The sequence below is a fragment of the Ptychodera flava genome (assembly GCF_041260155.1).
Source record: "Ptychodera flava strain L36383 chromosome 3 unlocalized genomic scaffold, AS_Pfla_20210202 Scaffold_26__1_contigs__length_13983176_pilon, whole genome shotgun sequence".
Lineage (NCBI taxonomy): Eukaryota > Metazoa > Hemichordata > Enteropneusta > Ptychoderidae > Ptychodera > Ptychodera flava.
In genome coordinates this window covers 1,910,791-2,054,969 of record NW_027248280.1, presented here as the reverse complement: position 1 = coordinate 2,054,969, position 144,179 = coordinate 1,910,791, and the positions used below count along the sequence as shown (strand labels likewise).

The window sequence follows — 144,179 nt, the reverse complement described above, 5'->3', positions numbered from 1 at the left end:
TTGGTCGGATACTTAAAACAATCATTACAGGTTACAACTTCTGGTCCTTCTCTTATGTCATTCTAAGGAAAATATAATGAAACAAAGTATTTTACATACATTATTGACAGATGGTATTTCTTAAACAGTTCTTGTAATGGTTGCTCGTTAACCAGAGTCTGTCCTACTATCTGTACTTTTTCAGTAAGGGAGCGTTCAGTTTTTTACGGCCTGGGGGGGGGGGGCGGCAAAATCTTGTCTGCATTTTTTGTGAAAAAAAGATGACCCCCCCCCTTTGTCAGACGAAAAAAATTGATGACCCCCCCCCCTGAAAAATACCAAAACCAATACGTCAAATTTACCTGCATGGTTTGGATTTGAACTCCGGTACGCGGCGCACTTTATTCGATGCCAGTGCACAAACTTCTCAGCCACATCCATTGAAACGTCTGTTAATTAGGACGACTGTAAGGCAATTTTTAACTTCATTTCCATAGACAACTCATGTCCATGGACATTGTATAAAGTAAACTTTATTGGAGTGGTTCGCCAAAGGCAGCCCTCCGGTTAAGAGGGTCATGGGCCATTACGTAAAGTCAACTTTATTCTAGTGGGCCACCAAAGGTGGCACGCCAGTAAAGAGGGTCGATCATGGCTATTGCATAAAGTAGACTTTACCGGACAGGGCCGCTGAAGGCGCGGCCATTACCATTATTCAGTGTGTGATCCCAGGGGTCCCTCAAAAATGTTTCTAATACAAGCCGCGGCTTCAATTGGGAATGTTACAGTAAGATTGCCGTGGGGTATTACATAAAGTCAATTTATTGTAGTGGGCCGCCAAAGGCGGCCCGCCGGTAAAGAGGGTCAATCATGGCCATTGCATGAAGTAAACCTAACTGGAGTGGGCCGCCAAAGGCGTCTGCCCATTAAGAGGGTCATGGGTAATACATAATGTATATTTATTGTAGTGGGCCGCCGCAGGGTCAATCATGGCCATTGCATGAAGTAAACCTAATTGGAGTGGGCCGCCAAAGGCGTCTGCCCATTAAGAGGGCCATGGGTAATACATAATGTATATTTATTGTAGTGGGCCGCCGGAGGCGGCCCGCCGGTAAAGAGGGTCGATCATGGCCATGGCATAAAGTGAACTTTATTGTTGGTATTATGTTTTTGAAAATGTGGTGACCCCCCTTTCCTACCAGTGAAAAAGCGATGACCCCCCCCTTTGCGGATTCCAAAATTACGATGACCCCCCCCCCCCCTGGATTTTGCCGGCCCCCCCCCCCGGCCGTAAAAACTGAACGGTACCTAAGTCCTGCAAATGAAACCATAACAAGTTAATAGTCAGTATCATTAGAGGTAAATGAATAGGTCCAAGAAATAAATACATGTAGTAACTGTGAAATAAGTTGTATCTTAAAGCACTGCTGATAATGGTACCAGGTGTCAGGAAAGGGTAAGCCAGCGTAACCCGCCAGCAAAAAACATCCATCGAGATTGATCCAAAGTGACACATTTAATATAACCGACAAAATTCAATTACTTGCCGTTAAAGCCAGGAGTGCTGTCTGTCATTGTTTGAATAACAGATGTAATATCAAATTTACGTATCTACCGTAAAGCTACTTAAATGAACTTACTAAAATCTAAATTCAGAGAATCCCTATCAAACTAGTGTAGTGTTAATAAGCAGTTACTGTCTTTCGAGTCTATACATATATAGCATCGCGCTCGAAGAAATTCAACCTCATTTAAATGTATAAAGACAACAGTTATTATAACCTAAACCTAAACGAACACAGGAAATACGAAGTGTGAATAGCTCTACAGAATGAAAATGGATACTTAACGACGTAAGGCTGCTGACAAATACCCACGACAGTAGTGTAGTATTACGATTCTTGACTGTTGACTTGTAACAACTTAACACATAGCTTAATCTACAAGTATATGAAATTTTTAGACCAAAGCAATATGTCGGTAAAGTGTAGGTTTAAAATTTAGTAGAGAAGCTATACAGCAGTTTTATTTATTCTTATTATTTACACCGAGTCTTTTTCCATACATTGGCAGTGATCTTACTGCACTATCATCAGTATTGAAATAGTAAATACTAGGCTTCCATAGCGACATCTTATCACGTCTAGATCCGTGTGGGGAAAAGCAGTCACACTGATAAATGGAAAGCAGTGGAATGACCACATGAACAAGAGATGGAATCAGACGTGTTCATACCAAGCTCAGTATCATTTTGACAAATGATTCATGAAACTGCAGACCACAGGCCTCCAACCTCGTGATTGGAGGGACCGTGTACTGGCATAGTCACCAGGGGTTTTTAATCTGTCCCCGATGATGTTATCTAAGATGAACTGTTGTTTCTGGTAAAATTGACTGTCAATTAAATGTCATACGATGAGCGCGAACAGCCCATTTTTGCTCTTCTTATTTTATCACGTTCCAACATCACAGTTGTTGCATTATGAATTTATCCTTCCTATTAAAAATTATTCATAATTTTATTCAAATACTTGCGTATATATGTCTAGTATGTTTCAATGATTATATCACATAATATTATACTTCACTTTTGCAAGTTGATAATTTTGAACCTAAAATAATTTAAATTGTAGGCAGCAAACAGTGAATAATTATAATGACACAAATGTTGAAAAAACTACTTCATAACAGTCTGACACAATGTCACAATAATAGACAATAATAGACAATAATATTAGTTATGTCAATTAATATCATAATAAAAGTTATGTCAATTAATATCAGTGAGAGCAAATTATGACACATACTTCTGCTGAAATTACCAATTTTCTGTGTGCTTACAGCATTACGTAAATGCGCTAAATCGAAAGAAGTGTAAGTGGGAAAACGCTGATATTGTATTAGTTAGAGACGGAAACTCCCAGACCCTCTTTGTATCAGCTTCAAAGCTTAAAGATGTCGTTTTCAGTACCTCGTACTCACACTAGTTGTAAATGTACTCATTTCAATGTGTGTATTCTAATGTCATTATCTGTACACATTATCATGAGCCTACTGACACCTGAAATTATATACTGCGTAGATAAATTAATTTCGATTTTAAAATTCAGTAGATTTTCGATCCGGTTCAAACTCACAACGTAAGGCACTCAGTCGCCTAGCGAAGACATCACAGTCAAAACCGCTCGACCAAGTCGTGGCCGCTGGAACACACGCCTGAGCCTGTTTGTCTACTGTCGTTTCCATGGAAAACTATGCGACACGAATATATTCAGGTCATATCGCCAGCACATGCCCTTTAAAATTACTGGTGGATCATCTAGTACGTAAAATAACTAGTGTGACCTCCCTTCTGAATTACACAGATTAACTTTGAGACATTCTCATACAAATTACGAACTGAACTCGACATTTCTTGCTATACTGGAAGCCCCAGATGGAATATTTGTAGACAAGGAACTTCGCTGTTGGCCAGCCGCATGCTACCAATTGACAACACAAACAATACAACACGCAAAATACAACAGGCGAAATTTTGCGCGCTGGCTGCTCTGATGCAAGTTTTCAGAATATTCCGGCATCAGGTAGCATAAAGAGCGTGTCTCTGCCATAAATCAGGATAAATATCAAACGGGCGTCTGTAAAATTTCCCTCTTCATCACAGTGACGGAGCCTGATGAATTGGTAATCACAAGTTTGTATCGTCAGAATATGAATTGGATAATTTCTTTTTCAGATTAACACGGGTATCTCCTCTTTCTTTATGTTGCTAATGTAACAGAAGCCATTCAGTTTGTCATGTATTTACATGACAGCATGACTCGCAAATAAGCGGATAAGTAACACCTTGAAACTCATATTGAACTTGTATTATTGACTCACTAGATAGCAGTAGTAGCCGTGACTGATGCCACATCCCTTCGGGTCTTCCCCGATAATAGCAGGGCATTTTCCGAGGCCGATTGACGGATGGGTGGTTTTGTGTATCGCTAGCTGTTCTGTCAACCATATTCAATTTTGCTATGATTCCTATATAGCACTAACTTTTTATATAAGTTGAGCGGCTGTCCGTCATGCAGTTTGTGACAAAGGCCGTGCAACCTTTCTCTTATACAAGTAATAAAGTTTGGCATATACATGTAAACGGTTTCCTTTTCGGCCATAACTGTCTCAAGCGTGCGTGTCCTTAGTATTAGCTGCCTAACACAGCTGACTTTTCAGTGATCTTCGCAAGCATGTGTTCGTTAGAGTGAATGTTATGAGACACAACAATATGAGTGTATGATCATGAAGATATTTTCAGCATGATAACACAGCTCTTCCTGATGGGGCAAAAATAACTCATTGAAAGCAGGAACACTTTGCTTCATCCTGTCCGTCGTATACCGTTTCTGAACTGTTGAGATCTGAGAGGAAACCGTTCTAGAAGACGCTAAGATTCAAAATGGAGGCTAGTAACCTAACTGAAATTCTCCGAAAGTCAACCATTGGCTTTAAGACATCCACCTTAGTGCAATCCACCCGTCAAGAGCTGCTGATTATCGTTGGTGATATCGGTATCACACCCACATATGGTTGGGGCGTGCTGTCACCTTGGTGTTTATTTTAGAATCGGCCAGGCAACTGTGTCTATACTTATAACGGCTGAAGGTCACGATGCAAAACTAAGAAAGTTAAAGCAATGGGACGCTTTCATGAAAAGCAGACGTTTTCACATCAAGCTTCGGAAACGGAAACCAGCCTACGACTACCAGAGCTTTCATAATGTAAATGACAATTCATGAATCGAAACTACTGACATAATCAAAATATGGGCAATCTGTCCTTGTGGATTTCCGCTGTATTCGACCGGAGTTTGTTGGAAAAGACGGTATCGTAGGTAAATTGTAATCAGCTTATCAACTATCGGTCTAGAAAAAGGCACCCAATACTTGTTTACCTTGATTTATCAATGACGCGGTGACTTTTTAATATGTCGTCATAATCAAGCAAATCGTTTGTTTTTTTCTTGCAATGTGTCCGTCTGAAACACTGAGTTGTGGAACCGAATTGACACCCACTCTATAAATTTAATATCATATGGTCTACGTGCACGGTCTACTGCGCCTAATTTTCAGTTGTTACTCGATCATGAACTATTTTCTAATAGATGTATGGAAATTATAGCTCATCATCACAATGTTTGATACTCTTCATATCTGGCACATATTAAAAAAGAACCTTGTCGTTGTGAAGAAGTGGCATCCTAAATGAAGCGACTTGTAAATGTTCATGCCATACCTGACAGTTATTTTCCGGTGATTGAACGACGAAGCATACCAACCATACATCCGGTGACGCCTGGTTTATTGAGCTAAGTTGTATATCATTTAATCTGCACCTTATGAAAAGGGGTTGTTAAGGTCACACCCGATGGTCACTCGGCGTCAACTGTGTTATGTTGATAGAATGAGGTGGCTGGTATCCAGGTGCGTTTAAAATCCTGCCAAGCGTGTCAGAGTTCAGAGGAGGTCACATACTCATGACTTGTTAACCAAAATTTATAGCCATATTTCAGAGCATTTTAGAGGCCTTTTGTTGTGTCCACCATGCCGTACGAATTCTCAACACGCTGTGTGCATCGAACTCTGAAATATTTTGTCGGAATGTAAACATGGCAAATGCGAATGCCATTCATTAAACATAGTCCAGGTAACTCTGTTGGAATTATACCACCTGTCACTGTAGCTAGCTCTACGTGTTTATTAATGCTTTCCTTCCATTTTTGCCCAATGTAAATTGTTTTTATGCCATTGTACTTGTATTTCTCGCATGAATACATCGCAAGCTATTCCATGTTTACTCCAAATGCTTTGGTATTCAATGGTTACGATTTCAAGCTCTGAAAATAATAGAGCTATTCACGGAGTAGGGTCGAGTCTAGACAGTATTTACATTTCATTTGCGGGCGAATGTTATAATTTTATAATTACAGTGGAGGATTCCAGGGATAAGAATAAATAACGAATCTTGAATGAAGAACTTAAAGTGACAAAGTGTCACCACGTGTGGGGGTTTCATTGTTGTTGTAAGATCATTTCTATAATCTATCGAGCATAATGCAAAGGGGATCGTATTGTTGACACTACTCTAGCGGCAATGAATGTATTCAATCTATGTCTGACTGTCGTTTTCGATTCAGCAGATGCGCTCCAAACGTTTACAGTCGTTTTAACACATGGTGGTATTCCTTAGAGTGCGCAAGAAACAACGAGAAACTATACTGTGGTACTTGGAAGCTGAAATAGCAGCAGTGTTATAATTATACATAAGCAAACAAAGCCTAATATATTGGTACATACGAAATATAACATGTTTGTATTATGTTCAAAATCAATGAATAAATACCACTTATTCAATAACTAAGGTTCCGAATGTAACAACACCAGTTATTACAAGACATAATGGCGTTAATGCGGTGTGAAAAAATTTAGATTATGGATTGATGGTAAACTCGCCATGTTACCTCGAATGCTATTTTCCTTTTTTTTTAACTTCAGAAACCTACTTTATGTTGATGATCGAAATCATCAAGGTGGACGGCACTTATATTTTGAATATTTGACAATACGTATTGAAAACTGATGATGAGCAAAACAGCGAGCATTCTTACCAGTGGAACATAGTCAAGTATTAGTCTAGAGTAACTTTATTCGACTGGTAGTTTTGTGTGTAGGTCACCGTGCACTGAAGAGGTGTACAATGATCTGGTACACGTTATTTATTGGATAGATTATAGAGCAAAATAACTGCAGTGATTTGATCTTGAATTTCAGCTGATGCACGTATAGATCTGTTATGTAGTTTGCTCAGGAAGAGTTCAAATATCAAGTATGAGGAAAAAATGCAGTTTATTTTCAAACAAACGTTTTTACAATAAATATTTCACATTGATTGAGATAGAGGATATCTTGCGGTTTCTTGTTTTCAAGGACAAGGATGCAAAGACGCAAGTACACCATTAAAACTGCCGGTATTGGGGACAAGTAAGTTAATTGCCGTTTGTGTGGCCGAAGCGATTGCGGGTGAAGACAGCCAGAAATATGGTATCTAAATTATCCACGAATTTGCAGGCAATTCAGTCCGATCCTAGGCGTGGTATGTTTGACCCACCTAATGTTATTGTAGTCCAGCGGTACCTCAGAAAAATATCCGAAGAGTAGGCCAAAGCGCATGTCACTGTCAAACAAGCCGAGCCTTTGCTTTGTAAAGAAGTTGGTTTAGGGGTAAGGGATGGGATATCTGACAAAAGGTAAGAATTGGAGATATAGTAGAGGTTTGAGAAACATAAGAAAAGATAGAGCAGGAAGTGGACAATATTCACATCCTGATCCAAAACTTAACATAATGGTAATATCCTTGAGAGGAGTGTAAAGGCTTTAAATATTATATTATCAAAAGCCTTACAACGCAGTGGAATCATTCTGCCATTGTGAATGTTAATTATGAACATTCATAAGTACTAGTTATATACCCAAAGGTGAGTAATAATGACATGTCTTCCCTTGGTTACGCCGAAAGAAGAAGGGACTAGGAAGGCCGCGATGGTTAACAGTGATGGTCGGTAAAATTTGGAGAACGACTTTTGAGTTCGACCGATCTTGACCAACGCCCGCCCACCCCTAGTTTGTTTGATTCATTTCGCTCGGGTTACCTAAGTTCACATTCTGAATCCAATACTTAACATCCATCAGCGGAGAGATAAGAATTCAAATATTATATTATAAGTTTAATAGCATTGTAAATATTACCAAATATACAAGTCCTACATTCACATATACCAAGCGTACTGACATAAATCTAATGTATCTACATTCACTGGTGACTACTTAACATATTGGTGAGTATATCAAGATCTTAATCGGTCTTAATTTTCACCATATGTAAGCAAATGTAATTTCATATATTCGCCCCACATTTGGGGTTGAATTGTTTGGGTCTAGAAGTACTTATGACAGTATATTTACAAACGAATCAAAATCCCATCTGAAAGGAAACACGTGATTATTCACTTACAATAACAAATACTATTTATGGCCTGTAACTAATATGAACATATCTTTATGGTGCTATTTATCTACTAACATACTCTCATTAAAGATGACCTAAGATTATTGTGTAAATATGTCGGTCTTTCAATGGCAGCATATAACATAAAGAGGTTTTGAGAAGACATTACACGACCAAACACAAAGATGCATATGAATGTATCGTCAAGAACTTCAATACCACGTCTGTGAGCTCAATTTTCGGCACGCGTTTGCGGCTTGAAATGACAGGCACAATAGTCACTTCGGACAATTGATTAGAAATATTTCCTAATCTTATTGCCTTCCATGTAGCCTTGTACAACTTTGCTCGCAACCGATATGTATGTCTTTATCTCAACTGTAGCGTTGACATAATTGTTTTCAAAATGGAAGGTTGCTCGAGAGAATATTTCTACTAAGCCCTTTCGCTAAAAGAGTACAAAATTAACAACACTGGACGAGGCTGTCGTTTGTCGTGCCTGATTAATTAGTCACGTTAAATTGATGTTAGCATGCGATAGCTCGTCTAGTGTGACAGCTTCATCATCTGTGTTTTCTTGTTCAGCAGTTTGATGGACGTTCGGTGTTCTTTCTCCAGTGCAGCATTTATGTTTTGCAGCTCCTTGGCCAATCCAGCGTGAGTCTTAAACAGCATTTTGATTTGGGACGACACGGTGGCATGTCTCTCCTTGTTGTCAGCTGAGGACTGGGATTGCTGTCTGGCGACGTCGTCCTGCATTGCCTTCCGCTGGATTTGGGAAACGAAATGGAATGACATGAGTAAGAAGAAGAAAGAGGCATACACACAGGGTAGCACACATCAGTTTGTGTTGAATGTGCACTTCTCTATCAGCACGGTATTTATATAGTTCTGTTGACAAAATATATGCAAGTGTCTGTTTACACCTAGTCTGACAGTGTCTCTGTGTTTAGTCTGCAATGATCAGGACTATGACTATGCCAAATCCGTGCTGTAATAGCCCTAAGGTACTCCTTTTCCATAGATTTTCAATTCCCACATGATGTTCTACAGTGCTTTAATGGTTTCACTAAATCATCGACTGCTAAACGTCACTGGCGTACTTACGATGTTTTCTTCAACCTTGTGTTTCGTTTCCAAGATCTGTTGTTTAAACTCTTCCTTTTTCTAAACGGTAAAATATTTTTAAAAAACACTAAATCAAACTCTTGAAACTCAACATATAATGCTAAGTAATTGATATTCTGCCCAGCTTATGACAAGGGCCCGAAAACGCTTGGCAATTAATTTCCGCAGCGTACCTGTTGTATGGAATACAGTATGGAATACAGTATGAATGTACTTTTCACTGATTAAGCGTTGTGCTTTCATTTTGCGCAGTAGTCCAGTGTCCTGAAAAAATCTTCAAAAAGATTATTTCACAACTGCAAATATAAGCCAGTTTTATGGCCCTAATTTGTTACGGCTGGCTTCAACTAGAACAGAACGTTTGGTTCACAATTGTTACTGCACAACAAATCTTCATCATGAAACTTGTCAAACTGAAATCCAGTAAAGGTGTCTATCAATGGTTTTATGGCATAATTTATTTTCTGTAATATTTATACATTGTGGACCATTGTTGTTTCGGAGGACAATCTTTTTGTTCTTGTCCTGTGGCTTGGTATTTCAAGACCTATGTGTAACATGTACCTTTAATTCTTCTTTTTCCATGGTCAGCACATCAATTTTGGTACTTCTGTTTAGTTCCTTATTCTTGTCTTCATTACTGCTTCTGCTTTTGGAAGCGGCTTTTGTAAACTTGATAATTTCCTGAAATGCGAAGTTCAATCGTTATGAGGTACAATAGAGAAGAATAGATAATACATTATCATAACTTGATATGCCTGCATATACTGTACCTAATCTACGCTCTATGGTCAATTTCAGGAAGTCAGACACTGAGACAATGTCTAACGCTGTCTTGAATGTGCTCGTCATACCATCACCAGTGATGATTCATCATTCATGGGTTACTGATGACAAGACTAGTTTCTTCGAAAAAAAAGTGGTCTCTTTAATAGTAATTGTCAACTCACACACCTCAGCCAGTAGTGTTTTATAGACGTGTAACATCTGTGGACCTCTTGCTCTCTCTTTGTACAGTTTTTCCACCTTCTGGATAGCAGTATTCAAATCTGCAGACGGCTTCGGCGAGCCAAATGGGGTGATCAATGGACGCACATTCTCCTCGATCAATTCCTTCACCAGCTGTTTACAAAAAGCATCGGACTTCTTGTCATTGGACTCCAATATTACTTGGAGGTGCCCACTGATGCATGCATGGCTGTCTTTACTGAACAACGCTATCCGTTCCTTATAACAATAAACAAACGACAAGATGACAGACCTGCATTAAGAAATGTTAACAGAGAATGTAAAAATGTGTTTTAAAGGGGTTAGAATCGATAGGCATGCAAACCAGAACAGAGTGAGGTAGGTGTATAAAGGCACAGACATGAACATTTATGGACATTGAAAGAAAATAATTTAAACTCAGAATGTAGGTAAAACAAGTTTCGAGAATGAACCAAGCACACTGACAATGGGGAGGGAAATAGGAACACTGTGTGAAAGGTAGAAAAATATTATGAATTAAATACAATTTCAAGATACATCGAAGGCCTGCAACAACAAAAAAAGTAGCGATAATTTCAAACATGTGTCAATGAACACATTTAAATTTGGTGTTACTATAATAGATCGAAAAAAAAATTGTAAAGACATACCTCAAGATGATGCGTGTGGCTGTGCAGAAGCGCAGCATCGTTGATGTACTGTGTGTTGTCTCTGAATACTTTCATCGCCTTGAAGAGACAGCCGCGATGCTTGTTAAGGATTTCGTGGTTGGGGCACGGAAGAGCTGATTTGGCGAAACTGTCCATGGCGCTGCGATATTCTATGAATGCTAGTTCTTCTGCTTCATTCAACAAAGATTCCATCACTTTGTTTACAGCGGAGTGTATGAATAGTTCGTCACTGTTGATGGCGAACTCTGAGACGTACTGTTTGACGAGCTTGGCAAACTCTGTGAAGAGGAATAAATCCAAATTCGCTTTTGATGTAGGATTTTTGAATGTATGTACTGCTGGTATGAAGCTTTCTTTGCATTACCAACACAAGATATACTTTCCGCATAAGGATTACATGTATTTATTGTAACAACGCACACATTTACAATGATGGTCATGAAACGTATATAGTCATAAAATCTAAACAGCCTTTTCCACAAGCCGTCAATTTTACGTGTTCACAAGAACATATTTGATAATCTGCGAGAGGGTCTGCATTAAGAACAAACGTAATTGCGTAAAGATTAAACCGTAATTTGTTCTCCACGAGTTAACTTGCACACTTGTATCTGTATGCCACCCTGCGGAGTGGAATACGAGTAAATGCCCTGTACTCATCGTTTGTCGGATTCTCTTTTATCTTCATTTGCTATTCAATCATCTTTCAAAATTCTAAACTTAGAGCTAGTCTATTTCAGCAATCTGTAACGTTCGAAAGAAATTCGGGTTTCTCCTTCGTAGTCTGTCTTTTATTTTTGGATTGTTTGGTTTGTGTTGGGCGGGAAGACAAGTGAAAGGAGGTTCGCTATGAGCATGGTCCAATTATCAACGGTCCCTAGTAGACAGCGATTTTGACACAGGTATATAAAGCTCTTACGTTTGCCGTGGATATTTCCGACATAGGGCCAGGCTTTCTTTGGTTTCATAAGTGATTCACATCTCGAGACGAATTCGTCAATGCCATCGAGGAATATTTGGCTTAAACGATTTCGATTAAATCCTTTATTCATCACGGACATCACTTTGGGATCACCTGATGGCATGGTAAGTTTCATGGCGTCAAACACCGGAAATGATGTCAACAGAACTCTGCGTAGACGATTACTTTCCTTAATTTTCTCATCGGATCTGTAATCTTCCTTCTCTATTTTTAGCACCTATAAATTGAGTGAGAATAACCTTCGATCAGAACACACGCAATTTTAGTGACATGCCTTTGTTACTGTTTAGGACTATACTCTTTGTCAATTTTTCATCTTGCCTGTCATCAGTAGTTGACCAATCATACAGGAAACTGAGTTACTTACTAAACACCCAATAATTAATTAATAGATGAAGATTAATGATTTCTAGAGTTAGCATCGGCCATACTAATAGCTGTTGTAAAGTGCAAGTGACTGTTTTGAAGACATATTACCAGAAAACACATTTTCTTAGCATATTCTAACACGATCCTGAGACAGACCTTGATGGTAAGCGTGAATGTACAATGTGGTTCAAAGGTCTGTTAGAGTATACATATTTTTTCAAGTATCACTAACCTCTTGAAGGATGTACTCTTTCGCCCCAACAGTTTCTTCCTTTCCTTTTCTCGTGATTGTAAATTCCAATGTCACATCACGTATCAACCACATAAAGTTCGGGAAGAAGTTGATGAAGTCTGTAGCAAGCGATTTGCTGCCACCTCCTTCTTTGCTTCCCTGAAGGACTTTATCAAGTGTTCCCACTAAGCTGTTAAAGCGAGTACAAGCATTTAGTTGTTACAAACGATAAAGAGACCGATCAAGGCAAGTGCCTTTGGTTCTTGTTCAGATGTTCGGAGACACAATATATATTGCATCTCGTAAACGGCAAACATTAGTAGTTATAGCTAACGTAACAGAAAACACTGGGCAATGTTCAGAACGAAAGCCACAGGGTTTCCTATGAAGGGCCGTCGTATTCCTTTGTGAGGCAACTTGACGCCCTATTACTATGTTCTTTTGCCTTTTTGCTCAATGTGGGCCAACATTTTAACCTTTCTGTCCAACGTCGATACAAAAGAGCGAAAGATTTTCATGATCATGGTATATGTCAGAAATGCTAGACCACAATTAACTTTTGCATCAACTACATTCAAAGTTTCTACAGTCATTATGTATTTCACAGGTTCTACCTAAGACAAGTACATGCCAAATAATATTTGCAGAAAACATTCACGATAGTTAATATTACACACTAGTTTGCTAGTAAGCCTCAGCGAACAAGTCGAACCTAAGGAGAAGTGATTGCACAGCAGACAAGCGATGAAAACATAGCACAGAAGTACAGGCTTTCTATGAATTTAACAATATCCGACAGAATGTCCTGAGAGGCTAAACTGACTGTAAAATGCTGCAATAAATACATACTGTACGTTGTTTTTGCAATCAATTTATTTCGTGGTCTATATTTCCGAAACAAAATTACCTTAATTGTTTGATGTCCTCGGCTGACATAACTCCTCTGCAGTTGTAGACCAAAAGTGAAGACAGCAGGCACATCAATGCAAAGAGTTGCATATCATTGCTCTTGTACGCATCGTACGCACCGAGGCCTTCAGTGTCCAGAACAATCACAGTCACTTCTGTTCCATTTTCTAGAGTCTTCTTGAACACCTCAGTGCACATCCATATGCCTGGTGATTTTTTTGAAATAGGCAAAACAGAAAGTATAATGCAGATCAGACATAAACTTCCCAAACACCATCCAAAGGGTCATGCCATCACATTTATCATAGCAACGGTTAGAATCTTCTGGCTATATCAAAGTTAATGATCAAATTTTGGTGCAGAAAACATGTTTACCTCCGACCTGTTTACAAACAAAATGTCTCATATAAAAGACAAAGATAATCTTCTCTGTGTAAAATACACTTCCACTTACCCATTGTAGATGCTTTCATTTTATTGGACGTTGTAAACACACAGTCTATTGGTCTCGGTTCGATCAGTTGACTGGCTATGTATGATTTCCCTGTCCTTGCCGGTCCTGTGACAGCTATTGGACAGATTGGGCCGTCAATGGACCGTAAGATTTCCAGCGCATCTTCACACACGACCAGTTTACTGCGAGTCGACCCTCCTTTGACGAGAACACCATTGTCTCTGTCCCATTTAAAGTTGTCGGGATAGCAGAGTGGTATGCTCTGTGCCATTTTACCTGTTATGATATAAAAGAATATATAGAGAAATGACCATTAGATTCCTATAGCAACGACTCCTAGCAAGAGTATATCAAAATAAACAAATAGTTCTGAGAAGGATACATGGCAAATTTACCGATGGCATTATTTCATTCTTGTGCGCCGTATTGTCTACAGTTGTGAACCAATTACATATAAACCCCTCAGACTCCTGTAAATGCCTCGATGATGAGGATTAAATGTATGTCCTTACTGTTTGTCTGCTTCCAAAATCATGCCAATGTTCGCTCACTGTCTAAACGGGCGTTGGTTTATCGCAATGACTATAATGTGTTGGAAACTTATATGTACAAGTATCAATACTGAGCGACGAAACAAACATTGAGCACCCTAACATATCAGAAAGCAGAAATATAAAAAAAATGATAAAATGCATAGCATTGCTTGACAATATAAATGATTTCACCTACTTGGTTTGCTCATCTCGGCTCTTGCCATTGTTGTAACGCACTCTCCTAGTCGATGCAACTTACAATTACTAGCCCTGCAATGAAGATAAATTTGCCATAAATTTTACACTGAGATGTTAGGTGTCAACTGAAAATTTGCCAGTGTTTCAGAATACGCAGTTTGCGTCCATGAAATGACATAGTCGGTTTTATTTCTGACTTCATGCCTATGTTATCTTAGTGTCAATATCGCTGACAATATGCATCGAATTAAGTGTGTCCGTTCTTGGGCTAAATTAGCAAAATGTTGAAACATTCACAAAGACAGTTTAATGCGCAAATTACTAATTATTTGACGTAAACAACGATATGATTAAATCGTTACGTTTACTCATACGCTGTGAGTTTATCTGCAAGGTTCATAAAATGTTGTGTGGTCACAATTGATATACAGCTTCATTTTATAAGGATTAAAGATGCAAATTTTCAAATAGCTGGTACGAAACTGTTTAATGTTAACTTATCAAGGGTCACGTGATTGAATTTTAGTATATATACCAAAGTGTAAGTGCCTTTAATGAGATATGAGCAATATCAGTAACATTGAACAGCTTAATAATCAAAATATATGTCAAATGACTATTTTTAGCAACATTCATCGTGTATAATGCAATCATTCTGCGAATATTGTATTTCTAAATACGCGTTTTAGGTTTAATTATGAGAGAGATAGGAACAAAAACAGGTACTCAGATTTCGTCATCAGTAATCAAAATCAATCAGAATGTATGTAACAGATTTGCATCGGAGCCTATCAGCATTTCCACAGATATCGTAGCAACAGACAGGCACACCGACATCCGTACAACAATAGCTAATGTGCGTGAAAGATCTAGTCAAAACAGGCATTCAAAATTCAACAAGGTGTACGTTCTAATATTTGACCAGAAAGGTATGTTTGACTGTAACAAATAATGGAGCCTGTATGGAAACGGTCACCGTTGTCAACAGAATAGCAACCTTTAGCTGTTCACATTATCAACTTTTGTCGAGGTGACAATTCTTCTTTATCATCTTGGGAGAAAATCGATATGTTCACTTTAAGGATCACTTAAAGCATTGATGAAGTTGATATAAATACGGACAGCATTCTGAAGATACACAACAAGGGAGAACTTTAGCACGATGAAGTTAGTCGTTCCAGCGTTTCTTGATTTAAAAGCTCCAAGAATAATTGTATGTTTTCTCTCTCTATATTGCGTAGAGCTCTGCCTACCTGTGTCGACTGATATATGTTAATATAATAGGAATCAGTCAAACAGGCAGAGATATGCAACCCGCCCTCCACGGCCCAGCTATCGAAAAAAGACAAGCACGTGATCAGTCACATGTCACAGTCCATTGCCATTTTGGTTTGCTTGTGGCGTTTTCTATACAGTTCAGGCTCATGCCGTGATCAGTTACTGCAGTTATCTTGTTATGTTTATAAGTAAAGTCGTCGACCTTCACTCGATTTTGTGTAGCGTTACTGTACTAGTCATGTATTATTGTTATTGATTCGGGTTCGCAAATCGAATAAAAGATTAAGTCTCTGCCTGTTTGACTGATTCCTATCCTGCACTTTGCGTTTGGCTGCTCATTTACCTGTACCAACTTTGTGTGGAGTACCGTTGTCGGATAGGTGCCACAGTTCATGAACTTTGAAAGTTTGGCCGGTAACGTGGCAGGTAGGATTAACCAAGAAGTTTTCTGAGAAGCTGGTCACTAGACAGTCGAGCAAATATACAGCGTTGCAGTAAATTACTCAACCATACGCCAACCTATCTTTTGACATGCAGTTGCTAGAAGGGAACAAATCTGCCGTGATATTATCCTAAATTTAGCCGGTGAACTATGACTTTTTGAGACGCCGTATCCCATCCGAATGAGCCAGAATCCAAACGGTGGTTTCGCCTCATGAATACGTAATAGTTTGCGATGTAAGAATGTACCATGAGCTCTTTCACATTATCAGAAATACTACGGCGTCTTGAACTGCATTCCGCCCATACTTTCCAGGAAGCGCCACAACTAGTGCCATGCGCACTGCATTTTTGTATTATCACTTTCATTTTGATTCGCATTTTAACATTTATACGTATAGGCACTGCCGTACTCGTAAGTTTTTAGCGTTCAAGGCTGCCAATTTGTCATAGAATGCATTCTATCAGAAGATTGGTACAGAATACTATACATTACAATTCGATCATTTATATTTTACTCGAGAAGTTTTTGAACAATCATAGACCCTGTTTTTCTCGAGGGTCTATGGAACAATTAACAAAAAAGATTTGAAGGTCAGGCTGTTGCCTACCTTATCGGATCTTGCTCGACTGGCAGGAAGATGTAAGGAGCTGGTCATCGGGGGATTTTCTTTTTGTTGTGAGGCCAAGTTCACTTACAATCTTCACACAACTTCTAGATAAAAATTATTCTTCTCTTGAATCGAATGGATGTCTGCCGTGCAATGCTACTTGTAGCTCGTTTAAAAACACACATCTCTATTTAGAGAGTGACATACACGTTTGATGCTGATTTTGCCGGCCAGTGCTGTACCCATGCCCATTATATTTTGTGCCTGTCTGCTAAACGTTTTGAAAAAAAACTATTTAACTGACTGTAATGTATCTCTGTGGTACCTGAAAGCACACGATTACCTGCATGTAGAGACTCAGACGTCGCAGATAAGTAAACCAGGGTATTTGGATGGCTTGATACTTCCACGGTCAAAGTATGGTGAGTTGATAAACTCGTTGTCCTCAGCTATTCAAAGGAGACGGCGAACGTACAAGTGCTGACCAGCAACTGAAACACGACTCGTTTAGAAATTTGAGAGAGACGAAAATGGCGATGAGACCGCAATAGGTGAATGCCAATCCTTGTAATGTATACCGACACAGGGGCAAATCAGTGTTATGAATACCCAACCTCTTATGTGCATCGAACCGGTCACAGCCACGTAGTGTTTTTTTGCTTTAATGTGTTTGCGCTGACTGCTAAGAAAATGGCTCGACACGGTGTTTAATCACATTTTTGGATACCGTTTGTTCTCCTTGTTACCACACAACATCGTCAGGTGTATAGAGCAAATAACTCTTAGCGATAATATGCATGGGCGGGTTTTCGTTAGCAAGGAAATCGACAAAATAACATTTCTATGAAATATGCGTGTAATATCAATAGCGTGTATGAAGATACTTACAGCATGTCTATTACAATAACCCTATGTGGCAGGGCAAATGTGTCTCCTTGAAAGCGATAACACTTTGCTTCATCCGGTGTGTCGTTTTACCATTTCTTATAAGAATAAGATTTAGGAGGAATCCTGCCAAGGAGACTCAGCCTTGAAGAATACAATATAGAAGTTATCTTACCGAAACTCTCCAAAGTTCCAAAATCAGCTCAGACCAAACACATCCACGCATTTGTTATCGCAAAAGATATCGACGTCACCGCTACACTGGGTCAGAGGGCGTGTCATCACCTTAAGTTTATGTTTGAGAATTTACATGGCGACAATATTCAGATGAACTGACTGAAGGTCGATGTAGCGATTGGAAAATAAAATTCAAAGCAACGGAATCTTACCGTCACAAAAGTATCTGAGACAGACGTTTTGATGCCAGCTGTAACATTAGAAAACGACAAGTTACATCTAATGTCACTGGTTACTCACGACTACATCTGCAACCATACGACATATGTTATGGAACTACTCATATAATCACACCACATTCAGGCAGTAACCTTCATAATCACCATTTGAAAGTGTACAGTCTCTCGTTTTGGATGTTCCCACGTTGCTTATTATACAAGTGAATTTCACCACGTGATTATTTATGGTGTATTGTAGTTATATTTTACTTGTTTTGTTTTCATCATGTGCAAAAATTTGATCGATGGGTAATCATCGAAGGACACTGTAAACTGCATCACCTGTGTTCGTTACTACTCATACCCAGCGTATTTTCAAAATCGCTCTTGATGTGGTGTCCGAGGTGAGACGATTTATATTGGCACTTGTGTCAACTCATAGAATAATTTCGATGCTATGTATCGAAAAGAAAACTTCAGACAATCAAACGAAAGTGCGCCAAGCCATAAATCCGGGGACCTTTGATTTGTAGAACATATTTGCATCATAATAGAGAAGGAGAGGCCAAGGAGAACGGGTCGTCTCAGGTCACACAAGAATGTGTGTCGGCTGTACCTGAGCAGATTTCACACGTAGAGTTCAATTGGTCAAACCTTCTAAGTAGGCCAAGGTCAATTACCATAGTGGTTGGCATTGATATGAATTTCCATGATATCCAGACATTTACCGAGGTTATGAATATTTGTGCCCTAAATAGGCCAATTAAGAAATTTCTGTCTGCGCTGTGACACAAATTTTGAAAGACTTTGTTGGAAAAACCAAGCCTTGGAAACTGCAGAATAACCTTCACCACGAAACGTTATCCAGAAATATCGCTTTTCACTCTCTTCATCGGCAGTACATCTTGAAAATACAAATTTAAGAAAAATGTAGCCGATCTATTCTAGTAAAATGTGGGGTTTTTTTTACAAATGAAGTAAGACTTCTGCAGAAAGTACGTTGAGGTTAGAGGGCGTGGTTTCACACTAAGTGTTTGTTTAAGAATTGACCAAGGCAACTATACGCGCATGTAACGGCTGAAGGTTTGATGAGCCACAGAGAAAACGAAAGTAAAAAGCTGCATTAATGAACAACAATCGGAAACAGTTTTCATGTCAAATTTGAATTAGGAAAAAATCTTGCTTTTACAATAGCTTGCACTGCGACTGAACATTTCTAAAATCACTTTGTAGAGTCAACAATCGTGTGCAATCCCTCCTGGTTGATGTTGTCTGGTCAGCCTTGTTAGGGTGGACATAAAGGCAATCAAGTCTATATGCAATGCCCGTTGCGCTTGTGTTTTAGTTTTTTTTTATTTTATCAAGGATAAATTTTGGCCGAGGTATACTCACTGAATATCATCAAAGATGATTATGAACTATGTGCAGCGCATTCTCAGAATTTTTGTCGCTGCTGGAAAGTGAAATGTCCTGAAGAAACGTTTTGTAGTACTGTGAACTAATTCAATATAGCCAATGAAATGCATCGAGAGGACTTCTTGGCATCAAAACAAAAATACACAACCATACATTCGGTGACCCAGATTCATAGAACTCATCAATTGTGTATTGAGCCTAACGACAAGTGGTCATTGTAGGTTACACTGGAATGCATATTGGAGACAAATATGCGTTTACAGAGGTTATCACTCTTTATGCCCTGCGGAATTTAGAAAAAAAAAACTATGGACACTGTGTTCCATATTTTGAAAAAGACAGCCAGAGATGAACGGTCGAGAATGCACAAATCCTTCGCTGTACATTGCATAGAACTGTCACGTTTAACTCTTGTTCCCTAGATATTTCTTGAACACACAAAGTTTGGAATACTGTAATATGGTCAATAACATAACGCTATACGAAACAGAGCATGAGGCGAGCCCAGCAAGAGATTTTATGGTCTGAAGGTTGTGACCTGAATGTTGGTTTGAGAATCGGCTAAGGCAACTGTATTCAGGCGCTATATGACTGAGTATTGATTTATCAATGAGAAAATGAAAGCAAAGTAATCATAACAAGGAAAGGATTTGGAACCAGACGTGTTCATATCAAGCTCAGGAATGAAAAAAAAAAACGCTACCACCTGTACTTTTTATTGTGACTAATGATTCATGAAACTTCAGAAAACAGACCCCAACCTGGTAGTTTAAGGGACAGGTGTATTAAGATAGTCTCCATGTATGTGACCTGTCCTTGTTGATGTTATCTGTGATGGGCTGTTGCTTCTCGTAAAAGTGACTATCAATTAGGTATCATCAGTATCATAGAGTAAACGCGCATGGCCCATTTTTTGCTCTTGTTATTGTATAACATTCAATTTTAGGTTTGATCCATGTGTTATCATTGGATATTATCATAAATTCTACGAACATACTTCATTAATCATTAATCATGTCAAGCGTTTCCTAAAGAACTTTGTTGATGCTAAGCAGCTAAGGAGTGGTACCCTATGTAACGTTGACTAATCTTTTCATCATTTTGATGCCATGGATACAATGAGTCGCCTGGTGACCAAAGACAAATTAACAACTATGCTAACAGTAGGTGTCGCATTATTAGTAGAAGTAATGTGTATAAAGATTGTTGTACCGAATGAGGTGTCGTGTATTATACCGGAATGTTTCATGGTGTCAACTGTCAGTCATTTATGTGAAGTGATAAATCATATCCAGGGTGTACTTCACAGTAGTTGAATTCACAGGGGTTCAAGTAACCATTATTTGTATTATTTGTTAACATAAATTTACAGCATAGTTTGATGTTCAGATAGACCTAAGCATCTCAAGGCACTTGTAGAGATTGTGACTTCTGTGCCCTGTGAAGACCCTGCAAATTCTATACACACTTTGTAACCGATTTCAAAAGACTTTTTCGGATAAAAACCTATCATGGAGAATGCAGAATTCCCTATAGAACGTGCAAGGTGGAACGCCAGCTGTGTCTACCAAAATCCACCCTGGCATAGCTTTAGATAAAAGTCCATATTGGAAAAGTAACAAGCAAATCAACACCGATCAAGGTACCTTATTGCCTCTGATGACTGATGGCCTAATTTGAATATGAAGCAGACTATAATAAGCATTTAGTAATCGAGAAATACATAACTTACATATCTATTGTTACCGGGGTCATATCTGAAGTAAGAACAATATGTAACATATTTTTATGATGGTAAGATATATCACAGTGGTGTCATTGTAAATTCATCCCTCCCTATTCAAATTATTCATAAATTCATCCAAATATTTGCATAATTATGTTACGTATATTTCAATTATTATATTACATAGTGGTGTACTTCACTTTGCAAAGTTGATAAATTTTGAACTTAAAATAAATATAAACTGCGTACAGCAAACCCGAATAATATTGAAAAACAGAATAACAGTAATTTGTGACCCATTTCTTGTTAGGGTGTATGTGCTACAGTTTGACAGCCAAATCACCATTTGTTTCAATACAAAAAATCGTTGAATCGGGGCATTAAGGTTGTTCGGCATTCACCGTAACCAGGTGAGTTCTGCGCCTGCGTCAGTGATGTCATTTTTGCTTACTTAGGGACCGTCTCAGATTGTCGCAGAAGTTCAAGAAACGAAATTCCTTCGTTTAGATCAAAACCCCCTCCCCCTCCCCCTAAACGAAACTTCAAAAGTGCGAAATGTTCATGTCTGCCTGAGAGTACAATGTTGCACTTTGCTATAGCTACTAAATACGTATTCCCCTTGCAACAATACAATTAAAGTAATCGATCAGATTTGAGTACTAACAGGGCATTTTACTGCATAAAAGTTTCGTTTTATTTTACTTTCCTCTTTGCATCTCTAGTGCTGTTCTTTGTCTTTGTGAACACGCAATTTGTACTTGGTAGGGGCGGTAATAAGCGAGAAACTTTGACAAGTTGGCCCAGGCATGTTCAATCATATTAAAACGACTATGACCTGGTGCATAACAAGTGAGAATAAAGACATCTAGTGGTTAGAGCAGACGCTTATAAATAGCACATTTAAAAAAAATGGTACTTTTGTCTTTGTATAATTTGATGAATGAAAGGTTTAGGATACAATGTTACTATCGGTAAATTGTATTTGGGGCACAAACGAGATGGAAAGAGTTACAAATTTGTTGGCACGATTGTGCAGTTTTTCTTCAATTTAAATAAACTTACGAAAACTTGTGATCACAAAATAAAAGTGCGAAAGTGAAGTTCACTAATTGAATGGATGTCAAACCCCCTCCCCCCCCCCTAAACGAATTAATTTCGCTTTTGAACTTCTGCGACAATCTGAGACGGTCCCTTAGGGGGGTTGTGCAATGGCACAGTGTCAGAACAATTAATATCCACTAATAAATGATATTATCATTAAACACACCACGGTGAGCCTTTATTAGTCTGCGTTTGTAGGCCTGTTGCTAATAGTGATTCAAATGCGTTCATAGGCGCTCTCTTGTGACAATTAATTATCGATAAAATTGCAACAGTGTGACCACCACTGTTGCCAGGAAGGATAACCTTGAAGTGAGTGTTTGTGTTGAAAGAGATGGGTCACCATACAACGAATAAACAAGACAGCGTCATGGTAGATTGCCATTTATGTCTGAACATAATAATTGTTCTAATTTGCATGTCAGTAATAGCAATTTTTCATACATGTGCTAAAATTACCAGTTTTCTATATGCTTAATCAATAGGAGTGTAAAAGGAACAACGCTCAGCCTGATATTGTACTGATTAAAGACGGAAAAAATTGCCAGACCCTCTTGGATTTGAAAGAAAAATACCAGCTGTCAGTTTCAAAGCTTATGCCATTTTCAGCCCCTGGTACTCTCACCTGTTACAGAGATAGCCTCATTTCAAATGTGTGTATGTGAATGTCATTATCTATACATATGTTGTCACAATTCGACAAACACCTTTACTTTTACTTTGTGATTTGAGTAATCTGGTATTTAAAGTCGTGGCCGAAGGAAGCCACGCGTGAGCCTGTGTTCTTGTATTCATTTCTAGTTACGTGAGGATATTCAGTTTGTGTCACCCACACATCATGGACCATCTAGCACGTAGTGACGTCTTCTGAAATACAAAGACTAACTTGGAGACATTCTCGTACAAGTCGCTCACTGATTGAACACAACATTTCATGCCATCCCAGGAAAAAATATATTCAGACGAGGAACTTCACTGTTGGCCATTTCGAAACAGACCGAAAAACGCCTCATCTACACAACAACGAAACGCTTACAATCGATCATTAGTCTAATTACTAATTTCGATTTTAAATGAATAAACTGAAATATCGATTGGCCGAATTACCACGAATTACAGTTGAACACATGAGTGATTTTTGCCTTGTTGATTTAATGAGGAAGGTCTCAAAGCTACCTTTATGTTACAATGTAGACATACCCGCTCCTTCTCCGTTTTTAATGTCATCCATATTGACACTTCTCGATCATGCTAGTCATGACATTTTTACAACACAGTTACAGTGTTCGTTGCAACGTAGCAATGGACTTTGCTGCTAAAAATAACATCATGGCTCTGCATTTTCAGAAAACATCAAGCTTCTGATCGCATAATGAATGTCCCTCTGCAGTAAATTAGGATAATTATCAAACGGGCGTTTATACATTTGCCTCTTTATCACAGCGACGTCGCATCATGATTTGTAGTCACATTTGCATTGCAAGAATGTGTAATTGGAAAATTTCTATATTGAGATAGACACGGGTACCTCCAAACGATTACATTCACTCTTTTTGGAAGCGACATGAGTTGCCAAGAGAATATAGTATTTTTATTGACTCCTACATTTTGAAGGCAGCTTAATTGTTTTCGATTTGGCATTCTTCTCTTATGTTGCTAGTGTATCAGAAAGCAGCCAGTTTTTCGTATATTTACGTGACAGCGTGACTCGCAAATAGGTGGATAAATAACACCGGGAAACTCATATTGTACGTGTATTATTGACTTATTAGATAACAGTAGTAAAACCGACTGGTGCCACCTCCCTTCGGGTCTTCCCGATTTGTGGGGCATTTTTCGAGACCAGTCGACGGCTATGTGCATTTGTGTCTCGCTGGCTGTTCTGTCAATCATGTACGATTTTGCCATGATTTTAAAATAACATAGACTGACCCCCTGGGTTTTTTTTTCTCGGTAGCTGTTAATGGCTGGCCAAGCTGTGGGCTAATTCACGCACCCCAGGATGTACGCAACAGCCTATCTACCACTACGCCGAGACGGTCTGCTGATTTTTAGTCCTTCAATTTATTATATGTGTTTATACTTACATGCCCATGGACTTGGAGCAAATCTTAACATAACAGTGAAATTTCAAATATTTCGAACTCGAACGTATTTCGCATTCGAAGGCCATGATGCTTTTCTCCAATACAAAGTAATAAAGTGTGACATATACATGTGCATGTTACTGTGTTCGTGACAGCCATATCTTTCTCATGTGTCTTTAATATTAACTGTATAATACAGCTGTGACATATTGGCGAGCTGACGCAACTAAGAAACCAGGATTACCTGTTTGCAATGGGGATGGATTCTATTTTTACTCCGTGTTCGCCCCGACGCAGATGACAAGGGCAAACCATATGAGAACATAGAATTTGATCTACACATGCTGCCTCCCAGGTCATAATTGGATGAATACCAGCTTAGAGTAACATCTACTATATGAGGGCGAGCTAGCAACCAAAAAATCTGAGAGGAACGAAAATGGTGGTGAGGCCACGCTAGGTGAACACCGATCTGCATCATGACATTCTGACCTGCACCTAGTTAGTGTACCAGACGAGACAACTTAACGCGCAGTGCGTGACTCACCTTTACATGTTTGCATTAAGGTAGTACGCGCTTCCAAGCTGAAAGACTTCAACACTTCCCTCAATTGTACTTACGGAAACTTTCAATCACAGTCTCACTAAATCAAATGGAATAAAAATTAGATGACTCACCGTGCAAATTTAGTATTAGTTAGAGAAACATTACTCAATGTTTACCGATATTTGAAAATCAAAATGGCCGTCATCCTTGTATTTACTATGTTCGGAAAAATACAATTTTCGATTTTCACAATACTGTGATGGTGAAACCCTTCCTTACTCCCAGAACTTTAAAATAGGCCCCCACAAGTGATAGGCGAGAATGGTATTTGTAAAATAATTGACAGTCCTAACATCTGTCTCAGAAGCGCATTCTACCTCAACAACAAAGTGAAAATGGTGTAACATCATGGATTTTACATTCTTTGTACCAACAGCCGTGCTCTGTATTTTGGATACATTATAAAACATCTGGTTTGTTTGAAAGATGACCGTTCAGTGGTCATCACAAGCAATTGTTCCGGCTTTGGAGAATATGCTATGAAATACGGAAATATGCATGTGATATCTGTAGCGTGTACGCTCTATACTACACTGCTCTTCGTGACAGGTCAAAATTACCCATTGACAGCGGGAACACTTTGCATCCTGTCGAACGTACATCGTTTTAGAACTATATTGAGATCTGGGAGGAAACAGTAGTAGGAGATCCTACGATTCATTAGAGGGGTTACCTTACCGAAATTCTCAAGAACTCCATCAATAGCTTTTAGACATCCACGTTATACAACCAATTCATAGAGAGATGCTGATCACCGTCGGCGATATCGACGTGAAAGAACCGTGTGGTTAGTGGGCGTGCCGGCGGTGTTTGTTTGAGAATCGGCCGAGGCAAATGTGTGTATAGGTAAAATGGCTGAAGGTCGATGTAACACTGGGAAAATGAAGGAATGGGAAGCTTTCAAGAAAAACAATTAGAGGCAGACGTTTTCATATCAAGCTAAGGAAACAGAAACCAGCCCGCAAGTACTACATTTTCCATAGTATAAATGTCAATTCATGAATCTACTGACATAATCACCATATGGGCAATCTGTCTTTGTTGGCTTAAGCTCCATTCGACCGGTGCTTCTCGGAAAAGACGGAATATATAAATTCAACATCACTTGGTCGACGTGCACGGTCTCCTGTGCATGTTTTCAAGTTGTTGTGTACAATTATTTGATAGGGTATGGAAATAAGAGCTCATCATAAAGTTTGATACTCTTCGTATCCAGCGCATAATCAAAAATTGCCTAGATGAGGCAACTTGTGGCAGATTTGTCAATTTATTGAGTATGTTTTTTTGTGCTAAGCTACACAGGAATCTTCCGGTGATTAAATGAAAATGCACAGTAACCATACATATCCTGTGACGTCTGATTCGTAGAACCAATTTGCATATTAATATAGTCTGCACCTTATGAAAAGGGGCCATTTAGGTCACGCCGGAAGGTCACCCAGCGTCAACTATGCTAAGTCGATAGAAAGAGGCGGCTGATAGCCAGGTGCATTTAAAACCGCCAAGCGTGTTCTTTGTCAGAGCAGAGTTCACAGGAGGTCACATACTCATGACTTGTAAACAATTATTTATAGCCACTTGGTTCGCATTCAAGTAAACATATATAGTTCAGAGCATTTAGAACTTTATTCTGTGTGACCAACAGCCCGTACGAATTCTTAACACTCTGTGTGTATCAAACTTTATATTCTTTGTCGGAAGATAAACGCGGGTATGCAGAATGTCGTTCATTGAGCTTAGCCTAGGTCACGTGTAATTATACCGTCTGGCAATATATGTAGCTTTGAGTGAGCATGACCGTTTACCTTATATTTTAGCAATATGAAACAGCAATTTTACTTGCATTCATTGCATGAATCGATCGCCAGCTTTTCATATTTACTGAAAATGGATTTCTTTCAATATTTAGAATTTAACGCTTTCTAAATTAAGCTTATAGAGCTATGCACAGAGTACGGTCGAGTACGGACTTGTGATCCGTGCGTAGCCAATTGCGTCTATAACGTACAGATCCTTTCCACGCATATGGTCATAATTTATGAACAACACTTGAGTACTCTTCTACAATTACCGTAGAGTCTTCTAGAGATTGGAATAGATGTTGAATCTTATCTAGGTTGATGAAGAACATCGAGTAATCTCATAAAATAAAATGCCAAAAAGTATAATTTCTTCTTCGTTTGCATATTGAGGTGACAAAGTGCCACTTAACGTTCGGGGATTTAAAAACTAATATAAATGATCTAACATCAACTCTGTAAGAGCGATTACAATTTGCCCTAATATGATTCTACCACTTATTCACAAAGGTCAAATCGCTAGGTATATAAACAGCCTGAGGGAGCGAGCGATGCAGGCTAAGTGCGCATTGCCCGCTTGTAGCTCTAACGTTGTGAGCAAAGATAAAAATAATATCTGATTGAAAAATAAGTTATGCACAAGCTATTTCGTTATCTTTGCTAGAGATACCTTTTACTCAATAGCTAAAGTAGATTTTGTCTGCCCTCGCATGTTGTTGTCCTCTCTGGCCCCCCCCCTCTCTCTCTCTCTCTCTCTCTCTCTCTCTCTCTCTCTCTCTCTCCTCTCTCTCTCTCTCTCTCTCTCTCTCTCTCTCTCTCTCTCTCTCTCTCTCTCTCAGTTGCGCTCTTATTCCATACATTCCTTTAAAAAAACGAAGATAAATGGACTGGGGATTTCCATACATTCAAATTCATTAAGCTTATGAATGATATTTATTCTCAATGCTGAAATATTCCGATATCTTACGGTTGACGGATATCACAAGTCAGACTGTTACTCGGAGACACTTGCGAAACAGTTTATGTGGTTTCAAGTAGAGACCACCTTAACCTCAAGGAAGTTATCGTGCAGCAAAATGTCTCATCCACAGAAAGAAATGTACAATGTATCTATGTGAGTAGACATTTATTGATTTTAAAATTAAATCATGAAGTGAAATATTTTCATTAGAATTTCGCATGAAGGTGGTGAATAGAAAGCCTGACGTCTTAAAGCCACTGTGTTTTACACGAAAATAACAATGTATTAAGGTAAAATCATATCAGAGCAATTTATTTCAATAAGAATAAAACCATAACAGTAGTAGTTAGTTAGACATAAGCTAAAAACAGTAATATATTGGTACATATGAAGAATTACAAGTTCGTATAATGAATATTATGAACAAAGAGCAACTAATTCAGCAACTAAGGTTCAAAATGTAAAACACGAATCCAAAAAAGATATAACTCTGTTAATGTGGTGTGGAAAAGTTTAGATGTAGGATTGACGATAAATAGGCCACGTTAACTTCATTACTATTGTTCTCTCTTAACTTACTTTATGTTTATTCATCGCTATCATCATCATCATCATCATCATCATCATCATCATCATCATCATCATCAACAACAACAACATCATCATCATCGTATTTTGAAAAGTTGACATTATTGAAAGTTGATAGTGAACAAAACAGGTGGCATTCTTACGAAAGGAAAATAAGTAAAAAATTACAGGACTGGTAGTTTTGTATATAGGTCACCATGCACTGTCCCTGGAGAGGTTTTATTGAATGGAGTATAGAGTGAAATAACCGCAAAGAGTGGAGCTTGAATTTCAGCTGATGCACGTATTCTATTGCGTACTTTGCTCAGGAAGAGTTGAAATAACTGTATTAATGGAAAAATTATAAAAAAAATTACAATGAATATCTCAAACCTGATTTAGAGAAAGCTGGAGAAGTTTTGTGTATATGTAATTTAGTAGAATTATCTTCTTCTGTTGTCATTAAATATCGTCGTTATTCCTAGTAATTATCTAAGAAGAGAAATGACACATAAACATAAACCAAAGTGAATTATCATAAATTTGCTATAGTGAGATTGAAAATAGTATATAATATCACACATTGAACGATGGAAACCGAGTTTCAGAAACTTTACCTGGATACAACCACAATGACGTTTAAACTAACTGCCCTGACGTAATGTGTCACCTTACATTCATTTAACACATTTTCAAATCCTTTTCACTCTTTCGTTGAACCGAGAAGCGGTCCGGTGTTGTCAACTAAATTGAGCTTTTCTGTGTCTCCTTTTGCCTGTTTAATTCCTCTAGCGCCCTCTTTGTCTCTTCGTCAAGCTTGTTCCTAATGCCTTCTAGCTCTTTAACGAGAGTATCGTGCGTCTTGCGAAGCTGATTTATCTGGGTCAGGATGGCCTCACATGCTTCATTGCAGTCATCTACTACTTGCTTCTCTTGTTTGGTGACATCTTCTTCCAGATTCTTTCGCTGTTTTTAGAGAAGATGCCAGGAAAGTTAATGGTGCGTGTATTGTCGAAAGGTTTATGTCAACTAAATGCGGTGCTTTGCAAACTAATTTGAGAGAATATGTATAGTAAAAGAGATAGGGAAGGCATGATCATTCGACCGTTTTGCTGACTTGAAATATAAGTGATTTTAAACGTTGCTTTCGAAATACATTCAGGAATCAATACGCGTATGGTTTCGTTGCATTTCCAATTGCCTGTATCGGACATTGTACAGATTATTTTAGTTCCGTTCTATTTTCTAGCTGTCAAATACCTGTATGATATTGCACAACGTCACAGAGCATCCCTACAGTAACAGATGCCGCAATTCTAGATTAGAACATGAGAGTGTGAGAAAGAAAAGGGAAAACAATTTGCAGATCTTTGTGCTAACGACCAAAGCTGTAATAATAGTTATAAAATCTCTGTGTAATTTTGTAACACTTACCAAAGTTTCACCTTCCTTTAAATTCATTGTTCGCATCTCTTCTCTTTCTTTTCCTTTCCTGTAAAAGATTAATGTATGTATTTACGAGGCACGGCAGCAAATGTGCAATAGAGCAATATAGAACATTTACAAAATCGTACAAGCTGAATACTGGAAGTCAGGTATATTAATGAGTCGTCTTACTATCATAATGATGTTTATTTTTCTCATGTTTCTTCTGTATTTTTACTGTTTCTTTCATATTGACTGCATTGTTAGTTCATCTTACTATGACGATGCTCCACTGGACGAAAAGGAATTGAATTGTCGTTAAGAAAAGCCAAAATATGGTGTATCCCTGCACCTTTAATGTTCCTGTTCCTCCTTCTTTCTGTCCTTGAACGTCGACAAAATTGTATCTATTTCCTGTCAGAAGGATAGAATATTATATGTTTTTGTTGCATTTATAGAGGCTCATCCATAATAAAAAAGAGTGCCAGAACATAATAATTTCACAAAGATCAAAACTAGTTAAGTATGAAATCATTTAGTAAGTTACGTTAACACATTAGCCTCAACATGCATACCACGTCTGGATATTTACAAAGATAAATTTGTATGTATTCCAGAACATTTGTCAAAGAAGGTACTTGTTTAGGACCATGCTTTTATTGTACTACAAAAACTGCTCTTTAGAGTTAGCGAGTATGACTAACACTAACATGAAGCAAGTGCATATATGTCTGCATTGCTGGGGTTCCGATGCAGCATTCCATAATTATCACTTCACGTACTTACCGTTGCCAAATCGGCTTTGTATATATCCCATTTACACGGCCCTCGAGCCTTTGCCCCGTACAATGTCTCCAACTCGTTGACTTTCAAATTAATTTCGTTCTTACTGCTGTCTTTTAAGGGACGCAATTCCTTGTCTACCAGTTTTCCACTAGCGATCTGCAAAATGCTTCCGATTTCTTCTTGTTTGACTGCAGTATTACGTAAAGATATCCCCCAGTGCATTCACTGCTGTCATCTTTGCCATATGTAGCCATGGAGTCCTGAGAGAGAGAGGGGAGAGAGAGAGAGAGAGAGAGAGAGAGAGAGAGAGAGAGAGAGAGAGAGAGGATGAGAGATGGAGGAGGTAGACGAGAGAGAGAGAGAGAAGAGAGAGAGAAGAGAGAGAGAGAGAGAGAGGAGAGAAGAGAGAGAGAGAGAGAGAGAGAGAATTGCGTCATTATATGTATTGTAGCGGTCTTTTCTTGTACAGTCAACGCTTGTAAAATTTTATATACACTAACCTGTCGGAGCAAAGATTGGGAAATTTAACACAAAAAGTATATAAATCGTTGACTAGGTCTGTCATCACTGTTTTTTCAACAATATTGTTTACGACCAGATGACTAGTTATCATGTTTTTAAATCTTTTGGAAATCTTTCCCGACACTGCACAAGACATTTCATGAGGGAAAAAATTACTAGCTGCTCTTGAACTTAACTTTATTTGCTTCTTCATGATCCATACCTTAAGTGACTTTCTGTAGGAGTGTAGGCGTTTGGCATCATTAATGTCCTTCGAATTCTGTTCAAACATCCTCATCGCCTTCAAATAATATTTGTCGTGGGCGTTGATGACTTCGTGTGTGTCACAGGGAAGAGCTGACGCAGCGAACGCTGCCATGTTGGTTTTGTATACAGCTAAGGCTTTCTTTTGCACTTCACCCAACAGGTTCTCCATTACTTTGTCACTAACTATATTAATCTGCAACGCACCACCAGAGGACGCAAATGCCGCGACGTACTGTTCGAGTAATTCGGCGAATTCTGAAGGCGACAAATAATTTCATTTCGGTAAGTTCTACCTGCCGTAAGTTCACCTAGGAGTATTTGAGGCCACTGTAAAATTTCAAAATGACTCTCATACTCTCACATTTACTATTTCTCTGTACTAGGTTGAAAAAATTTTCTCGCGCTATCTTTTATGAAAAAATACATTGAAGAGCTATTTCTACAATAATGCTACAATAACACGATGCTGAATATGGAAGAAAAAAAATATAAAAAAACTTGTGAGATTTCTAAGGTAGCTGGCGTTTAATTTTGAGGGGCATTCTATCTGAAAAAGTGTAAACAGTTTTATGTATGCAGACGCATAATATTTAGGGATTCTAACAGAACAAGTAAATTGAATGTTGACGGTAGTGTAAAGACAAAGTTTCAGCGAAATTTCAGACAACTTTTACGTGACTGATACAAATTATAGTCGTGATCGATGTTATTTTCGATTAGGCATGGCGTATATACCCTTTTCTCATTGTCGTGCTAATTCCTTGCTGTGTGTACACTGCATGATGAATGCAACGTCAACCCCCCAAAACAAAATAAAACAAAACAAAACAAAACAAAACAAAACAAAACAAAACAAAACAAAACAAAACAAAACAAAACAAAACAAAACAAAACAAAACAAACAAAACAAAACAAACAAAACTAAACTAAACTAAACTAAACTAAACTAAACTAAACTAAACTAAACTAAACTAAACTAAACTAAACTAAACGAAACGAAACTAAACTAAACTAAACAAATCAATGGAAAGGTTGACAGTGAGGAGAAGTTTAAATTCCCCCCCCCCCCCCCGGTACTTCTAACTAGTGCAATTGTAGATACAAAGATAACATACACATTGGATTATCGATGTATTTATTTACTTTGGTCACATTGAACATAAAGAAAGGTAGTACTCACGTGGACCGTTTATGTTACCATCGTAGGGCCAAGCTTTTTTAGGTTTCATAAGTTTACCACAACGTCCAACAAGATCATCGACTTCAGACAAAAATGTAGGATTTAAGCGATTGCGATAGGCCCCCTTATCCATGTTTGCAAGGACCTCAGTATCGCTTGCAGGCATTGGAAGTTTTGCGGCGTCGAAAACGGGAAAGGACTTTAAAACTGCTCTGCGATATCTATCGCACTCCTTGGCGGACCCTGGCGTCTCGTCTTCTAATTTCAGTACCTTCACGAATGGCGATATAAAATTAAAGTTAATATAGTGTGCGCCTCGAAAGTGAAAGACTTAAACCTTTGCTCAAACTTTCCTCAAAGAATCTTTCGACCATTCCCTCTCGGAATCAGGAATAAAAAATTGGAATTTTTGTACTAGAGAACAGATTACCCATAATTTACCCATATGTAAAATTCAAAATGGCCTCATCCCTGTGTCAATGCTATGGAGAAAAATGCATATTTTGATTTTAAAAACAAGAAGACGATGAAAGTTTTTCTTAATCCAAAGGTTTCAAAATCATCCCCTATAAGTCGTAGATCAGAAAAGAATTGAAAAAGATTGAGAGTCAAAATATCTGTCCCCGAGGCGCATTCTTCCTTAAAAGAAGATGATGACTTTTCCGTCTGTAGCCGTGTCCGTTGCAATCCCTGTTCATGATTTAAATATAACTTGTGTTACTGTGCATCTGTTCTCTGTACTTTCAAGTTTGTTGCATATTCCCATTAGTTGTTGATTGAACAATCTTGTAGCGTCAGAATGATTCACATTCCACAAAAGTGACCAATATTGTGCAAACCTCGAAAGATATTGTTAGTTAATTTTAAAAGAAATATTTGCTTTATGGTTTTAGTATTTATCACTCACCTCCTCTAGAATGTAGTCTTTGAGTGCTACCTCCTTCTCTCCACCATCTCTCTCCAAAGTGAATGACTTTGTAACATCTCGGAGAAGCCACATGAAGTTCGGGAAAAACCTGATTAAGTCTTCTTCTCGACATTTCGAAGTCTTCCCATCCTTTTGCCGTGGATCATGTCACTAATAGTGCTTACCCAACTGAAATCAGTAGACATGCACGCCAGTCATTATCCATTTTGGGATTAACGTGGATATATGAAGCTTATGAAAAAGCAAGAATACACAAAAAGATGAATCGTGTATACTGTGTATGACAACAAAGTATATTCAGCTCAGCAGTAAGGTATCAGAATTCACTCCGTTGGAAGTCATGCAAGATGGTAATGGTATGAGACAATAATTGCCTTCGACTTCAATCTCCCTCCAAGGAAGGATTAATATTTGAAGTGCATAAACATTGGCGCGAGATTATATGAGCTAAAATTCTTTTAAATAAGATAAATATCAGAACCAGGTTCTTATTAGCTTATATTTTTGAATTATTTTCAGAAGTAGTTTTTTGCCTGTTCTTAAAGCGACCATCCTCTATCGCTTCAGTGCTAGCTGAAATTGACTATTTATATATTTTAAAAACTGCTTGTTCCACTTTGAAGGCTATGTTTAGTTAGTCTTCTTATAGAGATAAAGGTAATAAAACTCCCGTCATCACAAGTATCAACTATCTACATGGTTCCATTGGTATATAGTGCGTATCGAAAGTATTTTATGCAATGCAATGGGTTCCCTTTGTCATGCGATTGTTTAACCATCCTTCGTGTTTAACATCTTTACAAATTTAAAATTGAATATGAACCCAGAATCGAGTACTTAACTAGATTTTGTCGTTTGGCTTTAGACATGTTAAACAGTAACTCATTACAATACTGACGTCAGTATTGTACCTCTTCGCATGGCCTATCTCTACAATCAAATAAACAATAAAGTAACAAGTCTGTGCACGATCTTACCGCCTCACTCTTTCCTAAAGTTTGGCATTATTACCAAAAAGAACCCAACAACATTGAAGTCAAATGTATGCATCATGTTGTTCTTTCTTGTTTTCTCCAATTATAAAGTTCCTCAATACTGTGAAACAAGTTCTGCAGTCTTATTTATTTTCATTTAAATGACGGCACAAGGAAAATCCTAAAATTATCAGGGACAAGAATTATATTCCACGGAATTCACGGAGTAATCAAGAATATAAACTGAGTGAAATTTTGTGAAAGACACAAAGGAAAAGTGACACCTTAACCCTAAAAAATTATTAATCAAGAATATAAACTGAGTGAAATTTTGTGAAAGACGCAAAGGAAATGGGACACCTTAACCCTAAACAATTTTTAAAAATGGGTCAAAGCAGAACAAAATAGTTGATGCAGTAAATCAATTATTTCACGATTTATTGAAATGAGTATATTGCCATGAAAGACAAAACTAACCTCAGTTGTTTCATATCTTCAGCAGTAACAGTTCCGTTGGTGTTATACACCAATACAGATGATAGCAATGTTACCAATAAAAACAATTGCATATCATTATCGTTGTAGGCATTGTAAGCACCGAGTCCTTCAGTGTCCATTGTCACAACAGACATCTCTGTCTGGTTTTTCGTCTTCTTGGATACCTCAGTGCTTATCCATATTCCTAGTAGTAAGTGATGATTGTCATTAATAGTTCAAATGACAGAATCATTGCCTACACATGCATGCATGCATGCATGCATGCATACATGCATACATACATACATACATACATACATACATACATACATACATACATACATACATACATACATACATACATACATACATACATACATACATACATACATACATACATACATAGATACATACATACATACATAGATACATAGATACATAGATACATACATACATAGATACATAGATACATAGATACATACATACATACATACATACGTACGTACGTACGTACGTACGTACGTACGTACGTACGTACGTACGTACGTACATACATACATACATACATACATGCATGCATGCATGCATGCATGCATGCATGCATGCATGCATGCATGCATGATGCATGTATGTATGTATGTATGTACATACATACATACATACATACATACATACATACATACATACATACATACATACATACATACATACATACATACATACATACATACATACATACATACATACATACATACATACATACATACATACATACATACATACATACATACATACATACATACATACATACACACACACACACACACACACACACACACACACACACACACACACACACACACACACACACACACACACACACACACACACACACACACACACACACACACACACACACACACACACACACACACACACACACACACACACACACACACACACACACACACACATACATACATACATACATACATACATACATACATACATACATACATACATACATACATACATACATACATACATACATACATACATACATATGCACGCACACATACGCGCGTGCGATGTAAAAGCGTACATATGTGCGGACGTTCATTTGCTCTTCACGTTTCCACATAGTTATAATTCATTCCGGAAAGGTAAACGTATACTGACCGATCGTCTCTGGTTTTTGTGTATGTGATGTTTTGAAGACACAATCTTGTGGCCTTGGTTCGATAAGCTGACTTGCTATGTATGATTTTCCACATCTAGCGGGACCAGTGACAGCGACGGGACAGATTGGACCCTCGATGGAACGCAAGAATTCTATGGCGTCTTCACACACCACAAGTTTCCCTCGATGTTTGCTTTTTTGCTCCAGGACGCCTTCACTACTTTTCCATACATAGTTATCCGGATAACACAGTGGGATTACCATTCGCATTTTGTCTACAAACGTCACGTGTAAACGCAATAATTGAAACTGTAGATTGTGGACAGAAAGATCCTGTGTGCATAAAATTATGGAAACGTTTCTCTCCTTAAAAAACCAGATGTGAACTGAATGGGTATAGTAGTAAGTTTCACAAAACAATCAGATATCTGTTATAATACTATATGTAGCAGGTTTCATCAACTTTCGCACAGTACTCTCAGAGTTAAATCACAAATTACAAAACTTTATGGAATATGCAAATAAGCTGTTTCTTAACTTGACACTGCTTAATGCTTCATGGGACAATTATATATCTAACAGAGTAGCATTTGTAGCACGTTCTTTAAATTTAATGCTGTAATTTTTAGAGTAATATTACTAATTACAAAGTTCATTAAATATGCAAATGAATCCTTAATTAACTTGACACTTCTAAGTGCTTTACACCACAGTTAGATATCAGTCAGATCGGTATCTGCAGCAGAATTCATCAAATTTGGTGCAGTTATATCGGAGTTATATGACTAATTATAAAACTTCATAAAATATGCAAATGATATTAACTTGATACTGCCCAATGTTTCTTAGTGTAATTCGATATATATCAGATCAATATTTGGTGCACGTATCATCAAGTTCGGTGCACGAATTTCAGAGTTATGTCACTATTAACACAAGTTCATTAAATATGCAAATGAGCAATTATTTGCCAATTTTTGAAACTCTGTCATGGTGTCTTTTCATATTGTTCTTGCTCATCAAAGTTTCCCTGTGAAAGTATGTGAAAAAAATTAAAACCCTTCTTCCGAAATATTGTTTAGCTACAGGAATTCTCTCGACTGCCGTTAAAATTGATCATTTTGCTCTTAATTCCATTGAAATTAGTTAGGTTTTACATGTCTTTACTGGTAGTTTTGAAATACCTGGTAAAGATTTCTTTGCACACGAAACAAATTACGAGTGCACGGCACAATTGACGCTCCCGACGACCTCTAGATAATAGAAAAAACCGAGTGAATAGGGGGGAGGCGTACCTGCATACTTAACAGTACATTTTTGGATGCAACTGTCATAAGTTATTCAATTTATACCACTCCAGGTCATGTGACCTATTGTTCTTGCCATCCATTTATTCCTGAAAACATGACTGACACCTATTGTTCTTATGCAAAATAAGTAATCAGTCATACTTTTATTCATATGTAAATAAGTAATCACCACACTTTAATGAAAGAAAATCATTATCATATCAATAAAAGTGTAGTGATTACTTATTTAAATATGAAAAAAAGTATGACTGATTACTAATTTGCAAGAGAACAATAGGTCAAGCCGAGATGTCTAAAGCATTCACACACATTCAAAAACAAAATGAAGACAATTTGTTCAACTGATATGTTATAGCATCACATTTTATAATTCAATTTTAACTTTGCTCAATGTAAGCAACATGATTTGTTGATGAAGACTGTCCATCTTTAGATTCGGCGTCTTCTTGGGTTGGACCAATCTTGTCTGTTTTGTTACATTGTTTTGTCGTAACTTGAGAAACTGGTTTACTTACAGATTCCTCTGATTTAACACTAGTATATGGAGGTGGTAGTAATATATTCGACACATTCTTTTGTTGTGCAGTAGACATACATTTGAGGCGCGTAAACCGTCATCTGATCTGTGACCTGTTTGTTCTTTGATAAGCTGCTCATCGAATCCCTGATGGTATAAAGATGTTGCTGCATTCACCTGAAATTATCAAACACAAAACATATGTCACGAATAGCATGGAAATAAGTACAGCCTTTTTGTAACGTTTGTGGAATAGTCGAAAGAAATTCTGTGATACTGCCGCACACACAACAAATTGTTATGGTCAATGAATTTAATTTTATAACTTTACAGAATTCGTTTTGTGTATAAATATTTTAGTAAAAGAATAAATTACCTTGCCAGAATATCCAGTGTGCTGGCAGTCTGGCCAAGCCATCTTGCACATTTGCTTTGTGTAAAGACGTATATTTTCTGGCAGGAGAACTTGATTATCCCTTGGCAAGGGTCATCGATAGTACAATCCCGTCCGGTGTTATCATTGCCAAGTACTTTTTTATAAGTTGAAGTACACATCGTGGATTTTATGCGCTCCGTAGTAGCGGCTGCTCTTATAGGGCAGTTTGCCCGTGTAAAATCCACTTTGGTTGTTTTTACATGGCCGTCCATGGAACTCTAGGAAGTCTCTTGGGTCATCAGATCAGACAAGTTGACAAGGTCCATCTTGACCAGTCGAAAACACGAAAATGGTATTGAAAGCCTGATGCATCCACGAGGCAATCACATGCATCTACAGATTGAATTCCTTCTCGCTAGCCAATAGCCAACAAGATAGAGTAAGGCAAGCCATTTTATTTAACCAATCAGACTAAAACAGTTTCCTTCTACACAGGTGCATTATACCACTCTGTAGCCCTTATTCAAATGCAGATTTGCAGTTGACCAGACCTCTTGTCCTACTTGTCTGAGATAGGTCATTCTCCCAAACTCGCATGCCAGGTGCATAATGACCTCTGTGAACCTTTCGACGTACAATGGGTCACTCCATTCCATTGTGGGTATTCAAATCAAAAGTAGACGATTTATTGACAGTAATTTTCAAATTTTAGAGAAGATTGGCCTGTTTTCGTGGTATAAGTCGTTAATCGCACCTCGTAGGTGAGCTATTACAGTTGTAATCACCACACTTATGGTCAGGAACTTGTAAACATCACTCGGCCTTCGGCCTCGTGATGTTTACAAGTTCCTGACCATAAGTGTGGTGATTACAACTGTAACAGCACACCTACTCGTGCAATTAACTATACTAAGTCCAACTTGGAATATGTAAATGAATTAATCATACTGTGCGACCATATGGCATGTAATTGAAACGATGAAATGCGAGAGAGAGAGAGAGAGAGAGAGAGAGAGAGGAGAGAGAGAGAGAGAGAGAGAGGAGAGAGAGAGAGAGAGAGAGAGAGAGAGAGAGAGAAGAGAGAGAGAGAGAGAGAGAGAGAGGTTGGAGGGCGGGATAGGCGAATGTAATGACGGACTGATAGATTGATAGGCGGATGGCTTAAGATAGGCCACCTTCCATATAATTTAAAATGCATGTGATTGTCACACGACCAAGTCTACGGAAATCTAAATTCTGTAACATTTGCCATCTTTTACTTCTATAACTGATATGTTGCCGGATGTCGTGACAAAGCAATAGTTACGATAGAGTCGGGAGTTCTCTTGCTTACATGAACACGTCCTACGCGTGTTCCAGTCCGGCACTCCGGGGTCCCTACAGAGCGAATTCTACTCTGAGCTTTATCTAATCGTACGATATCCCATGCTATGGTCATTAGTTGCAAAGTGTTTGATAAAGCGTATCAGTGATAGACACTTGTATGCTGTACATGTCTCATACTGACTGACCTTGAAACCTTGCATACGCAAAACGAAAGTGTCTTTATTTTCGATCTTTATATATGACGCTCTTCTGTTTGCATTTGCCGCATGTACATTAGTTTAAAATCCGTTCCATCCTCACTCATAAAATGGTCAAATACAGAATAATTAGTGTTGAAAAATATATATAAATTGCCGTGAGCTGTGCTCAGCTTATGCGATTCGAGCACGTATTTTTATTCTCTTAGATTTTACTCGCTTGTCTATTACGTGACTTTCTCGGCACTTTTTACAGATTTGCAGTATAGTTAAGAACTAAAATTCGAGTAGTTGCAATAAAATTTGGAAGATAAACATTTTGCAGAGGACTTCCGAACCTTGTCTCTGTTTCAGTGTCAGTGACCAACCATCTACATGTGTGTATAAACCGTTGTTTTAGAGTTGATGACTTTTGTAGATAAAAATGTGGAGTTATACAGGACGTTATCAATGGGCGTGGCTTGAGCATGACCTATTTGCCCGAACAAACCACTATTTTGGGGTTATCAGGTGTTATTTAAATATTTCGGCTTGTATTGCTTGGCGTGGTTTTTGACTACTGAGACACAATTTCTTTTAGTTTTGGAGACAGATACACATCTATGTTGCTATCAGTAATAGAATATGCAGTCGCTTTAATTTGATGTAAAATTCAGATAGCTCTTTTAACCTCTTCCAGCCATCACAAAATCAAATTCCGTCAAATGCACTTTTCTTTGCTTATCCATCGATTTCAGACAAAGTCGAAAGGTTTCCTCCATTTCATTTGTTTGTGATATATCTCTTGCTTCTGTAGCGATGACGAAAAGCACTCATACTACACAGGTAACCAATTTTTTGTCCAAGGCAGGCATACTTTTAGTTACCGTTTTGATGTCGGTATTCTGTACGTCACCACATATTTTACTGCGTGAACGTATCCATAGCAATGTGTCAACTATTTTCTTTCATCATCATAATCGGTGAATGAAATACCTAATCCATAACTTGTTATGATCTTATCTCTGAAATGTACCTTTGTACTTTTGTTTGCGTACTGCTGGGGTTAAATTAGTACCAACTGCATTGCATCGCGATTTCGACCTGATTAAGGGTTTGACCCCAGGTCATTCAACTATATCATTCGAAGCAAGTGGGGTTATCGAAGGGTGTGTAAGGATTATAGGGAGTCGAATGAGAAATGATTAAATTCTATAATGGATGGTATATAAAGATTTTATTCGGGTGATAACGAAAGAATTTAAACCCCTTGTTCACAATTTCACCAATCATGCAGTTATAATCTTAATCTCAGTACCCAAAATTGAGTTTACATTACTAAGGCATATGTTGTTTAAACAATAAAAAAATGCTATCTCCTCTGTCAATCAAGCATACTTTTCTAAATCATTCGAAATGAAAATTGAGAAGACTGATTTCCTTAAAAAGTCCTTTTATTACAATTTTAGAAACTAATCTATGAATTTGTCAACATTTGGTAGACATGATAGACTTCGCTAAGGAACCTCCGATGGTATAAATCATAATGAATTATCGGACATCTCCATTACTGTGTGTGGGGACAGAGTCCACCGAATGAACTGCATTGAACCCCTCATCAAGCAAGAGTATGCTACACATATCACAACGATGACATTTATGACATTGAATTTATGACAGGAATATAACTGAGAAGGTTTTTGCTGATCAAGTGAAAACCTATGAGGCACTGAAACACTGAGAAAGTAAACGAGTAAATTAAAAGGGTATGTGCGATTGTTGTAATTGATTCTTATACACACGTATATTTAAAACATTTCAAACAAACAAAGTAACAAATTGCCTTAGATATATTTACCATGACTAGTTTTTATTTAATGAAACTTTAAAGTTTTTAGAAGATTTAGAGAGGCAAATTTTGGGGCAATAAGCTTATCATATCATACAGACAGGAGAGGATTGGCATAAGTTCGAGATTCAGTAATAAGCTTTGTCCTTCACTACTCGCAATGTTACAGAGATAACGAGTAGACATTTTCTAATGGAAAGTCAAAGGTCAACTACTTTAGTCCAAGGAACAATTTTCGTTTGTGATAGTTTGGCAGCCTTCCAGTCTTTGTCGCTAACAGTGTCTGGGCGGATGGGGTCAGATTACTTAAGGTAGGTTATCTAACATAGCGTGAAATATCGACATGCAAGGGCCACAATACGAGCACAAATGACTTGCCAGGTCAGTCGTGCCCTTTGAGCCCAAACAGTATAATCTGCAGCGGCTCAGATGATAACAACCTTTACCACTTTAAGAAGTCTCTCTCTCTCTCTCTCTCTCTCTCTCTCTCTCTCTCTCTCTCTCTCTCTCTCTCTCTCTCTCTCTCTCTCTCCCCGTTGCGCACTTTTTATTGCATACAAATCATTAGTAAAACCATAGGCAATGTATATGTAATAGCATGCGCAATTTTCGAGTACTACTAGATGGTGTTGAAACTCGATAAATAGTAAAACATATTACGATATACGTCTCAACTCTAACCTGAGAAATATCATCCCAAGGGTAAAAGAAGTCTTATGATTGGTAGATACATAACACTTAAGTAACACAAAAAATAATTTGTGCTTGAATAGCATCCAGTATTGTAATTTCTCACGAGGACATCTGTACATCTATCTATCTATCTATCTATCTATCTATCTATCTATCTATCTATCTATCTATCTATCTATCTATCTATCTATCTATCTATCTATCTATCTATCTATCTATCTTGTGAAAACCTTGAAAAGCGAGTGTTTTTTGAAGTGTCATATAGAAACGGAATGTGATATAAATGAAGAAACCTACTGAATGCACATAATATACAAACAACAGACACACACAAGATAAAATCATTTTTAAACGGTGATCTTTGATGTAACATCTTAACACAGGTCAGAAATACGTAACTCTGTTTGGCTGGTACACTTGCATATATAATATGGTTAGATGTTGGATTGTAACACATGAATTACATTAGGAGTGTTTATTCTACATGAGCATTTTGCTGTGAAATTGTAGCTGTAATATTCGTTCATATTGACTTAGAGGACGGCTTTCGTTCATATTTATATTATCTCGTTTAGAATTTCTGCACGGTGCATTACTCAGGAATAACCGTTCATGTCGATAGATACTGTTTTCTATGCCTTGTAATTAGGTAAGTTAAGAAATGATGCCTCATCAACATGCGTTTACATGATTTACGTGCTGTTAATGTTATTTTGAAAATAATGACTTGGTACCAATCGGTAACAATTGTCAGTAAGTTGATGTTCCAAACCAGTCGCTTGTGTACAATATTCTCTCTCGCTGTCAACTACGTTTGGCGCTTTTGTTGGAAAATTTAAAATGTTTGATAACTCAACAAAAGCGCAATTAACAATCAATAAAAGTTAGAGTATTTGTTTCTTTTTCATGTTCAATTCTTCCTTCATCTTCGCGGTCTCTTCTTCACGCTTGGCTTTCACCTCCTGCAGCTCTTTTGCCAGACCAGCGTGCGTCTTGAGAAGCTGTGTTACCTGTGTCAGAATAGCTTCGCTTCTTTCATTGTAATCATCTTCTACTTGTTTCTCTAGCTTGATGATGTCTTTCTCTCGATTTCTTCGCTGTTTGAAAGGAGTATGTCGGGACGGTAAATACTATTTGCCCATTAGAAGTCAACACAAAACATGAATGACATATTCTCACAATATCTCTTGCTATTCACATTCAGTCAAAATTAATTGATTGAAAAGCAGCTAAGAGGACATGTCTGAAGAAAAGGTTATCAGGCCATGCACGTCGTCAAGGCTGAGCTTTTCTAAAGTTGAGTGCCTTACAAATTTGCTTGCAAACGCAGTCAGATTATATGTGGCAATCCCTGTATGATGAAGATGCACAATGCCGTTGGATGTATCTCTCTTTGATTCTAACTATCGTATATTTTTCTGTCATTGCGGGATAACATTACGCATCTTTGCAGCAACAAATCATCCATATACAATGAAATAATAGTTTCTAAAACAAAGGAATTTTATAATAGAATACGTGCACATGTTAAAATATTTCTATACAATACAAAAATATCAAAATATATGATGGGAATATGTTTTAGCTTTTAATGCAAATAATACAAGCTAAAATGTAGTGCCAGAACAGAGTATGAAAATTTAGATGTTCATATAATTATGAATACTCACCAATGTTTCTTCTTCCTGTATTTTAATAATTCGCATCTCTTCTCTGGCCTTTTCTTTTTCCTGTCAAAGATTAATTTACACATGTACTTATATGCACCCAACTGCCAGTGACAGGCATGACTAAATTTTACACGGTCAATTTTACGAATTTTTCATGAACAAAAAGCCTTAAATGATGTTGTTACTAAATTTGGTACGTGTATATCTGGATGTCTCATGGTTGTCATTCATTGTTTCGTTCTTCCTATTAGTTTATGTTATTTATCTGATGTGTCGTTAAAAATGTCAAATTATTTTTCTGTACCTTTGAATCTTCCCCTCCTCAAACACTTTCCTTTCCCCTTTGTCCTTGAACGTCGACGCGACACCTGAAATTGTCACTGTTTTCTGCAAAAATATACACAAAATGTAAATGTTGTGACTCAAACTATACGGGTGTATTCTTGATTTTATTAAACAGAGAGACACAGAGAGAGAAGACAGCGAGAGGGAGAAAAGAGAGAGCGACAGACAGACAGACACACAGACAGACACACAGACACACACAGATATGTCTTAACATTGAATCCTACATATTATGAGTGAAATTATGCATAAACATTAGACACAGGATATGCCATGTTAGGAAATATCCTTGTAAATCCTCGTTTCAAACTTCTCAGCTAGAACGGTTATCGGTGAAATCGAGCAAATATTTCATGTTTTGTCTAAAATTTCCTATTGCCAATATAGTCTTTCATTATTTTTGTCCAATATGGAGACCTCTAAGATCTTACCCTTAACAAATCTGTTCTGTCGACATCCCATATATCTCGTGCCTTTGCCTTGTACAATTCTGCGACCTTGTTGATTTTCATATTAATTTCGCTTTCACTTCTTTTTGCGTCTATTAATGGACGCAATTCCTTGTCCCTAAGTTTTCGACAAGCTCTCTGCAGAATGCTTCAGAGTTCCTCTCGTTTGACATCAATATCTTGTAAAGTTCCCCGCCGATGCATTTATGGCAGTCATCTTTGTTGTACGTTGCCATGAGGTCCTGTGTGTGTGTGTGTGAGGAGAGAGAGAGAGAGAGGAGGAGAGAGAGAGAGAGAGAGAGAGAGAGAGAGAGAGAGAGAGAGAGAGAGAGAGAGAGAGAGAGACAGACAGACAGACAGACAGACAGACAGACAGACAGACAGACAGACAGAGACATACAGAGGCAGAAGACAGACAGATAGATAGACAGACATACAGACATACAGACAAATAGAGCGAGACAGACAGACAGACAGACAGACAGACAGACAGAAAGAGACAAACAGAGACAGATAGACAGACACACAGAAGGAGTAAGAGAGATAGATAGAGAGAAACAAAAAAGGAAGCATTATCTTACTTTTGAGGCCGCGATTGCTAACGTCAATCTCACTCATCAAACAAATCGTCATGAAATGCTGAACACAGGTCTGTCTGTGATCTTTTACCACGTACCTGAAATAATACGTCTTTGTCATGAAAGTAACTCCACACAGGAGTACTCATTGTTTGGGTATTTGCATCTCTCTCCTCGGTCTATTTCGGCTATAAAAATTTGACACAATACATCTTAAAAATACGCATAAATGAAATGTCCTCCGCATGTAAAATTGATTGAATGTAAATAATTTTTTTTGTAGTTGGCTCCTTCCTACCTTCAGTGAATGTCTATAGGAGTGTAGTCGATCGACATCATTTATACACTTCGAATTCTGCTCAAATGTTCCCATAGCCTTCAAACGGTACTTGTTGTGGGCGTTGATAACTTCGTGTGTGTCACAGGGAAGAGCTGACTCTGCGAACGCCGCCATGTTGGTTTTGTAATCATCTAAGGCCTCTCTTCGCACTTCATCCAACAGGGTCTCTATAACCTTTTGACTTACGGTATTGATTTGAAACATACCACCAGGAGATGCAAATGCTGTGACGTAATGTTTGAGTAACTCAGCGTAATCTGCAGGCGAGGAATGCAATTCGTTACAGAAGAATTCTAAACGAATTTTATGAACCCTATTCAACAAAGAAAATTCGCATTCATGATGTTCACCATTAATAAAAATCTGAGGCCACTTTAATGCTTATATAAGCATAGATGAGATTACTTCAACTTTCTTTTATATTTTGTCATTTCTTTTCTGTCCGAGCTAATTTATTTCTCTACTTGTACCACAACAAGACGTAGTAAAGGTAAATTCTCACTTAAGCTTCCAAATCAACCCCTTGTTTATAATGGACCTGAAAGATATGCTCAGAGTCCTCGATGTGGAAAGTAGAACTATAGTCCTAGGGGCATTATGAATAGGACCTGTCTGAAAATTCATCTTATCGAACAAGTTGGTTTTCATATTTGAATTTCGGTCGTTCAGCATGAGTCAGTACTCGAGAAAACGTCAATTGAAAGTGATCACAAGATCGGGTGACTCTAGGAAAATCAAATTGACTCAGGGCGTTATGGCTCGTGCAACGGGCCGCTTGAGCAGGCCGCAAGCAGCTCACTGATATGCTTGCTTGACGGCATAGTAACACCTATTGCCTGGTCATAAGGGCTATAGCGCTCGTCTATTACCCCTCGTGGCCGTGTGTTACCAGGAACACATCGCTATTCCCCGAAGCCGTAGGCCGAGGGGTATAGCGATGTGTTTCTGGTAACACACGGCCACGAGGGGTAATAGACGAGCGCTATAGCCCGAATAAAGACCAGGCTATAGTGTTTCATAACACACACACATGCTCATGTTGTATTGTTATATAGTTTTTAATGTGTTTTGATATTTTGCACGGCAACAATCCATTGTGACAAGTTTACTGGGCGATGTTTCCACAGCGGTTTCAGTTGTACGTTGTACCACGTTCTTTCAAAAAATATTCTAAGCATACTTAGCGACATCCTTAGTTGCACTTTAATCTTTTCTGTCGATGAGCTGTTCAAGTTCCTACGCTGTTGGAATGTTGGAAAATGTTGGAAAATCTGTTTTAGAGAATGTGTCGTCACCTATCCCGGACAGACATCACGTTCTAGTCACCCGCCATTGTTGAAAAGCTGCAGACGACACTACGGTCACGTGACGGGCACTTTTCCAAGTTTGGTCAGAACTATTTCCCTAAGGAACTATTTCCCTAGGGAAATAGCTTTTCAAACAATGCCCTCTGACGTCACTTTTGTCGATCCGGTGGGGACTAGACGTATCTATTTCTCGTCACGTGACGTATTCTGGCGAATCGCTACACGGAATGAGCATGTGGCGTGTTATAATAGCCGCTATTGCAAGCTCGTGATTCTTGTTCCCATTAGGCTTAACCATTTCGGACACCCTGGTACCACCACTAATTACTTACATTAAATTTTGTGGTTCAAGATGGTCCTTCCTGAAATTGTAAATATTTATTTGTATACGGCCTGGTAATTTTATTACCTTGTATGATTTGAATTATTGGATTTCTTTTGAAGACGTATTGTGAATTGCTTCATCGCACATGGAGGCCCGGCCCCAATAGCTTTTATTTTAAGCATAACTTCTGAGCAATGAAGTTACAAACTCGACCAACTTCAAATTCAGCTAGCTATAATATACAAGCTCAATCGTCAGTGCTGTTCTTTTTATTTTTACACTAAACAAATAAAAATATACTCACGTCGACCGGTTATGTTACCGACGTAGGCCAAGCTTTCTTTGGTTTCATCAGTTTTCCACAACGTTCCACGAAATCATCGACTTCTGACAAAAATGTTGGGTTCAAGCGATTACGATTAGCCCCTTTATCCATCTTAGCAAGGACCTTTGGATCAATTGACGGCAATGGAAGTTTTACGGCGTCGAAGATGGGAAAGGACTTCAAAACTGCTCTTCGATAACCATTGTACTCTTTGACGGTTTGGCCAGACATAGCAGTTTCCTTCTCTAATCTCAATACCTCAAAAAATAAGAGATAAGAGTTTTGTAAAACAAGGAGAATAAATGATGTTTCTGCCTGTGTCGTCGACATCTTCATCTTCCTATAGCAGCGTCTTTCTATTTCAAATTATATGATTTTGTGCCTATCAACAGTTTGTCTATTAACAGTACTTTTACGTTTAAGTATAAACACAAACTTGCTTGCTTCCATTGAATAATTTTTTAACGTCAGAAAAAAATGCTTATTTCACAAAATTCAACTATTTTGGTCATCATTCGTTCTTTGAAATAAGGGAAAGCACGTTCAAAAATTAATAATTATAATAAATCTAGGTGAAACATTATTTTCAGTTCCAGATATTTGCAAATGTCGTAACAACCGTTCAAATGTTACCTGGGCGCTTGTCGTTATCACTCACCTCCTCTAGAATGTACTCTTTGACCTCTACATCTTCCTCTTCACCATCTCTCTCCAAAGTGAAGGGCATGGTCACATCACGGAGTAGCCACATGAAGTTCGGGAAAATCTGATAAAGTCGTCCTCTCGACATTTCGATGTCTTTCCATCCCTTTCCCGTGGATCATGTCACCAAGAGTGCTCACCCAGCTGTAGTTTGAGGATAACGATAAGGAATTATCCTATTGCAATTCACATGGATGTTCCAGCAATTCATAACTGACTCAAGATTAAGAAACGGGTATTTAGAGTGAACTGTTTTTTTAGAAAATGAAATGTGTGAGCAATCTGAATCTTGTACCGAGCAGCAAAGTATAAGAATTCATTAAATATGAACTCCATTAAAGCATGCTCAAGATAAAAGAAACTCATGATCTGAATCTCCCTTGGCCTCGAACGAAAGTTAACATAAATGTGCGAACACCCTGTCGACGAACTTGTGATTGAAATGCCTCCAAACACAATGAATTTTATAAGATAAAGGTATTGATGTCTTTTGAAGAAATATTTGTCAGCAAAAAATGAACGATGATTAAGCACATGCTTCCATGGCGTAATGACAGTAAATGATGTTGTCTTTGTTTGTGCACCCAGACATTGTATGCTAAAGGCTAATTCAATTTGATTCGAAGAATATTGTTGAAATGATGTTCCAAGTTATTTATTAAGTTGAAAATTCAAGAGTAAATTCAATAGAACACAGATGTTTGTAGGTAATAAAAATTATACACTTTTGAATTCAAGATAAAGTTATCAGCAACTGAAATGGTTTAAGGTAGCTAGATAACCTTATAGACACTTTCAGCTTTTAATTTTTTTCTCAGTATAGAAGTCCGAAACCCAAATAAAGTATATATTTTCTGAAAGCCCTGACATTGGAAAATCCGACCGTGCACAGTACATAGTCATTATAAGCATAACAGTCACGTAACAAGCGTTTTCTTGAACCCTCTAAAAATCGGATTTTTCCCATTAGCGAAAACACTGCCACGATTTCCGGTTGAAATTTGTGCATTGACAAGCTTTGGTTATACGCATCAAATCGGTGTCTGGGCTTTCCATAATTTGCTTTTGTTTTTTGTAATGCACTATTAAGGGTGTTAGACTAAGGTTCTTTCAATGAATTTTAATTGTCGCGCCAAATAATTTGCATGGAGAGTCGGAGAAAAAATCGCTGAGACGGATTTGAAGAGTATTGCTAAGGCTTGTCAATGCATGAATTTCAACCGCAAAAGGGAGGAAAAACCAATGTTTGGAAAACGTTTGTCACGTGACTATTATGGAAATGATGACTGTTTACTGTGCACGGTCAAATTGCCATCCATATTTTCTTTTTTACTCTGGAGTTCCTCACTGGAGTAATTTTGTGTATCTGATGTATTAATTCAAACCTTTACAATGGAAATTGTTGATACTGTTAATTAAAGCTTCTTTTGTTGCACAGAAACGCATTTCGATCGGGGAAAAAAACCTTGTGAAAGGCAAATAAAAGTGATACCTTACCTTTATAAAATGCACACAAAAAGACAGGTAGATGCGTAAACAATGTTGAAGTACATTCTATTTCAATTATTTAATATTATATAGTGCTCAGCCCTTTGTGTCGTGCCAGGGGTTAAAGATTGGCAATGTTATTTGTATTGATTCTTGATAAAATATAATTAATTGTTACTTGAATACGTTTGTATGACAGCTATGCCAGTTTCCCTCTGATGAAAGCTGTTGACGTACGTACACGACGTCAAACCTGCAGCAGTGCAGGTAGAGATTTTCTGTAGTGTGTAAAAATGTTCGACAAAAATTGGCAATGTTTACCATGATAACAGCCTATTGCGTTAAACAAAGGACGTATTATGCAATCATTATCATTGCAATGGTAACCGCACTGCCCAACTTCCACTTGCAAGGTAAAACTATAGCGTTCCAACTAAAAACTGGCAATTTTTGAATCTAATTATTGACAAACAGGGCGCTTTTCTAAAATTCAATCCCAGCATTCTTTGTGTATGTCCACCTGTTCATATGCACGACAGTTTTCTCCCTTTTTGCGTGATATTAACGATATTTTGTGTCAGCGACAAGGTGGATAATAACACTAACTGGCTAACAAAAGATATATTTTATAAATGGCATGTTATAAAATAATAATTTGCACGTTTTGTATTTGTTTATTTAAGAGTACTCAAATAAACATGGCGGCGCCCATGAAAGTAGGGTACACTTCCGATAACTCGCATAGTATATTATAAATCTGCGCATGCGTAGTCAGTAAGCCGCTGGCGCGACTATTAATTTAAAAACGATCATGCTGCACTTGAACTACAAACTTAAATCAAGCTAACCTTAACTGTTTGATATCCTCGGATGTGAGGGATCCTCTGCTGTTGTACACCAACACCGATGACAGCAATGCCATCAACGAAAACAACTGCAAATCATCCTGGCTGTAAGCGTTGTAAGCGCCAAGTCCCTCCGTGTCCATAATCACCACAGACATCTCCGCTTTGTTTTTCATCTTCTTCTTAAACACGTCAGTGCTCATCCATATTCCTGCAACATTCAATCGATGTTTGTCTCGTAAATAGCGTAACTATAAGATATCACCATTGTTTGTTTAAGCTTCACTTTGCTTGATACAGAACCTAAACAAATTCTATAGTTCAGGAAATTATCTGAATGATAAGTCAAGAATAATTTACTTGTGCAATCATAAGAGCTATGGTGTTACAGATGCTTCCCACTTTGACATCAACCCTATATTGTATTGTATTTTATTTTATGACATTATATGTCAAAAGGTGACGTTCACTTGTAAGTGTCCGCCTACTAAATCAGGACCATAGCAACGGGAGATGATTGTATAAGAAATGCACATGTAATACAGGGGTAATGATAATTTTATATTTATTGTATGCTAAAAAAAATAAATGTGACTAATACAAGATAAGAATGGAAATATTCTGCCAGCGAGTAACATGTATGCATAGGATATTCACGGATGTAATAATATCAAACTAAAAGTTTGCTCTATACACTCGGATTGTCTACAATGTATAAAATTTCTCTATATCCCGTCGAGGTATAGCCACCGAATGGTCGTCGAAATACTGAAACTGGATATAGCCTCCAAGTCGTTATAACACCTAAACATACATACATACATACATACATACAAACATACATACATACATACATACATACATACATACATACATACATACATACATACATACATACATACATACATACATACATACATACATACATACATACATACATACACACACACACACACACATACATACATACATACATACATACATACATACATACATACATACATACATACATACATACATACATACATACATACATACATACATACATACATACATACATACATACATACATACGTACGTACGTACGTACGTACGTACGTACGTATGTACGTACGTACCTAATTATGTCACAGAGTTTTTGCCATTATTCACAAAGTACATGTCGTTTTACAAATACCAACAGTATATACAAACCTGTAGTCTGTGGTTGCATCTTGCTGGATGTTTGAAACACGCAGTCAAACGGCCTTGGTTCAATCAGCTGACTTGCTATGTATGATTTTCCATTCCTGTGTGGACCGGTGACAACAATGGGGCAGATTGGACCCTCGATGGAACGCAAGAAATCTATGGCGTCCTCACACACTACGAGTTTCCCTCGACGTTTGCTTTTTTTCTCCAGGACACCTTTACTTCTTTTCCATACATAGTTGTCCGGGTAACACAGGGGAATTACTTTGACACTTTCCCTAAAATATGCAATGAATGACGCTTTCGTAAGTGAACTTTAAATGCTGGCTCCGCTTCTTAATCTGTCCCTTAAACGGTCTTAACCCTGAAGGTGTTACCGGCAGAAACTTACACAGCTTGTATTACACGATAGCCGACGGAAGAGTTTCCGTCGACTGTTGCGATCGTTTTCTACGTAATCGATAAAACGATATTTTATATTTTTAATGAAATATACCGCGTTTTGGCGTCAAGCTTATTGTAGTGTGGTCGATAAGGCTGCCAAACTGCAGGGAGTATGGTTATTTTGTAAGGGGAAAGGGTGCTTCGAAGTTGCGTGCGAGTTGCGACATCAGACTACAGGAGGTTATCTCGATTACTACCAGGTACGTGGCAAAGCGTCGTCAATTATAAAACTCAGAAAGAAGGGCCGGCCCGACTAAGGCAAACTCATGGGTACTGGACACGCCATGAGCTTGCTAATGGTTTTATGCAAACATTTTACATGCGCCAGCTACTGTATCTATAACAAAGTAGGGCCTACATTATATTAACAAACACAGTCCAACGCAATATGTGCACTCGCTGTCGCTCGTGCATATATGTCGTGAACTGGTCAAAATCTCGAGTATGAGGGTGCTGTATTGCTTAAATATGTGAAGTCATTGAAATGGATTCATAGAACCACTTTGCCTTTATAAGGTCCTATTTATATCGGTTATTATGTAATAGCATTTTCGCTCTATTTTGAAAAAATCTCCCATCTCTCAGAAGTTTTTTTGAAATCGCAATTTTGTTATATTTTCAACATTTCTGGTTTTGACTTAAATGGATCACAGTTCAAGACTAGGACATTATCAAATATCGCAGACTCGTCATGAAAATCTAGTGACTCTTTTTTATGCTAGTATATCTAATTTAGTATCTTTCGACACGGCAAGGCATACTACGAACTTTATCTTGACTTCCTTTCAAAAAAGATGTAGATGAATCATATTCTTTCATCTATTTCCTCGAAAAACCTACATCTCAGTGCATGTTAAAAGCAATAACCTTGTGATTGGAGGTTGATGTAATTCTCCCCAAATATCGCCTATATCTGTGTATCCGTAGTAACAGAAGTTCAAAAGTTTACACTAACTCGCTATTTTTCGGCGTTTTTGCAACTTAAAAACCTCGCGGATGACGATCACGACGATAATCGTTATCTGTATCGATTATTCTCGCAATTCTAGAAAATGTCTCATTTGCGATTCGTCGAATAGGCTAGCTTATCAGACGTTCAGACTCCGTTTCTAATTAACATAGTCAGTTTTGTATGAGAGTTCAGCAAACATGCATTGAAAAATAGAGCTTCAAACTACATATTAAATGACAACAAAGTTGTTTGGGGGCCGCCAATAATTTGTTGAAAATAAAGAGAGATGCAAGGCACGTCTCTTCATCACGGACTGAGAGCGCGAGTAACAAGTTATTTTACTACCACTGTTGCAATTGGAGGGACGTAGATTTTGCAATGGAATAGAGTCTTATTTTTGCACGTCCTCGTATGGACCCTGCTGTCTATCGTCAACTGTAAAACATGTGAATGAAACTAATTTGTGAATGTTATGTAGCACAGTAATTGCGCTGTGGAAAAATCGTCGAGAACTAGAAAGAACTCGGCGATGCGAGCTAAAACTCTAGATCTACCTAAATCGACCTTGCGAACAGTCATTGAGAGAATAAAAAAAATCTTAAAGCCATGACGTGACGACCTCTCATGAACAGAAAATACAGAAAAAAGTAAAGAGTGGAGAGAAATTTTGGAATCAAAAACCTTAAAGTCACGACTTTTTAACCGCTAATGAACTTGAACTGTAAATGTGGCTTTCCATGCAGTGGTCACCATAAGTTTACTCGGACGAAAGTAGATTAGATTATATTGATTATACATATGCGTCATGTTTTTTTGATATCGCAGATAGTACCTTTGATTAAGGGGGAGACCCACATTCGCAGACACTTTTCTTTAATCTGATTTTTCACCATTAAAATGAATCTTTAACCCGACATGTAGTATATGTTTGGGTAGCTCGACAATTGAAGATTATAAATATTGTAAGAATATTTCAAAACCTGTTTGCGTGTGTATGTTTTGCTCAAAAATGTGTGTTTTTGAGTTTTTTCACTTAAAAAAGTGTAAGTATGAGAGGGTGATGGCCATTGGTGAGCCGTTTACTGCAATCGATAGCAGGGTAAGGTGTGTAAAAAACCGTGTCTTGGATTTTTGATACTCCGCTTTGTTTTGCACAATTAGCCTTGAAAGTGAGAAGTGGTGGATTCTGAATAAATTAACGGCTTTTGTCCACGTTTGTCACGATATCTTTTGTTTTTGGAACATTATCGGAATTCTGAGACACGGTTTTGTAGAAACAGTCATTAACTACAACCTGTGCAAAGATAAGGCTAATCCGTCAACGCGGCGCCAAGTTACACTCTCCAGAAGTTGCGATACATTGCCAAAAACGGAACGGAGTAAATCGCAGAAATGTGTATGCGACCCTTGGAGTCGCACAAAGTCAGCTAAAATTCCGGTTTGCTCACATTTTTGGTGGAAATTCGATGCCCATAATGAAGTACAGGACTTTTGACACAATTGTTTGAATTTGTGGTATGAATGAAATGATACATGACGCGAAAATTGGAAGAAAATGAACACTGAAACGGCCAGTTCGCGGCGTAAGCGTTAGGCTTTATTTACACAACTGTCATTCCGAGCTAAATCTGGGGATAATCTTCTTGCTAAATACAAACTAGCGTATTAACTGTGCACTGTTGTGTACCAGTTAAAATTTGATTATCAAGCGAAGAAATGGCTGGCTGCGTATATACTTCGTAAAATTATGTGATTTTGCATGCCAAGTCCGATGACATCGTGTTTTCCTTTTTTTGGTTGCGCAATCGTCACCGCGTTTTCAGCTTCCTGCCCGGAGAGAGACACGTGACAATGAATTACAATGTGGTACATACCGACAAAGACGAAGTTCATTCAGACCCCGTGTTGCGACGTTAAGCTTTTACGTTCCGTACTGCATGTTGAAGTACGACCACAGTCCGCCTTGAACATGGCATGGAGCTAAAAAGGACAGCTACATGAACGCGGTTTCCGACCTCAGAAGCACCATTGCCGAGCTAACTTTGTGTTGTGCCAGGTTAGAACCCATCGTTAGGCTAAACTAAATACAACACTTGACAATATCTGGTATCTAAAACGATTTCCTAATAGAAAGATAAAAAGTTGGCGAAAAACTGAAATAAATCGATTTTGACAAGAAACTTGAACAATTCTAAAAGCGACTTGTTTTGGCTTCGCGAATACCATGGAGGCGAGTACCTCAAACAGATGTGAATCTGTGACCACGCTGACTGAAGACGTCATTCTACGGTAAAATCGCGACGGTCGAATTTTGTACAAGTAATGAAATGCGTGAACTTCAGTCAAACAGTTGAATATCGCGTTCTCTGATATGTGGAAACGAGCATTCGTCGTTCTCCGGTGGTGACTGTACTGTCCGTTGAACTACTATAATAACGACGATAGACAGGCCAGCAGCAGGCTGTTTTTCAGCGTGATTGAGTTTATCAACAGAAAAAGTAGTTGCTGATTCGAAAAAAGCACGTTCATGGTTGTTTAATTTTTTTCAATTTCATGGAAACTATTCTATCATTTTCAATTTTGGTTTCTTTAAATTTATTGCATAAGTTTATAATTACCTAATAACAATTAAATCGCAATGATTTTAAAGGTATACTGACATGAATTTGTGCTGTGAAATATCGCATACTTTTCAATCGAGATTGATTTCGACCCTGGACTTCGACTCACTTCATGAGCAGTCCGCCAATAAAAGTTCAGTTGATCGAGACAAATTATATATGCTCTATGATTAGCTCCGGTACAGATTGAAAAACAAATGCTAGGTCAACATTGTGTTTGCATTGTAAATCACGGCATCATTCTAAACTCTACGTGCATTACCCGCATCACGTTCCCTCTGTGTCCGCATAGAATTTACAAAACAATAAGCTCACGTTTCCTAACCGGGCAGAGCAGACACCGGCGCGATTTTCTCGTTATAAAATTTTGAACTATTGGCGTATTTCTAATTTCTACTGAGAGGAATGTTGCTCGCCCAACTGTCGAAACAAAAAGACGTCGCAACCATTTTCACAAAAAAGGATAGAAAACTTGTAGTGACGTACAGGAACGTAATCTTCATTGCATGCTTTAGGTGTAAACCGTAACGTAAGCAGTAACAGTTTTGGTTGCCGGACTTCACTGGGCATTTGCAGACGTAAGAAAATCATCTGACATTTTTATCATCAGTCGCAATTAGTTCGGAGCGGGATCATCATCTTTGGTTGAGGGACTGTGTTTGAATGTAGGACTTCATTAGGTGCATACAAACATGTAAACTGTTATCAGAAAAAGACGTAATTTTTGGATTTTCTGAGTAGCCTAGCTTGATAGGGCGGGGTCAGTTTTGAATGTCAGACTATACTTTGCATTGAGTCCACGTCATTCATGTCATTTGTTAGCGGACACAAATGTACGTTTTGGTTTTCGGCGGCGATTAATTTTGAATGCTGGACTTTATTTAGCAAACATGTAAAGACAAAGACCTACTATTTGGATTTTCGGCCGTTATTTGTTTTGTACGGGAACAGTTTTATTAAATACGTGTTATAGGAAAACGAGGTAAAAATAACGTAAACTACAATGAGCAGCCTCTCTGTTGTGCGCAAGATGTATCACCAGTTTTTGTTCGAAGCTCAGTTTAGTGTTGAATGAGTAAGCGTTCTGCGTTACATTCCTCGCTTGCGACCATTTCCAGTTTACACCTTTTCAACGCATCGGAAACTGGAGTTTTAAGCCTGACTGTAACTCTGACAATTTCAACTGTTCTCTCATTCCCGGCCATATGCTTGATATTTCGCTTATGTGGACCATGCTTTTGAAATCGACGGCTACCTGCAGCATGTTCAGTGGCCACGACATACTTCCTGCCGCCAGCTGGGAAGAAGACTGACGCATGCGCACTCCTCCGGACGGAATTAACGTAATCTACTTACGCTCTTGAGATAGCCTTGACTAATCTGGAAACCGTTAAGACATAAGAAAAACACGGCACGCGAACTGGCCTACAATGCTCATTTTTGTTAAAATCTTACTCATTTCCGAGTATGTTATGGTTTCAAACTTATCGTCCACTCAAAGGCCATATTAGACAGATTCAAAATTTACCGTAAACGAAAAATGACCAAAATCACTAAAGGAAGGTGGGTCTACCCTTAAATAACTTGTCAACTACTAAAAAAACGTAAAATATATAAAAAACGATGTGACTTTCAAAGTTTTCATTTGCGTAGTTATAAATTCAGGCTGCGCATTAGAAAGCACTCTTCAACTTACTGAATTTAACACTGCATGAAAAGCCAATAATACTTACTGTATTTGCATGAATTATTGCCAGTATTTTAGCTGAATAGTGCATATACAGATGAATACAGTTAATAACCCGGTTTTTGTATTCAGCAAGCCTGTATTCATGTATTCAATAATACAGTCGACTTATTAATGTGAATTTAGCTGTATTATTGCGTTTTCATACAGTGCAAAATGCCATCTTACCTGTCTTAGATCTAATAGCTGCACGACATGCTGTGTATTCATCTTCAGATATATGTAGAAATATCGGATGTCTTTTGCACCGATAGTTTTCAGAATTTCATCGGTAATTATCGCTTTCTTGAATACTGCGTACAAACTGTTACTTTGGTACTCCTCCCACAGTCGGTCCAATGCTTCGATCGATGAACATTTCACGATGAATTCTAAACACGAATGGTGTACTCTTTGGCAAGTGATGCCTTCTATACCCTCCATATAAGCCTTAGCAGTCCGGGCATCATCCCAACTATTTATTCTGGAGTGTGTTATAACATTGAGGTGGAACAAAGCCTGCCATTCGGAAAGTGTCCTTGTGACATTTACTACATAATCATCACCAAAATCAACATTTATCGAAACCTCAGCTGTTGAGAAGAAAAGTTTAGAAAAAAAAAACTATGAAAACCATATCATGGATAATCCGTGCCTGCAGTTTATTGGAGGGTATTGTTGTGTTGAGTATGTCTGATAGATGAATAAAGGTTATTTATTTACGACCAGGGCCTAAAATGTCAGGGGGTCACTGTAAAAGCCATAAATAGTAAATAAGGGTCAACATGGTACCAAAACAGGGACTAAAGAAAATATTTATGTGTGATATATGTTCTAAGTGTCAAGAAATGTTGATATCAACAAATGTTGATATTTTGTCAAATTTAAAAAAGGTGCAACATCAGCCCGGAAGTGCATTTTACTGCGGCCTCGTCAGCGAGAAACAAAATAGTCATATTTATATGTTAGTTTCAAACTGCCTGTCAGAGTTTTCTCCTAAGGTGAGATGTTGGCCTTTGTGCATCGCAATTATTGAAGATACTGGAACAGTTTGACGTGGTTTTCAGTCAGTGTTGATAAGCACGAATGGGTCGGTGACCGAAGTAAGTTGTCAACAAGGTAAACAACCTCGAAACAGCTAAATTCCTCATAATTCCGCGGGCACTAAATCTTGTATTAAGAAAGTGAAGGGTTACCAATGGTTTGTATCCGGATGTTTCGTGTCTTATTTCCCTGCGAACTGTAAAGCATTAATCACATCAGTTAAATGCGTATGCATCAGTGACTGATTGTCACTAATTGCCGAGATCCGAGGATTAGGGATGCTCATATAGGTTTCTCAACGCCGATGCTTCCCGTATTGAATAATGATGTAAGTACGATTCGATCGATGCAAGTCGCATGGAAATCGGACTCGATCTGATAAAGTTACGGCCATTAGAAGTTCCCCAAATTGAGCGTTTGAGTATAGCCCTGTACGATGCTGTGTGTTCCCGGCCTCCCACAGCAGCCCTGCTAAGCTCCATAGCCTAACCGGCGAAATGCAAATTGGTCCCAATTTGGACCGCACACGAAAATCTACTTTTCTGAATATTTTCGGCCGAAGTCAACTCGATTCCGATTTATGATTACTCGAATCACTCAACCGCTCATAAACTGCAAAATAATTTGCCCTCCTGATGCCCCTAACCGCCAGTTTTCCAACGATGAACGGCCGAGGGCCCAGTGGCCGGCCACTAGGTATGTTCATACGAGATATGGCCGGTCACAGGGCCCTTATCTCACATGAACGTATCTGGTGGCCGGCCACTGGGCCTTCGACCGTGCATCGCTGGAATTTGTAATCAACCACTATACCGTACATTCCAACTTTTCCCCACACAGAAACTGGCCTGCTTGGGATTATAACACATGCACTAAAACTACTGTTCTCGATGTTTATCTATAAATGTTAGATCAGCCCAATGATGTTTTGACACCTTTCACGAAGCGCGTATGTTATTGGATAAAATTGCTATTATGAGCATTTGTAATGACCCCTAGGGGGAGAGGGACAGTGCCCTAGGCCTATGTACTGGTCAGACATGTTGCCTATATAATAGTAGTTCTAAACATATACAGTAGAGGGGGGAAGTCCCCTCTACTGTCTATGTTCAAAACTACAAAAAACTGTTACACTCACTACTAAAATGTTTCGCTTGAGACGCAACTACAATGCCGAGTTCCTTCTCAGAGGGTTCTAATATAGGAGTGGATTTAGATCACTCGCTACAAGACAGCATACGATATAGAAATTGTGTGACATACATTATAACTGAACATTCATCTACATTGAAACGTTGAATATATTGTACAGTATAGCAATCGAAAAATCCGAACTTCGGTCATACGTTTTCACTGTACGGTGACGTGACGCAGCAAACATGGAGGTAGCTCCATGAAACGAATGACTCAATCGCCACGCTAAAACCCTGATATTTTGCGACAAGAATAGAGAGAAGCCGTCGGAGATGTTGGGGGGGGGCTAGAACTGCAACAAATCAACATCAAACTGTTCAAGTTGGTGACGATACAATCAAATTTGCAACACACGTGATTTGGCCGAAAAAAGAAAACTAAATTCCATGGTGTCCTACCAATCCACATAGTGGATCCATGGAGTAAAAGACTATGATGTCCCCTACACCACGGGCAATGTCTGTGCCTAGACGGATTGTTAATACTAGAGGAAATGCTTCGGGGTCCGTTTGTGATCTCTAAAAAGTTGCCACAAGTTTTAACTAGATGCTAATTGTATGCATTCAAACCCTCCCTAAAGAGAAAATTCTCATGATTCCCTGATGCACCATAGGTACGATGCTGTGTGGCCTTTGTGTACATGTTTAGTTCACTATGTTACCCTGCACCTAGACTTGGTTCAAGTCGGTGAATTTTAAAAAAATAAAATCATTTATAATAGTTTCTCTTGTGTCTCTCCTATTTCGTACAAACCTATCCGGAATTTGGCAGCTCACGCCAGGTTTTCCCAGCGATTGAATGCGTCACGTTTGAGTCTGCGCAGTAGTGAGTTAGTTTCTGAAACTCCGCTGTATAGCGTTCACTCCACTCATCGCGTTCACCCTACTCATCGCGTCCACTCACGCGCGCGTTTCACATGAAAGCAAAATACAAATCATTGCGTTCACTCCACTCAAACATTCACAAATCACAGACTTGAACCAAGTCTACCCTGCACCACAATAGAGGGAAATACTGTGGACGAACACAAATCACCTTGCACAGACTTAAGTGGCTGCAAAGTTTGCAACGACCAAAGACCACCTGTACAATAAAAGAAGGGGCTAGGCTACTTCTTTGGCGACTACACACGCGCTACTCAGCTCTGCGAGGCAGAGCTATAATAAGGCTACGGCATAGTCATAGCCGTGCACTCTTGACTCATACCGGCCGTAGGGCTGATAGCTGACCGTCGCGCATTGGTTGATACCGTGGCAGAACTACTTTAATGGTAACCTCCGTGACTTTATTTTTAGGTCACGCGTACGTCAGTCCAAGGAGGTAAAAGTTCTCTTCTACCTCCATGGTTAGTCATGGAGCCAGGAGCGGAGCTAGTACCTCCATGCTATACGGCAAGCATTGTGGAATATCTTGGTCATTGCATGCTCACTGTGTTTCGAATGTCATTACAAACGGCTTTGCTAGGTCTGCATAGTTTTCCCTGTTTGATGAACGTAAGTGTTGTTTGTTGAACGTTAGTGTTGTAATTGTAGGGAAATTAGTGAAACCAACAAATTTGTCTTGCTTTATTCGGAATCGCAACTGTCTTACAAAGAGCATGGAGCTAGCTCCATGCAAAGAGTAATCTGAATTCGCTGCCCACATGTGGGGGTTGTCAACCTGATGTAATAGCCATTCCCCAGATTTCCATCGATAAAATGTGTGCGTAAACAAGAAAAGTAAACTCATGAATTTTAATAGACGTGGTGGGTATGGCCGGTTTTGCCAAAATAGGGCAGACCCACCACGTCTAAATCTGTGTGGGGAAAAGCTGTCATGAATAAGACCCCCTGTTTTTTTTCCACCAGTGATTTTTTCTTGATGTTACCCGCACCTCATTTTTTCATTACCCAAGATTTTTTTCTGGATGTACTTCCTTATTTATTAACCTCGGCTATTTTTTCACTATCTACCACAGTACCCTCGCGGTTTTATTTACTCCTAGCGATCTATTTTTCTTGGATGACCCGGCCTCCCTCGTTTTTTAACCCAAGCATGGTTTTTCTGGATCCTCACAAATATTCAAAATAATTTTGAAACAATCGTTGCACTTTAATAATACAAACATACAAAACATTACGTGGCCTAGTCCTCCATACTGGTCAATCATGACTGTAATCATGACGGGTCAGAGTTCAATTGTATCATGATGATAAAATGACCTTATAAACTGTCCATTTAGCCCGTGTTTTCTATTATTACATCTGTATGAGTGCACCTTTTGAGAACCTAGTTGTGTTATTCATGTGTACCAAATAATGTTAATTTATGATTGGTTAACAACAATTAATAGTAAGTATAAATATATTATCTGCCGTCGTAAGAGCTCTTATAAGAGCAAGGGATATCGTAGACTTCGTGGGAGAAACTTACTGCCGATCGTGAGCAATCCATGCGAGCAGACAGCTTTCCCCTGACAGATTTAGACGTGGTGGGTATGGCCTATCAGGGCAAAATTGGCCATATCCACCACGTCTATTGAACTTCATGAGTTTACTTTCTTGTTCATGCACACACTTTATCGATTGGAAATCTGGGATATGGCTATTACAGCAGGTTGACCACCCCACATGTGGGCAGCGAATTAAAATTACCGTAGCTCAATGCTTGGAGCTAGCTCCATGATCTTTTGCAATTCCGTATAAAGCAAGAAAAATTTATTGGTTTCACTAATTTCCCTACAAATACAACACTAACGTTCATCAAACAGGGAAATCTATGCAGACGTAGCAAAGCCGTGTGTAATGACATTCGAAGCACAGTGAGCATGCAATGACTAAGATATTCCACAATGTTTTCCGTATATCATGGAGGTACTCGCTCCGCACCTGGCTCATGACTAACCATAGATGTAGAAGCGAGCTTTTTACCGCCTTGGACTGACGTACGCGTGACCTAGAAATAAAGCCACGGAGATCGCTGTGAAAGTAATTTCTGCCACGGTATCAACTGGTGCACGATGGTTAGCTATTAGCCCCACAGCCGGTATGAGTCAAGATTGCTCGGCTGTGACTACACCGTAGCCGTATTATAGCCCTGCCACTAGCGTGTGTGTAGACGCCAAAGAAGTAGCCGAGGCCCTTCTTTTATTGTACATGTGGTCTTTGGTCCTTGCAAACTTTGCAGCCACCTAAGTCTGTGTATGGTGATTTGTGTTCGTCCACAGTGTTTCCCTCTATTGTGGTGCAGGGTAACATAGTGAACGGAACATGTACACAAAGGTCCACACAGCATCGTACCTATGGTGCATCAGAAAAACATGAGAATTTTTTTCTCTATAGAGAGGGATTGAATGCATACAATTAGCACCTAGTTAAAGCTTGTGGCAACTTTTTAGAGAACACAAACGGACCCTGAAGCATTTCATCTGGTATTTACAATCCAGGTAGGGTTTTGTCGAGGCTTTATGCCGTGATATAGGGAACATCATACTTTTTTTTACTCCATGGATCCACTATGTGGATTGGTGGGACACCATGGAATTTAGTTTTCTTTTTCGGCCCAACCACGTGTGTTGCAAATTTGATTGTATTTTTATCTTTACTGAACTGATATGACCGTCACCAACTTGAACAATTTGATGTCGAGTTGGTTGAATTCTAGCCCCTCTCCCCTCGATCCCTGATGGCTTCTCTCTATTCTCGTCGCGGAACATCCGGGTTTTAGCGTGGCGATTGAGTCATTTGTTGCGTCACATCACGGTGAAAACATATGACCGAAGTTCGGATTTTTCGACTGCTATACTGTACAATATATTCAACGTTTCAATGTAGATGAATGTTCAGTTCTAATGTATGTCACACAATTTCTGTATCGTTTGCTGTCTTGTAGCGTCTGATCTAAATCTACCCCTATGTTAGAACCCACTGAGAAGGAACTCGGCATGGCGTCTCAAACGAAACTTTGTAGTAGTGTAACAGCTTTTTGTAGTTTAGAACTACTATAGGCAACAGGATGTCTGACCAGTACATAGGCCTAGGGGTAATTAAAAATGCTCAGAACAGCCATTTTATCCAATCACATAGCGCTTCGTGAAAGGTGTCAAAACATTGGGCTGATCTAACATTTGTAGAAAAACATCGAGAACAGTAGTATAAGTGCATATTTTATAACCCAAGCAGGCCAGTTTCTGTATTGGCAAAAGCTGCCATGAATGCTCGAGCCAGAGTGTTAATCCTACAAACGCAATGTGCTCTAGACAACCGAGTGACGTTTGCAGGTTTATATTCAGATTGTCTTAGTCAGAGCGTTTCACACCAAAAAGAACATTTATTCGTAATAGCCTGCTCAAATTACTTTATTTTTTACACGATCACCGGTTTGAACTACGTCTAGAGATATAGGCATTTGTTACAATAACATAGCAACGCATCGTGTTGTGTGCAACCTACTCGCGCAGCCGCAGACGTAACAAAAACCGCTCCCAATGTTATCATTGTCAGAATGTGACGCTGTGTATAGGGTTTTGTGACTTCTATTTCAAAATACCTTGGTTTTAATAAACATTTTTGCCATATTCAAATCACTTGTTGTTTAATCTTCCTCCTATACAGAGTAAGCAACTGCGTTGACAGATAGGTTTACCTTACACAGTACCTTTTGTCTTCCTTTTTCGATGATCGTGCGTTTCAAGGAAATTTACCACTCGTTTCTTCAAAGGGCGTCGTTTCAAACAGTTAAACAAGTCCAATAATAGGTCTAGGTTAGACTCTGAAATATGCCCCTGCATCTCCAATTCAATAAATATGTCCTTGGCACTATAAAGACTGGGAAGAATCCTATCCAGTTAAAGTGTGAGTCCTGCCACATTTTGAGACTTTTTCGTTTGACTTGGGGCGTATACTATAGTTCTGGTTGTCAATGAAATTGGTATTAATAAAACAAACATTTACACACAAACTGAAGCTTATTTGAGCGGTTTTTAGACGGTTGTATTATGTTATTTCGACGAAAACACGGGAAAAGTTGCACTTTTCGATTTCCATCATGGCGACATTTTCCGGAAATTGCCGAGCTCGCCCCGTTTTGGCGTAAGTAGCTGTGACGTCACTAATAGAACGGGTGATGGTGACTTCGTGCATTGACTATGGAGATAGTGATAATTTCATGAGTGAAAGCAGTGCAACTGAGAATGTCATCGTCACAGAAGATATGACAAAGCTGTTCAGAATTTACAGGCCTGCAAATTTTAACAGTCGGAACCTTAACCTAAACGAGAACAAGAGCGGAACTCTTGTTGACCGTCGCGTCAGTGACAAGCCCACCGTGACCACAGTCAAACACACCAGTGCACTACCGTACACACAACCGCAAGCTAACAAAATATAAATATAAGTCTGGAGTTGCCATCCCACCTTATTATTACTTCTCAACACAAATTGCCTCGTTCAAAATCTGTATATAAAAATTTGAATTACACCATGACGCTTGTAGATAAATGTAGTAGAGATCAAGTTGAAAATTGTCCACCGTTCATAACACACATCTTTCCTATCAACAGCTGGAAGTGGAACAGGCTGTTCATGTATAAACACCAAAGGTAGTATTCTCGCCGCAAAATCTTCAGTTTGGCGTTATAAAACCTCACATGAACATTGGCACTTTTAAAAATACGTGACCGTAAAGACATGTCTAGCCAAATTCTCGGGAAGAGATAAATTAAAATTGACATGATGTAAATATCGGGCACACTGGCACCCGAGGCCGGGCGGCTCAGCCGGCCATTTCTGTGACGGAGTGATCAGCTACGCTTCCGCAGTTTTTTTCTTGATTAAGTGTGAGCGATATAAAGCACAGTGTTCATTGTTTCATGACTGCGAAATTCTCAAAGAAGCTAAAATTTTAGGGGAGACTTAGTCGAGCAGAAGGGAACAGATGACTACAACGCGACTGCTTCGTCAACAGTATAAACATTTTTGCTACACGTTGTGTCACTGTTACTGGCAGCGCCGTGCTGTATCACCTATCGTTCAGTCTCGCAAAGAGTCAGTCAATCACTACGTAAAATTTTTAGGAATATAAAATTAGATATCTCCTAACGTTACTAATTATAGAGTCACACATGCATGAGATCTAGTACTTGTATTCATTTATTTATTTACAATCACTTTCGTAAAGCATCTGAATCGGCGATCAGTCTTGGGGGATGTAAACACGGCCATACTTCGTCCGCGGCCCCCGCATCCTTGACATGTTTTGGGCAACCTGTCGCAGTCTTGCTGCTGTTCTCGCTCTCTTGTCCACAGTTGATGATGATACACGCGAAGCTTTCTGGTGACAATGGTCATACTGGTACGGCATTGCGATTACATAATCGATGTAGTAACTCCAGGAATTAAAGTCTATCTTACCGTACATCTGGCTTCCGAACCGTGTTTATTCTAAGTCACGGCACTCAAAAATGTGCACCGCAGAAAACGCTTGTCTGAATGCCTCTTTTCCGATCCTTTCTTGTAATTTTGTCAAATGCGGCTAATACATCATCCTAAAATGCAATAAACTGACAATGGCTGCAGTTACTTCAGCCACCAAAGGCGTAACTTCTCACCATGTTGAAGCCACAGCGGTAAGCATTCGCTATGGCCGAGGTGAACACACTCACTCGTACGTTCTATTAGTTACGTCATTTCCGGTGGCAATGCCCGCGAATTCCGAAACGACCCGAATGGCAGCTAACTTCAAAGTCGCACAACATATTGCATTTTAATAATATTTAACCGCGTCGTTTCATTGGGGTGATGCATTTATTTGATAAAGTAGGGGTGGCAAAATCATATAGCATGGCTCATTTTAAGCAAAATTAACTTTGAATTTATGCGGGACATACACTTTAAGCTGTTCGCCCCTCAGGAGGAATTTCATTTGTTCAACGTCACGTTCTACAAGTTCTCCGTCCAGTTCAAGGAAAAGTCTTCTAAGTGGAGCTATCGAGATTGTGTCAGCGTCTTTGGCCGCCATTGAACTTTTCACCGATTTCCAGTCGCAAGTGTGGGTAACTGTTGAAGAAACCCTTGTTGGTTTCACGTTAACAACTAGGCGGAACTTAACAGTTTCCAAAACACTGTTCTTTGACGCATTTATGATATGTACTCGATGGACTTGACTAATACGGGTCATTTATATACTGCTTTCTCGTAAAGGGCGCTCTATCACATTGTTCTTTAGTTATTAAATCCGCACGAAAAACCACTGTTTTTGTCTTTATATTGAGGTGACACTCTTTACTGAATTTATTCCAGTTTGTTGTTAAATTGAAAGGTTCATCAATTCATTCTTATTCTTGTAATATCGATACCACTGTTTATAAAAAATAACAAGAAACGTGTTGGCTAAAAACGTCTTTGACCAATTAAAGTACTTTTCCCCGTGTCCAGGTTCCCTAGATAAAACGATTGTCGAAAGGAGAACATTTATCGGAATGATTTTGCTGCTCGAAATGTGCCGGCAGCCTGAATTACAGCTGTATTGTTCGCAATTTAGCTTTGTCAAGAGAACACTTTTCCCGAGATTAGTACTAGCTATTGATGCGATAATTATACTATATTACACAACCATGCACTGCTGTAACACTGCGCTGCATAACACCTTATAATAGCTGAGAAGCGGCACAGAATGTTGAAATTACGAAATTTCATTGATGGAGTGAATGAAAACAGCATAATGCACAGAAGCCAAAAGTGCGAATTTGCAATTATGAAGGTGTTATCCCTTACCATGGTACTTTAAGATGATACAGTAAAGACGTGTGTACTTGGTACCTTGGTACCAAGTACACACGTCGAAGAAGTGTGTACTTATTGATATGATGTCAAAGGTTACCTGAAAAGGGGCGATACATTATTTTGGGGGTAAGAGTTGAAAAGAAGAGTCCCGATTTTTGTAATATCTTCACCCCTTTCCTTCTTTGGAGTATCCTATTACTCTATCCACGTCTTCTTCAGACACCCCTATAACTATGTAAAAGTGTTATTTATTAGTTACATTCCAATGTTACATATAAATGTTATGATGGTAATGCTGAACAGGAACTGATCAATTTATAATGTTCACTTGTAATGATTTGGAAGTCATTTAAACGCATTTTCCTTCTTTTATTGAATTTCTGCCTCTGCATCGATTGCTTTATTGCTTTTCTTTATTTTTTCATTGTCGATTTGTTATTGTTTTAATATTTTTTCGTATTATTTGTTGTATTTGCACAGTTACGCAAACACTTGCTTGCTTAGGATGTTTATATGTTGAAAACTATGTGTCTGATATGTTTTTTTATTTATTTTGTCGTTTGCTGCCCCTTTTTACAGTACGAAAGGTATGTGTTCCTTTTTCGATACGATACACTTTATATAAACGTTGTTTATTGCTCAACATGTGTGAAATGCAACCTTTCACTGCTATTGTTGATGGAAACGTGACAACAATTCCTCGAATATGCCACGAAATTACATTACAAATCCCACAAATAACGAAGTAAATTAAGTACAGAAGCACACAAAATTAGCTGCAAATATTGTGATTTAGGGTCGGATAAACTCTCTCTAGCACAAACTCATTTCTTCGTCTGATTTGTGCAATCCCGGTGTCACATATCAGCTCCTCCTGAGCAGTAATTGGCGTACATGACATACATACATACATACATACATACATACATACATACATACATACATACATACATACATACATATATTCATACATACATACATACATACATACATACATACATACATACATACATACATACATACATACATACATACATACATACATACATACATACATACATACATACATACATACATACATACATACATACATACATACATACATACATACATACATACATACATACATACATACATACATACATACATACATACATACACACATACACACACACACACACACACACACACACACATACAAACATACATACATACATACATACATACATACATACATACATACATACATACATACATACATACATACATACATACATACATACATACATACATACATACATACATACATACATACATACATACATACATACATACATACATACATACATACATACATACATACATACATACATACATACATACATACATACAGTCAGACAGACAGACAGACAGACAGACAGACAGACAGACAGACAGACAGACAGACAGACAGACAGACAGACAGACCTATGGTCTCTGGTTTTTTTGTATGTGATGTTTTGAAGACACAATCGTGTGGCCTTGGTTCGATAAACTGATTTGCTATGTATGATTTTTGACATATAGCGGGACCAGTGACAGCAATTGGACAGATTGGACCCTCGATGGAATGCAAGAATTCTATGGCGTCTTAACAAACCACAAGTTTCCCTCGACATTCGCGTTCTTTCTCCAGGACGCCTCCACTGCTTTTCAATACATAGTTGTCCGGATAATACAGTGAAATTACCATTCGCATTGTGTCTACAAAAATTTCCTGTACATGTTTATCAATAGCAATAATTTAAATTTTAGATGTGGACAGAAAGCTTCTGTCTGCATAAAATTAGAGAAGCGTGTCTCCATTGAGAAACAATCGGCATTGTTTAACATATAATTCTATCGAGACGTGTCTCATACCGCAAGAGAAATACACACAAAAAGAGACCAGATATGAACTGAATATGCTCACGTGTTTTACAACAGGTTCATTAATAGTAGTACACTTCACAGAACAATAAGATATATGTTATCACTATATGTAGCAGGTTTTTTCAACATCGCACAGTACTCTCAGAGTTTAATCACTAATTACAAAACTTTATTTAATATGCAAATGAGCTGTTAATTAACTTGACACTGCTCAATGCTTCATGGGACAATTAGATATCCATCAGATCAACATTTGTAGCATGTTTTATTTAATTTAATGCTGTAATTTTAGAGTAATGTCATTAATTAGAAAGTTCATTAAATATGCAAATAAACCCTAAATTAACTTGACACTGTTCAATGATTCATAGCACAATTAAATATTTATCAAATCAATTTCTGTAGCACGTTTCACAAAATTTGGTGCCGTAATTTCAGAGTTATATACCTAATTACAAAGTTTATTAAATATGCAAGTGAACCCTTAATTAATTTCACACTACCAAATACTTTACAACACAGTCAAATATCTGTCGGATCAGTATATTTAGCAGATTTCATCACATTTGGTGCAGGTATTTTGGTATTATATGACAAATGCAAACACTTCATGAAATATGCAAATGAGCTAATTATTAACTTGACACTGCTCAATGCTTCTCAGTACAATTGGATATTTATCAGATCAACATCTGTTGCAAGTTTCATCAAATTTAACGCTGTAATTTTGGAGTAATATCACTAATTACAAAGTTAATTAAATATGCAAATGAACCCTTAATTAACTTCACACAACTAAATGCTCTACACCACCATTAGATATCTGTCGGATCAGTATCTGCAGCAGATTTCATCACATTTGGTGCAGTTATTTTGGAGTTATATTACTAATTACAAAACTTCATAAAATATGCAAATGACCTATCTGTTAACTTGACACTGCCAAATGCTTCTCAGTACAATTAGATATTTATCAAAACAATATCTGTACCAGATTTCACTGACTTGGGTGCCGTAATTTCAGAGTTATATACCTAATTACAAAGTTCATTAAATATGCAAATGAACCCTTAATTAATTTCACACTACTAAATGCTTACACTACAGTAAGATATCAGTCGGATCAGTATCTGCAGCAGATTTCATCACGTTTGGTGAAGTTATACCGGAGTTATATGACTAATTACAAAACTTCATAAAATATGCAAATGAGCTATTTATTAACTTGACACTGCCCAATGCTTCTAAGTATAATTAGACATATATTAGATTAATATTTGTTGCAAGTATCATCAAGTTTGGTGGAGGAATTTCAGAGTTATCTCACTAATAACAAAAATTCATTAAATATGCAAATGAGAAGATAATTGACATGACACTCACAGTACCATTATTATGTTCCGAGATTGTCATCTGTGAAAAGTTTCATGAAATTTTGTGCAGTATTTCTTGATATATGTCTTCACTGTCATTACCGTCTCCATAGGGAAACCATTGTACGGAAAAAACGATATTGCATAACTTCATTAATATGCAAGCCACACTAACCAAAATCTAATCAGTTCTTGCAAGTAGCATATGGTACCTGTTTACCAAATCTGACTTGAATCCGTTCAGGCGTTTTTGAGTTATCGTGTAAACAGACAGACAGACAGACACAGACACACACTAACACACACACACACACACGGACAGACAGACAGACATCGCTATGACATTAGCCGACGTGTTTGCACACGTGAGCATTCACTGGTACGCCTAGAAAAAACATTGTATTTTGTCAACTTTGCTCAAGAAACTGAATAGTATAATTGTGACTGCAAATCAGATTCAAACAAAATCTATGAAAGACTTGACGTTGTACGTTTTGCTCCTCCAAAATCTACTGTCGCTAAAATAAAATTAATATAGGCCTAATGAGGTAATTTATGCCATTTTTTCTATGTCACCTTACAATGATTGAAGAGAAAAAACGCCAACAAATTAAGTCATTATTACCAATATAGCAGCGAGTGGTGTTGTTGAGGATTGCGTAAAGATTATGGGGAGTCGTACTCAGAAATGACCAATTAATGCATGCATAGTTGTAAGAAAGAACTAATTACGTTTCAACATTATTAAGAATGAGAAATGATAAGAGTGTACAATCGAAGGTATATAAAGATTTTATTCAGGTGAGAATTAAATAATTTAAAGCCTTTCTTTACGAAAATGAACGAAAATTTCCTCTATTATGGAGTAGTAATGTAATCTCATACACGAAAATTGAGTTTACATTACTAAGGAATACGTTATATAAACAATAACAGCTGTATTGGTGCTTCTCGGGAAACACATTTATAAATAAATATACCAACAAGTTCTTTTCAAAAAAACTCCTTGGCATATTTATCAATTTATCGAGTAGCATTGTTTATGCTATGCAGGAATCTTCCGGTGATTTACGACAGAACCATACATCCCATGACGTCTAAATCGTATAACTAATTTACATATTAATATAGTCAGCACCTATAAAAGGGGGCCATTGAGGTCACACAGGAAGGTCAATTGGCGCAAACTGTGCAAAGTTGAAAGAAAGAAGTGGTTGATACGCGGGTTAGTGAGCATGCGTGCGTGACTGCTTCACGAACTCTACAACGTGTGGAGCGGTCTCAGTCAGAAAAATGTAACAACTTAGCCGGCTATTGAACCACACAGTACAGTAAATTTCCCATAATTCATTGCGATTTGTATCCTCAGAGACTCCCAGAGAAGTCTACCAGGTCTCCCATGTGTAGACAAATTCGTAGACTAGTTGTAACAATTCTGAAAACGTACTTTTAAGAACACCATTCTTCTCAATTCTCATTTTAAATGATTTGGAAAATTATGCAAGATTGAGAGAGGAGATAGCATTTTTGTAAAATTTTCCTCTGATTGTGTCTTCAGCCATACAGAATAATGTGATGGAAAGTAGGGAGACCAGTTGCACCTGTTTCTTGAAACAAAAGGATATTGATTTTTCCAATGGAAATGACAAAAGAAATTTGCATTCAAAGTTTTCTCAGAGAATGACCCTTCAGTTCGTCATAACTTGCTGCCTAAAAAGTATGGCATTTGTAGTACCTACAGAACATGACTTCCATGGTTGTTTAATGGTTATTTTGAAACTTTTGCTGAAATTTCTATACGTACTTTTACTGGATATTATTTAACAATTATTCTGATGCTGAACATTTGTGCTTACATGCAGAACTGAAAAAGTGTTTAGAAAAGTAACCTTCATGGATACAAATCAAAGAGAATTGTGGGTAATTTATTGTACTGTTAACCACTCTTTTTTGGGAGTGGAGATTTAGCTGAGCGGTTCTCTCTGTGGATTCTCCGCTAGGCGACTGATGCCGTATGTTGTGGGTTCGATTGAAAACTAGCCGTATTTATTCGATTAAAATTCAGAATAGAGTGTTATTTTTACAATACTATGCTTTAGAAATGTTACAACTACAAAGCGTCACTGTAAGAGCCTGTGTGCAAGCTGCAAGATAAATTTTCGCTTGTATGATAATGTCCAATCGTTTATTTTATATAAATCTGATACACCGACTGGATAATTATGTTTACCCTAATACGACACTATCTGAAATTCACAAGATTAACACGCTAGGCGTCAGGCTGTTTCTATGTTTATTAATTATTTCTTTCCTTTTAAAGGGCTACATGTACGAGGATTTGATGAGACGTAATGAGCCTAACTGTGAAGGAGCGATGCAAGATCAATGAAGCCTGGTTTGCATTTATTTCAACTTTTCAGATGACTAACTGACTAGTTTCATTTTCAGTTTGCTTCGTGTTTGACTTCTGATACAAGACAGTTACGGAAAGCTATCAAAAAATACGACGAGAAAAGTTGAGAAAAGGTGTATTGTTCTATCAGGACAATGCTCCACCCACATGTCAGCCATTGCCATGGTAACAGTGCGTGACTGTGGCTTCAAACTCGTTCCACCGTGCTCTCCTGATCTAGCACCCTCCTACTTTCATCTCTTCCCCAACATGAAGAAACTGTTAGCTGGAAAGCATTTCGACGATGATGATAACGTCATATCCGCCGTTCAGGACTTTTTGACGACCAAAATGAAACCATCTACAAAGCAGGGATCCAAGCACCGCAGCACCTCTGGCAAAAGTATGTGGACCTCTAGGGGGATCATGTTGATAAATAAATTGCATAGAAACTCATTCCAGTAGGTCTTCATAGTTAGGCTGAAAACTTTTCATCCAACTCTTGTAAGTGCCCGCTCACAGCTCTCGCGTCAGAAGCCAAAATACAACAACATCTGATTAAAAATTAGTTTTCCGACAGCTATTTTGGTGTCTTTGCTGGAAAGCCTTTGTCAACAGTTATAGTAGATTCTCGTCCGTCCTTGCATGTCGGTGTCCTCTCTCCGTCGCTCTCTCTCTTTCACACACACTCATGCATTTTTACTTCAGACATTCACTGAAAAAATAAAGAAGGGAAAATGGAATGCTGATCTTCAGTCGTGCTCCTCATTTTGGATACATGATAAACACATCTGTTTGTTCGAGCAGTGCCCTCCATCAAACGCTGCTGATTATTGCGGAAGATATCGACGTGACATCCACATGTGGATAAAGGGCGTGTCGTCAGCTTTGGTGTTTGTTTGAGAATCGACCTAGGCAACTGTTTTCAGGTGTGATAATTGAAGGTCGATGTAACATTGAGAACATGACAGCAATAGGACTCCTTCATGGAAGGCAATTAGGAACAGATGGTTTCATATCAAGCTCAGGAAACAGAAGCTTGCCTGCAACTACTACAGTTTTCATAAATGGCAGTTCATGAAACTACTGTCATTATGCAACCTCCCCTTGTTGACTTCCCCTGTATTCAACCGGTGCAGTGGCTCTCGGAAAGACGACCATAACTTAAACGTCATGGGGTCAATATGTACGGTCTACTTAGCATGTTCTTCACTTGTGGTTTATCATGGACTTATTTCTGATAAATGTATAGAAATTACAAATCGTCATGATACAATGTAATAGTGTTCGTTACTCTTCATTACCGGCGCATTAAAACAAACTTTGTTGATGTGAAGAAGTGGCATCCTAGATGAAGCAAGTTATGGCCGACTTGTCAACTTATTGAGTAGGTTTTTTATGCTATGTTACAGAAGAAGCTTCCGGCAATAGAACTACTGTGCATAACCACACATCCGGTGACGCCTGATTGGTAAAACTAATTTTCATATTAATAGTCTGCAACTTATGAGAAAGGACCTTTCAGGTCGCACCCGAAGGTCACTTGGCGCCAACTGTGCTAAGTTGAGAGAAAAGGGTGGCTGGTATCCAGGTGCATTTAAAATCCCACCCATCGTGTCCTTTCGTAGAGCAGAGTTCACAGGAGGTCACATACCCATGACTTGTAAACAAATATTTATAGCCATTTGGTTCGCATTCCAGAGGACTTTAAATACATTTCAGAACATTTTCGATGCTGTTTATATTGTGCTCAACATGTCGTACCAATTTTCAACACGCTCTGCGTATCATACTTTGAAATATTTTGTCGGAATGTGAACACGGGAAATGCAGAATGGCGTTCACTATACATAGCCCAGGTCACCATGTTGGAATAATACTATCTGTGTATGAACCCTTACCTTCTATTTTTCTCTCACGTAAATTGTTTACTAGCAATTTCCCTTGTGTTCGTCGCATGAGTTCATCGCCAGCTATTCAGTGTTTACTGAAATGGTTCGGCACTCAAGGATTACAATTTAAAGCTATGTAAACAATAGAACTTTGGACATACGGTAGTATGGTCGTGTATGGACCCGGGATTCGTGCACAGTGTATTGCGTCTACAACCATCCCTTGGTCCGTACATGGTCGTAATTTATGAATACTCCATACAGTATTTACATCTCATTTGCAGGCAAACTTCCTACCCTTCTATAATTACAGTGGAGTCTTCTAGGGATTGGAATAGATGTTGACTCTTACTTTTAATTTGTTCATAACGGACTTCTTCATCTCATAAAGCAGAACGCTTTTAAAAAGCACAAAGTGTCACTTCACGTTTGGGAGTTTAAATGTTGATGTTAGATCATTTCTATCGGCGATATATCATAATTCAATGGGATGGTTACTGGTGACACCACGCTGGCGGCAATGAGCATATATATTGGACGTCCTACAGCCATTTTCGATTCAGCAGAATGATGTGCTACAAAGGCTTGCTAAAGTTGCAATACTTCGGTAGTATAGCTGGGAGTTCACAAAAAACAACATGCCAAACTATACTTTCCCTCGCGGTAAGATAAGGAAGTCAATATGAATAATGTATCTTTGACGGTCAAAAGGAAGGCAGATCTATAGGTGAAGATGACAATAAAATTGTATAAATTTATGTCGTTTATGGTTATCTGGCCAGTTTCGGATCAGTGTTCAACATGTGTTGCTAGGACGGTGACTAATTCACACGGTCAAATTCATAAATGCCTCTCTTGGAGGGTACTGTAAGAGTTTATCTTGTTGAATATAAGAAAGACGGGTCTATTCTATTAAAGTATCAAAATGAATGGCAAGCCAAACTAGGTCGATCCTGCGATTTTCACTCAAGAAGATCAGTCTACTGTGTGGGTTGCATTAAAATTTTACCCGAAAGTTATTTTGGTGCATTTGTTTAGAGCCCTTTTGTGTTCAACAGTCATAGTAGACTTCTCGTCATTGTCCGTACTCTCTCTCTCTCTCTCTCTCTCTCTCTCTCTCTCTCTCTCTCTCTCTCTCTCTCTCTCTCTCTCTCTCTCTCTCTCTGGTGCTTTTATTCAATACATTCCATTAAAAATAAATAAAGGTAAAATTTAAGTCAAAATGGAATGGCTATTTAACACGTAATGCCGCAAAGAAATACCTTGAATGATCATGATTCTCAAAGCTGAAAAAATACTCTGATATCTTACGGTAGATGAAAATCTTTGCATCATTAAGAATTATATCTCCATACACAGAAAGGACTGTACTATGTGTGTTGATGATTACACAATTTCTTCATTTTTATATTTATTCACAAAATACATTCGTTGGTAGGTCGCAAGAAAACTGGCGAAATACAAAATGGGGACAAAAAATGGGATAAGATAAACTCGTATCAAACCATTTAATTCAAATATTTGTAAAACTTAGTGTAATATATTGATACGTACGAAGAAGTAACTTTTATATAATGTTCATTATTTATATAAGGGTCATTATTTATGAATAAAGAACCAGTAATTCAATATGTAAGGTTTCAAATCTAAAACTCCTGTGATGCACGTATTCTATTAGGCAGTTTCCTCAGAAAGAGTTGAAACAACACTGTACGAGCAAAACATTGTTTTAAACTTTTGTACAATTCATATTTCAAATTTATTGATAGAGAGAGAGCTGGAGAAGTTTTTATGTATTTGTAATTTAGTAGAATTATCTTCTTCTGTCGGTCCATTAATTATCTAGGCCATTATAAATCTTTGCTTTTTCAAGTAATTAACTAAGTAGAGAAATGACACATGAACATAAACCGAATGAATTATCATAGAGTTGCTATAGTCAGATTGAAAATAATATTTTGTATATAATATCACACATGTAACGATGGAAACCGACTTTCAGAACGTTTACCTTGATACAACCAAAATGGCGTTTATACTACCTGCCCTAATGTAATATGTTCTCTGCTCTGCATTAATTTGACATATTTTTCAAATCCTTTTCACACTACTTTCATTTCGGCAAGAAGCGATGCATTGTCAGCTAAATTCAGCTTTCTGTGTTCTTTTGCCTATTTAATTCTTCTAACACTCTCTTGGTCCCTTCGTCAAGCTTGTTCCTAATGCCTTCTAGTTCCTTAACGAGAGTATCGTGCGTCTTGCGAAGCTGATTTATCTGGGTCAGGATGGCCTCACATGTTTCCTTGCAGTCATCTACTACTTGCTTCTCTTGTTTGGTGACATCTTCTTCCAGATTCTTCCGCTGTGTTTTCAGAGAAGATACCAGGAAAGCTAATGGTAAGTGTATTGACAAAAGGCCTATGTTAGCTTAGTAGGGTGCTACACTAACAATTTTAACAGAAAGTATATAGAAAAAGAGATTTTGAAGGCATGATCATTCGACTAACATCAGTGGAAGAAATTTAAAAAGTCGATTCCGATAACATGCAAGAATCAATCCGTGTATGGTGCAGTGCATTACGTTTCAATGGTATGAATCGGAACATGTGCGGATTTCTCTCTCTCTCTCTCTCTCTCTCTCTCTCTCTCTCTCTCTCTCTCTCTCTCTCTCTCTCTCTCTCTCTCTCTCTCTCTCTCTCTCTCTCTCTCTCTCTCTCTCTCTCTCTCTCTTATATTGAGCCGTCAAATATCTGCATGACACTGCATGGCATCACCTATCATTCCTACAGTAACAAATGCAGCAATTCTAGGATAGAACATGAGAATGTGAGAAAAGATCTAAAGAAAAGGTAAAGAAATATGTTGTAGATCTGCGTGAACTGACCAAAGCGTCAATAATCGTTATAAAATCTCTACATAATTATGTAACACCTACCAAAGTTTCCTCTTCCTTTAAATTCACTGTTCGTATTTCTTCTCTTTCTTTTTCCTTTTCCTGTAAAAGATTAATGTGTGTGTTTACGAGGCACGGCTGAATACGGGACGTCTCCTATATTAACGAGTCGTCAAAAAATGATCTGGGTATCTTATTTTTGTCACGTTTCTTTTGTAATGTTTCCTTTCTCTCCCATCCTATTAGGATGATACTTTATTTGACGCAAAGGAATCGAATTATCGTTACCCAAAATATGGTGGTTTTTTACCTTTAATTCTTCCTCTTCCTCCTTCTTTATGTCCTTGAAAGTCGACAAAACTGTATTTACTTTCTGCCAAAATAATAAAACATTATCTATTTTACTCTATTATTCGAGGCATATCCGTTATGTAATTACAGAATGTGAGAGCGCATATTTAAAAAAAAGACCGAAACTAGTAAAGTATGAATTCCTTTAGTAAGTTATGTTAATTTATTAGTATCAAGACACACCACGTCTGGACATTTACAAAGATACCATTGTATGTATTTGCAGAACATTTGTCAAAGAAGGTATTTGCTCAGGAACATATATTAAAATTACTATAAAATTGTTCTTAGGAGGTAGCGCGAACCACTAACACTAAAGTGAAGCAAGTGATAAGTGTATGTCTACATTGCCATTGTCGGGGTGTCCATGCAGCATTGCATAATTATTAATTCACGTACCCTTGCGAAATCAGCTTTGTAAATATTCCATTTACATGGCCCTCTGGCCTTTGCCCTGTACAGTTTCTCCAACTCGTTGACTTTCAAATTAATTTCGTTCTTACTGCTGTCTGCTTCTAGTAAGGGACGCAATTCCTTTTCCACCAAGTTTTCAACTAGCGTTCTGCAAAATGCTTCCGATTTCTTCTTGTTTGACTGCAGTATCACGTTAAGATATCCCCCGGAGCATTTACTGCTGTCATCCTTGCCAAACGTAGCCATGGAGTCCTGAGAGAGAGAGAGAGAGAGAGAGAGAGAGAGAGAGAGAGAGAGAGAGAGAGAGAGAGAGAGAGAGAGAGAGAGAGAGAGAGAGAGAGAGGATTGCGTCATCATATGAATTATAGCGGGCTTTTATTGTGCAGTCAACGCTTATGATATTATAAACACTAACCTGTCGGAGCAAAAATTGTGCCATTTAACACATAAAGTACATAAAACGTTGACTAGGTCTGTCATCATAGTTTTTCAAACAATATTGTTTATGACCTGATGACTAGTTATAACACCTTGTAAATCCTTTGGAATTCTTTTTTGATACTGCACAAGGCATTTCATGAGGGAAACTCTTACTAACTGCTCATGAACGTAACTTTTTTTTTTGCTTCTTCATGATCCATACCTTAAGTGACTTTCTGTAGGAGTGTAGTCGCTTGGCATCATTAATGTATTCCGAATTCTGCTCAAATATACCCATCGCCTTCAAACGATACTTTCTGTGGGCATTGATGACTTCTTGTGTGTCACAGGGAAGTGCTGACCCAGCGAATGTTGCCGTGTTGCTTTTGTAATTATCTAAGGCTTTCTTTTGCACTTCACCCAACAGGGTCTCCATTGCTTTGTCACTGACTTTGTTAATCTGCAACGCACCACCAGAGGACGAAAATGCCGCGACGTACTGTTCGAGTAATTCGGCGAATTCTGAAGGCGACAAATTCAAATAATGACAATGTCGTAATTTCAGCTAAGAGTATTTGAGGCAACCGTGACATTTTGGAATGACTCTCATACTCTCACATTTATTATTTCAAATTCACGTACATTTTATTTCTCTATAAGTAGAAAAACTATCGCTATCTTTTATAAAAATCAATGCTTTGAAAAATTAATTCTAATCGATAATTCTACAATGACACAATGTTGAATGTCGAATAAATATGAATATAAAAACGTGAGATTTCGAAGACAGACGTGTATTTAGAAGGGCATTCTATTTGAAATTTATATTTTTATGTCTATTTTTATTTATGTAGACGCACAATATTTAGGAATTATAATTAAAAAAAGTACAGAATATGTGTATAGTTGAAGTTGTTAAGTGCTCGAAGTGAATACAAGCTTTGGTGGCACTAATTAGTTCGGGCTCTTTCCGTAATATCGTCTAATGTGCTTACGGTTGTGTAAAGACAAAGTTTCAGTGAAATTTCAGACAGACTATACGTGACTGGTACGAAGTATAGTTATGATTGATGTCACTTTTGATTAGGCATGGTATATGTGGTGGGTGTATTCTTCTCTCAATTGTCGTGTTAGTTCCTTGCTGTGTGCCGTGACAGTGCATGAATTAAGCGCAACGTCAAAACACGAATGGGAATGTTGACTGTGAAGAGAAGGTTGAATGTCCCCCTGGCACTTCTATCAAGAACAATTGTAGATAAAAAGATAACAAACACACTGGATCTATTTACTTCAGTCATATTGAACATAAGAAAAGGGTACTCACGTGGACCGTTTATGTTACCATCGTAGGGCCAAGCTTTCTTGGGTTTCATAAGTTTATCACAACGTCCAACAAGATCATCGACTTCGGACAAAAATGTAGGATTTAAGCGATTGCGATAAGCCCCCTTGTCCATATTTGCCAGGACCTCAGTATCGCTTGCAGGTATTGGAAGTTTTGCGGCGTCGAAAACGGGAAAGGACTTTAAAACTGCTCTGCGATATCTATCGCACTCTTTGGTGGACCCGGGCGTCTCGTCCTCTAATTTCAGTACCTTCATGAAAGGCGATATAATATTTTAAGTTAATGCAGTGTACATGCGCCTCGAAAGTGAAAGACTTAAACTTTTGCTTAAACTTTCCTCAAGGAATCTTTCAACCATTCTCTTTCAAAATCGAGAATAAAATTCGTTGGTCACTTTTCAAATTTTGGTACTAAAAAACAGATTACCAAGGATTTACCGATATTTGAAATTCCAAATTGCCACCATCCCAGTGTTAAATCTATGGGGGTAAATACATATTTTTACTTTCAAAAGACGCAGATAGTGAATTGTTTTCTTACTCAAAAGGCTTCAAAATGAACCCCAAATATTGGTAGATCAGAAAAAGAATAGGAAAAGTTGAGATTCAAAACATCTGTCCCCTAGGCAACTTTACCTTAAAAGAAAATGATGACTTTCCCGTCTGTAGCTGTGTCCGTTGTCCGTGTTCATGTTTCAAATACAGCTTGTCTGACTGTGTATCTGTTCTCTGTACTTTTACTCAGTCTGTTACTATGAATATTTAAATCTGCTGCATATTCCAATCACTTATTGATTGAACAATTCTGCAGCGTAAGAATGATTCACATTCCACAAAAGAGACCACTGACGATTCAGATTCTTTTATGATCTTTTGTATTTGGATGAGAAAAGGGCAATGTTATAAATATTGTGCAAAACACGGAATATTTTTCAGTTAATTTGATAAGAAATATTTGCTTGATTGTTTTGGTGTTTATCACTCACCTCCTCTAGGATGTAGTCTTTAAGTGCTACCTCTTTCTCTTTACCACCTCTCTCCAATGTGAATGACTTTGTGACATCACGGAAAAGCCACATGAAGTTCGGGAAAAATCTGATAAAGTCTTCCTCCCGACATTTCGATGTCTTTCCATCCTTTTCCCCGTGGATCATGTCACTAATAGTGCTTACCCAACTGAAATCAGTAGACATGTACGCCAGCCATTATCAATTTGGAGATTAATGTGGATATATCAAGCTCATGGGAAAGCAAGAATACACTAAAAGACGAATCGTGTATACTGTGTATGACAACAAAGTATGTTTGTTGCAGCAGCTCAGCGGTAAGGTAGTAGAATTCACTTCTATGGAAATTCATGAAACATGGTAATGGTATAACACAATCATTGCCTTCGACTCCAAGCTCTCCCTTCACAGGAAGTATTGGAAGTACTGAAACATTTGCGCGAGATTGTTAGCCAAAATTCTTTCAAATACGATAATTATCAGAACCAGTTGTTAGCATCTACTTTCTTTTCAAAACAGAGTCTGCCTGTTCTTAAAGCGGCCATCCTCAATCGCTTCAGTGCATGTTTAAACTGGCTTCTTATGTGATTTTAATTCCTCGTCCAACTTTGAAAGCTGGGTTTAGTTAGTCTTCATTACAATTACAATACTGGCGTCAGTTACCGCCTCACTCTTTCCTAAGATTTGGCATCATGCCAAAAAAAACAACATTGAAGTCAAATGTGTGCATAATTTTCTTCCTTGTTTTAGCCACATATAACGCGCCTCAATGCTGTGAAACAAGTTTTTCTGTCAGATTTTAGTCATTTAAATGGGGGTATAGGGGAAATTCTGAACTTATTAGCGACAAGAACTTTACTCACGGAATCCATGGAGTGACCAAAATACAAGCTGAGTGAAATTTTGTGAAAAGTACACCGGTAATGTAACACCTTAATGCTGAGCCGTTTTAGGAAAAAACGTGCCCTGGCATGACTATAAAATAGTTGATTCATTAAAATGAGTATAATAGCCTCGAAAGACAAAACTAACCTCAGTTGTTTCATATCTTCAGCAGTAACAGTTCCGTTGGTGTTATACACTAATACAGATGATAGCAATGTTACCAATAAAAACAATTGCATATCATTATCGTTGTACGCATTGTAAGCACCGAGTCCTTCAGTGTCCATTGTTACAACAGACATCTCTGTCTGGTTTTTCGTCTTCTTAGATACCTCAGTGCTAATCCATATTCCTGAAACCAAGTGGTGATCGTCATCAATAATTGAAATAACGGAATCATTTCCCTTACTTTACTGAACATCCATCCATCCATCCATCCATCCATCCATCCATCCATCCATCCATCCATCCATACATACATACATACATACATACATACATCCATCCATCCATCCATACATACATACATACATACATACATACATACATACATACATACATACATACATACATACATACATACATACATACATACATCATACATACATACATACATAATACATACATACATACATACTCCATCCATCCATACATACATACATACATACATACATACATACATACAAAACGCATACACTCAGTATATACACGCGTACATACGTACGGGCGTCCATTTGCTCTTCACGTTTCCACATAGTTATATTCAGTCCGGAAATATAAGCGTTTACTAACCCATTGTCTCTGGTTTTTGTTTATTTGATGTTTTGAAGACGCAATCTTGCGGTCTGGGTTCGATAAGCTGGCTTGCTATGTACGATTTCCCACATCTAGCGGGACCAGTGACAGAAACAGGACAGATTGGACCGTCGATGGAACGTAAGAAATTTATGGCGTCCTCACACACCACAAGTTTCCCTCGACGTTCGCGTTTTTTCTCCAGGACGCCTTCACTGCTTTTCCATACATAGTTGTCCGGATAACATAGTGGAATAACCATTCGCATTTTGTCTACAAACGTTACATGTATATTTTATCAAAAATTAATAATTTGAATTCTAGGTGAGGACAAAAAACTTCTGTCTGCATAACATTATCGAAGCGTTTATCTTCATGAAGAAACAATCGGAATTGTTCAAAATATGATTTCACAATATTTATTTTTTCATTTCAATTATGATTTTATTTTTTGTTTCTTAAAAAAATGTTTCAAATGAAATGTTCCAGCTTTTTAATAGAAATTAAATCATAAAACAAACGATCTTTGTTTCCAATGCTGGGGTTTGATTTTTTCTTTTCAAATAACAAAATAAATCTTTTAAAATTATTTTGTCTTATTTTCAATCTTTTTTTTCGATAACACTTTATTTAACGTGAATTCTTTTGTTAAAACATCACTTTTAAAATGATATTTTACATAAAAGCACACTGATATTTTTGACGTATTTTCATCGGTGACAGCTCCAGGTCAACATATAAAAGTATCAACTAAACGCTTAACGGGAATTATTTGTCAATGATTGGAACTTTTTTCATGGTGCCTGTTCATATATTTTATTGCTAATCAAAGTTTCTTGAGAAAGGTTTGAGAAAAAGGTTTAAAGCTCTTGTTCCAAAGCGTTGGCTAGGAATTCCTTGGTTACTTTGATCGTAATCCCATTGTTATTATTTAGGTTTTACAATTCGCTAGTAGTTGTTGAGGTACCTAGCTATTTTTCTTTGTACAACTCGATGCAATTTACGAGTGGATTTAATGCGCCATGAATTTGAATACGGGCGTGTCAACAAACTTGATCATATATTTTTTGATACAACTATCATAAGTTCTCATATGAAGTCCGGTTAGAATATGTAAATGGATTTATCATGCTATGCAATGATATGCCATGCGATAAAAACGATGAAATACGAGAGACAGACAGACAGACAGACAGACAGACAAATACAGCCAAGTCCAGGAAATCTAAATTTTGTGACATTTGCCATCTTTTACTTCTATACTTGTTTGTTGTGGCATGTTGTAAAAAAGCTATACTTTGAATACTGTCGGGAACGTGAGGTTCTATTGCTTACAAGAAAACGTCGTAGTCGTGTTTAAGTGCGGCCCTCCAGGGTATGTAGAGGAAGACAACGAATTGTACTCTGAGTTTTCATCTGATTGTACGATATCCCATGACCCTTAGTTGAAACGCATTAGATGAAGCGTATCGGCGATAGGCATGTGAACGCTGTACGTGTCTAAAACTGACTGCCCTGGAGACCCTGCACAAGCAAAACGAAAGTGTTGTTCTTTTCGACCTTTATATGTGACTCTCATCTATGTGCGTTTTCAACATTTACCTCGATCGAAAAGCGTCGCATCCTAACTCATAAAACGGTCAAAAATATAATTATTAATTTTGAAACATGCTAATAAATTGCCGTTAGCAAAGCACAGCTCGGGCGATTCAAGCACTTATTTCCATTCTTCCTCGGCACAACTTTTTAAGAATCGCAGTATCGTTGAGAACTAATAATAGAGAAATAGAAGGCTGAACTTTGGAAGAGAGAAATGTGGCACAGGACTCACGTACCTTGTCTAAGATTTAATGTCCGATCATCTACATGTGTGTCGACGCCGTTCTTTTGGAGTTGTTATTTTTTATAGATAATGTCACAGTGGAGTAAGGGGCGTGGCTTCAGCACAGCCGATTTGTGGGAACAAACCATTATTTTAGGGGTTATCGGAGGTAATTTTATTATTTTGGCTGGTATTTGCTGGGAATGACTTTTGAAGACTGAGACACAGTCTCTCTCAGTTTGAGAGACACATACACAACAATATTGCTTTCATTAATCGATGACGCTTGAATCTGATGTCGAATTCAGCTAGCACATTTTATATCTTACAGCTGAAACAAAATTGAATTCCGTCCAATCACTTCTTTTGCTTTGCCATAGATTTCTGACAAATTGCAACGGCTTCCCTTCATTTCAATTGTTCGTGACATTTCCGTGGTTTATGTGGCAATGACGACAAGCATTCATACAATACTGGTGATGGAATTCCTGTCAATACAAGATATTCTTTTAGTTATCGTTTTGACGCTTGTTATCTGTACATCACCACATATTTTACAGGGTGACCGTATCCAAAGCGGCGTGTCAACTATTTTCATTTATCACAATCGGTGAATGAAATACCAAATCTATAGCTTTTTCATAATCTTATCTTTGACTTGTGCCTCTGTACTGTTGTTTGCGTAGTACTAAGGTTAAATTAGTATCAACTGCATTTAATCACGATTTCCACCTGACTGATGGTCTGACCCCAGGTCATTCAACTGTATCATTCGAAGCGAGTGGGGTCATTCGAGGCGAGTGGGGTTGTCGAGGTGTGCGTAAAAAATATGGAGACCTACTTTGAAAAAGTGCGACGCCCCTGCTGTGACATGAAAGACAAACCATCCTCCATAAGGACCATCAGGTTGTATTGCTTTAATTTACGATTCAAAAATGAACAGTAAATGCATCCAATATGTTCGCTGACAGTTATAAGAACAAACTTGGTTTAACGTGGTTGACAATGAAATATTATAAAATATTATAAAACATTATAAAATATTATAAATTATTTATACAGTCGAATGTTATATTGTCGAGGATGGTATTGGGAGTTAGCATTAAATAATCTAAACCCCTTGTAACACAAAGTTAACGACGATTTCACCTATGCGATGGTAATTCTAATCTCACCAAATGAAAAGATGAGTTTACATTAGGCATACTTCGTTTAAATACAAGCTTTTGTCATTGAGTTTTTGTGCACCGAAGAGTTGTATAATTTTGGTACACGTTATGAAGCAACTTCTGCAAAAAGTGAATTATAGTTGGTGCGCATATTAAACCTACATCTTTAGTTTATCCAGAAGAGCTGAAGTAATAACTGTATTAGACGAAAGAGTCATCTTCACAAATAAACGTTTATAAAGTATTGATGACGAGGTTAGTTTAGGTTTTTATGATGTTTAGTAGATTAATATGTAACTGGCTTCCCTTTTTGTGGTTACTTTATATATACACTGCATGCTGTGCCACATATTATAAGGTTATTTACAAAATACCGGGTTTATGTCCGAGTCAATTATTAAGCAAGGGTGTATGGGCGACACGTATCATCAAGCAACCATGTACAAGGACATACATTCCGGTATTTTGTAAATATATTTACTATTCTACACCTTTGTCACTCAATTTTGTACATAAAAGTAGAAAGGATAGCTTTTGGAGAATACCCTGTCGTGCACCGCCTTTGGCGATCGCAATAAAGATTTATAGAGACGCTAAAGCCTAGAGCTCACGACAGAAATATAACCTGAGCAAACAGCCTCAAATGAAATTTGCTCAGCTAAATCTCGTGTGTGTGGCAAACTTAAAACTCAAAGTACTACAAAGCGCTCAAAATGAGACTGAATGTGCCTTGATATTATCGAATAATGAAGAAAATAATCACATTGGAAGGGGAATGTGAGAATGTTTGAATGCAGTACGTTCCTCGAAAGCGAAGGGCTTAAACTGTTGGCCAACTATTTAAACCTTCAACAATCGTCTTACTATATCAAAAATAAAAATCTGGGGTCACCTTGCAAATTTAAGTCGAAGAGAAACAAATAACCGAACATTTGATAAATAAGATTTTGGATATTATAAATAAAACTGGAAAGTTTTTTTCTATGCCAAGAGCTTTAACATGAGCCCTCGCAATTGTAGGTCAGAAAAGAATTGCAAAAATTCGTCGATCTCGATATTGGTCCCCGAGGCGAATTCTACCTCACAAGCTTATATAAAATACCCTACAAACAAACAGACTTAGAACTGCTTACCCATGAAAATATAAACAAACCTCTTCAAAATTAGGAGACAATTTACGATGAGAGGACGTTTGGAAGATTTAAGAAGTCCAAGAGGAAGGTAATTTTGTTTTGGCATTACCATAGAGGCAGAAGTTAATCGGCATATGTTGGTTTTGGTTCCTCTCGACTCTGAATGTTACCGGCGTGACAAGCTAACATCTTTTGTGGGATGTCAAAGGTCGATTACCAGGGTACAAAGTTTGTGGTGGTGGTTTAGTAACCTGCCTCTGACAGTGTGTCAGGCATGTGGGCTCTGTTCAAAAATCTTTCTTCTTTTGAGATTTGGGCTATCAAATCACTTGACCAAATTTATAAGGGGGTCGCGTAGATAGTACGGTAATTATTAATCTATAAAAATTGTGCTATCAAAGATTAGACATTAGCCGCTATATTCGATGTTATTGATCATGACTACGGCCGTCGTTTCATCTGGCATAAAATTACAATTCAATTTCTGATTCATTGCTGTACAAGGCCGGCTGTCTGGCATGTCGGCATGCAAGGGTTACAATGTGAGCAAAAGGTGGCTGGTCAGGTCAGTCGTGTTGTTTGAACTCAACAAGTACAGTCTCCTCGAAAACTCCAATCTCTCTCTCTCTCCTCTCTCTCTCTCTCTCTCTCTCTCTCTCTCTCTCTCTCTCTCTCTCTCTCTCTCTCTCTCTGATGCTCTGAGTCTGATTTTGGTTGATTTATATATAATTTTAGTCTTAGGCAAACAATCAATATCTGTTGTTTCAAGTTTAATTTTATGCCAGGAAAACTATTCACAGTAGTGTGCAGCAAAAAACAAAGTTTTTGGAATATAGTTGTCCTCCAAAACTGGGAAGAAGCATGTTGAGCATTTGCAATGTGTGTTATGGGAAAGCGTTAAGAGATGAGAGTAAAAAATTGCAGTATGAACTTATTAACATTATGACAAAGTAAAATTTATTTATAATTCAGGATCAAATAGATGTTAATTTTCCATTTGCTGTATCGTAACAGAGCAGAATATGTTTGGAAGGTACATGTAATATTACGTTTCTATTTGCTCATAGTTTTTTATACTCATGTGTGTATAAACTTTATCAACTAAGGGTAATTCTGTAAACAGATAAATAATTTGCCTGACACGATTTTCAATGTCTATCTTTCAATCCCTGCCATTTAAAAAATGAAAAATACGCAATGCAAAAACAAAATTGTCTGTAATGTTAATTATTAAATTTGTGTTCAAGTGAACTTGATTACTTGTTGCCTGTGTAAACCTCTGGTAAGTGAATGGTATCTTTGTTCTTACAAAATAACAAAGTGAAATTTATTTATAAGTCAGGATCGTACAAATATTGAATATATATATATATATATATATATATATATATATATATATATATATATATAACTAAGGGTAATAGTATAAAAGAGATAGATACTTTATGTAATGTTAATTATTAAATTTGACGTTGAAGCCTCTTGGAAGTGAATGATATTTTGGTATTTCGTTGTGACAACGTTGAAAGACGACTTGTTTTGTACATTGTGTCGCATAAATGAATTAGAGATCCAAATAGCATAACGAACAAACAACAGACACACATTCTTCACTTAGTGCAAACCAAAACCAAATTAAACACGCAATCTTCAAATAGTAGCCTTTGATGCAATGACTTAATACAGTGTGAAGTTGTGTAACTTTCATAGACGAGTACACTTGCATAAGTAATGAAGATAAATATGGGATTGGAATTATTCAATTACATTAGATGCGTTCATTGTCGTTCTTGCTATCGTGTCAAACTGCATTCTATCAAATTCCATTTATAAAAAAAAATTGTTTGAAATAGTAATACAGTGGCTGTATTATTACAGCATAAATACAAAACGTTTCAATAAAAAAAATAATGCTAATAACTTGACTAAACTAAGACAATGGTTTTGATTCATATGGCACTTTGTAGAATGACTTTTTATCAGCGATTCCTTGATAGTGCTTTACTCATCAGGAAAAACAGGTCATGTCCAAACATACCCTTTCCTATGCCATGTAATAAGCTCGATAAGGAAATGCCCCATTAACATACATTTACATGATAAATGTTGCTGTCATAACTATTTTGAATATAATAACTTGCTAGTAAAATAAAATCGGTAACAATGCCAGTTGGACACCTCAACGGTGTGTCATCTCGATCTTGTGCAATGTACTCTCACATCGTCAACTACGTTTGACACCATTGTCTGATCATTTTGACTCTTATGTCAACTTTGAACAACAACGCAATTCACATAATAAAAGTTATCGTATTTGTTTCTTTTTCCTGTTCAATTCTTCCTTCATCTTCTTGGTCTCCTCTTCAAGCTTGGCCTTCACCTCCTGCAGCTCTCTTGCCAGCACAGAGTGCGTCCTGACAAGCTGTGCCACCTGTGCCAAGATGGCTTCGCTACTTTCGTTGTAATCATCTTCTATTTGCTTCTCTTGTTTGATGATGTCTTCCTGTCGACTTTTTAACTGTTTGAAGAGAGTGTCAGGACAGTAAAAAATAACTGTAACTTCAAAAAAGGCTAACCTATGATGATATGAATGACTTGATAGCCTGCTCTTCATACATGTCAACTTAGTTGATTTCACACAATTCTACCTGACATGATATAAATAGCAAGATATATTGTCAGGCACAGGTCATTCAATGTCGATTGCTTTCAAAGTTGCTCCCGAAATTCATCCAGGAAAGGAATGAAAAACAACAAAGTTGCATGCATCTCTGTGATGCCATCTAATAATAATTCTCAACCTTACAGAGATGAATTTTTTAATCTCCATGTAATACGAAAGCACAGCATATTTTGCTCAAGATCACTGTTTTGCAAATTAAGGATTTATTCAATTTTCATTTATTCAATACCCCACCCGACACTGGAATATTAGTAGGGTTCACCTATAGCATAACAAGCAGTCATTGCTTTGGTGGTAAAGAAGTTTAAATGTATACAAATTTGTTAAATATTCGATGACCTGTCTTCTTTTTTTCTTTCATTTTCAACATTTGAAAAAACTTAATTCCGGGTCAAATTGATGAAATTTTCACATTATGTTACTGTATATTAAAATGACAATTTTATTTGGCGATAGTTTCTTACAGTTTGAGTAAGGCGCATTTTAATTTGCTTGACATGATTTTTGATGTCTATCTTTCAATCCCTGCCACTTAAAAAATGAAAAATATGCAAAAACAAAATTGCCTGTTACTTCTGAATAATACTTTAGTTAAAAGTGGATATTAAACTTTACGAAGCAGTGTCAATTTTTCCACATTAATTGATCATTACCATCAATATCAAAATTGAGGTGTTCTACTCCAAATTAGTAGCCCCTTCATTCTTCGAGTATTTCGACCACACTGAACTCTTTAATTCTCTGCCTTTTGAAAATAAATATAATTAGGGGTTTTCATGTCATCTTTCATGAGAAATATTGCTTCGAAAAAGGGAGTCGGATAAATTCAACGCCACCTTAATATGGATTCTATATTAATCAAAATGTCAATATGAAGAGATAAGATAGGAATATTTTTTAGCTTTAAATGCAAATGATTCTAGCTGAAACTTAGCGCTGAAATAGAAGTTGTCAGTGTAGATCAGATGCTATTATTGATACTCACCATTGTTTCGTCTTCCTGTATTTGTGTATTTCGCATCTCTTCTCTGGCTTTTTCTTTTTCCTGTCAAAGATTAATGTAAACCTTATCACCATACTAAGCCAAGCATGAGGACGGTATTTCAGTTACACACATCAAAAAATTATACGAGGTAATATCGGGAATTTTTCGGGACGTAAACGACAAGCCTTGATATGATGTTGTTGGCATATTTTGCACGTGTTTTATCTCCAGGTTGTCTCATTGTCTCACTGCAATGTTGTTCCTATTAATCAATCTGATTAAGATGAACTATCTATAAGAAAAGTCAAGTTCACTTCTTTACCTTTAATTCTTCCTCTTCCTTTAACACGTTCTCCTTTTTTTTGTCCTTGAACGTCGACGCGACACCTGAAATTGTCACTATTTTCTGCAAAGAAAGAACAGAGAATACACAGCCTTTTGACACAGACTATAACAGGCATGTTCTTTGTGTGATTAATCGCAGAGAGAAGCGTTTCAGCACGGAAACCTTCTAGTGTCGATATAAATGTGTATACACATCAGACACAGGATATGCCAGGTTAGGTGTTATTCTTGCAAACCCTTCTTTCGCGTTCTTACCTTTGCCAAATCTGTTTTGTAGACATCCCATATGTACGGACCTCGTGCCTTTGCCTTGTACAATCGTTCAACCTCGGCGATTTTCAAACTAATTTCGTCCTCACTTCTTTCTGCGTCTATTAAAGGACGCAGCTCCTCGGCCACTAAGTCTTCCACAAGCTTCTTGCAGAGTGCTTCAGATTTCCTCTCGTTTGACATCAATATTTTGTCAAGGTGCCCGCCGATGCATTTATGACAGTCATCCTTGTCATACGTGGCCATGAGATCCTGAGAGAGAGAGAGAGAGAGAGAGAAGAGAGGAGAGCGAGGAGAGAGAGAGAGAGAGAGAGGAGAGAGAGAGAGAGAGAGAATCTTTGAGGTCACGTTTGATCTCTAAGTCAATCTCATTTTACAAAGAAATCGCCATAAAATGATAAGCAAATGAATTCTGTCAGCAATTTTAACCTCAAATATACGTTTTGTTTTAAAAATGGCTGCATTTAGGAGAACTAAACATTATTGGGAAGGAAGTAAAGGAGATGTTTGAATAAATCTTTTCGGTCCATTTCGTTCAATGAAATTTGATACCAGATACCTATGCATGTAATGTTAATTACAATTTAATTATATCTTACTGTCGTTTGCTCCTCCCTACCTTCAGTGACTGTCTATAGGAGTGTAGTCTATCAGCATCATTGATGTACTTCGAACTCTGTTCAAACATCCTCATCGCCTTGTAACGATATTTGTTGTGGGCGTTGATGACTTCGTATGTGGCACAGGGAAGAGCTGACTCTGCAAACGCCGCCATATTGGCCTTGTAATCATCAAAGGCGTCACTTCGCACTTCATACAACAAGGTCTCTATAACCTTGTGACTTACAGTGTTGATTTGCAACATACCACCAGGAGATGCAAATGCTGTGACGTACTGTTTGAGTAACTCGGCGTATTCTGCGGATGGAAAGTATAATTCGTAACAGCATTAAGATTTCTAAACCTTCTTAAATCACCCCATTCAAAGCCGAAAATTCGCCTTGTCAACTATCATTAACAAAATTCGAGGCCACTTTGATGATTGGAAGACACACCCAAATCCCTTCAACTGCATTAGCATCTATTGTCTTTTATATAGTTAGAAGGATATAATATGTTTCACTATTTCTACGACAAAAAGATGTTGAAGAGGTAAATTCATCCTATTCCAAAATTACCCTATGTTACAAAAGGACTTGAAGACTATTCTAACACTTGTTAGATTTAGAAGGTAGAGCAATGGTCCTAGGGGCATAATGTCTGAAAAAGTACCCTCGGTGAAACTTTATCAAAAAATCTATTCAATTAAGTCGTATAAGACGTAGGGATTCCTGTACAGTAGATATTTCAGTTCGGGTGGTTAAATAGATGCCCGTACTCGAGAAAATGTCAACATTATGGCAAGTTAGGGCTTCTCTATATAAATCAAATTGTCTAGGCCATCATAGCTCGATCAGATTCAATGAGTAAATTTGAGAATTTTACATCTGCGAACTTTATTTTGATAAACGTTTAGCACGATGTTTACCGTAGGACAACTCTTTTTTCACCACTGACCAATTTATTTTGCAAATCAAAAGTACAGCATTTCATGTCACGAGATTGCATTAAAAAACTAGAATGAAAAGCTGGAAACTTATAAAACGGGCGTACTGCCTTTGATAAGTCACGCCCGAAAACGTCAAATTCATCTATAACTTGAAAACTGAATCGTCAGTGAAATTCTTGTTATTGTTTTATGTGAGAAATAAAAATATACTCACGTCGACCGGTAATGTTACCGACGTAAGGCCAAGCTTTCTTTGGTTTCATCAGTTTTCCACAACGTTCCACGAAATGATCGACTTCTGACACAAATAACGGGTTCAAGCGATTATGATTAGCCCCCTTATCCATCTTGGCAAGCACCTTCGGATCCATTGACGGCAATGGAAGTTTCACGGCGTCGAAGATTGGAAAGGATTTCAAAACTGCTCTTCGATAACTGTTTAACTCTTTGACAGCCTTGCTGGTCATAGCCGTTTCCTTCTCTAATTTCAGTACCTTCAAGGAACAAGGTAAAGTTATTAAAGTGTTGTCAAAACCAGAAGAATAAATGACATTTTTGCCTGTGTTGATCGACCTTTTCATTTCTCTGTCGCTGTTGTAGCAGCTTTCTATTTCAAAGTATATGATTGTGTGCCAATCAACCGAACGTGTACTATAAAGTGCACGAGAAAAACTAGCTTGTTTCCAAGGCAATGTCCTCTGACTAATCTGTTGGCATCAAAATGAGTTACTAATTTCACAAAATTAAATTTCGTTTGTAATAATTCGTTATCTGTAACTAGATGAGACAAGTTCGACGATAATTGTGACAGATCTAGGCAAAAATCACTTCAGGTTCAAATCTTGGTAAACGTCCTAAAAATAATTAAAATGTTACCTGAGTGTTTTTGTGTTTATCACTCACCTCTTCTAGAATGTACTCTTTAACCTCCACTTCTTTCTCTTCACCATCTCTCTCCAAAATGAAGGCCAAGGACACATCACGGAGTAGCCACATGAAGTTCGGGAAAAATCTGATAAAGTCATCCTCTCGACATTTCGATGTCTTTCCATCCCTTTCCCCGTGGATCATGTCACCAAGAGTGCTCACCCAGCTGTAATTTGAGAAACGCGATGAGGAATTATCTTGTTTCGATTCGCATGGATATTCAAACAATTCATAACAGACCCACGGAAAGCAAGAAACTCTACTTAGAGTGGACTGTTCTTTCTAAAAGGTGAATCATGCAGGCTAATTTAGGCTATCTATGTGATTGAGCAGCCTAGCAGCTGAGTACAGAATCATTCAATGCTCAGTGTAATAGAAATTAAGCTCGTATGACCTCAAATTCCCCTTCCCTTAATTAAAAGCTTACATACAAATCCCAACACCCAGGCGACGAAGTTGAGATTAATATTCCTACAAAGACGATTAATTTTCAGAACATAAAGCGTTGATGTTTAAAAAAAAATTATAAATCAGAACAATAATTATAAGTAAGAAGATCTTCATATTCTCCACTATTCACAATAGGTATTATCGTTATCCCTAACGTTGACAGTGTATCAGATATGTGTGCAACCTTTGGGAATATGTGAAAGCTGTCATGCAGACATGTGTTTTTGTGCAAACCAGCCACAATGTTGTTTTCTAGCATATGTCAATCACTGTTATCGTATGATCAATAACAAGGATCAAAACAACAGTGTCTCCTATGCAGATGATCTCTATCTTCAACAAGAAAAGAGGTAATAGGTCTGTGAAGGATGTACCACTGTTTTTCTAAGGTTTGCCATAGTTTCCAAAAGGAAAACTAGGTTTAGTTTGCCGAATAGGGTATTTCTCAATCCAGAGTTCCTCACTATAGAAATATCATTTTCTCAACCTGATGTGCTATTCAAATGCTATAGGTAGGGAAATGGTTATACTGTTACAGAAAAATGTTTCAATTCACAATTAAACAGAGATAAGTAAATGCGAAAACGTTGATTAAGTACTTCAGTTTCAATAATTTATCACTTTAAGAGCGATTATCTTACACATAAAATACAAACGAACACAAACCTCAACTGTTTGATATCCTCGGATGTGAGGGATCCTCTGCTGTTGTACACCAACACCGATGACAGCAATGCCATCAACGAAAACAACTGCAAATCATCTTGGCTGTAAGCGTTGAAAGCGCCAAGTCCCTCAGTGTCCATAATCACTACAGACATCTCCGCTTTGTTTTTCATCTTCTTCTTAAACACGTCAGTGCTTATCCATATTCCTGGAACATTCAATCGATGTTTATCTCGTAAATAGAGTAAAATTATCAATATCTTTTGTCTGCGTTTTTCGATCTGCTTGAAAATAAACTAAAACAGAAAAAAACTAATTGTGCAGTAACTGTTCAGGCGAAGATCTTAATGATTTGTCACGGATAATTTTATTTATATACAACGATAAGTGGGTTTATGTTGCAGCCATATTACCTAATACGTTAAAAGTTCAATGAATACTTGTTACTCTTCACCTACCAAACCACGCTTTACAATAAAATGAAACGATAATGATATTGACATAGTAGTGTGAGATTGTTTGATCATGCAAATTCTACATGCACAGGGGGTTAATATTACAATTTACATGATTGCATGCAAAAAGGACAAACCAGCAAAACATTTATCTATCTATCTTTCTATCTATCTATCTATCTATCTATCTATCTATCTATCTATCTATCTATTATCTATCTATCTATCTATCTATCTATCTATCTATCTATCTATCTATCTATCTATCTATCTATCTATCTATCTATCTATCTATCTATCTATCTATCTATCTATCTATCTATCTATCTATCTATCTATCTATCTATCTATCTATCTATCTATCTATCTATCTATGAAATTTACGTCCACGGCTGCACGGGAAAACGTGGAAATTCTAACAGTATGTAACAAAACAGGTACTATCTTGTCCGACTTTAAGTTTGGTCTCTACTTCGTATTAGTGACCACGTGCTGGAGGTCACTCTAACCGTCGTATATATGTACATACACGCAAACACACAAACACACAAATACGCACTAATACATACATACATACATACATACATACATACATACATACATACATACATACATACATACATACATACATACATACATACATACATACATACATACATACATACATACATACATACATACATACATACATACATACATACATACATACATACATACATACATACATACATACAATACATACATACATACATACATACATACATATCAATCGATGTCTGTGTCGTAAATAGCGCAACTAAAACTGTCAACATCCTTATTTTGGTTTTCACGATATTAAACTGAAATAGAACCTAAAGACATTGTACAGTTCAGGCAAGGATATGAACGATATGTAAACTATGATTTACTTATACTATTGTAAGGGGTAGACGGTAACCACTTTGGCATACGCAGTTTTATTTTTATGACGTATTAGTTGTCAAAGATAATACCAATGCCTACTTACCTACCTACCTACCCCACACACTTCTATCAATCAATCTATCAATCAATCATTTTGCATGCATGCGTACGTGCGTCCCTCCCTCCCTCCCTCCATCCATCCGTCCATCCATTCACCCGCCCGTTCACCAACCAATCAAGCCAGCCAGCCAGCCAGCCATAAATCCTACATACCCATCGTCTCTGGAGTTTGTTTATGTGAAGTTTTGAAGACAGTATCTTGTGGCCTCGGTTCAATCAGCTGACTCGCTATATATGATTTTCCACACCTAGCGGGACCAGTGACAGCAACGGGACAGATTGGCCCCTCGATAGTACGCAAGAAATCTATAGCTTCCTCACAAACCACAAGATGCCCTCGACGTTTGCCTTTTTTCTCCAGGACACCTTTACTTCCTTTCCACACATAGTTGTCCGGGTAACACAGTGGAATAACCTTTGGTATTTTGCCTACAATATTGTTAAAATGGCGTATAAATGGCGAAACAAAAATATTATACCTAAAAATGTTATTAATAGCTAGACAAAAGTAGAGAGAATTATAGTTTTCTTCTCACCTTTTAGAATGATTCACCGATACTGGTTACGAAGCTTGGTTTAATATTCACATTAAGATTTTTTCCTCAAGAATCGTCGCCGTTTAACAGACCTGTTACGTTTCGACCTTTAAATACATAACGTGACCTCTCTAGTCTTGTGTATTTAAATTGCAGACATTTTAAAAGACATGCAAATTTTCTTGCTTAGTGATTGTGAGGAAACTACAATGGGAATCGAGAACACCGTCCAGAAGATGCGTTGATCTTCAGGGAGAACATCAATCGCTATTCCTCAGAGGCTGCCACGTTCTCAAATATTGCTATCCATGTACATATAGTTCCCCGTAATCTTGGCCGCTTATCATACTTACCCTTTTTGTTCATCGTTTCAAAGATTCAATGAAACAGGAATTTTGGTTAAAATGCCTTCGTAGGTAAGTGTAGCTAGGGATAAGAGAGAAGGAAATAATGCACGTTTATTCTTTTGCAGCAGTTATCAGATGTAATGAATATGAAATGGTGTCAAGAGACTGCCAAATCTGCTAAGAGTAGAACAACTCAAAGGTCAATGGTCGGCAGGTGACTCAGCTGTAAGTACCAATTAGCTTGCGTAAATTTCATGAATCGGAGAATGCTAAGACACCTAAAACTGTTAAACCTTACGTACATGAATTCTGAAAGATTCGCGTGCACGAGAACTTCCTTTTGAAAACAAGATTAAATGAAAAAGCAGCCAAGATCCACCTGGACTGACATGTTTTAAAAACTTGAGTGCTCTGTCTACTTCGCACAATTGTCAAAGGTCATTGAAGGGTAACATAAATCAGAGTGAACAAGCTGTGCCAAGGGTCAATGTGCACGCCCCGGAACATTTCTAGGGCAGTCGCCACTTGAGATCATTGGACTCTGCTCGCCTAGCCCCGAAACACTACTACAGGACAATAAAAGTGTCTCTTCTTTTGATATTTTATAGCCTTTTTGGGCACTGCGCAACAATATGGGATTCTTATGAAAAAACCTCATGGAATAAATTAAAATGTAAGGTTCAACTAATATGTCAATAACTATGATGTAACATTAAGTTGAACAATGTTGAGCAAAAGTAATAAAAATTACCTGTAGACAGTATACAGACTTTGTTGTCCTTTTATTTGTGAGTTGGGTTACATATCAGGAATCGTGTTATGTGATATACAAGTGAAAAGTGTGTCATGCTTTGTACCATAAATGCGATTTATGAGCACCGTCAATATAGCCTTTGTGTGAAAGAGAAAACCTTGTAGATAGATAAGGGTAACGGTGGTGTCAGCACACCTGCGCAATCCCCAGCTGACAGAGTTAAGAGCATGGCATTGTTAATATGCAAATGCCATGGTTTGTTTGTTATTTTGCAGCGAAGACGCTTAAGCTACCACGATGTGAGAATTTAAATGATTGGCCAGGTACACACCGCTTTGTACCGTCGGACGGAATACATCATAAACAACAGAGGTTTTTGTTACTTAGCGACAAGACAGTCATCACGCATGTGTACAAATAGCACAAAAAGCTTTGAAAAGTGTAAGTGCAGATCTATTCTTTGCTGTGACTAAAGGTATATTCAAATATCTGTAGATTTGCATTGGCAAATCACTTCACGGATCTTTTTTTATTAGATTTGTCAACTTGGTTATCACGCTTGCTAAGTGTTTTATGGGCGCATTTCAGAAATTATAGGGAATGCCTAAAATACAAGTTGTGATATGATGCATTTTAGAATTACAGTCTTTTCATTAATATGAGTGAGATAGATTTAACAATGAACGAAAGTTATTTGCCTTTTGGAAAATGCTGCCCTATTTTAAAATGAGATTGTACAGAAATCACAGACGGTACACTTCAAATGAGTGTAAAAACTTGACCTAAACTCTTTATCACCTAGAACATATGTAAACTTGGGGTTTTGAATGATTTTTGATGGCAGTGAAAAGGTTAACAGTAAGAATATGGCATTATTATTTTCCATCGTGTTCTTATCACAGGTATGGTCTAAGACACTTCTAAATAGTGGAATACATTCGACATGACCACTAAAAATGTACAGTGGCTATTCCCTGTGCGACATGGTTTTTTCCGCTAAAAACAAGAACCGGGGAGGGGCACATAAAGTGCAGACACCAAACAATATTTAGTCCGAAATTCAACGGATATAATATTTTCTATTGCTAATATTTTAGAGATCAATGGTATTTTAGGAATCTCATGGGATTCATGTTACATTCTGAATTTTTTGGCAATACTTATCGTTTGAGTCAAAAGTACATGAACATGACCTTAACATAACACTTCGTGTAAATACTGCAACGTATCGGTTATACTAAGCACAAGTACTTTTTAAATGAATGTCAGTTCTGTCAATGCTTTTAAGTCAACTTGTTTTTCTTAAAGTTGTTAAAGATATACTCTCTCGCAAACTGGCTATTTCAACTGTCAAGAGGTTGAGGTTATAGCTTCGTACTCTCCAATTCTCCGATACGTTAAACGGATTAAGATTGGCATTCTTTTCATCGTATATGTTCGTGGAGAGAGACAGAGAGAGAGAGAGAGAGAGAGAGAGAGAGAGAGAGAGAGAGAGAGAGAGAGAGAGAGAGAGAGAGAGAGAGAGAGAGAGAGAGAGAGAGAGAGAGAGAGAGAGAAAGAAACAGACAGACTGAGAGAGACAGAGACAGATAGACAAGCAGACAGACAGCCGAGCATATGTCACTCATGTTGAAATGCAAAAAACCAACACACGATCAAGGTCACAAAAGTCAAATTCATACGTCGTTTGTCATCTTTTACTTCGATGCGTGATATTCTGCTGCCAGGTCATCACAAAGCTAACTTTAGCGTGGGGTGGGAAGGGGTGTTGTCTTGTCTGCACTAAAGTGCGTAAAGGGCTTTAAATCGCGAGATATCAGGATACCTGAATAGAGGAACTTAGCATATCTAATTGTACTCTGAGCTTGCGTCTGGTAGAGTTGTATATCAAGATGCGTTATCATTTGCAACGTACTATCACAAGTATATTAGCGAAAGACGCGGACAGGTTATTTATGTTTCTTCACCTGACCGCCCTGACACAATTTTTAGCTAAATCAAAAGTAGCTTTCTCGTTTTCGACATCTGTTGCTGTACTTACCGTAATATGTGTTTACGCAACTCAAAACATAACATTTGGACACAGAAAATAGGGGAATGATAATTATTGTGGAGAAAAATAACAATAAACTACAATTATTGGCGCGTACAAGACGAGATTCGAGCATTCAAACAGGTTCTGTTAGATTTCCCTTACTGGCTTGTCCCGTGACTCTCTTTTGCGAACATTTTTTGATTCATATTAGCACGGCAGACAATAAATCGGAAATTTGAAGTTGCAATAATATGTGGCGTAGATTGATCTGGAAGGCGACTCACCTAATCTTGTCACAATTTTAGGGTCAGAGACAGACTATCCACGTCTCAAGCGACGCCGAAAATCGACCGCTGCAGATTATCGTAGATATGCGTCGGTGTTACTGGCAGATGGAGAAGGTCGAAGGGGTGTGGCTTCCACTCGTCTGCTTGACGAGAACGTACCATTAATGGGGGGGGGGTGTCACATTGATGTTACCTCGAAAAAACCTAGGTGTTACTCGTCACTAAAGAACACGTCAAGTTCATCTGGTTTATTTGTCAGAAGCTTGAATGAGATTGAAGACTCCTAAACCCCTTTAATAGTCCAGTGTCCTGGGACATAAGTCTTGATAATTTATAAATAAATATCGCACTTATCGCATCGATTAACGCCTCTATGTTTAGAACACGGTTATACAAAACCTTCACCGACAGTTGCATGGAATATCGTTAGGTATTTGGTCATATTATTTATGGATTTCGACTATATGTATTCAATAATCCAGATATAAATGAGGCGTAGTACCAATTTATATCTCAGCCAGCAAAGCCTGCACAGTGAGTACTTTGCAAGCGTTTTACCCGGTGTTAGTTTTACGTCAATTTGCCTCAGTTTGGTATGCACGTGTTTACGGTCTCAAAATATCTCCAATAAGCTGCGTAAACAGACGCTGAATGAGTTCACAGAGGTGATTTGTCAATTTCACAGCAGGGGAAAGAATAATCTGAAAAATAATTCCAGACATGTTGTCACTCCGCAAAACTATTTATTGTCTGAGAGTCAGGTTCTCCTGGACTTCACGTGGCTATCTCCATGGTTCTTACTAAAAATGTGCATATATAATTAGTCCTGTCCTTTACTCCTCTATTCTTAAGTTTGTTGAACGTTCTTATCGTTTTTTTTCCTGCTTCGTCAGTAAGTTTGGTGATTTCATCCCCGCTGTATCATCTATTGCCGTATGGAACTGGTATGGAATTTGGTAAGAAGAAAAATCCTTTAAAATTATGAGAGCTTTATCGAGCGAATTTTGAATTGAAATTTTTGTCAACTAATACTTGTGACAACTTTAGTGCAACCTGAACTGGGCCAAGGAGTCGATTTGCTAAAGCTGACACCTGTTAAGTGGCCATGACCTCTGTTCGAGGCAGGTCATAGCATCGCCAATTTTCTTCCATCGGTAAGTGACGCTGGCGGTCAGGTGCAGCCAAAACTTCGAATCTGTCCAATATAATGCATATAGGGAATCTATAAGAAAACTCGTTATCTAAGAGGAAACGCAACATGAACGCTGAATGCAATGGACTGAGACGAGAAAAATAGTAAACTCTAGCTGCATAAGGCCTCGTAACGTTGAAGTACCCTTAACATTGCTATGGTCAACATGCAGTCACGCTATTGCTGAGGCAACAATCTCTAATATTCAGAATCCTTTGTAGCAGCTTAACATGGTGATTTGTATAATACGGTCTTGCATTATGTCCATATTTTGCTTCTCTTTCACTTTAGTGTCTTGATATGCTAATTTAGCCGTCGAATATTTAGGTCGTCTATTTAGGGGTAAGTTTAAATAAGTCGATAGGCTCGGTCACAGCGTTTTTGTCTTCAAGCATTCATAAAGCTTTATACCACGAGAGTAAAATCAAATGCTATTCTGGAGATATCCACTATTAATATCACTTTAATTTAATTAGTTTACGTCGGTTAGTGACTGACAACACTGTTGATCAAACGTGCAACCAAAACCAGACGTAGGTGTAACTTTATCGTTATTTTCATTGTAGTCATGGTGATAATCACTGGCCGTATGAACGCTAAACGTATCATGCACTCAGATAGGTTAGGTGACAGGTATTGTTCAAATATCTGAATGTTCATTTTCTGTTTGTTTTCAACTTATTCCAAAACGTCATATGTGAAGAATGACATCGTATCGCCGTTCGAGAAAGGAGTTATATTTACACCCATGATGACCAAACATTTAAACCAACTGTGTTTGTCGGGAGGGGCGAGGACAGTTCGGAGTCGGCCACTGATTCATGTAAAATTACAATAAGTTCCATTCATTCCTTTTGTACAGTCCCCCGTTACCATATTGCTTTCAAAACCAGACGGGATATTGTTTACCTAGTATGTTGAAGCCGCTGTCAAGGAGACGACCTTATCTTCTGGTGGGTGACCGTACTCGAAGCAGCGTGTCATCTTAGCATAACAATCATCTAAAAACCCATGCAATATCGGAGGCATAACATTTTCATGATCTTATTACTGACATGCCTTTTTAAAATTTTGATTCCATATTGCTTGATGTGATATCTACCATTATGTTAATCTTGGCGAAAAAGGGAAAAGTTGTCGTGTGCATATCAATTACGTTCTGCGATACTGGCTAATTCTACAGGTCAAGGTGGGGTCAGAACAACAAAACGCATTTCAGCGTGGCTTCGGCCTTTTTGATGACCTGACCTTGGGTACCTAAATGGACTACTTCAAAACGGGAGGTGGGTAAGGATAGAGTTCAACGGGAACGAAACGAATCACCTTTCCTGCAGATCAACCTGTATTAGGTTATCCGGTCCAATCTATTTGTTGACAGTTTTAGGACAAACTAGCTTCAACAACAGTCGACGATGAAAAATGAATATAAATAGTAAACAAAAGTTGACAGTACTCCGGTTACCTATACAATTGCATTCAAAGCAATAGGGTGAATATTATCATATTTTTTTTTCATTTTTTGAATTACTTAAACCACCCCTCGCCTCTGAGAGTTCAAAGACGATGGCATCTTGCACAACGGACATTTGAATACTTGATTAGATGGGTCATTTAATCTTTAACTACGTACACTTAATTGAATTTCTTTGGGTTACCTTACTTTCACTTTGACTCTTTTGACATGCTACCTAACGTTTGTTCACCAACTATGTCACTCGCAATACAATGATGGGACGGGACATGTCTTTAACCTGATATTACTGTCATACACTCAAGAATAAATACAGGCTTATGTGAGGCAATTCGCAGAATACGTTGTTGATTGTGCATTCGCCGAATAAGGTGTAGCTTCAGAGTACGATAATACCTGGAGCAATTAATATGGCGATTCATCGGCCTTTTAATTCGCGGAACACAAAATGAAAGTTGACTCAAAGCTCAATGACACCGCCCAGGTGTCATATACAGTACATGAACTGGCGTTAGTTCAAATCTCTATAATTAAATATTTGCAATATTTCATGTCAATTTAAAGTTGATGGTAGTAGAGGAATGCCGAGACCACAGTTTCCTGAAGTTTTTACGCACGTAGATATGTCGTCAATCCATATACTTGTTAAAAGTAGGTCACGTGAATGCCTGTATAAACGGTAAACACATAGTTCTCCAGTCATCCACTCTAAAATCAACATTTGTCTCTGTTCGTCACTTGGATCTGAAACTGGCAACCCCTCTGTTGACAATATTTGCAACACAAACCAGATGAAGACTTTATCTTGTATGAGTGTTTTCATGAGGTCTGGCAATGCCGGGGTCAATTTAGTTTGGATAATTGTTGTCGAAGACAACTTGTAGGGATTACAGTTTTACCAACATGTAATCGAGTGTACAGACCTATGCCCTAATCTTTGGTGCTATTAACTTCTGTAGCTCTAATTCTCAAAGTCTGCAAGTACAAAAAGACGGTATACCGTGTTTATGTATCAAAATGTGAGTTTGAAAGTTCTTTGATCATGTTTCCTTTCATAATAACTATTTAAAGGCGTCAGGATTCGCTACATTATTCATGAGGTCATAGGGCCTTTGCTTTTTTCATCGCTAAAAAGTTGATTTGCTGAACGCGCTTAATCGAGAGAGAGGATTTCAAGAAGTAGTCTACATGTGTAGAGTTCTTTCGTGTGTCTTAATGTGTCTTAAACAGTATCAGTATGCGAAGAAGAATGGGAGAGGTAAAACTCAGTTTGATAAAATATGATTGCTCATTGAACACCATTCACTATTAAGCTATAGCATATAAACATGGTGACGCGAGTTAAGTCGCTAAATTTGATTCTAATTGCTCTTGTCAGTCAATCGCACCTATCATTTCTATTCGAACATTTATAAAGCAGTCATACTTGCTACTGCTACATTGCCGTACCGGATGTGTAAAGACACTTTTGCCTTAAATGCATGACAATCCGTCTGAAGAACGTTCACTTTCTCTCGACGTGCATTCGCTCTATTTTTATGAGATTTCTATCATATGATGATATTGTATAAAGAGGTTTCTTCTTGTTTTTATTTTAATTGATCGATTTTCTGTGTTTCCATTTGCATGTTCTGTAAGATAGAATGTGCCTCGGGGACAAGGATTTGGACTCTCAACACTGGGCAGAATGCTTGATATACATTCAGTATAATATCTACGTATATTGACGTATATGGACACAATATTTATTGCATAGGTAACGTATATTTTTGTACATGGGAACATTCCAATATGGTGATACGCGTAGCGTATATCTATGCAGATCATGAGTATACGTAATGCAGATCTTGCACATTAAGTGTACACTGTAGTTTTGCGTTTTATTAGTATACGTACGTGTATAAATAACGTATTTGACACATGTACAGAATCGGTATATGTGTATATATTGTTGTATATCAAGTATTTTGCCCAGTTCAAACTTTACAATTCCGTTTGGGTCTGCCAATTGTGGGGGATTATTTTGAAGCGCTTGTAGAAAGAAAAAAATCATCATCAGTTTTCGAAAATGGGGTATTTTATTTTTCGAACAGAGATAACATAGGGATGGCTGCCATTTTGAACTTCAGATATCTGTAAATATCAGGCAATTCGTTTCTCTTGTACGAAACTTTGGTCGATGAACCCTGAATTTCGTTCTTGATTTCCAAAGAAAATGGTTGGAAGACTGATTGAGGAAATTTTTAACGAAATTTAAGTCTTTCATTTCGGAGGTGCGAACTACCTTAAATGATTTCGTCATGTTAATTTGGTATAAGATACGCCTCTCTGTATGCGGTGAAACTGTTTGAGTCGAAGTGTTTTCTTTCAGGCAAAGTGCAATCATGGATAACGCTCCATTTCTTTTCTACATTCTTCATTTTATGTTTGCATATGAAGGGCAATTTCGCTGAACGAACACTGAGGTCGAGAGGTGTACGTGAACAGGTTACAGTTGTTGGTTAAATCCCAGGTGGTATGGGCCTCGGCGCTCGAAGTTTTTAACTTCAGGTCAAGGCTTTCTCAGGGTAACTCTAAATCATATTTTTTCATAACAAAGAGTACAGAGCACGAGTCACTTTTAAGTCTTTAGACTAGAAATAAAGGAAACTAAAATTTAGCGATATTTTAATTATCATTGGTTGCCAAACCCAGTGCCATATCAGGAACATTGGGTCTGAGGTGTAAAAGGTAAGATCCTCAACGTTTGAGTGATTCCACGTGGCAGCAGACAGGAAAGTAGTATCAATGAATGCAATGCCCGTAAAGCTGTCTCAGAGGCGTACTGTACCTCAAGCAAAGAAATTTGCATTTGTATGTCAATTTCGAATATTTATAAGTGTGTACTATGTCTTTTGAAGCATTTCACAAATTGTTATATAATTTTATGTTAGTTTAGCCAATGTTTATCGAGCTCTTCACAAAATGACTCCAATCATTTATCTGTAGAAGTCTGCGAAAACGTGCCACTTGCCTAGCTTTTTGAAAGGACAAGCCATTGCCCGGATTACAAAAGACTACCCCTCATCAACTGCACAATACAAGTAGTTTTGTAGCGATGTATATTTCAACGATTGAGTAAATGTACTGGCTCATACACATATGAATCAGTTCGGAGCCTACCAATGATTCTTGTTAAACTACAATAAGTTCCATTCGTTCCGTTTGTACAGACTCCCCCAGGGACCATGTTGCTTAATCTTTCCAAACCAGACAAGATATTGTTTACCTAGTATGTTGAAGCCGCTGTCAAGGAGACGACCGTATCTTCTAGAGGGTGACCGTACTCAAAGCAGCGTGTCATCTTAGCATAAGAATCACCTAATAAACCATTCAATGTCCGAGACATAACATTTCCATGATCTTATTACTGACAGGCCTTTTTATATATGCTTGGTGTGATATCTACCATATATGTTTGGCGAAAAGAAAAAAATATCGTCGTGGGTATGCATGGCAATTACGTCCTGTCATACTGGCAAATTCCACAGGTCATAGTGGGGTCAGAACAACAAAAATGCATTTCAGCGTGGCTTCGGTCTGTGTGATGATCTGACCTCGGGTACCTCAATGGACTACTTCAAAACGGGAGGTGAGTAAGGATAGAGTTCAACTGGGACGAAACAAATAAACCTCTGCTGCAGAAAGGTATAACACAAATCATCCTGTATTAGGTTGTACCATCCAGTCCATGTCTACGTTGACAGTTAGAGGATAATGTAGTTGACCATGAAAAATAAAAATAAGTAATTAGCTAATGTTGATAGTACTCTAATTAACTATACACTTGCACAGATTTAAACCACATCTCGTCTAGTGGAAGTTCAATGACGATGATATCTTACGCAACGGATATTTGAATATTTGAATATTTTATTTAATCTTAAACCACACTTTATGGCGCATAATCAGATCCAAATTTAGCACCTAAAATTCTGAGCGATGAAACTCTCGTGAAATGCATTCGCTTTGAGAACCTCAATACAACTCTCGTGTAGAGCGTTCGCTTTGAGCCAACCTCATTTGAATCGGACTCCCTGGATTTGCGTTGAAGCTCGCCTCATGTGAACTACGCTGCTTTCGTCTTGCTTGAAACTAATCTTCGAGTTGAACGCATTTGAGTTAGGGCAAACCATTTTTGAAACGGGTCCACTGCATTCGATTTAAATGAAGTCAATTTTGAGTTGAGACGAACCACAAAAGCACCATACTGTCGCACCTTATTGCTAAGTCGCCAACTCCATTATATTGGAAATCATAAATCATGTGACACAATGCGCAGGATACATTGTTGACTTGCATTCGCCGAATAAGATGTACGTTCAGAGTACAATAATACCATGAGCATTTAACTCGACGGTTCCGTTGGATAAGCATGTGCGGCCTTTTAATTCGCGGAATACAAAATGAAAGTTGAATCTGACATCAATGACACCTTCCAGGTGGCATATACATCCAATGGCGTTAGTTCAACCTTCAATAGTTAAAAAATTGTATTAATTCGTATCAACTTTAGACTATGGTAATAGACGACTAAGAAGGACATAGTTTCTTGCTATTTGGTGCAAGCAGCTATCATTTTTTCCATTCAAATACTTGTTGAAAGTAGGTCACGTCTATGCTTGTATAAACAGTAAATTCACTGATTAATTCACTTTCGTTTCTGTTTTTGAATTGCATGCAGATCACTAACTGACCACCCCTCTCTTTACAATATTTTCATCCTAAACCAGAAATAGACGCCACCTTGTATGATTTATTGTCGAAAATACTGGGGTCAGTTTAATTTCCATAATTGTCGACAAAGACAACTCGTAGGGATGGCAGTTTGACAGAAACGTAATCCCTAAAATATAAACTGATGTCAACTCCTGCAGCTCTAGTTCCCAATTTTTTTAAAATATTTATTAGTCAGTATACCGTGTTTATGTCGACGTGTTCAGATGGTGTTTCTATTCATGGCACTTATTTAAAGGCATCCTCTTGCTGTTTTGCTTGATTATTCATGAGTTCATTGGGTTACTTTTTCCCCGTCGCTAAAACGTTGATTTGATCAACCATGCTGTTGCCTTTTTGATCGTGAGAGAATTTCCGAATGTGTTTGGAACAAAAATTAACGGGCTATGTGAAACGTCCTTTGAATTTTATGGCAGACACATCCGGTACCTTTCAATTTGGTCAGAGTAAACGCAGGCAATGTTGTACAGTTCTAATCAATCATAATCGAACACAATTCAATGTTAAGCCATGGCATATAGACACAACGATGCGAGTTCAGTTGTGAAATTTGTTTGTTGTTCCTTTCCTCAGTCAAATCACACCCACCATTACTATTCAAATATTTATGAAGCAGTCCATTGCTCACCACTACATTGCCGCAGCAGCTGCATAAATTAACTTTTGTCATATGCGCAGGGCATATGTATGACAGTCAGCCTAGAGGACGTTCACTGTCTATTGAGGCGCAAATACATTCTCTCTATTTTTTGCTTGACACTATCAAGAACATGTCAGAGATTTCTATTATATGACAAAGAATTTATGCGAAGAGGTAGCTTGCTTTTTTTTATTTTGACATGGTCGATTTCTGTGTTTCTCTTTGCTTGCCTTTTATGGCAGAATGCTTCTCGGGGACACATACAACCTATAGGGACTGATTTTGAAAGTACTTGAGTGAGTAAAGTTTTCATACTTCTCTCGGTATACGGTGTAACTGTGTGAGTCGAATGGGTGTCTTTAAGGCAAAACGCAACTGTGGACAACGCTCCATTTCTTTTCTTCATTCTTCATTTGTTAGTTTGCATATGAACGGCAATTTCGCCGAACAAACATTGAGGTCGAGACTGAGGTGTACGTGAACAGGTTACAGTATCAGACTTTAGGTGGTGTGACCTACGGCGCTCGAATTTTTAAAATTCAGGTCAAATCTTTCTCAGGCAAACTCTAAATCATATTCATCCATAACCAAGAGTACAGGGTACGAGTCACTGTGAAGTTTTTGGATTAGAGAAAAAAAGGAACCTTAAATTTAGAGATATTCCCTAAAACCATGTGCTGTATCAGGAAAATTAGGTCTTAGGTTAAAAAACAACACCTTCAAGGTTGTTTTTTAAATACACCCATCAAGCAGTAGACCGGAAATTATTGTCAATGAATGCATCGCCTTAAAAGCTGTCTCCAAGGCGTACTATACGTCGAGCAAGAAATTGGCTTTGTCTGCCGTTTTTGAATATTAAAACATGTGTACTATGAAGCATTTCAAAAACCATTGTATAATATTTTAAATTTAGCCAATGTCCATCAAGCCCTTTCCAAAACTACCGAAATCATTTATTTGCGGAAGCCTGCAAAAGTCTTGCCACTTGCCTAGCTTTTGGAAATAAACTCGCTACTGCCCGGATTACAACAGACTAATTCGCATCAAATGCAAAGTACGTGTAGTTTTGTAGTGATCTACATTTGGACGATTAATTGAGTAAATATCCCGGTTTATACCCACGTGAGTCAGTCCAAATACGGCGGGGCCTCCTCTATAAAAATACAATTTTCCATAATTTGTCTATTGACTTATTTACCTTTCATTCAACGTTTTCAAGTTGATGTACTGAGGGTATAGACATGTCAAGTTTTCCGATTCATCAACTGCGTTTTACAGGTATTCGATAAAATGCTGGTTCGTTTTGGCGTGTGTGGGACTTTACTTTGGTAGGTCAATTACTGCTACCGTGCAGCCCAGCATTATCTGAACTTAATGCTATTTTACGTGAACTCTCGTGATCACGTGACTTTTTTCGTAGAAACGATTTGCATACGACTGGTTAAGTTCAGAAATAGGTCACTGGCTGAGCGTTACCTATTCATTGTGGCGGCATTGGAAATCGGAGGAGTCTACCGGCTACCATCGACAATTCCTTCAGGATGAACACTTAAAAGTAGGTTTCTTGTTATATATTTGAGCAGCATGTTTAGTAGAACATGAACCAATGAAAGTATTTGTTTTTGGAATTGCTGTGCGAACACAGACAGTGTAGCGTTTAGAGTTATACGATGGAAATAGGAAATATTAATATTCATGACAATTTTAATATTAATGAAGATATATAGATATATTACTGACCATCAAAATCAAAGTGCATCTCCCATAATGAGCAAAATGTCCAAGTCATACTGAGAAGCACAGCCCCTTATAGACAGATCCGTGTGAGCATAGAGAACACATTAGAAGTGTTGCTTTAAAGGAGGACTATGTCATTTAGCAATGAACACGAAAAGCTACTGTAACTGTAACAAATATGTTGCAACTAGGTCGGGCATGGTCGTACACAATGGTGAAGTATATGTAGAATTTATTACCTTGAATATAACTGGCAGGACACGTGCCACCGAATTGTGGAGTATCTGTCAATGGCGTACGCAAATAGTAGTACACTCCCCTCAACAGGTGCTGAAAGTTCGCACGGTTTGCATATGTAGAGCGTGCGCCCTCATAATTTGAGGTCTCTACTGTGTCCGGTCACATTTCGTCGCCCGTCAGGAAAATTAGGAAACTTGTATGACCTAGGTGCACCAAACATCATGAGTTCGTTTCCAATAAGTGTCCTAGTTTGCAGACATGCCATGCGTACTTGTCAAGCATGAATGTACATATGTTGACCCTGTCGATTTTGAAGGCGGTCACGTGGTATCTTGAATTCGTTCGTTGCTCCGTAGACAATTCAGAAACTCTCCGCAGTTACTCTAAAATACTTATTATCCAAGCATGATTCGATGCTGTGGCGTTCGTCGATCTTTCATTTTTCGCATTGATCCCTTCCTAATTCATCCAACTTTTTCCAGGAATGAGTTGAAAAATTAATTTGCGACTAAATCCAATCAGTTCACTGCATCGGTGAAATTACCTCAGAAGTATGGTTAATCGCGACAAAGCAGTGTGTCAATCATGATTTTTTACCTGTTGTGAATTCTACCAAGTCATAAATTCTTCTTGCCATGTAACAAAGCCTCCCAGCCAGTAACCGTCAGTCTTGATCTTAGATTAACCTTCCGTGATACAGTGCTTGCAGCCTATTGCTCAGGTCACGTCCTTTCATATTGTTAGCTGATAAATAAAGTGTGATCTTCAATTATTAATATGTCCTCAAAAGTGGGAGTCATGGTTTATCATACCCGCGATTATATGCTTAAAACGACAGTTTTCTTCACGACATCGTGCGAATCAGTCAAAACAGCGTCTATGGATGTGTCTTCTGACGTAAATTTGACCATTGTTCGTCAGCTGGAATTAACATACTGCACAACTATATTGAATATCTGAACAGTTGAAAAGCATACCATATAAGATTGAATAGTATGGTTGGATCCAAATTCAACGCACTGGCATTGGAAGGTACCCCTCCACCACATATTTCAACGGTATTGTTGGATGCCAAAACAAAGAATAGGCGGTGTAAGGGCCCCTCCCAACAACTTACAATGTTGTGGTGAATATCAAATATTACGGATAATTGGAAGTGGAAGTAGTTCGCGCCTCGAAATTTTGCTCGACCTTTTATCAAACAAACTTTCAATCTCTTTTAAATCAAGAAAAAAAATCGCGGGGTCACCACGCAAAATTAAGGTACCATGGAAACAAATTTCTATAAATTTGTCGATATTTGAAATTCAAAATGGCCACCACCCCAGTATTAGTCCAATGAATTCAAGCAAATTTTCAGTTTTCACAAAAGTGAGACCATAAAACTTTATGTGACACTCTAAGAGCTTCAAAGTGAGCCTACATAAGCAGTAAAGGGAACATAATTGTCAAAATTAGAGAGTCAGAAAATGTAGTGATTGATAATAAATAGACACTATTCGACAAAGACCCAAACCAACCAATTTTGGTGGTTTTTCGATTTAATTGTAAGCCAGGAAATTCTCACCATTATTGTTCAGTAAAATATTTGATTTGGAAGACTGTGACCGTGTCTACTGTAGGGATTATGACTTAAAGTGATAGTTTTTATTATGTGTTCAACAGGAAAATGTTGAAAGATATCGATGAAAGTAATTCATAGAGTTAGTGATTTTAAACAATAAAATGAACAAGTTCGCAATCATACCAGTCCATAATCCGAAACTCCTAGGTCAAAATTATCACACAATAGCTATAAACATAGACACAGAACAGCACAGAACAGACAGTAACGCACCGGTACACACAACAAAATCAAAATCATTAAGAAAGATATATATTATGAAATATAATTTATTTATTAATCAAGATCGAAAAGGTGTCAACTAGACATGATAATAAGCCGAGAAAAAAACCAAGCATAATACTTTGGATAGGTACATGTACTTGAAATATTACATGTCTGTATACTGATGTTATATATATATATATATATATATATATATATATATATATATATATATATATATATATATATATATATATATATATATATATATTATATATATTACCTTTCCTTTACTAAAGTTTATAATAATGTCAAACGCAATACAATAGGTTATGTTATTATAATTGTAAAATTTGAGATGATCAAAATAAGTTCGAGTTTCATTGCTTATAGATGCACGTTTAAATCATATGTTTGTGAAAGATGAACAATGATTTTATTTTTGCATAGAATTATATAAATGAAGAAACCTAATGAATACACACAATGAAGAAAGAAAAGACATACATTTCTTGCTTTCCGAGAACTACCGCTAAATAAAAAATATGACACACAATCCTCAAATGGTTGGTTTTGAAATAAGGTCTTAGTACAATTTGAAATTGTGTAACTATCTTAGGCTAGTGCATGTGCAAACTGCGGGGTTGTAACCTTTGATTTGTTTTATTCTACTTGAACCTTTTGCTTTGGAATTGTCGCTAGATTACTGAAGAAAGAAAGAAAGATGTTTCCGTAAAATAAATATTGATAGTCCGAATATTAATATTGACTAGGATTGTAGTGTTGGTTCAGATATATTTTAGTAGAATGATCTTCCTTGGCGATTTTTAATAGTGCACTACTAAAAAATAGTCGATCATGTCGATAGATACTGATTCCCATGCCATGTAAGTAGCTTTGTGTATAAATGCTTCATCAACATACATTAACATAATTTATGTTGCTGTTATAATGATTTTGAATGTAATAACTTGCTAACAATATCACTCTGGTAACAACGCGAGGTGGTTATCTGCGCACAATCTCCACGATGTGCCAAACTAGCAACTCCTATACATTATGTTCTCTAATAGTGCGGACTACGTTTGGATACATTTCTCTTGTCAACTTGACACTTTATGTTTAAAAAAAACGCCATTATCAGTCAATACAAGTTATTGCATTTGTTTCTTTTTCATGTTCAATTCTTCTTTCATCTTCTTGGTCTCTTCTTCAAGCTTGGCTTTCACCTCCTGCAGCTCTTTTGCCAGACCAGCGTGCGTCTTGAGAAGCTGTGTTACCTGTGCCAAGATGGCTTCGCTCCTTTCATTGTAATCATCTTCTACTTGCCTCTCTTGTTTGATGATGTCTTCCTGTCGACTTTTCCGCTGTTTGAATATAAGATGTCAGGATAGTGAATAATAACTGTAACAAGAAAAGGCTAAACCTATGACGATGCGTATGACCTTACTTATTGTCTGTTCTTCTTATATGTCAACTTACTTGCTTTTCAAACACTTTTGAATAGCACGAGATATTGCCAGGTCAATCAATTTTTGTTGACTTCCAATACTAGTTGCTTTAAAAGATGCTCGTGAAATGCATCCAAGAAATTTATGACAATTCATGTATGGTGAAGATGCACAGTGAAGACGCATGTATCTCTATAATTACATACATTAATACTTTTCTGTCATTGCGTAAAAACATTACGCATCCTTGCAGTAACGAATGTTTAGTATAAACGAGATAATAATTTCTAAAACAAAGGAATGTTGTGTGGTGTAGCAGAATACCAGAACATGGTGGCACAACACATAACACAGCATATTTTGCTAAAAATCACATTTTGGGCAAAAATTCATCCTATTAATGTTAATTTATTATCCCCCGATTTAAATATTGGTTTAAATATGAGCATGACAAGCAGACGTAGGGTGGATGATAAATAAGTGCCAACCCGTTCAAATTTATGTAAATCTCCGATTACCTGTCTTCCTTTTTTTCTCCCTCTTTCAACATTATTGCAAAATATTTAACTCCACTCTTGCTGGAAAATATGTGTTGACATTTTCATGGTATGATCTTTATTTACTACATACGAAAATGACAATTTTGTCGGGAATAATTTTTTAAATGTTGAATGAGAGTCATTTCACTTTTGCTTATCATGATCATCATTTATCATTATCATTTTATCATTCCTGCCATTTAGGAATGAGGATAGATAATACAAAACAAGATTTTCTTTTTGCTGTTATACATACTTTAGTTTCAAATGAGATATTAAATTCCATAAATTATCTTCAAGATTTTGACGTAAATTAATCAGTATCATCAATACAAAAATTGAGGTGTTCTACCCCGAACTTGTACCCTCTATTTTTCGAGTAAACCACTACTAACTACCATACTAAATTTTAAACTTTGATTTTCTGCGTTTTTAAAAATGCGGGGGTTCCTTTTCATCTTTAATGATAAATACTGCTTCGTAAAAAGTGTATTGGTTACGAGCCACGCCATCTTAAAATATGTAAATATGGAAAGATAATGTGGGAATATTTTGAGTATTTAATACAAATAATAAAAGCCAAAACGTCGCGCCGGCGCAAAAGTTGTAAATCTAGATCTTGATATAATTATGGATGCTCACCAATGTTTCTTCTTCTGTATTTTAATACTTCGCATCTCTTCTCTGGCCTTTGCTTTTTCCTGTCAAAGATTAAAGTATACATCAACCACTATGCGAAGTCTTGCGTGACGTATTCCAACTATATACATTAGTACATTTACAGGGTCAATTTGGAACATTTTAGGGCATAAACCACTAGCCTTTATATGATGATGTTAATATAATTCGCACGTGTTGTTTATGTGGATTTCTCATTGTTATCGACTGCAATGTTGTTCCTATTAATTAATCTGATTTAAAGAACTGTCTTTAAGAAAGTCCAAGGACGTTTCTGTACCTAAATTCTTCGTCTTCCTTGTTTTTGTTCTTTAACGTCGACGCGATACCTGACATTGCTTCTATTTTCTGTAAAAAGTAAACAGAATGTAAAGCGTTGTGATTGAACAGAGAGAGTTGATTGACATGAACACCTGCATAGGTAAATTTACATTTGCATGCACGGAAGGATTGTCCTTTCACACTGCTCTAGGAAATCAGGTAGAACGCCTGGTACTAATATTAAGCAATGGTTAAATGTTTCATCTCTATTTATGAGTGTTTAATATGGCCTTTGACTATGTTTCGTCAATCATCATTTGAGGCATTATGGGCCAGTGGCTAGAGCAGTGGACGCACGATCACTGGATGGTGAGTTCGAGCCCCGGCATGGCCTTGGTGTTGTGTCCTTGAGCAAGGCAGTTTTTTTCCTCATTGCTTCTCCCCACCCAGGAGTGATGGGTCCTGGTAGGACAGTGGTTGTAGTGTGTGCGTTCAGCTCTGCTGCGCTTATTGGCTGCTCATGTGAGCTGTTGTTTGCTCCCCAGGGAGTTGAGTGGTATCATATTAGGTCCAGTGACCAGGGGTAATAATAATTGAAAAGCGCCTTGAGCACATGTACTTATGGATATGTGCGCTATATAAGAACCCATTATTATTATTATTATTATTTAAGACCATTGCCTTTTTACCTTTGCCAAATCTTTTTTGTAGACATCCCATATGTATGGGCCTCGTGCCTTGCTTTGTACAGTCGTTCAACCTCGGCGATTTTCAAACTAATTTCGTCCTCATTTCTTTCGGCGTCTATTAACGGACGTAACTCCTCGTCCACCAAGTTTTCGACTAGCTTCTTGCAGAATGCTTCAGATTTCTTCTCGTTAGAAAGTAGTATCTTGTCAAGATGCCCACCGATGCATTTATGACAGTCATCTTTGTCATACATGGCCATGAGATCCTGAGGAGAGAGAGATTTATCAGATCAGTTTCTGTAGCAGGTTTCATCAAATTTGGTGCCACAATTTAAGAGTTATATCACTAATTACAAACAAACAGTCAGATATTTGTCGGATCAGAATCTGCAACCTGATAGATTTCATGAAATTTAATGCAGTTATTTCGGAGTTATAAGACTAATTACAAATCTTCATAAATATGCAAATGAGCTAATTCTAACTTGACAATGCTCAGTGCTTCTGAGTTCAGCTAGATATCCATCAGATCAATATTTGTAGTTGGTATCATCAAATTAGGTGTAGGAATTTCGGAGTTATATCACTAATTGCAAACGATCATTCGATATTCAAATGAGCAGATAATTGATATGACAATAACAGTGTCATCATAATGTTCTGAGATGGTTATGTGTGACAAGCTCCATGAAATTTTATGCAGTATTTCTTGTTATATATCGACACTGTCATTAGAGTCTTGATAGGAAACCATTATATGAAAAACAATTATATTTCATAACTTCATTAATATGCAAGCCACACTAACTAAAATCTTATCACTTCTTGCGATTAGCATATAGTATGTGTCCGCAAAATCTGATTTGAATCCTTTCAGGCATTGTTGAGTCATCGTGTAAACAGACAGACACAAATACAAACACACCAGCAGACAGTAAGACATAGCTACGACATTAGCCAACGTGTGAACACGTGAGCTAAAACGAATGAATGAAATGTCCTATGCCTGAACCACAATTGAACTAATATTGTCGTTTGCTCCTCCTTACCTTCAGTGACTGTCTGTAGGAGTGTAGTCGATCGGCGTCATTAATATACTTTGAATTCTGTTCAAACATCCTCATCGCCTTCAAACGATATTTGTTGTGCGTGTTGATGACTTCGTATGTGGCACAGGGAAGAGCTGACTCGGCAAACGCCGCCATGTTGCCCTTGTAATCATCTAAAGCCTCCCTTCGCACTTCACCCAACAGGGTCTCTATAACCTTGTGACTTACGGTGTTGATTTGCAACATAGCACCGGGAGATGCAAATGCCGTGACGTATTGTTTGAGTAACTCGGCGTATTCTGTGGATAGGATATATAATTCAGTACGGAAGAATTCTAAACCTTGTTTCGTTACTCTATTAATGCTGGTAATTCGCTTTATTGACCACTGTTAGAAATTCAAGGCCATTGCAATGCGGAGATGAGAGGTGAAAATTACTTCAATTTTTCTAGTATCTGTTGTCTTTTCTAGTTAGTCGCAAATAATTTATTTCTCAGTATATTTCTACGACATCAAGACATTGAAAAGGTAAATTCTCCCGGATACTTAAATGGAGTTGAAAACTATTCTTATGTGTATTAGACTTAGAAGGTAGAACTATGGTTCTAGGGGCATTCGATCTGAAAAAGTGTCTTCAATGAAATTCACCTAAGTTCCACTTTGTTAACTAAAGAGACATAGAGATTCATGTGTATATTTAAATTTAGGTTGTTTAACATATGCCAGTCAGTACTCTAGAAAATGTCACGAAGTTTCTTCAAAATGAGAAATAAACTGGAAACTTACTAAACGGCGTGTTGCACTTGCCACGTCTAACCCAAACAATTTCAACTTTAGGGATAACACTCGTGCATGTGTAATTAAATTCGTTGTTGCACGAAACAAACAAAAATGTACTCACGTCGACCGGTTATGTTACCGACGTAAGGCCAAGCTTTCTTTGGTTTCATCAGTTTTCCACAACGTTCCACGAAATCATCGACTTCGGACAGAAATTTTGAGTCCAAGCGATTACGGTTAGCCCCTTTATCCATCTTAGCAAGGACCTTTGGATCAATTGACGGCAATGGAAGTTTTACGGCGTCGAAGACAGGAAAGGATTTCAAAACTGCTCTGCGATAACCATTAAACTCTTTAACGGCTTTGCCTGACATAGCAGTTTCCTTCTCTAACTTCAGTACCTGGAAGGAATAAGGTATTAAAGTGTTGTCAAAAAGGAGAATAAATTACGTATTTGCCTTTGTTAGTTTCCTCTTAATCTTTCTGCAATTATTGTAGCATCTTTTTTTTTCAAAGTATTTGATTGTGTGTTTATCACTTGTACATTCACTATCAAGTATAGAAGCAAACTAGCTTGTTAACTAGAATTTGTCGACTGACTAATTTGTTGGCATCAAAGTTAGTTACTGATTTCACACTATTCAATTTCTTTTAGTAACCACTCGTCATTTCAAACTCGTTATTAAGACAAGTTCGACAGTAATTTTGATAAATCTGGGTGAAAATCACTTGCAATATTAAAGTCTTAGAAACTGTCCTCAAGCTGATTAAAATGTTACCTGGGCGTTTTGGTGTTTATCACTCACCTCCTCTAGAATGTACTCTTTGACTTCTACCTCTTCCTCTTCACCATCTCTCTCCAAAGTGAAGGACATGGTCACATCACGGAGTAGCCACATGAAGTTCGGGAAAAATCTGATAAAGTCATCCTCTCGACATTTCGATGTCTTTCCATCCCTTTCCCCGTGGATCATGTCACCAAGAGTGCTCACCCAGCTGTAATTTGAGAAACGCGATGAGAAATTATCTTGTTTCGATTCGCATGGATATTCAAACAATTCATGACAGACCCATTAGAAGCAACAGGTCCTATTTATAGTGGACTGTTCTATGGACTGTTCTATGTGTTTGAGTAGCCTAGCAGCTCACTTAGTATGAACTTTATTAAAGCATTCTCAAAGTTAAATGAACTAATTTCCTATGACCTCAAACTCCTCTTCCCTTTAAAGAAAGGTTACATACAAGTGCGAACACCCTGGTGACGAAGTTTTGATTTAAATTCGTTCAAGGACGATTAATGTTTGGAGGTAACATTGTTGATGTTTTTTGGGGAGTTGGGGATTTTGTTGTGAAAAATCGAATTTTAAGGAATACTTCTGAACGATGATCAAGTGTAATAGGCACAGTACTCCCACTTATTAGATGAGTTCTACCTTCAACAAGAAACAAAGTTATAGGTCTGTGAAGGATGTAACCAGTACACGGTTCCCTAAAATTTGTCATTCATCCCAAAAGAAAAAAGGTTTAGTTTGCATTTAACCGTATTTTCCCATCTTGAGTTCCTCCCTAGAGTGACATTTTTGTAAGTCTGATGTGTTATTCAAATGTTACGGTCAGTAAAATGCCGATGGTGTTAGAGAAGGATACCACTTCCGAAAGAGTGACAAGGCATATTAAGTAGGGTAAAACTACTCAGTGAAGGACACACCAAACGTTTAACGCCTTAACCACATACCAAATGTATCCAAGGAGACAGAGAAATGCGAGAATGGTGATAAAGTAATTCAGTTTTAATAATTTACCACTTTAATAGTGATTACCTCTCACTTGAAATAAAAACGAACACTAACCTTAACTGTTTGATATCCTCGGATGTTAGGGATCCTCTGCTGTTGTACACCAACACCGACGACAGCAATGCCATCAACGAAAACAACTGCAATCATCTTGGCTGTAAGCGTTGTAAGCGCCAAGTCCCTCAGTGTCCATAATCACCACAGACATCTCCGCTTTGTTTTTCATCTTCTTCTTAAACACGTCAGTGCTTATCCATATTCCTGGAACATTCAATCGATGTTTGTCTCGTAAATAGAGTAAAATTATCAATATCTTTTGTCTGCGTTTTTCGATCTGCTTGAAAATAAACTGAGACAGAACCAAAACAAATTGTACAGTAACTGTTCAGGCGAAGATCTTCATGATTTGTCACGGATAATTTTATTTATATACAACGATAAGTGGGTTTATGTTGCAGACATATTACCTAATACGTTAAAAGTTCAATGAATACTTGTTACTCTTCACCTACCAAACCACGCTTTACAATAAAATGAAACGATAATGATATTGACGTAGTAGTGTGAGATTGTTTGATCATGCATGGTTCTACATGCACAGGGGTAACATTACAATTTTACATGATTGCATGCAGAAAAGGACAAAACCAGCAAACATTTATCTATCTATCTATCTATCTATCTATCTATCTATCTATCTATCTATCTATCTATCTATCTATCTATCTATCTATCTATCTATCTACCTATCTATCTATCTATCTATCTATCTATCTATCTATCTATCTATCTATCTATCTATCTATCTATCTATCTATCTATGAAATTTACGTCCACGGCTGCACGGGAAAACGTGGAAATTCTAACAGTATATAACATAACAGGTACTATCTTGTCCGACTTTAAGTTTGGTCTCTACTTCCGTATTAGTGACCACGTGCTGGAGGTCACTCTACCGTCGTATATACGTACATACACGCAAACACACAAACACACACTAACACATACATACATACATACATACATACATACATACATACATACATACATACATACATACATACATACATACATACATACATACATACATACATACATACATACATACATACATACATACATACATACATACATACATACATACATGCATGCATACATGCATGCATGCATGCATGCATGCATGCATGCATGCATACATACATACATACATACATACATACATACATACATACATACATACATACATACATACATACATACATACATACATACATACATAAATACATACATACATACATACATACATACATACATACATACATACATACATACATACATACATACATACATACATACATACATACATACATACATACATACATACATACATACATACATACATACATACATACATACATACATACATACATACATACATACATACATACATACATACATACATACATACATAAATACGTACGTACGTACACACACACACACACACACACACATACATACATACATACATACATACATACATACATACATACATACATACATACATAATACATACATACATACATACATACATACATACATACATACATACATACATACATACATACATACATACATACATACATACATACATACATACATACAGTACATACATACATACATACATACATACATACATACATACATACATACATACATACAGTACATACATAAAGTACATTACATAAATACATACGCACGCTAAAGGCATATACCTACCCATCGTCTCTGGAGTTTGTTTATGTGATGTTTTGAAGACAGTATCTTGTGGTCTTGGTTCAATAAGCTGACTCGATATGTACGATTTTCCACACCTAGCTGGACCAGTGACAGCAACGGGACAAATTGGCCCGTCGATGGAACGCAAGAAATCTATGGCGTCCTCACACACTACGAGTTTCCCTCGACGTTTGCCTTTTTTCTCCAGGACACCTTTACTTCCTTTCCATACATAGTTGTCCGGGTAACACAGTGGAATTACCTTTGGTAGTTTGCCTTAAATATTGTTAAGACAGTGTATAAATGGTATGAATCCAAACTACTATAAAAGTTGTATTAATGCCCTGACAGGAATTCATATAAGTAGAGAGAATAGTTTTTCTGTATTAAATATCGAAGTGTTTCTTTCCTTTTAGAATCGATCAGCGATACTGGTTACCAAGCCTGGTTATTAACGAAAAGAATACGTTTTTTTCCTGCAAGAGTCGTTGATATTCTACATGTGTACGTTCGACATTAAAAAAGACATCGAGACCCTTCCCGGTCTTGCACATTTAAATTGCAGATTTTAAAATAAATGTGAGTTTGCTATTTAGTGGTTGTGAGAAAACTATAATAATTATAAACGAGCACACCGTCTAAAGGATTATTGAGTTTTACGTTGAATATCTTTCGCTATTTACCCTATGGCTGCCTCATGCTCAATTATTGTTATCCATGTAAAATAATTATATGAGCCAAATGTTAGGTTCCCCATAACTTACTATAGTCACAGAGAATGATAACACTTACCCTTTTTGCTCATCGTTTCAAAGATATCTTCGCAGGTGTGCGTCACTAGGGATTAGAAAGAAGGAAATAATGCATGTTTATTTATTTACAGCATGTGTCAGAAAATGTAATAAATACGGAAATGTCGAGAGACTGCTAAATATGCTAAGAGTAGAAAGACACAAAGGTCAAAGAATGGCCAGTTGCTCAGCTGTTAGTACCAATCAGCATGAATCGGAGTATGAACAGACCTAAATGTGATAGACCTTACATACACAAATACTGTGAGTCAAAACTTTCTTTCAAAACAAAAATAAATGAAAAAGCAACCAAACCGCCACATTGACGGACAGGTTCTAAAAACTTGAGTGCTCTGTCTACTATGCACAATTGTCAAAGGTCGTTGTGAATGGTAACGTTATAAATCAGACTGAGCACTTGTGCACGCCCCGGAACATTTCCAGGGCAGTCGCCACTTCAGATCATGGACTCTGGTCTCCTAGCCCAGAAAAACTCTACTACAGAACGATAAAGGTCACTTCCATCAATTTTTATAGCTTCTTGGCACTCAACTTTTGGGACTACGCAGATATAGATTTATAATGAAAACTGTGGAGGAAATTAAACTGTCAACGATCTTCTTGTTATTGTTTAATTCGGAAATTAATTTATTTCATAGAGAGAATGCGCAATTTTGTATTTATGCGGGTAAAATTGATGATGCTGTTTTCACATTCCAAACTTGGCATGGAGATCTTGAATAATTATGAGCAAAAGTAAAAAAACTCTCAATTCAAAGGTCTGGATTACTTGAAGACTGTATCGACTGTAAAGTTCTTTAATTTTTGAGTCTAGTGTAGATGTGCTGAGTAGTTTTATCTGATACAAGTGAAAAGCCTGCCATGTCATGCTTTGTGTCAGAAATACAATTTATGAGCACCACCTGTAGCCTCTGTATGAAAGAGCAAATCTCGTTGATAAGAGTAAACATTGTGATAGCGCACCTGTACAGTTCTCAGCTAAGTTAGTAAGCGCCTTGAAGCTGAATGATTCAAACTTTTGCTCAAACCTTCCTCAATGAAATTTTGAGAGAGAGAGAGAGAGAGAGAGAGAGAGAGAGGGAGGGGGAGAGAGATGACTGTATGCCATTAATGGAAAAAAATGGAAAAGCCACACGATCAAGACCACAAAAGCCTAATTTCTGCGTCATTTTTTATCTTTCTCTTCGATGCGTGATACTCTGCCGGATGTCATCACGAAGCCAAATATCAGCGTGGGGTGGGCGGGAATCTGGCGTCGTCTTGTTTGCACAAAAACCCTGTGAAGCGCAGAATACCAGGGTAGCTAGATAGTGGAAGTTAGCCTACTAGATCCAGTTGTACTCTGAGCCTGCGTCTGATAGACTTGTATCCAACGATGCGTCGTCACTGGCAACATGTTATACATGACTGCCCTGGCACCATCAGCAGAAACGAAAGTTGCACTCTTTGCGTTCTATACTAACTTAAATATGCGTTCACGGAAATCAAAAGCATTACAATTTGACACAGAAAATACAGGATAACGAAAATTATTGTGGGGGAAAATAGCAATAAATAGCAGTGACTGGTGCGTATATGACGCGATTGGAACAGGTTAAAATAAGCTCATTCAGATTTCGCACGCGAGTGTAGTTTCATGACTCTCTTTGGAACATTAGTCTAGTTGGCAACAGATCGGGGAATTTGAAATTGCAATAAAATGCTGCGTAGATTGATCCATAGGTGACTCACCAAATCTCGTCACAATTTTAGTGTCAGCGACTGATTATCCACGTTTCCAGCGACGCCGTTCTTCGAGAGCTGTCGATTAATGTAGATTACGCTTCAGTTTTTTTACCTGGAAGCTGAAGGCGTGGTTTCGACTTGACTGTTTGACCAGAACAGACCATTATTTTGGGGGGTTATTTTGATACATTGACATTACCTCGAAAAAAAATTGGCGTCACTTATCAGTGACGGACACTTCAAGCTTATCTGGTAGGTGTTTGAAGCTGTGAATGAGTTTGAAGACTTAGGAACGCCTTTAATTTATCCCGCGCATCAATGGCCACAGACAGTACAAGTCGAGATTATACATAAATAATAACTATCGCACTTACCCCATTGATTAATGTATCTTTGATAAGCAGATAATTACGCAAAACCATTACCGACAGTTACATGAGATAGCGCTAGGTGTTCGGTCACATTATCTATTGATTTCGACCAGCTGTGTTCATAATTAATCCAGTGTTGTGATGTGGTGTGCCAGTTAAAAATTTCAGCCAGCAAAGTCCGGTCAGTACATTGCAAGCATTTTTATGCCCGGTGTTTGTTATACGTACATTTTGCTTAGTTTGGCATGCACGCATTTAAAGTCTTAAAATATTTCCGATGCGCTGCGAAAAGAGAGGCTGTATTAACTCTGCGCGGTGATTTGTCAATTTCACAACACGTGACGGAATACTTGGAAATCAATTAAAGATAAGTCGTCATTCCACGGAACGATTCATTTTCTGAGAGAAAGGATCGTCCCGGATTGCATGTATAGGTCTCCATGTGTCTTACTTCAAATTTGCACGTATCATTACACTTGTTCATTTAATCCTGTATTTTCAATTTAATTGAACAGTCTTATCGTTTACCCCTCTTTGTCAGTAAGTTTTGGACCGGTGACTTTGCGTATGGAACTGCGGAATTTGGTCATGAGAGAACCCCTTTCACATGGTGGAAATTTTATCGAGTGTATTTTAAATTCAATTTCTGAAATTTTTTACGCAAACTGAATTTGCCCTAGGGGTCGGTTTGTCAAAGCTGACACCTGTTAAGTGGCCATAACCTCTGTTTCAGGCAGAGCATATCATTATTGATTTTCTTCCATTGGTAAGCGATGCTGGCTGTCAGGTGCATCCAAAGTTTCCATTCTGTCCAAAATACTTCTAAAAACGTAATGAGAACGCTTGATACAATGGAATAAAATACGCAAAAACTGGAACATTATATTCTGCCTCTCATTAGATCGAAGTAACTTCAACATTTTGTCGTTCAGCATACATGCACGCTCAGACAACTATCTCTGGTTTTTTCCTGTCCCCTAAAGTGCCTTGAAGTAGTGAGTTGCATCACACATTTTTGAATAGTGTTAACTTCTTTGATTTTCCCGTAATTATGAAACTTTGGCCATCTAAAATTTAGGTCGCCTTTGTAGGGGTAGGTTTGCAAAATTCGACAAACTCAGTTTCTGCCTCTTTACTTTGAGTATTCATAGTCTTACACCGTTAACAGGTACACGCTATTCTGCAGACGCCCACCAGTAATTTCACTTTGATTTCTTAAGTTTACTTCGGTTGGTTAATGACACTGTCGTTGACCCCATGTTTAAACCGAACCAGACTTAGGTCTCCCTTTGCCATTAGCCCAGCTGCTGTCATGGTGATGCCCACTGTTATTGTCATTGTAGTCATGGTGACAAACCATGGATGTATCAACTCTGTACGTATTCGGCACTCAGTCACGATAAATACCTGGTATTGTTAAAAGAATTAAATTTGTATTTTCGCCTTATTTCACTATATTCAAATACATCATGTCGTTGCGTCGAAGGAATGTATTGTCATGAAAAATGTGTTATATTTACATTCATAGCAACCGAACGATCTGGCTTGGAGTGACGAGGGCAGTTTGGCTATTGAATCCCGTCAAAGTGCAGTTAGTTCTATTCATTTAGTTTGCACGAACCCCCGTGACCATAATTGTTTAATTCAGACAGGATTTTGTTTATCTATGTTGAAGCCGTTGTCAAGGAGATGACCATATATTCTACCGCGTGGTCGTACCCAAGCACCGTGTCATCTTATCATATCAATCATCACAAAAGTCGCATGCAATATCTAACGTACAACATTTTCATGATCTTATTACTGACATTAATTTTTATAGTTTGAATCTGTATTGCTTGAATTAAATCGGCGTGTTTCTACCATATACGTAATCTTGGCAAAAGCGAAAAAATTAATCGTGAGAATATCAATAACGTTCTGCGATACTGGCAAATTCCACAGGTCATAGTGGGGTTAGAACAACAAAAACGCATTTCAGCGTGGCTTCGGTCTGTGTGATGACCTGACCTCGGGTAACTACTTCAAAACGGGAGGTGAGTAAGGATAGAGTTCAACTGGGATGAAACGAATTACCTCTGCTGCAGAAGGTGTATCACAAACCATCCTAGATTAGATTGTACGGTCTAATCCATTTGTTGACAGCTTTAGGACAAACTAACTTCAACTCCACTTGACCACGAAAAATGAAAAAAAACACCGTTCATGTATTACTCGGATTACCTATACAATTGCACAAATTTAAAGCAGACGGTGAGAATTATCATTATTTTTCATTTTTTGAATTATGTAAACCACATTTTGTCTCTGAAAGATTAAAGACGATGACGTCTTACACAACGGATATTTGAATATCTAATTAGAGGAATAATTTATCTTAAACTACACTTAATCGAATTTCTTCGGGAGAGTCTACTTTCATTTTGAGTCCTCGACATGTTAGTCATCAAATATTTACTTCGCCTTACAATCACAGGACGGGGCAGGTATTTGACTTGAAAGTACTGTTGTACACCGAAAAATAAATACTGGATCATGTGACTTAATTCGCAGAATACGTTCTAGGTTTTCCTTTTGCCCGAATAAGGTGTTAGTCCATAGCATGATAATACCTGGAGCATGTAAATCGGCGATTTAGCATCTGCGGCCTTTTAATTCACGGCATACAAAATGAAAGTTGACTCAAGCTGAATGATATCTTCCATATATAATATATCAACTGGCATTATTTCAAACGTCTATTTTTTATATCAACTTTAAATTAACGGTAATAGACTTATAGGAAGGATATAGCTCCTTGAAGATTTGGTGCAAGCAGCTATAATGTCTTCAATTCAAATACTTGTAAAAAGTGTAAAAAGTAGGCCACCTCTTTGCCTGTATAAACAGTGAGCGCAAGGTTCTCCATTCATTCACTTATTAATTCAAGTTCGTTTCTGTTCTTTACTTGCATGTGGACCAGTGACTGAACACCCCTTTGTTGACAATATTTTCATCCCGAAACCAGACATATAGATGTCACCTTGTGTGATTGTTGTAATTTATTGCTGATCATGAGAATGCTGGGATCAGTTTAATTTCCAAAATTGTTGGCGAGGACAGTTCATAGGGACGGCAGTTTGACAGAAATGTAATCGGGTATTCAAAACTTATCCCAAAATCATAAACTGCTGTCAACTTCTGTAGCTCTAGTTCTCAATTTCTTCAAGTACATAATAGACGGTATACATAGTTTGTATGTCACAATATGAGTTTTAATGTTGTCAGATGATGTTTCTGTTCATGACATCTATTTATAGACGTCCTCTGGCTGTTTGGCTAGGTTACCCATGAGTTGATGGCGTCATTATTATTTGTTCATTGCTAGAACGTTTATTTGATCAAATACGCTGTTGCATTCTTGATGGCGGGGGAGTATTTAAAGAGTTTTAGAAAGGTCTTTCACTGAATAGGTCTTATACAGAAGTTTGAAATGATTAATATGGTATGTCAAGCTCTCCATGAATTTTATGGCCGACACATCCGGCACTTTCAAATGTGGTCAGAGTAAACACAGACAATATTTTACAGTTCTAATCAATCATTATTTCATATAGAACACCCATTCACCGTTAGGCAATGGCATGTAAACACGGCGATGCGAGTTCAGCTGTTAACTTTACTTCTGATTGTGTTTCTCTCTCAGTCAATCACACCTATCACTTCTATTCGGAAATTTATGAAGCAGTCCACTTGCTACTGCTACATTGCGGTACAATCCGTCAGAAGGACGTCCACTTTCTCTTCATGAGGGGATGTTCCGGCACAAACCATGCATCTAGGCTAATCCCTGGACGCGGAAAATTGTCCGCGTTACCGATTTAATGGGGCTAATGTGCAGCATTGAATAAGCTGTTCTTGACTTGGGTGGCTGAATCTTACCAATATAATTAAAACAATACAAATAGACTCCCTAAGTCGCTGTGAATAGTGACATTGGACCAATCACAGACAGAGCTTATTCAATGCTGCACATCAGCAGAATTATTGGCTTATAAGTTCCCAGAGAGTAAATAAATTACCGATCAAGAGATCAAAAGATCACAATGTTTGTGAAAATGACATCACCCCTGATATTGAAGAGCAATCACCGATTGACAGTCAGTTCGCACCTCAAGTAAGGTATCTTTTCACATGGAAATGATTTCCAACCTACAGCGTTTGTGCCGGGGAATCTTTGCACGCTTGACGCGCGTTCTCTCTATTTTTTCTGTTACTCTACAAGAAGATGTCAAAGATATTTATCATATGAGGATGTTGCGTAAATAGATGGCTTGCTGTTTTGCTTTTTTTTTTTCAAGTGATCGATTTTCTGTGTTTCTGTTTGCTTGCTCTTTATTAAGATAGAACATTTGTTTGGGCCAGATATTCAGACTTTCAAACTTTTACAATTCCGTTTTGGTTTACCACTTGTTGGGCTCATTTTGAAGCTCGTAGAGCAAGTAAAGGTTTTCTTTGGCGTAAGTTTTCGAAAATCAGGAATGTTCTTTTTCCCATAAACTGTATTGTCAATACAGTGTAGTTTGGTATAAGATACGCCTCTGGTATATGGAATAAGTGAAACTGTTTCAGCCGTTTCAGTTTTCTTTACGACAAAACGCAACCGTGGATAACGCTCCATTTCTTTTCTCCATTCGCCAAACAAACACGGAGGTCAAGAGGTTTAGGGCGTGTACAGGTTACAAGAGTTGATCAAACTTCAGGTGGTATGCGCCACGACGCTCGAAGTTTTTAACTTAAGGTCAAGCTTTTCTCGGGGAAACTCTTAATCATTTTCTTTCATAACCAATGGTACAGAGCACGAGCTACTGTGAAGTCTTTGAATTAAAGAAAAGGAGCGTAGTACAATTTAGCGATATTTGAAATTATTGACCGCCCGACCGTGTGCCGTATCATGGAAACTAGGTCTCAGGTTAAAAAACAAGACTTTCTACGTGTTATTAAATGAATCCACTAAGCAGTAGACTGGAAAGTATTATCAATGAATGCAATGCCCGAAAAGTTGTATCCGAGGTTCACTGTACCTCAAGCAAAGTAATCTACTTGGCCGTTGGTTTCGAATATTACAACATGTGTACTATGTCTTGTGAAGCATTTCATAAACTATTATATAATTATTTTTACGTTTAGCCACTTTCCGTCAAGCGCTTCCCGAACCGAAATGACTGAAATCGCTTATCTGTGGAAGCCTACTAAAGTCATGCCATTTGCCTAACTTTTTAAAAGGACTAGCCGTTGCCCGGACAACAGACTACTTAGCATGATTTGCAGAATATTAGCAGTTTTGTAACCATGTACATTTAGACGATTAATTGAGTAAATATCCTGGCATACACACACATAAGTTTTACAAGTACTCGATAATGCTGATTCGTTTTGTCAAGTTTTCTGATTCGTTTTGGTGTGCGTTGGACTTTGCTGTGATTAGTCTATTACTGCTACCTTGCAGAGAGCACGTATCTGACCTTAAGGCTATTTTTCGCGAATATTCGTGATCACGTGACATTTAACACAGTAGCGATTTGCATACACCTGGTTAAGTTCACAAATAGGTCACCGGCAGAGCGTTACCAAATCGTTGTGGCGGGATTTCATCGGTGAGCGGAGTCGGCTGGCTACCATCGACAGTTCTGAGAACCGTCGGCCCTTCAGAGCGAACTCTTAAAAGTAGGTTTGCGTTATGTATTTCAGTAGTTTAGTAGAACGTTAATCAAAACATTTTGTTCAGAGATGGTCATGTCAACTCAGGGTACAGTGACGTTGAGTTGCTAATGTGAACGTGAAATATAGCATTAATATTGATGAAGTGAAACATTCTGCTACTGTTCATGAAAATCGAGGTCATTTGTCCAATGTGAACAAGTGTCTAAGTTATACCGAGCAGCACCTCCCCTGTGTATATTTCTGTGATAGTGAGTGACAAATCAGAAGTACTGCTTTCTAAGAGAATGAACTGTCATTGGGTTAATCAAAAGTAAAGCAAAACTATTTAATGATTTGCTGGTCAGGTTGTGTATATCTGTACACAAATGTTAAAGTAAGTGTAGAATTGATAACCTTTAATAAGACTGGCAGGACACGTGCCGCCGCAATTTGTCAATGGCGGACGCAAATACACTATGCTTAACAGGTTTGCATAATTATCTAGAGCGTGCGCCCTCATAATTCGATCGCGAGTTATCCACTGTGTCCGGTCACACTTCGTCGTCCGACAGGAAAATTAGGAAACTTGTGTGACCTAGGTTTCAATAATTATACATCACAGCGTTGTCCAGTTACTGGTCTTGTTGGCAGACACGTCGTGTCATGTGTGTTTGTCAAGCGTGATGCCAATAATGTTGACGCAAGCGATTTTGAAGGCGGCCACGTGGTATCCTAAATTCGTCCTTTGCTACATGGACAATTTAGAAACCGTCTGCAGTTACTTTGAAATACTTATCATCTGAGAATGACACCTCACAAGTGTCAGGTTGTTGTACGGGAGGTTCCTCGATGTTTATCGTTTCCGCTTTCGTTTACTTCTAATCCCTTCTAATTCATAGAACTCACCAACCTTTTTCAGGAATGCGTCGAAAACTCGATTTTCGACTAACCGGTTCACTGCAACTGTGAAAATATCTCAGAGGTATGGTATATAGTGGCAAAGCAGTGTGTCCAACGTTATTTTACTCATACATTCTTCTTGCCATGTAACATAGCCAACCAGCCAGGCACTCCGTCTGTCAGGATGTAAGATTAACCTTCTGTGATACGGTGCTTGCCACCGTTTGCTCAGGTCATGCTCTTTCAAAATGTTTACTGATAAATTAGGTGGAATCGTCAATTATAAATGTATTATCAGAAGTAGCAAACAAGGTATATAATGCCCTTCGATTCTATCCACAAAACGAAAGTGCAAAGCTGTCAAAACAGCGTCCATGGATGAGTCTTCAGAAATTTCGAAATGGTCGCCATCCTCGTATAAGCCCTAGGAGTACAAATTAAACTTTTAATTTTACAAAAGTGAGACCACGACAACTTGAAACACTCTAAAGAGCTTAAAAATGGACATGACAAACAAGCAGTAGAAAGAAACAGAATTGCCAAAATTAGAGAGTCCGACGAGCATTTTACCTTAAAATTGAATTGTGAACATGACTTATTGAAATATTTACATTGTGTTTGATTGGCTAAATAATGCAAATGTGATGTTTATGTACACGACAACTGCCAACACTTACTGTCGTGTGCGTAGCGGTCTCATGCAGCGCCCTCAGCTCTGCAAAGAGTGAAACCTCATACTACTTTTTTAAATATTGAAAGAATACGAATACAAGTTGCATTAATGCAAGCTATGCCGGAATATTTGTGAAGTCATGTATAAAAAAAAAAACTCTAGTTGAACAGCAACATAACAGAAATATTGGCGCGATTGCAGAGTAGGAAGATACAAGCACACTTGTTATTTTAATCTTTGTGTGCATGTATGTTCGATACTTTCGTCCCTGTATAGACTGTTTTTCAAATATTTGATAATGTCCTATTTACTGGTGGAATTAATCAGATCCATATTTGATAAAACGGCTTGTTAATATGTTACTCGGGTTAATTAATTTCGGTTTTCAGTATCCATACAGTCTTCCTTCTGTAAAACGATTACCTCACATGATTTTGTCAAATTTACTAGCATGCGTATGATATATTTTACAAAACAACCGCGTACATTTACTTATTTTCTATGCAATGGTTTAGTTTGAAAACTATTATAGATCTCGTGACAGACTACCATTGCATAAATGCTCGAAATGGAAGGTGTCTTCACAAATACAACAAAGAAGATTTTTGTTTTTCAAGCAAGTGGTTGCTATAGTTCATAAACTTGGACGATTTGCCTTGACAAGTCTTTCAAACAAGTTACAACTCCCGTATTTATGAAGTTCCAGTGTAATGTCCACTCCAACTGTGTGCTCATATGTAGGGATAACGTCTGATGTCATTTCACTGCACAGGTCAGCCGTCGCGATGGTTGACCTCATAGGTCAGGCAAACGAACAATATTTCAAAAGGTGAATGCTATTAACTTGCCTTATAGATAAAAATTGCCGTGCAAATATCGGAGGCAAATTCAAGAGATCTGCACAATGTCTTATTTTTGACTGTATATCTGTATATAGTAACTGGTGATGACGTATTGTGAGGGGATAAAAAGTCGTGCAAATTGAAGGACAATTAGATATTATTCCCTCATATTTTTCTTCGTTCAGCGAAGGAAAATACGAGTGACGTAATGACCGTGTCACCACGAGTCGAAGACGAGTGGTGACACGGTCATTACGTCACGAGTATTTTCCGAGCTGAACGAAGAAAAATATTAGGGAATAATATACTTATCACATGCACAAGCCAAGAATTCGTTATTTTTTTCAAAATAAAATAAGTTTTCCATGACGATTCCGCGTTTAAACTTTTGAACTACTTTAAGAATAAATATCAGTACGCCGTGCACAAGTTGTCAATCATTTCCAGTCGTCCGTCGTGTGCGTGCGTTAGCGCTCACGTTCGTTCGTGTGTGGAGCAAATGACAGCTCTCGGTCTACACGTAGGCTACCTTCCGCAAAGTTATACTCTATTTCAAAGATAGCATAGTCCTAGAAATTTATCACAGACGAAGATACGCTATTTTTCGGGAACAAATATCGACTGAATCTCGACGGCGCGAACACTGTAAAGGTCGCGCCTGTTTGCAATGCGTACGGAACCCACGGTAGGCTATACGCGACCACTTCGAGTTCGTTGTTTCCGCAAATTATTCACGTAATTCCTTCGGAATATACAGGCGGTACACTCTTGTGTTTACATTGTTCGGATTAGTAATGTCGTAGTCTGTGAAAATATCGATTTCATTACATGACTTTTGATCGTGGGAGAAACATCGGCCGCCATGTTGTTTGTTTACATATTTACGAGCACACCGAAGATCGACAAAAAAGGTCCGACGCACCAAAATTGATGACATAGACGCGGGTTGTCGTGACGTAGAACGACCAGAGAATAAATCCCGTATTTTTTGTTCGGAGACGACAAACTTGGCTTGTGCATGTGATAAATTAAAGAGTACTAATGATATTTGAATCCATATCTTTCATATATAGTAACTGGCTTTGACAAGGTGTGAATGGTCAAGAGTAATCATACATGACATGCTGTCCAATAGGTTGTTTGGAAAAGTCTTTATGTCTGTTGTTCTACACTCAAGAAGAAGTAACATGTTAACAACATATTATACAAGACTTAGCAGAAGTTGCTGAAGCATAAATGTTAAGCTACGCATGGAGGCTGAGGTAGCGTTAGGTCACGTCGTTGACATGGATGTGTTTTGACCTGCAATAGTACATCCTCACACAGCAGGTCATTGTACCGGCAAATGAGCGAGATTACAAGTAAACACGCAATCAGAGCTTATAACATATAGGCAAATCAATATATTTTCTCTATGACAGGTTGTATACAATAAAGTGTTGATAGAATTCATATTCATTGGTACTGACACATACAATGATATCATCACTGTCAGGATAAATTCACACAAAAGACGCTACTCTTAAGCATAATTATTATTATTATTATTATTATTATTATTATTATTATATTATTATTATTATTAATCATAAGATGTGAGGCTGAAGATATGATGTTGCCCCAGTTATGTAAATCAGTGCCTGGTGTCTCTGAAGGAGGAATAATACCAGGTCATTACAGACACAGAGTCTGGTTGTTTTGGACACTAGTTCCTGGGAGACGGTCATCCACTCAAACACGTGACCTTATATGTACATACCTGCCTTGCCTATCATCACACTAACGATTTTGAAATATTTACGTGTCCTGGTGAAGGATAGACATTGTGGACATTTTAACGTGCTTGGTATTTTTATGGTGATATGCCGTAGTGTCAGTGTGAATGTAAGAGTCAAATAAATTAATATAAAATGCCACTGTTGCCAATCCTGATTTGAAATATTCTAGAGACAAACGAAATCTCACTTTAATTGCCAAATGCTTACACAATGTCTTTTGGATTAATTATGTTGCTCGCAGAAAAATACTTGGAAACTGATTTGCGTTGATAGCGAGCTCAAACTTTCTAGGGAACAGTTCGGTCCGTCATGTCAGTAGCTGTGTCTACATTTAACGTTGTTTTCTACAAGTCGTGTTTGCATTCTGTAATGAACTACTGGAACATGAGGCATTCGATAATGGTCATCTTAGACATTAATTAAAATTCAAAGCATCTAGTCGCCCAGCAACAGCCTATTTTGAGATCATTGCAAACGTCATAATGATGATTAGATAGTTGATCACTATAATAACAGTCCTTACTACGTACAAAGTTCCTGGGCTGATACTGTAACATTTTTTAAAGAAATTTCTAAGCATTTACAGGCTGTTTGTTTCAATAATATCGTCTCGATGGTAAAAAGTGACCAATATAGTCTTTTAGCTCAGGGTCTATTCTTGTCAGTAATGTTAGTTTGCACAAAGTAAATGAGAAATAGAGGTTAATACCTTGACCAATACCTCGGTGATTTAGAAACCGAATCAGAAGTAGTGAAACAAAAAAAGTCCTGCTAGCATATACTGACAACACACGGATCTGTTGAAGATAACACTTCAAACATGTTAACTAAAATGTCATACGAGAGACAAATGACAAAATGCAAAACCTAGGTGACTAACACACTATGCTTTGAGGGATTTGTGAACTTAAAAATCTAAGTTCTATGTCATAATGAGGAACTACTAATTGACAGTTCACATTGTTGAAATTGTAAAAGTACACCTTGTTTCAAATTGAGAAAGTCATAGTCGCTAGATAATGAATCTAATAAGCTAAATGGAAGTACAACAGTGATATAATATAACGAGTTGAAATGGTCGATTTGAAACAATAATCTTCTTATATCACTTTGATTGGAACTCAACCTAAGAAACTCTTCAAATGAAAATACTATAAAGATGTAGCAAGGCGATGTTTTGGGTTAAACAACCTCTAAAATTGCGCTATTTTTTATTTCTTTATACTAATACGATTGTTTGGATATATAATTATATCATATAGTCAGAGATTTCATTAATGAATTCTTTAAAACAAAATCTCTATAATTTGGTTCTTAAAAGTTGACTAAATATATGGCAAGTCGAAAAAGTATAAAATTGGTTTAAAGGAAACTGCGAATGACAAATAACTGAATCAAGTCAAAACAGGTAAGGGTCATCTATTAATTATAAGATGAAAGATAAACTGAGAAATGCGAGTGCATCTAACATTTGACTAATTCCACACATAAATTCAAACTAAAACTAGAATACATAAATATACTTTGAGTTTTGTGCGCAAAATCAAAGATGTGATAGTGGTATCTCCTTTCCGATAATTATTTTACACAATATTTGTATATGCATAAAACTGGCATGCCCTCAAAAAAGGAATACAATTGCAAGCCACTAGCAATACGGATGGCGTTGTTTAAATAGGCTGGTTTCGAATGAATAATTGCCATGATCGTTTAAATGAGATGGTGTCGAGCCCTCAATGACATTCAACTACACCGTTATCATTCTGAAATTCAACAGTGAGCTTTGAAGTCTCAATGATAAATGTCTTCAACACTCAGATATCAATCTTCTCTGGAGGGAAGACTGTGTGAAAAAAAAGAAGTACATAGACACAGTTATCTGGTGGAGACAATGGCACATTCATATATGAATAATTGAAGTATCTTGTAAAAGATGCAATAAGTTAATAGCTAAACCTACAAGACAGCAGCATCGATCAAATCCGTTGCATATTGTGTCTGTGATAGTACACAATAATGCATATTAAGAAATCGACAAGATATGATGTTACTTGTTCTTAATAAGCAGTTTAGAAAGTTTGAATATACTACCTTCTTTCAAGTCCACTTTGCCGGAAGTATTTGATTCTTTTTGTAGTAAGTTTTTGAGCTTGTTCCTGTAAATTTCCGTCACAATGTCCTTTGCAGTCTTCTCAGAAAGATCGTACTGTCCTTGTATTCGATAGTATGCGGCTAAATAGTATTTACCTATTGGATAAATCAACCATATATTATTTTATGCTTGCTATTATGATTTATTTTAATTCAAATGAAATGTATACATGAACAATGAACGTTTAAATTCCTACCTTATGATTTGAGCACAAACATGTAGCTAATAAAGATATATCATTAGTTTCATTACTTATATAGACACGTAGTTCATCCTCTACATACCTAACTGATAGGAGTCATTTGTGGGAGCCAATCGCTTTTCTTTAATTTGCAAGCTTCTTTGAGTAATTCTTCTGTCGTCGTGACGTCCTCAGACGAAGAGATGATATAGTTTCTGGCAAGGTTTGTCAAACCGTACGCGACACTTTCAACATCAGCTGTTCCAAACTTCCGCTGCCAGTGTGTCTGCCTTATTTTCAGCGATTTTTCTAAATATTCCTGTGCCTTCTCGTAGTCACTTGTGTCTTGATAGAACCGACCTAGTTGGTGCATGGCTGGTTCAGGAAAAAAGTTTCATTTGAAAATGTTGATACATGAGTGAATTCTTCCTGAACACGATTTGAACTAATTTTGGATAATTGGATTTTCATATTTTCAAATTTCTCAAACGTGTTAGGTACCGCACAGCTGAATGTAGTAATATTGCAAATTACTCATATAAATAAGTGTGTAATATAAAAAGAAATTAAAAGCAGATGAGATTACATTTGTAGATTAACTCGACAAGATTTCACCATCCAATTATCCCAAATTAGTTCTAATCGTGTTCCTGTAACATTCTTTGCCGAGGTAATAACATTGAAAGTAATTGATACTTGAATTTGTTCAATTGAAAAAAAAAAAATATATATATATATATTAAAAAGTTTACAATTGTTATTATGGTAATACAAAATCAAATTTACCATTGGCAATATATAAATTTTCCTGTGTTTCGAAAAGTGTCTTCATCTTTTTGAGTATATCTTCTAACATTACTTTGACTTCAACTCTCTTTTCCTCATCCATCAAATACTCCTTCATGTTCTGCAGTATCCTCGCATGGCGTTGTTTCGCTGGATGTCAGATACAAGAGAGAGAGAGAGAGAGAGAGAGAGAGAGAGAGAGAGAGCGAGAGAGGAGAGAGAGAGAGAGAGAGAGAGAGAGAGAGAGAGAGAGAGAAAAAAAAGATAATGATGATGACGAAGAGTTATCTGTCATTCCATTTATAACGTCTTTGAATGCTGTTATCTTGAATCTTTTCCTGCTATTATATTATTTTCGTGGCAACATTAATTAAGCTGTAAATCATGTCGACTCGAAACTGGACAGAGTATGATCGCAAATATACGTTCAATGATTGATTTCAAGGGAAAATAATGCGTATTTTATATATACTTAAGAGTGAAATTTGGTATAAATTACCTGTTAGCACGTCTATATCATTTTCCCCCTTGGTCTCTTTCAGCAATGTAAAACTCTCATTCAAACGTTTCTCAGCCTTGCCAAGTTTTCGAATTTCATAGTACGCCTCTCCGAGATGGCGGAGTTCTGAAATAGAGAACAAATATACATGTTTGTCAGGAAACCTCGATATAATGTCAAAAATATGAAATAAATACAAAAAGTTCAATTATTTAGTGTTATAATACGATTTTTTACTTTACATACCGTCCGCCAGTTTGATTTTATTGACTGGTTTTCGGCTTCTACTGAGTGAAACCATCACTTTACAAAGAACCTTGGCATCACGTGCACGTCCGAGGCGGGAGAAATAGATGTTCACGGCAACGAACAGCGGATTAACATCGTTGAGGTCCGCTATTCCATTTCCTCTATTTCGGACCTGATTCGCTCCGCAAGTGCCAGTGTATGAGAAGCAATTATGGAATAATTGTCGCGCACACCACCTGTGGAACCATCTTGGATTTCTTCAATTTTCGGGAAAAGCTTCTCCAAGATATTTAGGGTGTTGTTCATGCAAATAATTCTTCATTTTGAGTAAGAAATTCCATGAAGACAACGGATTTGAAGAGACGATGAACAGAATATTCTCCATGCGTCCGAGACTATGTTCCAAAGATGATTCTTCAGACTCGCCGACAACATTTGTCGCAAAAGAAAAATGCTTAAGTCTGAAAAATAAAGCTAAAATATTCTTTCTTATTTCCTGCTCACTACTTTTTCTACCACTGCCTTGTTTAAGGATGATGAAATCACTAAGATCGCCGGGAAATAGACATTTTGCTCCGTCTACGAATAATGCGACCTGTATTCGCGTAGCCAAGCATGTGCAGAGGTGTAGAATTCCTTGGTGTGTTTTTCTGATGCTATTGTACTGTAATTCGTCTTCCAAGTCGTCAGGATGTTAAGTCGCCCATGTTCAGCAAGATCGACGAAGACCTGTGGACCGGTGTTGTCGATTGCGTCTTTAACTCTACTTACTTGCTCATCAGGAATTTCAATGTCCATTTCCAGGTCTTCGATTTTGATTTCCTTTATTGATGTTCATACTTTTCTATACAGATTCTTAATGAAGGTGCCAGGTCAGTATTTATCTTATGTAAGTTCAGCCATCCGACAAGTTGGTCACTTCCCATCGGTTCCAGCATGTCAATTTTGCATTTCTTATACAAATTCTTATAACCACTGTAGGTGACACCATTCTCTGAAATGTACTTGCTTGCCTGTTTTAGAGCCAGCGGCAGACCATGCAAACCTTCCTCGCTACCAAGCCACATCAATGCATCGTACTCATCCTAAGATTGGCAGATAATTCACTTAACCTGGTCTTCGCGTCTCTCGATGACAGCTTTGTTTGCTTCTCTCGGATAAGGTACAAAGCAGAATCCTCTGGCGATAACTGATAAACGTGATTGAACTTGATTGGCGTAAACCAATTGTCCCAGTCTTCACCAACTCTCGAAGTTATCAAGATGTGTCCGTCTAGTAGCGGCGTTGACACTGGCAAAGCTTGTTGGATGAGGCGTGGGTCATCTACGTCATCAATCACAAGAAGCCATTGTCTCATCGTTGACAACTTTCCAAGGACACGTGCCCTGATGCTACTCGAACTTTTTTCTTCGTCTGATAAATTCATATCAAGTTTCTGAAATATCAAAAGTGAGAAGACATCGGACTAACTAGAACACAGTTGAAATGGATGAAAGCTAACAATTTTATGCACAGCTACCTACCTACTACCTACCTACCTCCTTCATTTCTTCCTTCCTACCTACCTTACTGCCTGCCTGCTTAATTGCCTGCTTGCCTGCCTGTGTACCTACTGTGTACCTACTGTACCTACCAGCCTGCCTGCCTGCATGCATGCATGACATGTAGCATGTACAGTATCCATGTAAGTGTGCATGCATGCATGCACCTACTTGCCTGCCTTCCTGTCTCCATGCATGCAAGCCTTGATGCACTGATGTTGCACGCACGCATATATGTGACATGCAAACTCGATACACAGAAGCACACACGCACACACGTATGTTCGTTTCGCTATAAACACAGCATTGCGTAGCAAGTAACTGTACAATAGGAATGTCGATCAGGATTGATTAAGTTTACAGCAATTGTCAGAAAATGAATAAATGAACGTCGAGTGTCTGCCTTGTGTCAGTGTTTATACATTATTTGGGGACACAAATTCGGGCTTTCAAATTACCAAACTCTCCTGTTCTACAACTTTTTGGTGTTCATTTTAAAGCTATTGTTGAAAGGAACATTTCACCCTCTTAGTTTTTCTGAAATCGAAAATTTGATTTTTCCACATAGATTTAGAAAAGAGATGGCGACCATTTTAAATTTCAAATATCGATGAATCATTGGTAATTTGTCCCTTTCTTACCATACGTTGCACGGTAACCCCATCCTGATTTTTGAAAATGAAAGGTAAATGATTTTTTGAGAAAAATTTGAGCAAAACATTACGTCATTTTCTTTCGAGGAGCATACTACCTTAACACGAGTAACTCCGCCGTGCTCAATGACCTAAAGTGACTGATGAAAGAGATAATAAAAAGTTCAACCATCTATTGACTATTTCTTCTCCATCAAGTTTTAAAATACGTACCTCTAGCATTTTCTTGAATCCAAAGTCAAGGAGGTATTAGATGTTCCGCTTAAAACAAACACACCCGAATAGTTTTTCCAGTTCTTCCAAACGAATGACGAAAGTATTTCAGTCTTCCCGCAACCTCCAAGCCCGTACAGTACCTGTCGAAAGAATGCACGGACAAAATCGAATAATGAATTTTGAGTCTACAAAGTAGGGTGTTTAGGTGTGAATGAATTTTTTTGTACTGAGATACTTGAATTCTGCTCAGCTTTACTAAGGTAATAATTCATTTCTCAATTTTTATCTGCATGTCATCAGCGCGCCATTCCTCGATGTAAATTACGTTGCTTGAACTCAGCATTGAGACTGGTGTTTGTTTACATAAATAAAATATTTATGGCTAGCATACACTATTAATCGTTAGACAAAATATTGTTTCAATAACTTGATTGCCGGTCGTAGGAAAATTCCATATTTCACAAAACTGAACCGACGGAAACTTTATTTACTCCAAAATCTTCAAAATGGGCCTCATAGGCGGTAGGCTAAAAGATTTCGTAAATCTTTGAATGTCCGAATATCTGTCCCCGAAGCACATCCTGTCTTAAAGAATATTTGTGGGTATATCCTGATTTGAGAAAAATAAAAAGTCTTAAAATGCACACACAAATGAGTTTCATGACATATATTACCTCAATATGCACGCCTGTTTCAATCCTCTCGCTGCGTCTATATTCAAGGTAATTGTAGGCAAGTTTTTTGAGGCAGTTACTGTGTTCCTTACCAGTAAAGACACTCGAAGGTTTGCGCAGCTCGGGAGGAGGCTCGCCTTCTAAAATACAGCAGAAGGAACGTTCCGACATTTCCCATAGTCATTTTGACGTGGTGATTTTGCCCAGTTAGGTCAAACTCGGCCAATCTGCTATGTCTATTGATAATTCCTGATTTTCGTAGTGCAAACATTATGAGATTAGGCAAAATATCAAACATCGGTGTCTGCAAATGCATCCCGTAAGTGTTAATCGAGATCTTGCTATTGCTAGTAACTTTGCATCCCTAGTGCAACACATTAATTAAAAGATGAGCAGAGATTTGACTTTTATGGGATCAGCTATTCTTTACTTAAAAAGAGTTCAAAACATGTTTACTGCAGGGGAACTGAGTGTGTTCACGTAGCAGATTATTCCACACAGTATGAAGTCGACTGCTTGACTGCGTTGTCTTGTACTTGTAAAAAACTACCAAAACATGAATTTTGTTTATTGTGCGTACAAAGACATAAGCAGCGTAATTTGACAAGCAGTCAATAATTAAGAAAAACCCAACAAATTCGGTATCAAAATACAGTTAAAGAAACGTCAATTCGCTCTTAATTGTGCATGTTTCCAAGGACGGCTGGGGCAACAATGCACGATGCTATACTACACAAAGTGAATCTTCCTTAAGATAAATTCACAGACAATGGGCAATCAATAAAAACGTCCTAATAAGGTACCAAAATTTACATATATTGTGACCCTCAGACAACTTATTGTAGTTGACTAATGTCAGAGTTTTGACAAAGTAAATTGTTTCACAAGATCAAGTGTTCATCGCTGTCACAGTCATGCACCCTTCCATGATCAGAGATTTTATCTTGATTTTGTTTCAAACATTAGGGCAACCATTATGCTAAAGATGAGAGAGTACGTTTCAAGTACAATTGGAAGCCAATTATAATTGTGTACTGAAATTCCTGTGTCGTTTTCTTTTAAGCAAACATTAATTAATTGCTCTTTCAATAAACTGCTGAATTTATCTAGCAAAGGAACCAACGCATAGTCACATTGGAGTCATGAAATATCCGTGGAAACGTTCTACCATTGTACTTCAAGTAGAGACAACATTTCACATATTCACGAGCAGTGTTTATTTTGAATAATCTTCAACTTGATTCATTACAGTGATTGTCATCTGCATTACAGTAATTTTTTTAAATCATACGAATCGTGTAACTTAAGGTTCCAAGACAAGAAATTGACCTTTTTATGCTAACAATTCTCTAGTGGTCATAAACTTAGAACCCCTGTAATTATATATTTTCGGAAAGCCTAAATGTCGGAAACATTGTGCTTACCATAGTGTCACCATTGTTTTCATAACTATCACACGACAGGTAATTTGCATAACCTTTCAAAAATAGGTTTTCCCTATGTTTTGTTTCAATGCTTTGAGGTATGTGACTTATATTTGTATGAGTGCAAGCTGTCCAAGGATCATCCAAAGAGTGTCTCAGAATTTCTTAAATCTTCTTAATCAATTTTTTTGCCAGAAAAACTTTGAGAGCAGTTAATTTAACCCTAATTGATTTCTTTAAAACTGTGCTAAAAACAGCGAAAGATATAAAATATCTGAGACACACTTCGGAAGAGCGTTGTGACTGCATTCCAGCAAGTTTTGAGTCAGACATTTTGCAACGAATGTAACAAGGATTAATTTAGGACTTATGCGCATAAAATAAAGTGATTACCTACCTGGACTGTTATCGGCAAGCTCCCGAAAACATATTCTATATTCCCACTTGGGAATAGTGACATTAAAAGAACATGTGGAAACATGATCCAAAACTCTATGCTTGAAGTCACTTAGAAACTGGCCACCCTGGACGTAGTCCCATAGATTTTCTAGTGATGTGATATTCTGGCATTTCACGCACACTTCAGTACGTTCATCTGCATCATTGCTCCACTGTAAAGTACCGTACGCCTGAATGAGGTGTTCCAGATTCCCAGAGTATTTATTTGCATCTTTCTTCCGGTCAGAGTAGACAATGTTTCTTTTCGCATGCAATTGTTGAGCAGGAGCATCAGGGGGAGTTTCTTTGTTTTTCTGTTTTGTCTGCTTCCTTGCTTTCTTTCGATAATATTAACACTTCACCTAAAATATCATACATTTAATTAAGAATCTTGAAAAGAACATATTACTGAACAACAAAAACATATATCGCTTTATCAAATCTCATGTGATCTGACTTAGCAATGTATTGTCGAAGACACAGATATATATATATATATATATATATATATATATATATATTATATATATATATATATATATATATATATATATATATATATATAGCCATCCATCCATCCGTCCGTCCGCCCGTACGTACATAGCGTATATACATACATACATACATACATACATACATACATACATACATACATACATACATACATACATACATACATACATACATACATACATACATACATACATATATACATACACATACATACATACATACATACATACATACATACATACATACATACATACATACATACATACATACATACATACATATATACACACAGACAAACACACAAACGCACACGTACGTACAAACATACATACATACATACATTCATACATACATACATACGTACGTACGTACATACATACATACATACATACATACATAGATACATAGATACATA

The 144,179-nt window shown here is 37.6% G+C and overlaps 5 protein-coding genes and 3 long non-coding RNA genes across 10 annotated transcripts; all 8 read right to left on the bottom strand.

Annotated features, from left to right (window-relative positions):
- Positions 1 to 7,726: 7,726 nt before the first annotated feature.
- Positions 7,727 to 14,664, bottom strand: LOC139125890 (guanylate-binding protein 2-like). Its single transcript, XM_070691974.1, has 10 exons — positions 14,493 to 14,664; positions 13,764 to 14,039; positions 13,308 to 13,515; positions 12,401 to 12,590; positions 11,737 to 12,016; positions 10,797 to 11,095; positions 10,111 to 10,383; positions 9,721 to 9,840; positions 9,136 to 9,195; positions 7,727 to 8,796 (listed from the first exon to the last, which is right to left on the bottom strand). The coding sequence occupies exons 1-10, from the start codon at positions 14,518 to 14,520 to the stop codon at positions 8,575 to 8,577; spliced, it is 1,956 nt and encodes a 651-aa protein (XP_070548075.1). The 5' UTR covers positions 14,521 to 14,664; the 3' UTR covers positions 7,727 to 8,574.
- Positions 14,665 to 28,940: 14,276 nt separating this feature from the next.
- Positions 28,941 to 85,229, bottom strand: LOC139125685 (guanylate-binding protein 2-like). 3 transcript variants are annotated; one of them, XM_070691786.1, is made up of 10 exons: positions 85,152 to 85,229; positions 83,314 to 83,589; positions 82,669 to 82,873; positions 81,616 to 81,805; positions 80,610 to 80,880; positions 79,509 to 79,807; positions 78,851 to 79,117; positions 78,411 to 78,473; positions 78,143 to 78,202; positions 28,941 to 29,334 (listed from the first exon to the last, which is right to left on the bottom strand). In XM_070691786.1, the coding sequence occupies exons 2-10, from the start codon at positions 83,582 to 83,584 to the stop codon at positions 29,113 to 29,115; spliced, it is 1,848 nt and encodes a 615-aa protein (XP_070547887.1). In that variant the 5' UTR covers positions 83,585 to 83,589; positions 85,152 to 85,229; the 3' UTR covers positions 28,941 to 29,112. The 3 variants fall into 3 exon arrangements, with proteins under 3 accessions (XP_070547887.1, XP_070547889.1, XP_070547888.1); XM_070691788.1 differs by lacking the exon at positions 28,941 to 29,334 and adding an exon at positions 76,589 to 77,598; XM_070691787.1 differs by lacking the exon at positions 28,941 to 29,334 and adding an exon at positions 76,589 to 77,569.
- LOC139125686 (uncharacterized) lies at positions 30,002 to 31,471 on the bottom strand. The gene is made up of 3 exons (XR_011550333.1): positions 31,304 to 31,471; positions 30,580 to 30,839; positions 30,002 to 30,207 (listed from the first exon to the last, which is right to left on the bottom strand). It is a non-coding gene; the product is annotated as an uncharacterized lncRNA (long non-coding RNA).
- On the bottom strand, positions 48,336 to 66,875 carry LOC139126057 (guanylate-binding protein 4-like). The gene is made up of 4 exons (XM_070692117.1): positions 66,745 to 66,875; positions 51,902 to 52,176; positions 50,711 to 50,918; positions 48,336 to 48,518 (listed from the first exon to the last, which is right to left on the bottom strand). Exons 1-4 carry the CDS (start codon positions 66,873 to 66,875, stop codon positions 48,407 to 48,409), a joined length of 726 nt encoding a protein of 241 aa, XP_070548218.1. The 3' UTR covers positions 48,336 to 48,406.
- Positions 85,230 to 88,859: 3,630 nt separating the features above from the next.
- Positions 88,860 to 100,855, bottom strand: LOC139125684 (guanylate-binding protein 1-like). The gene is made up of 11 exons (XM_070691785.1): positions 100,750 to 100,855; positions 97,683 to 97,755; positions 96,947 to 97,222; positions 95,316 to 95,523; positions 94,176 to 94,365; positions 93,487 to 93,766; positions 92,343 to 92,641; positions 91,709 to 91,975; positions 91,431 to 91,514; positions 91,109 to 91,168; positions 88,860 to 89,958 (listed from the first exon to the last, which is right to left on the bottom strand). The coding sequence occupies exons 2-11, from the start codon at positions 97,693 to 97,695 to the stop codon at positions 89,746 to 89,748; spliced, it is 1,890 nt and encodes a 629-aa protein (XP_070547886.1). The 5' UTR covers positions 97,696 to 97,755; positions 100,750 to 100,855; the 3' UTR covers positions 88,860 to 89,745.
- Positions 100,856 to 115,308: 14,453 nt separating this feature from the next.
- LOC139125911 (guanylate-binding protein 1-like) lies at positions 115,309 to 124,407 on the bottom strand. Its single transcript, XM_070691995.1, has 10 exons — positions 124,199 to 124,407; positions 122,448 to 122,492; positions 121,656 to 121,931; positions 119,934 to 120,140; positions 118,890 to 119,079; positions 118,205 to 118,484; positions 117,304 to 117,602; positions 116,255 to 116,520; positions 115,586 to 115,652; positions 115,309 to 115,329 (listed from the first exon to the last, which is right to left on the bottom strand). Exons 4-9 carry the CDS (start codon positions 120,005 to 120,007, stop codon positions 115,646 to 115,648), a joined length of 1,116 nt encoding a protein of 371 aa, XP_070548096.1. The 5' UTR covers positions 120,008 to 120,140; positions 121,656 to 121,931; positions 122,448 to 122,492; positions 124,199 to 124,407; the 3' UTR covers positions 115,309 to 115,329; positions 115,586 to 115,645.
- A 12,209-nt stretch (positions 124,408 to 136,616) lies between these two features.
- LOC139126143 (uncharacterized) lies at positions 136,617 to 138,122 on the bottom strand. Its single transcript, XR_011550485.1, has 4 exons — positions 138,057 to 138,122; positions 137,558 to 137,707; positions 136,875 to 137,146; positions 136,617 to 136,685 (listed from the first exon to the last, which is right to left on the bottom strand). It is a non-coding gene; the product is annotated as an uncharacterized lncRNA (long non-coding RNA).
- A 1,273-nt stretch (positions 138,123 to 139,395) lies between these two features.
- On the bottom strand, positions 139,396 to 141,411 carry LOC139126069 (uncharacterized). Its single transcript, XR_011550452.1, has 3 exons — positions 141,390 to 141,411; positions 140,713 to 140,855; positions 139,396 to 139,740 (listed from the first exon to the last, which is right to left on the bottom strand). It is a non-coding gene; the product is annotated as an uncharacterized lncRNA (long non-coding RNA).
- Between the last annotated feature and the right edge of the window lie 2,768 nt (positions 141,412 to 144,179).

Bases quoted from the DNA above. Each gene is read 5' to 3' on its own strand.
- LOC139125890 (XM_070691974.1), bottom strand. From the start codon at position 14,520: ATGGCAAGAGCCGAGATGAGCAAACCAA. The intron at 12,017-12,400 runs GTTAGTGATACT...CTCAATTTATAG, and splicing joins AAGAGTACATCCTTCAAGAG to GTGCTAAAAATAGAGAAGGA. The intron at 10,384-10,796 runs GTATGTCTTTAC...TATTGTTATAAG, and splicing joins GCCACACGCATCATCTTGAG to GAACGGATAGCGTTGTTCAG.
- LOC139126057 (XM_070692117.1), bottom strand. From the start codon at position 66,875: ATGGCGGCCAAAGACGCTGACACAATCTCGATAGCTCCACTTAGAAGA. The intron at 52,177-66,744 runs GTATGTCCCGCA...TGCATATTTTAG, and splicing joins AGGGGCGAACAGCTTAAAGT to GGAAAGTGTCAAAGTAATTC. The intron at 48,519-50,710 runs GTTAGCTTGATT...CTCAAACTACAG, and splicing joins GAGGATATCAAACAGTTAAG to CTGGGTGAGCACTCTTGGTG.
- LOC139125685 (XM_070691786.1), bottom strand. From the start codon at position 83,584: ATGCGAATGGTTATTCCACTATGTTATCCGGACAACTATGTATGGAAA. The intron at 81,806-82,668 runs GTTAGTTTTGTC...TACTGATTTCAG, and splicing joins GAAGATATGAAACAACTGAG to TTGGGTAAGCACTATTAGTG. The intron at 80,881-81,615 runs GTGAGTGATAAA...CCTTTCATGAAG, and splicing joins AAGACTACATCCTAGAGGAG to GTACTGAAATTAGAGGACGA.
- LOC139125684 (XM_070691785.1), bottom strand. The intron at 94,366-95,315 runs GTTTGTGTTCGT...CTCAAATTACAG, and splicing joins GAGGATATCAAACAGTTGAG to CTGGGTGAGCACTCTTGGTG. The intron at 91,169-91,430 runs GTAAAGAAGTGA...AATCTTTGACAG, and splicing joins AGGAAGAGGAAGAATTAAAG to GAAAAAGAAAAAGCCAGAGA.
- LOC139125911 (XM_070691995.1), bottom strand. From the start codon at position 120,007: ATGGCATTGCTGTCGTCGGTGTTGGTGTACAACAGCAGAGGATCCCTA. The intron at 119,080-119,933 runs GTTAGTGTTCGT...CTCAAATTACAG, and splicing joins GAGGATATCAAACAGTTAAG to CTGGGTGAGCACTCTTGGTG. The intron at 117,603-118,204 runs GTGAGTACATTT...TCCTATCCACAG, and splicing joins CGGTAACATAACCGGTCGAC to AATACGCCGAGTTACTCAAA.